General features: G+C 41.9%; 1 non-coding gene and 2 pseudogenes across 1 annotated transcript; all 3 read right to left on the minus strand.

Annotated features, from left to right (window-relative positions):
• Window positions 1-18708: 18708 nt before the first annotated feature.
• On the minus strand, window positions 18709-18813 carry LOC119511927. Its single transcript, XR_005212273.1, has one exon. It is a non-coding gene; the product is annotated as a U6 spliceosomal RNA (small nuclear RNA).
• A 6814-nt stretch (window positions 18814-25627) lies between these two features.
• Window positions 25628-96706, minus strand: LOC119511291 (annotated as a pseudogene).
• A 71-nt stretch (window positions 96707-96777) lies between these two features.
• LOC119511292 lies at window positions 96778-99447 on the minus strand (annotated as a pseudogene).
• Between the last annotated feature and the right edge of the window lie 44732 nt (window positions 99448-144179).

Genomic DNA, 144179 nt, shown 5'->3' on the forward strand with positions numbered 1-144179 from the left:
TTATTTGGAAACTTGCCTAAACTTCTAATGAGTAGTATAACACTATCCATAATGCAGAGTGGTTTGGTATGTTGCCACTATCTGTGCTAAAAGTGGAGAAATAACCCCAACACTGCCTTCTCCAGCTGCTCCCTTCCCTCCCCCCCCACCCCTTCTGGCACTACTGTCTTCCATTTGGAGAATCCTAATGCATGAAGAGGTCATGGCTAGCACAAAGAAAGGAGGGCCACATACCCTCTCCCTCATAGCCTGTGATTCTGTGTGGCGATGCTGGTATATACACACGTTTTCTCGTCTTGGGGTCCTTTCCATGCATTGAAAAGAAGATCAGGGAGTTGTTAGGCTGTGAAGATTTCTTCATCTTTTATCCTTTAGTATCCTCTTAATACTAAAATTATCAGTTTTTTTAACTCCAAATAAAAGTAAATCTGCAATCTCATATTTTACCTTTTTTTTTTTTTTCAAAAAAAAGGAAGACAATTTGTCTGCATTTTTTTTATGAGAGTGGCTCAAAGATAAATGACAGATAGATAATTCTGCAGGCTCCATCCCATTCCTCCACCATTGCCAGCACTTGTCCTTCCCGAAAGATCTATCTTTAGGACCAGGACAATACCTCCTTCCCTCCTCCTCCCCCCATCCACTTTCACCAAGATTGTCCGGCCTCCCCGACCTACTGCTTATTCGAAACCAACCTTTCTGAACATTCACACCACAGTGAAAGCTATCACAAATGCCTTTGAACAGGTTTCCCCCAAAGCCACTGCTCACAACAAAGTATCAATTAGTATGTATGCCAAAAGGCACCCAGTCCCTCCCCAGACTTTTCGGATTACTGTGTGATGAAGGCCCCACTTTCTCCTGAAGCACAGTCCTGCCTTTTCTGGAACAGAAACTTTCTCCTTTTGAGTCATCACCTGGGTCTCCTTTGGGTTACCTCCAGCAGATGGTCATTGGAGGTCAGAGGAGAACCTGTGTCCAGCAGAGAATTCTCAAACCCAGTTGTCACCATTCCCTTGGCAATGAACAAAGTCTGGAAGAGGTAGTCTTAGCCATTTACCCTTCTAAGAAAAGGTGAGGTCTTTGCATTTCACCCCAAAGAAGGAAGACCCTGAAAAACAAGACATTCCCCACTAGTACCTGGGAAGGCTTTAATCCTTCAGTGAGAGATACTTCATAATTGAAGCAACTTTTAAGACTGATAAAATGATGCTTGCGTCTTCCTGGCCATGCTAAGAATGCAATGACTTGGAGAACTGACTTTCCCTTTCTTTTTCTAATGCTCCTGGGGCCTATGATATTTTGGGAGGGGAAGAACCAAACTGGACTGATTCAGCAGACTCCTAGTTCTACTCAGTAATGTCCTAATCTGTAAAATGGAAACATTAGGCTTGATGAGCTTTAAGATCCCTTCCAACTTCAAGGCTCTGTGATGTGGTGAAAGCAATACACTTCCCCTGGTATGCTTCCTGTCCTGAGATCATCAGAGTGGAAACTGGTGCCTCCCCAGACTCAGGGGTCTTCTCCAGAGTTGCATGTCCACCCACAGTCAGTGCTTCTGCCCAGCAAGGGTCAGCTCAGAAAGGCCCAGCCAGGAACCTCCCCAGGGAAGGAGGGGAGCTTTCAGTGCTACTGACCCCAGCCGGGAAGGAGAACCGTCTGAGATTACCATAGAAGTACTCCTGGTTTATTGATTCAAGACCTTCTGTGATTGGGCCTTTCTTTCTTTTTCTCTCTCTTTTTTTTTTTTTTTTTTTTTTTTTTGCCTAACAGCTCAGTCATTTTATCATGCTCTTTTTTTTCCTTTTCTTTTTTGACTACCGAGTTCTCTCCCCCGAAACTGAATGTGGGGAGTAGCTGTAGGTCAGAGGCACAAGAACAAAGGATACTCTCCCCCAGAGAGGAAATACAGAAAGGATTATCCTTTTTCAAAGGTACAATAATGAAATACTTTCCTTCCCCCGGACAGGCAATTTTATCAGGGTTCACTGCAAGGGGAACAAGATGCTATTGTCTCAACTTAATTGGCATAATATCTCCCCCTCCTCCAAATGATCGGTCAGACATCCAGTAAATGCTTTCTGCCTAAAGATGAAATCCATTTAAATATTGCACTTTTTATCTTGCTAATGCCTAGACCCTGCCCAAGTCTCCAAAGGAAATATTTTTTGCTTCTGGCCAGCAACTGCCTCTGTGGCTAAGCTTGCCAGTCGCTGTTTCCCAGGGCTCTGGAGGACTCTCTCTGGCTCTGTTATCTTTACCTTTCACCTCTACACAGCATGGGCACTGGACTAGTCAACAAGAGAAGCGGCCTCTACAGCCCCTAGAAAAGTCATAGAATTCAAAAAATAGAGGGAACATCCTTTCAGAATCCTCACTGAGACTCTGCAGTTTCAGGGAGGGTGCCTGGGGGGTTGGGGCCCACTGGAGGAGAATTTTGCAATGAAAAACTTGATCTTTTTGTCCCTTGGAGGAGAAGAAAGGAAGGAGTTGGCAAAAAAAGAAGCAATTGGCAAAGAGTCTTGCTGGCCAGAGCTTGCATGACCTGATTCATCTACCTCTGAGGTCCCTCTTCCTTATTGTTCTTGCCAGACAATAGCCAGCCCTTCCCTCAGCGGACAAGTCGATTGGCTCCACCAGAACAGGGCTGGACAGATGGTCACTGCTGTTATCTCCACCACTGTCTAGCTAGGAGAACACAGAGGCAGCTGTTCACACATCACAGCTGCCTGCTTGCCACTCTGGGAGCGTTATTTCCAGAAGAATTTGAGAACAGAGAAACTTAAAAGGTGAGGTATCAGGTGGTCAGTCAGAAGGTGCAATCTAAGAACAATGGGAAGTCCAAATATCAAGCAGACAGATAGCAGAAGACACATACAGAGCCACATTTTGTTCCCTACCCAATTCTGAGCTTTCCTGATAACGTCCACCCACCTCTAAACCATGCATACTGCTGAGGAAGACCCTTAGATCTCAAGTTGGAACTTCAATGCAGTAATAAGTTAATAAATTCCTAAAGGTCAAATTAAACTTACTCAAGACGTCACTGCTCATTCACCACCATTTTACCTCTTCCCTACTCCCCTCCCATTCCTCAACAAGGAAAAAGAAGATTGAAATATTTAGGGTCATTCTTTTACCAGGACTTTCTGCTGGGGAACTTCTCCACCATAGGTGGTCTACGACTGGGTTTCAGCACGTGTTGCAATAGCCTTATACTTGGCAAGCAGTAAAACTTTAAGGAAGACAAGGTCTCTGAATCAGAATGTTAAATCATGACATGAATTACCCCAAGAAGATAGTAGGCTTAAACATCAAGAAGCAAGAGGTTCATAGGTGTTTTTTTCTTGTGGTGTCTGGTTTTTTTGGAAGTCAGGAAAGCTCAGAAAGACTTGGTCAAAAATATCGTAGAAGTAAGGTGATTTCTAACATTATCTTCCACTTTTTTAGTTGGAGGATACCTTTTATCGGCACTGAACTTTGCAAAAGATGCTTCATATCACCATACCAAAAAAAAAAAAAAAAAGAGAGAGAGAGAGAGAAAAGATGGTGGAAAAGTTTTGGTAATGGCTGGTAGTGATGGTAGTACAATACCGTGAATGTGAATGTAATTAACACCACTGAACCACTGAATCCTATACTTGAAAGTGGTTAAAATGGGAAATGTTATGTCATGTATATGTTTCCACAATAAATTTTTTTTAAAAAAGATAAAAGAAAATTCAAAAATAATGCAAGAAAAGAAGGCTGTTTCCCCCATTTGGTTTAAAGAATATGACACCTTCATTTGGAAGTTTCATTCTGCAACATAAGATTACATCTTAAGCCCAACCTGTGTATCAACCATGTTGTACGTGGTTTGGTTTAAAGTGACTTTAACAAAAGCTCAAATGAGTCAAAGAAAGGCAGCATAGGGCCAGGCCTACCAAAAGCTCTTGGATTTCTGATTGGAAAAAAAAGACTTGTCCTTTGAGCCCTGCTCAAGCCCATGTGACTAATTCAGAAAGTAAAGTTTTCATTATAGGAAATCCCCTGAGCCCAGAATGACCTGAGCCCACATCGGCTTCCATCTTGCCTCAGAGATGCGTCTCACCCCTGTTCGCGCTGCAACACGTAAATCACACAGAGGCTTCGTCAGCCTGTAGGAGCTCTGAGAAGGGATGTGGCATTAACATGGAATAAGTCTCAGTTGTAAAAATGTGGGTGCAGAGCTGAGCTTCATTTCTTGAGAACCGTGTTGCCCATCAAGTCTTTCCCTGCTAGCAAAGGGGAGATAGGTGGAGGATGGGTGGGGAGCTAGTTGCCCCCCACCCGCCACCCCAACTGAAGAACCTGTTGGCATCCATCTCAGATCTAGCACCAAGCTGCAGGAGACAGGGGGGGACCCATGCCCTCTTCTGATGTTGAGTACAGCCACACTTTGTCACTAAAACACTCTGATTTTTCTTCTAAGGCCTTTTAAACCTAACATTTCCAAAACTGCTTCCTTCCAGGTCTCCTTGAAGATGGACCACCACAAATGAGTAAATCTGCCAGCCTCTGTCTCTCCTGCCCAGAGGGGCAGGCAGTGACCCTTCTGACTAGGGCATCTGTCAGATCTGCTAAGTAACAAGAAAAAGCAGACTTTAGGGCAGAAGTGAAGGGTTTACCTTAAAAACCACACGGCAAAGTTTGTAGACCTTTCTGTATTTCAATCCCCAATTGAAAGTTCATTTCTCAGCCCTGCCCATAAAAATCGTGTGAATTATTCTTCCTTAAAAAAAAAAAAGAAAAGAAAAGAAAGCCCAGCTGTTAGAGCTGAGAGCCAAATTCTACTGTAAAATGGAGACCATAATGCTACCTGACAATAAAATGGTGACCAGTGTTGAAATCTTCAGTGCCACACAACTACTGGTTCTCCCTGGGAATCACACAGTCCACTTCCAGGGCTGCCTAGAACAGTCATCCAGCAAACCAACAACTCAATCCTCTGAGCAGCTGGTTGTCATTATCCACCAGAGATGGTAATGCCCCTTTATCATTTTCAAACATTCTGGGTCATTCATATGTATATATTTTTTCTATTTTCACTTATTCTTCCACCACCAAACAGACAAACAAAGAACATTTCCCCGCACATACTAAGTAGTGTTACTTGTAAATTTCATTTCAGGAAATTGTTTTTAAGTATCCATCCGATTTTCATTTTTTTTTTCCTCTGCCTCTCTTTTCCTCCCAGTATGCTTTTCTATCATAACTGGTGCACTCGCCTACTTTTCTTTCTGACAAGCTTTGGCCTTTCCTCTGCCCTCCAGGGCACGGTTGCAACTTGGTTCTCCTTTTGCTTTCCCTTATAACAAAGCTGTAGTAGTTCCCCTTTTGCAGACACCTAGAGCTACCACTGACCTCTTTCATCATGAGGTTAACACTCTTATTTCCTCAAAGTATCCTCCAGTTTCCTTCTTTTTAAAAAAGGCTTCTTAATTCATAGAAAACTGAGTTACTAACCTGGACAATATCATTCCTTGTACTTACGTGTTGTTTATACAAAAAAGGAAATCAGAAGGGCAAGTAATGGGAGAAGTTTCAATACCTAAGCCTAGGTTGGGTTCCAGTTAGTATTCCTCTTTTCTACCTCATTGCAGGTTTTAACATCTTGTTTCCAAAAATGTGTTCCCAAGAAAGTTTAACAGTAAATTGTGAAATACTTTTGATACTACTCTTAGCTAGCAAGCTCCATAATTAACCAATTGTATCAGGAGAGTTTATAGCCAACATTTGTTACTTTGACTCTTTGGTTATTTAACAAGAGTCAGTGGCTACATAAGACCAGTGAAAAGGCAGGGGACTGAGCCTGCATCCCTGGCTCCCATCTCAATTTGCTGTGTCAGGCTGGGTAATTCCTTTAGCTTCTGGGTTCTCTGTTTCTTCATGCAAACTGGGCTTTTTCTCTGCCTACGCACATGTCAGGGCCATTCTAAGATGAGTAGAAGAGTGCTGGCAAAGCTGCTTGTAAAAAAAAAAAAAAAAAAAAACAGGAATAATTTACTTATTTGATCAGCATTAGGTGCCTGGCACAGGAATAAAGAGATGGGAAGGGGTCTGGAGCCATGGATAGTCTTGCTGTGACATCACCAGGAATTGGGTCCCAAATCAGGTCAGAAAAATGTACGGGGACAGCCACAGGGGAGGATGGAAGTGACCATCCCAAGTGACTCCAGCTATGAAGGAAGGAGACATTCTGTGTCAATGGTCTTGATTTTAAATTCTCTGAAGTACTGCCCCAATGAGTGTGCATAATTGTCATTGTCAGAAGATTATCAAATAAAAGATCATCATTATCAACTTTAGATCAGGATGTGAGAGTACCACTGCCTGAAAGGTAGTGGATCTGGGCACTAGGATGTGGAATTATCCATGGATTCCTGTTTAGGGGCCCAACCTATCATATAATATGAAATGCCATACTATTTGCATCAGAGAAGTGCTGGTTTAAAAAAAAAAAACAACACTGTAAAAGGTCATTGAAAGTTGCATAATAGACCCATGGAAGGATGCTTTTTCTTATTACAATGGGATTCTTTACTTTGCTGTTTTTAAAAGTTATAAATTGTTTGATCATTTCAACAAGTAAATTTTAAAAATAAATTGAATCCATTAAAAACTCTGGCATGTGTTATGTTAATAGTCATATGTGTACATGGAGCCTTTAAAAGTGAACTCAAATAAAAAATCTACACTATAGGTTTCAGTTGGGGGACCCTGGTGCACGCTCTTCTGACCGATGTTAGGGAGCGCTCAGAACCTCTCACCTCCCGCGCCTGGTATTGAATAAAGCCATTCAGAGAGCCCGGGGTCACTTTAGTTTGCTCAGGTCAGAAAGTCCCAGGTCCATAAAGCCAAGGCAGGATGAGGAGGACTTGAAAAACACCTAACATATATTTTAGGTTGTTTGTTTTTTCTTATTCCTTTGTTTTGGTTTTGTTTGAAATCGTTTTTTTTTTTTTTTTTAATTTTTTGATAAAGTTAAAAAAAAAAACAAAACAAAAAACGCCTAACATTTTCTGATGTTATCTATGTATCTGCCTCCCCACACTGAATTATAATCTTGAGGGTAGATTCTTTTTTTCTTCCCTCTGTCTTCTTCCTTCCTTCCCTTCTTCCTTCCTTCCTTCCTCCCTTCCCTTCCTGTTTTCTTACTTGCTTGCCTGCTTTCCTGCTTCCTTTCTACCTTCCTTTTCTTTATTTTCTCCTTCCTTCCTTTTTCTTTCCCCTTTCTTCCTCCCTTCGTTCCTTCCTAACTTCCTTCCTTCCTTCCTTCTTCCCTGCCCCGTCCCTTCTTTCCCTCCTTTCCTTCCTCCTTCCCTCCCTCCTTCCCTTCCCTCCTTCCTTCCTTCCTTGCTTCCTTCCTCCCTCCCTCCCTCCTTCTCTCCCTCCCTTCCTCCCTTCCTTCCTTCCTTCCTTTCCCTTTCTTCCCTCTTTCCCTAGCTTCTAGCCCTATCCCAGGCATTAGATATCTGCTTGAACACTGTCAAACTGAACCGAGCCTCAAGTCCTGGGAGGCGCAGGGTCAGACAATCACAGCAGGCATTTGGGAGTGCCCAGCCTCCACTTCTCTCTGGAGGGGCAGGAAGAGGTCTGTGTGTCAGACACGTTCCAACCCACCCTCTCCTTCCCCTTGCTGGTTGTGAAGAAAGTGCTGTCATCCACCCACAGAAACTGGACTTCAGGCCATCCTGCTACCCCTCCCTGGACAGTCCCCAGCCTCTCCAACCACAAGGACTAGGCTGAGCTGCTGAACAAAGGGTGCCTGCTTCTGGGCAGCCCGGCTCTCTGGCTCTGCAGTCCTAATAGCCTCTTTGAAGGGATGATGGACAGCAGCATCTCCAGCTCTTCCTGTCCTTGACTTCTGCAGTTAGGTGGAAGGGCACACTGAGAACTATCTTAACTTAGGTCCCCTCAGCACAGCTGGCTTCATGGGTATGTGACTGGTGCTTGGCAGTACCCCACACTTGGCTTAATGCTCTGCTGTTGCTCTCTTGAAATTCTTAAGCCCTGCCTTTTCATTTTGTAGTGGGTCTTGCAAATTATATAGCTGGGCCTGCCTCTCAGGCACAGGGCATTAACAAGAAAATAGGAGGGCAAAATCAAAGTGTGCCTATCAAAAAATGTCTTTGAAAAGGAAAAGGGCCCAAGTTAATTTAATCATTGGCTAACTTGTAAACAAGAAATACCTGTAAATGCAAATTAGGGAAAATGAGTCTTTTCTGCTTGGAGAAAAGGTAATGGGCAAGCAGAACATGTTCTATGGTGCCAGGGACATTTGGGTTTAACTCAGAGGTTCATTGGAAGGAAGCATGAGGAAATGTAAAAGTTGTGGTAGTAAGATAGTGGGATTAAGGGAAAAAATCATTTTACCATAAGATTTCTTTTCAAACTTACTATTAATTTAATGGTAAATAGACATTTCAATGGAAGAATCAGAGGCTCCAAGGAGAACATGAACAGAAGGGAACATAAATGTACTATGGAATTTACCTGAACCTACAGAATCTCTCATATTTTATCTTCAGTTCCAAAAAAAGAAAAGACCGCCCCAGAGATGAGGGCTCAGGAAATTTGGCTAATTACTTCTTTAACAGTTATCAAGGGAGACTTGAACTGTTACAAGGAAAAATGAATTGAAATGTCTGGAGAGAGTCTGTACGACATTGTGTGAGTGTATGTCTGTGTATGTTTTTTTCAGGCTACATTTCTAAACTACAGGAATAAGCACAACCTTCAATAACAAATAAGGGGTGATGGGAGGCAAATTATTGGGTAGCCCCATACAGAAATTCCATCCAGTCAGCTCATTACTTACACCTGTCCCCCATAGAGTGCCTTCCTTCAAAATCTCTATAGAATCACTTCTACAATGAATTATGCAACATTCACTCCACTATCTTTTCTTAACTTTTTAAAATAAACTTTTAACTTTAGACTAATTTTAGACTTACAAAAATGTTGCAAACGTAGTACAGGGAGTTCCCATACACCTCCATCCAGTTTCTTTTATTGTTAACAGCCTATTTCACGATAGTACTTTCAGCAAGATAGTAAGCCCCAAATTGCAAGCCCAAGATTAAGTGAGTTTTCCAGAGTTACACAGTGCATGACCAAAGCCAAGATTAGAACCCAGGCTGCCTGACTCCAAGTCCAGTGCTTGCACTATCACTCCACCTTATCTTTATTTGGATACCTGTTATCTCTCTTACTTGAAGGTAACTTCCATAGGGAGGACTATAGCCCGCATATTTGTATACTACTCCCAGCACTTAAAAAAACCCAACTCTCATTAATGTTTGCCTATAGTAGGGACTAGACAATTATTGACTAAATACATGAATAAATAACATCTCTCTAAAAATATAAGCATATATCCATTTTCTTTTCCACCAACATTATGAACATGACATCTGCCTCGCCTGCAGCATTGATTTATTACATTTTCTGCTTTTTGTTTTGTTTTTTTATCTTTGCCACCTTTAGAGACAAAACAAAGGACATATTGTTTTAATGTGTTTCTTGATTACCAGTGACTTGATATTTTTTATGTATTTACTGGTACTGGAAAATTCCTCTATTTAATTTCCTTGCCCATTTTTTCCATGAGGGCAATCGTGATTTTCATATTGATTTAAAGGAGCTGTTCATATATGAAGGACATTACACCTCTGTCATTTTTTTTCTTCATAGTTTGCCTCTTAATTGTATCTATCTTTTTATTGTACTAAAAAGTTATGCTAAAATTCATGGGAAAAAGTGTTTGCCATAGTATGGTTATAAGAGAAAAAATTAAAAAACAGAATAAATATCCAACAATAGGGAAGAACTAAACAAAATATAATGCATTCATTTGACAGGAATGTTACACATTGATGAAAAACATGTTTTTGAAGATTATTTAATAAAAATAAGATGCTCAAACATTTCCATTTAATATTAGGTGGAAAAGTATATGAGAAAATATGTAATACTACAGTGATATTAAATATATACTTAATTAGGAAAAAAGATAAGTTCACAAAATCATTAATGATAGCTATTTTTGGGTTATGGAAATATAGGCAATTTTAATTTTCTTCTCTAAACATTTTTGAATCTTCCAGATTTTTATAATTAACATATATTTAAAACAATAAAAAGTGTGTTGTTGTTAAACACCACCAAAAAGTGTGTTGGTGGATGGTGGTGATGTGAATGTAATACATGAAATTATATACTTGAAAGTGGTTAAAAAGGGAAAATTTATGTTATAAATAAGTTACCACAATAAAAAATATTTTTTGAGAGTATGTGTTGGAAACAGCTGAAGTGCCCATCAACAGATGAAAGGATAAACAAACTGTGATATATACATACAATGGAATATTATTCAGCCATAAAGAGGAATGAAGTTCTGATACATCTCACAACACAGGTGAACCTTGAAACCATGATGCTGAGTGAAATCAACCTGATACAAAAGGACAAATATTGTATGATTTCACTTGCATGGAATAATTAGAATAAGCAAATTCATAGAAACAAAGTAGATTAGAGGCTATCAGGTGCTAGGGGATGGGGGTGGGAAATGGGGAGTTATTGCTTAATGGATAAAGAGTTTCTATTTGGGGTGAAGAAAACGTTTTGGTAATGGATGGCAGTGATGGTAGCACAATATTGTAAATGTGATTAATGCCACTGAATCGCACACTTAAAATGGTTAAAATGGCAACTTTTATATTATATATATGCTGCTATAATTTTTTTTTTAAGTCTGTGGTGTGAGGAATGGTGGGCTGCTATGAAGCCTCTGTAACTCCCATTTGCCAAAGAGAGAGAACAGAGCCAGGGCGGCAGAGCATCTTCCCAGAAAATTGCCTAGCAACCCATGCCCTCTGCACCCGAGTTTAAATATATTCTCACATCACCCATAGGTCGCATCTAGATAATAAAGAAGGCAGCGTCTGTAAAGCTGTAAGAGTCATCAAATAGAGATGTGGAGCTGACTGAAGATTCCCAGAATCAACTGTGTGCTCATACCCAAATGTCACCACAACCAGCACTTACCATAAGGAGCCAAACAATTGTGCCACTTAGTTATCAAGGCATGTAAGAGTCACATTTCTAAGCAACCCCTGGGGGGAATTCATAAGCTGCTAATCCCAGCCAGAGCATTCTTAGAAATGCCACCTACCAAAGCCAGCAGTTCTGAGAACAGAGCAGCGGTTCACACCCATTGGAGAGGGAGCCAGAAGCTATGCAGGGACTGTGCCTGGAGAATGTCCCCACAGGGAAGGATGGCTTGCTCGTGCTTAGCTCAGGTTTGGCATCGTCTCACACTACCCTCCTTCCACAGGTAGAGGAAGAAGGCCTGGTGTTCAGAGAAGGTGAAATTTATAGGCCTACTGTCCCAACTCTGGGGGCCAGAGAAACTTCTCATTCTTCCCTGCTCTGCTCTAAATGTCAAGGTAGGAGAGAGAGTGTGGTCGACTCCTGCAAGCTACATCTGCCAGGATCCTTGTCAATTGGCTTCTGTCCTGGGAGCTTCCAGAGGGACCCTGTGTAGTAGGAAAAGGAAGGGCATGGCTCCTCCTCCCTGTCTGCAAGCAGAAGATGCATCCCTTAAGATTCCAGCTCCTGCAAGACTGACTGTGGTCCCAGCTGCTGCCTGATGACCGTAGCCCCTGCCCTTGAGTAATCCCACCTCCTCCGTTTGTCCCTCCAGCCCAAGGTGGTCACACCTTCCTGCTGTGGCTAATCTCGTGGTTGCCTCTACTCTTCCTTCACCTACATAACCAGTTTCTGGCATTGAACTCCGTCTGTTGAAAAATACTCAGAGTGGATCTTGTTTTCCCAGTTGGTCACTGACCCTGCCAAAGAGAACAGATACCGCCCCACTTGCCTACTGTCCCATTTCCACTCCAAAGGTCTAAAAGTGGGAGGAAACTGGTTCGAACAGAAATAAACCACATTGTGGACAAGAAAGCTGTCTAGTAGCAATCAGCCTTGCAGCTGACCACAGCTTTTTCATGGTCAGACTAGTAAAAATCAGCTTAAGGCGAGGCACTGCATGTCATCAGGCTGTTACTCCACACATGGGGACTTTCTATAACCTACCTGCAATAATTGGGCATCATGTGGCTTCTAAACACTTTTTTTTAAGCCTTTCAATATTTTTCTTCCAAGAAGTCTAAGAAGTCCTAGAAAAAACAGTCCTGTCGCTGACTGTATGGAGACCTTCATCTGAGTTCAATGTCGTACAACCACCCCTGAAGAATGTCTCGTTGGGGAAATCACCTTTGGCAACTTCCCCAGCAGCTGGGACAGAGGTTGTTCAGAGAAGGTTCTGTTGATCTCATGGAGAAGGAAGGAAGACAGAGGGGCATCTAGGCAACCACTTATGATGTCATGGACCATTCAGGGTCTCCAGACAAAGGAGCCAGCAGAAGCTTCCACCTGCCCCTGGAGGAGCTAAGGGCAGGATTTTAGAGACACAGACCCAGCCCGCCGCACAGGGCCCAGCCCCGCTGGCTCTGGGGCCGCCCTATGGGGAGACAAGAGGAGCTCTATTCTGCAATCAGGAATCTCCAGGTCGGGGAGGAACAGCAAGTTTAGGATCAAATGAGTTCCACATCAAGTAAAGTGCTCTGCTGACTGAAGATGTTTGAAGCCAAGGCCCCGGGGGCACATTTGTCAAGCTCTCAAAAAATAGAAATCAGGATCAAAGCAGAAGCACTTTCCAAATATAAACATTTGTCACCTACTTTTACTTTTGATGTGTCCCATTTTGAATATGTTTCTCCTTTTAAAAAAAGGACAGCTTAATCTTTCCGCACACATACTTGGGTCCTTCAAAAGGAGCCCAGGGACAATTTGGAGGGTGGGAGGAGAGGTGAGAAAGGAAGTTCCAGCCAGGAAAAATAAAAGAGGAGAGAAAACTCTCTCCAGAAGACTGAAACAGGAAGGAAAAAAGGAAATTAACATTTACAGAGCCCTAGGCATTTTACATATTAGCTCACATTTTCCCTCAGATTGACTCTGGAAAGAGGGTATCATTATTCCCATTTTGTAAAGGGTGTAAGTCAGATATCCAAAAGAGCACAAGCTTGTAAGAGCAGAATCAGAATTCCATCTGAGGTGTGTTTGAGTCCATAGTTCAAGCTGCCTTATAAAAGCAGCCTCAGCTAGCAGGTCAGTGTCCTCAGGATAGCAGAATATCTGTTGGACCCTCCATGCCCACTTACATCTACGTTTCTGGAAGAGACCACATCAATTTAGAGTTGGGAAGCTCTTCTCTTGGCCTCTAATCCAGCCCTTATCTAAGACCTGCTGCCCAATTCCAGAAGCACACAGCTTTGGTATCTTTGAAACCACCTTGCTCTGTCACGTTTCTACAAAACAGCACAAAGGATCTACTCCAATGGAATGAGCATGTAACTGCCATCTACTGATGCCACAACATTTCCCTTATCTAGGACTCCCTCCCCATGCCTTTTCAAATCCTACTCACTCTTGGAGGCCCAGCTCAAGCACCAGCCTCTCCATAAAGCCGTATAGACCATTTCGGTGCCAATGGGCCATTTCACCTCTCCTTTCAAAATGTGCTGCCTTGCATTTGTATTGAAATGGTTTTCGTGGGTTAGCCCTTACTATCTAACTGGATTACAAATTCTCTGAGGGAACATTCCTCCCTAAAGCAAGTGAAGCAAAGAGAACACATTTCTACCAGGGCTGTAGACCATTCCCACTCAGAGCTGGTTGGACGCCATTAGGGAGTTGAAGCAAAAGGACAGAGCAAACAAGGAAGAGAAGATGACTAGTGAGGGGCTGGTCCTCCAAGATGACTAGTGAGGGGCTGGTCCTCCCGAGAGTGCCTGGCTCATTGTGCCTGGCTTCTCCTATTAGCCTAGGCAGAGAAAAAAGGAAAACTAATTTTCTGTTTTATTTCAAAATCACAAGTCATGAATCTTGAGAACTGTACTTTCCAATAGAAAAATGACCTAGAAGGAGGAAGATGAGGCAGAGATGAGGAAAAAGTATCTTCTAATGGGTCTCTCTGGCTGGGTACTGGTTCCGGTTTCTGCCTCCCCCAATGGGAAACCTTCCTATCTTTGCTTTGCCCGAACTGTGAATTAGCTTTTAGATGCATTTAAAGGTGAACCTACAGAGATTTACACTTCCCTGGATCATATAATCCTCTTGATGAAATTGTGAGATACATAATTATAACAGGAGATAAGGTTTAATTTAGGAAATTTGGTAATTGCTGAATGTGGTAAATCATCTTTAAAGCAAACACACTTATAGTCTCAGAGATAAAGTTCATTCTCCTGTGATGAGGTCGTTTCACAGAATGCTATGAGGTCCTGGGCAGGGTTTCAAAGCCGTTAAGTTAGACTAGGTGCGATAGAGCTGCTTGTTGTAGCTGATGGGATTTATGGAAATGTTGGCACCCAGGTGACAGGCTGGATAATCTTTAACAGAGGAAGTCTGTCTGGTGCCTGCTCTTTGTTCCAACTCTACTCTAATATTTGAGAACCCTTATGATATACTTGCTATTCACAGACACATTTTGGACGGTCACAAGTACAGCCTGGTGTTAGATGCTGAGCAAATAAAGTGGCCCCTACCTGAGACTCCCTCCCTGAAACCTGACAAAGCATTGGGGGAATTTGCTCTCCTCTCAGTAATATTTTACAGAGGCAGTGAAATGTATTTTCCAGAAAATATTTTATATAATTAGCTTATTTTCTTAGGTAGAACATTATACACTTTGAGCTTAGGAAACATTTTACAAGCTTTGTTGCCTGTGTCATACTCTGTATCTCTTGTAAAGGGCAGTCTCCTTGGGACCCTGTAAACTCACCTGCGCCAAAGCCATCGCTTTCATGTCCTAGGCAACCCAGCCAGACAATTTCTTAAAGATTGCTAATAGAGAAGGACTCAAATGACAAGTTGTGATCTTCATAACTAATAGAGGAACTTGGAAAAGAGTGCCTAATATGCCAAAGTATTTGATTTGAAAGCTTTGAATCTTTTATTCCCCTGCAGTGAAAAATTCTTCGAGGTATAGAGAATATACACATGATTGGGTGGTTAAACAAAAACAACAACAACAAAAAGACTAGATCAGCCCTTGTTTTTCACTAAGCTTTGCTTAATACCATCTGTACTTTATTAATGACAACAACAACACCCAAAATAACTTGACACCGTTAGCTTTCTCCCTTTGTTCCTCTGATGAAGATGAGGCCACTAGTGAGCACATTTTGATCTAATTATTTAAATCCTGTTTTGAATTTCAGAACTGGAAGCCTTTGACAGCAAGGACAGTGTTTCCAGCATTGCTCTTTTCCCTGACACATGGGATGGGCTCAATAACTGTTTAAGTAATAAATTATTGAAATGAAATGCATGATCTTTTTTTTCATTGAGTAGAATGGCCATCTATTATCACTTCTCTCAATGAACAGCTATTAAATGCCCACCCTGGGTTAAACACAGGATGCAGAGATAAATGAAATGCACTCAGTGTCCTGCAAGAGATTACACACTCTGGGTGGGATAAGGGGACTGGTAAGCAGCTATGAAAGAATGGCTACATTAAGTACAGGCAAGGAGTAGGGAGAATGGCTGGATCTCCTCTCCCTGGAGAACACAGCTGACTTCACTACTAAGTTTCCCGCGCCTGCAGGTGGCTCAGCCTCTTCTCACAAAGGAGAGTCCTGAGAGCGTTAAAAAAGGAGCATTAAAAAGACTGAGACCTGGAGCTGGCGTCAATGGAATATGCAGTCTAGAGAGAGTCAGATGCTTGTCAGTAGCCGCAGAGCTGAGTAGATCTGGGAGAAGCCCAAGTGCCTCACTGTGCATGTGGGCTGCAGACCTGTACCCTGAACTCTGAGAAAACTAGCAATACCAACACTGCCATGGGATCCTTGCTGCACCACCCCACCCCAACACTCCCCAAATGCTATCCTACAAGGAGGCTTTGGGACAACAAGAGGGCAGGCTGCAAAACCTAAAGGTTTGGAAACCTCTCAAGGATTGACAGAAGAGTGAGACCCTGCACAGCCAAAACTCATTAAAGAGTAAGCTAGATGCCCTTCCCTGAATACCAAATTTTCTGTCAGTGAGTGACTTTGCCACCAAACAGGATAGAGGTCATTAGGGGGGTAATTTTGGGCTTTCCTAAGAGGTTTCTGTTTAGACCACCAATTTGGTAGAGAAATAAGCATATCCCTTATGTATCATGACATAGACAAGTCTTGAAATTGCATCAGGAGATGAGGTTTTGTGCTTCCCCTTTTGTGTAAAATGAAGGATTGAACTGAGTGATCTCTGAGGTCCCATATTTAATCTATTAGCTTTTCTGCCCTAACAAATCATTTCCCCAAAACCCTCTATCACCAAAGCCCAACCTTGGCTTTTCATTCAACAACTATTTATCTTCATCACTAAAGGCCTTTCTCAAAGATAAAGAAAACTTATAGGAAAGAAAACGTAAGGAAAAAGGAAAAAGGACCCAATAATCTCCCATCCCAGATATTTATCCATCACAGTGCTTTATGTATAGAGTGATTTTCCTATTATATTTAGATTACAATCAAACTGTAAAAGAACTGTTATCTCCCTGTTCCTGTGTTTTTACTTGAAGCTCTGAGAACTTAGTACTTCTATATTAGAGAAGATGTAAATACTATAAGAAAATGTTTACATTTTAAAAATCCATTTTCCTTGATCATTTGTAGAAGGAAAAGAAAAAAAAAATCTCTGTACTAACACATCAGTTCATTGTGACTTTGTAAAAACTGTTTACCACTGAAACTACATTTTACACAAAGCCACCTGAAGACTGCCCTTCCATTCAGCAACATTTCATTTCCCTCAGCTTTTGTTAGAGTTTTGCTGTGTCTCTCCCTCAATCTTTCATTTTTTTCACCTTGACGCGTCCCTGATAGCGCTTAAAGCACACTCCAACTTGGGAAGGAGAAGGACAGATAGGCCCTGCCCTTGTAAACTTGAGACAGATCTTGTAAAAGATTTGGGTCTTGGGAGTTTATGTTTTTAAATTGTAATTAGTGCTAGCACAGGATTTATTTCCAGCTTTTTAGAAAAATGTGTTTGGTACTCTTTTATAAGACTAAGAAAAATGCCAATCTAGTTATCGAAGAACCAAATAGCAGCTGTCACTTGGTCTCTGGGAAAACAAACACCTTGCCAGAGAAGGCTTTTGATGGCTGGCAAAAGGTTGAGTGAAGGACAAGCAGGGGAAATCCAAAGGAGATGTTTGCAATAGAGTTTGGGTGAATTTCAGCCTTCTGTGAAGGCTGGACCTATAAGTCACACGTACACACACCTTAGCGGAAATACTCCAGCCATTTAAATCAGAATGTCAGCCAACATGTGCTCGCACAGGGCACTGGCCCTGGCAAGAAAGAGCCATGTGTGATTGAGGTAAAGCGAGAGGAAAAAGTGGAAGCAGGATGCTGGTGATGTCATCACAACCCAAACAACTAGGACTCTCACTGCCAAGGGGTAGCTCTGGAGAAGGCATTTCTTATTCATTTTAAGTGCAGTTGAAGAAATTTAAAGGGTGGCGAGCCCTTATTGGATGTTTCCTTTTATTACAAAGTCACTTCCCAAACTTATGTAGATGTCATGCTTACAGAGCCTTGAAAGGTCAAAATAAATAACTTTACTCACAACCAGAAGAAAGTTCATGTCCAGTTCACCCTACTAACAGTATCATTCTGAGATACAATTTAGTCAACAACATTATTGAACTTGACCATAAGAAAAACACTGGAGAGCAGGGAAGAGACTTAAAAAAAAAAAAAAAAAGTGGTGTCATTTCAGCCACTGCCCTCAAGAGGACAAGAAAAATAATTATAATATAGAACGAGAAGACAGATAAATGGATTTGGCATATATTTGGTGCTCAATTAACATTTACTGAATGAATGAATGATTAAATGGTAAGAAAATAAATAGAAGCAAAGAAGAGAAGGTGATTAATTCTGGCTGGGGACACCCAGGAGATGACATTTGATTTTGACCTTGAATGATGAGTAGAATTTTCTCAGTGATAGTGAGAAATCCATTCCAGGTGAGGTTTTAGTGTGAGGAAAGAGTAGAGACTAAAGAACATGCAAGCTCACAGCAAAGTAGCTAATGGTCTGGTTTGAATGGACTATTTGAAATGGAGTAGAGGGAACTGATTTGGGTTCGCGGCAGGCAGCTTTGGGTTTGAAAAAGGAAGCTTCAAATGCCAAAGCCCTTGGGATTTTGGGGACTTTTTTGTTTTTGTTTTTAGGATAAAGCCTATGAGGTTCATCAGTTGTTCAATCTATTTGCAAAGCAGTGCTTAGCTCACTGCCTTGATGTCTTCATATGTGTTGGCCTGAGCCACTGCAAATGCATTTCAAGGCTCTCAATACAACCGTGTAGTTAGTGGGTTTTTAAAAATTAGTTATTTATTTTATTAGATAAGTTGTAGGTTTATAGAAAGATCATGCAGAAAATACAAAGTTCCCAATACCTGACTCTATTTTTAACATTTTGCATTAGTGTGGTACTTCTGTTACCATTGATGAGAGAATATTATTATAACTATACTACTATATTCTACTATATTCTATCATTTACATTATGGTTCACTGTGTTGTACTATCCTATGGTTGCTTTTTAAATTTTTTTTTCTAGAAAAATCTGGAATGCTTAATGAATTCATGTGTCATCCTTGCTTAGGGGCCATGCTAATCCTCTCTGTATTGTTCCAATTTTATTGCATGCGTTGCCTAAGCGAGCTCTTCTGATCAGAGTTTAAACAAAACTGGACTTAGGCAGTCAATGTGTTCCAGGTTGAGAAGGTATGAATTGTCAGGACGAGACAGAAAAGGCTGCCACCTCTTAGCTCTTAGCCCACGTGGATAAGAAAAGGGAGACTCTTAACTCCCTAACAATTCATGGGAATCCAAAAGCACTGAAATTCCCATGGAATTCAAACAAACACATAGTTATTAAGAACTCACAATGTACCAAACACTCTAGTCTCTGCTACCAAGAATCCTCCAGAAACAAAACAGTCTAGTAGGAGACATAAGTCACAAATAACCTTACTGAGATATAATGAGAGTAGTACATATAGGGTGCCAGTAGGAGTCAAAGAGAGGACCATTTGGGTTCGGATGCCTTGGGAAAGAAGTTTTGAAACATCATGTTTTAGGCAAGAGATGGGGGGGGGGGCAGAAATCACCTTCTGGCAGAAATCCAGCAAAGGCTTAGGGTGATGGATCTCAATGCTGGCTGCAAATTAAAATCACTGGGGAAGCTTTTAACAATTTCTCATTCCTAAGAGCCATCCCAGAAATTCTTATTCAACTGGTCTAGGGAAGGTCCTGTGCATTGGTAATTTCTTTAAAGCTCCCTGGGTGATTCTGATGTGCAACCTGGGGACTTCTGGGAAGAGTGAGCTATACTGTTTGGAAAATTCAGGCACAGGAAGTGAGTAGCACAGAGCAGAACCTTCAGCGTTGGGGGACGACTTGGTGTTAGTGGGCCTTGGTGCCTGAATCCCCCCCAAAGAAATGAAAGCATTTTTCTCCTTGGACAGAGCTCCCTGTTGTTTAGGAAGCTGTTTTGCACATCTCAAATAAGAGTATGTGCTGTGTTGCTCATTGAATGGCATATTTCACCACTCTTTTTCTAAGAAATCCCTCCAACTAGCACTCATAAATAGTAAAGAGGATGGAAAGGGGGCAGAAAGAGATTTCAATTTATATCAACAAATGGAGAAATAGCATGAATTATAGAGGAGGGATGGGGAAATGAGTATGTTAAAAAGGAACTTTCCCATGTTTAGAAATTGATTGCGGTAATGAATGCACAACTATACAATGGTACTGTGAACAACTGATTGTACACTGTGGATGACTGTATGGTATATGAATATATCTCAATAAAAGAATTTTTTTAAAAAAAAGAAACTAAAAAAAAAAAAACAAAAAAAAGGAGCTTTCCCTCTCTCACCCTCCTCTGCCCCCAAATACATCACTCAATATTCTAGAGGAACCACTGCATTACTCTGGCTTTAGAGGGCAGGACCAGCCATTCAAATTATATCAAGCTTAAGTTGTAAACCTCAGACTGTACAAAGCAGGTGAGAATTCATTCAGCAAAATTTACTGAGCACTTGTTTTGTGGGCCAGACACTGCATATCAGGGGCTTGAGAACAGTGCTGTCTGTCCACAAGGAGCTTGCTATGTAGTACAGCAGACAGACATGCAGAGAGGCACTTACCCTCTCTTGTGATGGGGACTGTGATCGAGGTCGCCCAGGATGCTACTGAGGCACACAGGAGAGACACCCCAGCCAGTCCAGGTCACCGAGTAGGTAGACAAGTGCTGAAGGTAAGGGATGGAGATTCATTCTAGACAGAGGAGGCAGCAAGAGCTAAAGCATGTGAAACAGAGGACAGAGGAATGACCCCTTCCAGGAACTAAGAGTAGTTCAGTTAAATGTGTCAGGAACTTAGAATTGCCTGGTTGAGCTTGTTTAAAAAATGAGACCAGAGTAAGAAGCCGAGTGAAGTTTAAACTTCATTCTTTGGCAAAAGGGAAGCTGTTAAGGGTTTTTAAGCAGGAAAATTATACGGTCAAGGTTCACATTTTCAAAGGTATCTGTCTGTGGTTTGGGGGATGCATGGAAGTGGGTCAAGATGGGGAAAGGAGCAGCCAGCCAGTGGGGAGACAAGGAGCAGCATTGCTGCAGATCCATCCATTTGACCAGCCAGGTCATCTGAGGACTTACAGGCAAAGAGAGGAGAATAAGGCTGACTGCACTGCTTTCCAGAAGCCTACATTTCTGGGGGAATTAGTAAAAAATAATAAACAAATACTTATGCAAATAACTACTTCATTATAAATATGATAAATGCTAGGAAGTAATGGTAAAGGGGGTTATGAAACACTTTTAACTAGGGAGACCCAGCCTGGTGTGGGATATCAAAAAAGTCTTCCTGCAGAAGTAATATTTAAAGTTTAAGACTGGAGGTTGGTTTGGCAAAGGTTCCCAAAGGTGGGGGAGCAGGTGGAAGTGGGGGCTGGAGGAAGGTAGGTTGTGGCAAAAGAATATGTATGTGCTACAGCATGGATGAATCTTGAAGACCTTGTGCTGAGTGAAATCATGTTAAGTGGTTAAAATGAGAAAATTTATAATATACAATGTTATCACAATAAAACTTAAAACAAAAACAAAAACTTAGAACCATTTGACCCGAAGAGCGAGCCTTAATATAAACTAAGGACTTTAGTTAATAATATAATTATAATAATTTTGGTTCATCAAGTATAACAAATGTACCACACTAATGAAAAATGCTAATAATAGGGAAAACTAGGGTAAGAGGGGACTATATGGGAACTTTGTGCTTTCTGCATGATTTTTCTGTAAACATACAACTACTCTAAAAAAATAAAGTATTAAAAAAAGAAAAGGAAAAAAAGAATATGTATGGGCAAATGGCCTAGGTTGGTAAGAAGAGTTGCATTTAAGAGGCTGAGCTGGAGCCCAGGGCATGAGGGACAAACGGGCAAGAGGAAGCTGGAAAGTTTGGCGAGAGCCCACCTGCAGGACGCAAGGCCAGATTGAGACTGTGGCCTTTATCCTCAGGGCAAAGAGTGAGTTTGTTGGAGAAGGGGAATGACATAATCGGATTTGAGTTTTAAGATTACTCCTGCTACTGGTGAAGAGAATTCAACAGATTTCAGAAATACCAAGGCACTAGAAGTGATCAAAGTTGTTGCTAAGAAGCAACAACACAGAAACTCCTACAGAGGAAGGAGACAAAGAAGAAGTAATTGAAGAGGCAGGAAGAAAAATCAGGAGAGAGTGAACCCCTAGAAGCTAGGGGAAGAATGCTCAAATGTGAAGTCAAGTAAGATAGGGACTGGAAAGTTTCTACTGGATTTGGCCCCTGCAGGCCTCAGGTGACCTTCACAAGATCAGTTGCAAGGGAGTGGTTGATCAAAGCTAGATTCCAGTGGTTTGAGGTGTAAATGCAAGTGAGGAAGCAGAGAGAGATAGGTTGATGACTTGTTGTGAGGGTCAAATGAGATAAGGCATGTGGTAACTATCAGTGCTCTATACAGCTTACTCATTCTTAGAGCATGAAGCTGTGTCCAAATCCACGCGGCCCATAGCTATATTACTATGTGCTTTGTGTTTTACATACACCGTCTCCTAAATTCTTCACAACAGTGCCGTGAGAAAGGAATTATTATTCCATTTTATAAACTGAGGCCCAGAGAGGTGACTTGTCCTATGCTACTATCAAGTCACAGAGTCGGGATTAAATCCAGGTCTGCGGGCCCATACACTTTTCTTTATACCACACTGCCTCTGTGTGTTAGACATCTCCAAACAGAAGCCTCTGGAAAATCCTTGAATTCCCATAAGATTGTGGCCACAGTAACTGGACCCTGTTACACACTCTATCCCCTTAGGTAAGCAGAAATTAGGCCACAAGTGGTAACCTGTATGAGCTTTGGAGTCAGCCAGACATGGGTTCAAATCCTGCCCTTATCACTTATGATCTGTGAGCTTTAATTTTCTCACCAGGGGAAAAAATATGAAGAGAAAAAAAAAATCTATGGGCTATATGGAGATAATTTAGTCATGGCATTAAATGGTAGAATGTTCCTAAGTGTTTTGCACACAGTTGACACAATAAGTACTCAGTAAATAGTGGCTGGTATTTTTATTGTTCTTCCACTCCCCCACCCACCCACCCACCCACCTGCGTAGAAACCCAAACCCATATGTTCTCTCCAACAGCCTCACAGAGCAAAACCCTGCTGCAGGGCCCACCGCACCTGGGACCCGCACTGGCCACCTATATGAATCATCTCAGGGAAGTTCCATGACCAAACAAGTCTCCTTCGCCATCACCTTCCCCCTGGCCAGCCAAGCCTTTGGTTTTCAGTAAACCTTCCCCGTCTTCCAGAATCCCCTATTAAAATGCCAGGAGCTCTGAGCAGGTTCTGTTGAAGTGACCTCTGTCAGATGGAAAGCAGACAGGAGGCAGAGAAAAAGCTAGAGCTTTAAGGTCACCTTTAACTCTACACCACCCCATTGGACCTTGGTGTAATTCAGCTTTCATGCCTCTCCGAAAAATATGCTGCAAAAATTGAAAAATGTCCCCTACTCTCTTCAACATCCCATTCCCCAAAACGAATGCTATGTTCCATTTGCTGTCTGGCCTTCCAGATCTTTTTCATGCACAAAGAAATACATGCAGATGATGCTGTCGAAATTTTCCTCCAGCTCATTTTCCTTACCCAATATCATGGACATCCCTCCAGTCAGAAATACTGAACTACCCCCTTCTATTAATAGTTACACAGTTTTCTGTGGTGTAAATTTCACCATATCTTTTAACTATTAGCACCAATATTTTGTTCTCAAAAACTGCATTTGTGTGAGACAGAATCCCAGAAATGGAATTGTTTGATCAAACTCATTTTGAAAAGCTCCAGGTTGCCTTCTAAGAGTACCTGAATTGTGACTCAGCAGTACAACTGAGTCTACCAAAAGTATTTAAATTTTGTTGAGAATACTTTAAGAAGGCACATGCAAGGTATTAGGAAACAGGCACTCTCAGATATTTTAATTGTGTTGTGAAAATTTTAAAGGAATTTATCAAGACTACATATTGAATCCTTCAATTCATCTATAGCTTTATACCAAGTTGTCTCATTTCTTGGGGTTGATCCTAAAGAGACAATAAAAAATAAGTTCACAAAAGAAAAAGAAACCTATAACCAAAGTACTATTAATCAACAATAAATGGTTAGATAATGTAATGGAGAAAAATGATCTATGATTAACCGAAAAAGAAATAATAAAAATCTAGGCATGAATTTTACAAAAAAATATGCAGGACCTATATGAAGAAGACTGCAAAACTCTTTTACGTCAAAGTACTTTAAAGAAGACTTGTACAAAATTTCAGGGTGGAAAGACTCAAAAAACAAAGAAAACAAAACAAAAAAGAAGGCACATAATACTCTTTAGAAAGACTGCTGTATAAAAATGAGGACTGGGGATAAACTGACAAAGAGGACACCATCCCTGCCTCACTTTTTCACAGTCTAGTAGAAAAGACAGAATATTGGGATGCAGGGGAGGTGCTTAATAAGGGAACTCTACTTCTTGCATGATTTTTCTGTAAACCTACAACTGCTCTGATTAAAAAAAAAAAATGAAAGAAAAAAAAAGGCACAGAATGTTTACAGAAGAACAGCAGTATGGTAAGCATGATAGTGGGGCCATGGGAGGGGGTAAAAATAGACAGACCGAGCAGAACCGGCTTGAAGAAATTTGACATATGAGTGGCAGGGATGAGCAAAGAAAGAGAGACGAAGGGGCCAGATCCTCAAGGCATATTCTTTTTTTAAAAGCTTTTTTTAAAAAACTCTTTCTCTTTTTTAATACCTTTTTTTTTTTCCCCAAAGGAAACTATTTAAACCTTTAAAACTAGGGGAATGGCATGGAGATTTTTGTTTTGGAAAGCTCATTCTGGCTACGGGTGGAAAATGGATCAAAGGGAGACCAGGGATGAGGAAATGGGCTAAGACGTCCCTGAGGCTTGCATTTAGGTGTGAGCTGTAGGGACACAGCCAAGAGCACAAATTGGGAGCTTTCAAGGGAGAAGGGTGGTGTGGATTCCCTGCGGAGCTTTATTCAACAGGGGGGGTGGGGGCCCAGGCAGGTAGAGATGTGAAGGATAAAGAGTTTCTTTAGGTCACAGGAAGGATCGATCTTAGGTCACTGGAGAATTTATTGATTTTACTAGTGTGTGGTCCCCTGATGATGCCTGATCAAAATGAGAAGTTGTCGATCACTCCGTCTACTGAAAAGAAAGTCTTACAGAATGTGACAAGGAGCACATCTTAGAGCACAGCCTTGGGGTGAGGACAGTTTTGGGTGATCCAGGTCCCGTTGGGTGCTGGCCTCGGGCTCCCGAGGTCCTCTGTGACCGGGGCCCTATCTCCCGATCTAGCTTCTCTCCTTTACTCAGTTCCTAATCTGTTTAGCAGGACAAAGGGCCTGAGATGCCCACAGCCTCTCTGGAAGGGGGGAGGGGGAGGAGACTACAAACAACTGCACAAGTTTTTCAACATGAGACCATTACTATGTTTAAAGTGAGTTTTGGACAAGATGTTTTCAAGCCCCGGATTTCACTGTCATTTATATTTTAGATGAGCCCTTGGACCCCCCCAGTTCCCCAGAGGTCCAACTCCTGGAAACACTGCCCTACACTCACTGTAAGGAGACAATGGGCTTCTCAAACAATCGGACTCCTGAACTTTTCCCTCTGCCCCCAACCTAGTCAAAAACTTGTTTTCTGAGGCCTGGGAATGCGCTCACCCTCCAGGGCTGTAATTCAGTATCACCCCGAGAAGGTTCACAGGACACCCTCGAGTGTTGCCCAAGTGCTTCCAATACACTCCAAGGAATAACAGAGGCCAGCATTGTAGTTTCCATCCCCCCAAAGAATCAATACTAGCCAGTCGGCGTAAACAAATCCTCCTCTGCTCAGATGAAGCCGCCCAGGAGCACCTAGCGCGGCGGCAACAACGCGGCTTTGTGCGGCGCCTGGCGCGGCGCCATCTTGTTCCCGCTCCTGGGAGGCGGAGGTGGGCGGCCGCGGATTTGCGCGTCAGCCTCGCTACACGTTCTGGAAACATCCACGGGCTATTTGAGTAGCAAAGGGCAGAGGCCAAAGCCCCACAGAGTGGCACCAGTGCTCTCTTTCCTTCTTACAGGGACCAAGGGACACTTTTTTTTGTTTTTTGTTTTGTTTCGTTTTGTTTTTTTATGCCACTGTCTGACTTCATTTCAGCGAAGGAAGCAGCAATAGATGAAGTGAGGCAGTTGGTGTGTGGGGGCGGGAGGGGCATGGCGTCTTTTCTACTCTCTTGAGACCAGCAATGAGCCTTTACAAAGACCCTTCCTTCAGGCAGCCAGGCGCTGCCAAGTGGGTTCTGTTTTCACACCTCTGGGTAGAGATAAGAGGTAATGCTTGGGAATCATATAACCAAGTTGCGAAATGAAACCGAGCAGCTAAAATTGACCATTTTAGGTGCCAAAGTGGGAGCTAGTTCGTTAGGTCCTCAATGAGGCCCCTGTTTTCCTTCCTCCTCACCCAAGAGCAACGCATTATTATCGGCCTCCGCTTGACCGGCCCATTGGCTAAACAAAGGTGAAGGAATCTGGGGACTTGGGTTCAGTGGAGTGCACCGACTTTTACTCATTGCCTTTTGGAACATTCTGAGGTTATCTGACATCAGGAAGCCTGAAGTGCAGGGAACTGCTTCATTAGCAGGCAACCCCTGGCAGGAGCTCAATTGCCCGGACTTGGGGAGAGTTAGGGGATGAGGGCTAGATGTTAAAGGACCCTTGGCTCTCTATACTCCTGAGTGCTACCAGCCAGGACTCCCATAGCTCAGGAAAGCATTACATGTAAAAATGTTGCATTCAGGACACACTCCCAATCCATATTTGATCCAATTCCTAAATGGCTATAGAAGGAAGCCCATATCCAGGTATATGAGTAGAAGCTGCAGGAAGGCCCTTTGAGAGTCCAGTCTCAGGCTCCCCTTGCTGTGCTGCTTTTCAATCTGGTCCGGGTTACAGCTCTGCCCAGCCCTTACCTCCTCTGGGCACTTCTGCACCTCATGGACAGTCACCTCCCCACTCCTACCTGGCTCCTCTCCCAGCCAATCAGGACAAAGAAGCTTCCAACCCCAGGGCCAAAACCTGGCTAATTACAGACCATGGCTGTAATTGTAATAGTGTCAGAATCATCACCCCCATTACTCTCTTTGAGCTGGTATTGCAATGTTGAGGGTATCATCAGTTTCATAGACCTTGCAGTCAGAGATAGAAGCCCACACATCCTCCACAAAAAGAACATTTATTAAATATATCTATGGGAAAATGGGTGGATGAAGAAAGAGACTTTCCTATCATAAAAATTTTAATGGGAGTGAATGCTGACACATGACTAGAGCTAACATGGATATGACTTCTCTGGGTTGGGAGAGGGGTGGGTAGCAGGCATGAGGAGAGGGTTTGCTGTTTACCTTGTCCTTGCAAACACTGTGCTACTTATGCATCAATGGGTTGGTATCAGCTAAAGCCAAATTCAGTTAGGAAACTTGATGGAGGCTCAAATGTGCTCCTAAGGTTGTTGCAACTGGTGACCACCATTCAAAGACAGCAGAAATGAGTGAGAGGACACCTCTGCCTTGCCTTCTTTTCTCCCAGTTTCCTTGATCTTGACTATGGCCCTTCTGTGGGTACAAGGTGGTTTTGCCATGTTTAGAGTTTAAGAAGATCTCTCCCATATCCTTCTTCCCTCTTGCTTAGCAGAATTTGATTCTTCTCTCAATATTCAACAAATCTTTTAGAACAGGGGATCTCAATCTTTGCTTAACCAATACCTATTATATTATCATCCCATGGACTCCATGTGCAGAAAGGTCCTGTCTAGTAAACAAACTGCACGTATTAAGTCGTCTGTTTTTGCGATCAGCCATAGACAACCAGTGGCACCACAATGGGTAGATACGATGCTAACCCAAAGCAAAGGACCTCAGTTTCTTTAGCTTAGACATCCTTATCCCAGTCAATGCTTTAATTTTGTTTTGCCATTTTTGGCCATTATAATGGCCAATAGAACCTCCCCCACACAATACTGCCTTGAGATCCCAGGTTAGAACTAAAGATAATAAACTGAGCTCCTCTTAAGGAAGTGTACTTTTTTGGAGCTTGCAGAATGGAAAGAATCCTTTTTGTCTGGTTTTGGGGGGCAGAGAAAGATAGTTTTCTCTGAGACAGATGTAGAAAACCAGGCTCCTAACTCCCCAGCCAAAAGGTTGACCAAACCAAGCCCTTTCATCTGTCAGGCTGTCTCCTCCCTCCACTGCAAAAGCTGAGAGCCAGCTTGTGGAAGAGGGTCCCACAGAGGTGAACACACTTCATTCCTCTATGCCCCTACAAGGCCCTCCTTTGTCCATCAACTGTAAGAATTCTTGTCTTGGGTTGTGGTGGTTACAGTAGCTGTGTCATTAGCACCATTTAAAGCCCTCTGTTATCTGGCCCTAACCTACTTTGCAGAGTCGCTAATCTCCCCTCCACTCATTCTACTTCTTTTGCAACCAATGGTCTTGGGGAAAATCAGGGTCCATGGTTGGGGGTGGCACATGGGTGGGGAGGGGAAGTTTAGGAATTTCAGGGGAGGGGTGGGTGTAGTTTGAAAAGCATATTTAGTACGATAATTTTACAGATGGAAAATGAAAATAAATGCCTACTGCTGCCTCAATATAAACTACAGAAAGAAATGCCTGCTAAAGTCTTGGCTAATGGAAATCCACAGAAGAAAACCAGGAGCCAAACGAACTCAGGGAGGCAATCAGCATCTCCAGTAAAGGGGGAGGAGGAAGGAGCACAAGGCACAAGATTCTTGTGTTTATTAAAAGGTGGCATGGGTTGAATAAGATTGGGCGCTGCACAGACTGTTTTCTCAGCCCCTGGGCTCCTCCCAGTCTCTCCCTGGGCAGGTTATACATATTCCTGCCTTCCAGCCTTTCCTGTCCCTTGCTCATAACCTGCACTCCAGCCTCCTCCTCTTCTGGGAACCCTCAGGCTCCCGCTGCTCAGGCCAGCACCCCCCCCCCCCCAAGGTCTTGATACCCCTCTTTGCACTGTGCTGACTGACCCTCAGCCTGCATTTGCTGCATGTGTCCTCAAGGACAGTACCGTTACTTCATTTTCATGGCTTGTATCCTCGACTTGATTATAACTTACCCAATATCTTAAACATCTCTACTGTTAGAACCATAACCCCCCAGATTAAGTTCAGAACTTTTAAAATGATCTCATCGCACCCTATACTTTTTCCTTTGTCACACCAATTTCCATAATTAAACTCTTTTTGTACACACGTATTTGCTTAAGATTCTCTCTTCTGCCAGACAGCAGGGCCTTTTTTGTTTTTATCATCAGTGTAGCAGAGTTAGTAGTTACTGTTCACCAAGGACTTGCTTGTATATATACTCTGAGTCAAAAACTGTGTGCAAGGAGGTTTGCAGATGTCATTCCCATCAACCCCATGAAATAGGGGTTATTCCCATTTTGCACCCCAGGAAATCTGGTCCTAGAGAAGTTGCCCAAGCTCACCCACCAATCCATGTAGAGCTGGGATTAGAATTCAGGTCTCCCTGATCCCAGAGGCTTGGCACTTTCATTCCACCACCCTGCCTCTGATCTCCTTGGCCGTGAAGACCACGTTTGTTACAGAAATGAGTGAATGAATGGATGACATGACATTGAACAACTTACCTTCCATGTTCCTCATAGGGACCATGTCATTCCTCTTTTTAAATTAAATTTTTTCAGATTCCCATGTTCATTCCTTTCCCCTTCAGAGGCCTGTAAGACCACATATGTATCTTTGTAAAATATATTGTGCTCTTTTGTGTACATGGTTTTTTTGGTAGATTTGATAGATTTTTTACCATGTTTTTTTTGTCCCCATTTTTCTACTCATCCATCCATACACTGGATAAAGGGGAGTGTGATCCACAAGGCTTTCACAATCACATTGTCACCCCTTGTATGCGACATTGTTATACAATCATCTTCAAGAGTCCAGGCTACTGGACTGTAGTTTGATACCTTCAGATATTTACTACTAGCTATTCCAATTCATTAAAACCTAAAAAGAGTTATCTATCTTGTGCATAAAAGTGCCCACCAGAGTGACCTCTAGGCTCCTTTTGGAATCTTTCAGCCATTTCACACCCCCCTTTTGGTCAAGAAGATGTTCTCCATCCCACAATGCCAGATCTAGATTCCTTTCTGGGAGTCATATTTCACATTGCCAGGGAGATTTACATACCTGGGTTTGTGCACATTTTTAAACTGCAAACTATTTATGTAATTTTTGATACCATCAGAATAGAAAAATTAAGACGTTAAAAAGAAAATAAAGAGGAACAGAAAACGTGCCTGGCTATACCAAAGTAATTCACTTTTTGTAATCTGCAATGACAGGGCCTTTCCAGGCCTATTTTGGTCTTCTAAGATCAAATTTAAATATAAACAACAGAACCCCACGGCAATCTGCTCCCTTCTCTCTGTCCACTTCAGAGGGTTTTACAACGAAGGAGTTCTGTCTCCAGGAAGACCTGTTCCTCTGGTTGTAAGGTGTTCTCTGCTGTCACCATTGGTTTTCTACCAGCTTGTCATGTTCCACTGCTGGAACCCTTGAGAGTTAAAGGGACAGGATCAAAGCTCTGGGCACTTGAGAAGAACTTCTCTTTCATGTCGTGTAACTTGCAGTAACTGGGTCCTGACAGCATTGATTGGGCCGTGGTTTAGAAGAAGGCAGCTCTGGTGGGGCTCAAGCCTGAAATTTATGGCTTGTCTGTCGGGGACCCTGCAATTTTTTTTTTTTCTCGCCTTGAAGATGAAAGGGTTCTGCACTCACTGCCCCCTCTCCTGCATTTTGTAATGTGCAGGTTCTGTAGTGTTCCTTTAATTTATCTGGAGAATTAACTTGTAAAGGGGATGCAGGTCTCCCTGACAAGCTATAGCCAAGGGCCTTGAAGTATAAGCCCTTAAGCAGACAATTTGGTGGCTTAAAAAAAAAAAAAACTTCTTCACATTCTCTCTGTGAGGATTCTTCCCATCCCTGTGACTATTAATTTGTATGATAAACTCCAAGGAAAGACAGTCACATAGACAAAGAAAAGCCAGTCCTCGCACAAAGCTACAAATACCTTGAGAGAAGGGTTCACCTCTTATATTTCTTTGATTCCCCTACAGTGCCTAGCACAGTGTCTTGTGCATAGTAGATTCTCAAATATTTGTTGATTGATAAGATTCCGGGGACTTGGATGGGAGTGAAAGGAGTACTTTTGTCTAAGGAAAGATCAATGGTTTTAGAAACAAAACCCCTTAATTCTCCTTATCAGAGCAGTCCAGAAATTCTAATTCCACTAAAATATTTAAATGCAGAAGTTGCAACCCCTGTAAAATATTTTGTAAGTTTTGGAATCTGCCAAGGGAGGTGAAATCGTTTGTTAATTGTCCACGGACGGTTATTGAGTGCCTGGGCGTTACAGAAAAGTGAAAAAAGATGGGGGACAGTCCCTACCCTCAAGTTCACAAGTCCAGAGTGGAGACTGTAGGCAAGCAGGCAATTAAAATGTTAGAAGGTAAGGACGTCAATGAGGGATCAGCAGGTATAAAGCGGAGAGTGACGTTGAGATTCTGAGTCTGAACCCAGGAAGAAACCTCCAGCAGACTTAGTATCTCATGGAATGGAGCACTGTGATGCTGTCATGTAAACTTTGATTGTGGGGTGTGCTCCAGGGAGCAGTGGGCTGACACCAGCAACAATGAAACCCTGGGGGAGGCCCTTAAACTTTTCACACCCCAATTCACTCATCTCAAATAGTGATGATAATATCAAACTTAACGAATTTGCTGGGAGAATTAAAATTGCAGTTTAAAAATGTGCACAAACCCAGGTATGTAAATCTCCCTGGCAATATGGAATATGACTCCCAGAAAGGAATCTAGATCTGGCATTGTGGGATGGAGAACATCTTCTTGACCAAAAGGGGGGTGTGAAATGGCTGAAAGATTCCAAAAGGAGCCTAGAGGTCACTCTGGTGGGCACTTTTATGCACAAGATAGATAACTCTTTTTAGGTTTTAATGAATTGGAATAGCTAGTAGTAAATATCTGAAGGTATCAAACTACAGTCCAGTAGCCTGGACTCTTGAAGATGATTGTATAACAATGTCGCATACAAGGGGTGACAATGTGATTGTGAAAGCCTTGTGGATCACACTCCCCTTTATCCAGTGTATGGATGGATGAGTAGAAAAATGGGGACAAAAAAAACTAAAGGAAAAATAGGGCAGGGGCAGAGAACAGGACGACTTGCATGTTCTTTTTTTATTCTTAGTTTCACTTTTTCTGCTACAAGGAAAATGTTAAAAAAAATAGATTGGGGTGATGAACGAACAACTATATGATGGTAATGTGATCAACTGATTATATACTTGGGATGATTGTATGGTATGTGAATAAATCTTACTTTTAAAAATGTGCACAAATAAACTAACAAGGAGTACATATGCTAACATCAGCCATGTGGGAGGACTGTTGTAAGGATACATTCATTTCATGCACATGAGGAGCTTAAACACCTTTGATACATGCACATATGTCTGTACCATTTTTAAGTTAGTTAACTTCCTATCTTTTTTTGCCTTCTCCAAGGTTAAAACAAAAAGTCAAAGATGGAAAATTGGAAATCATCCTTTCAAATTGCTTTACAATTTTGCACAAAAGAACTTGGCCTGTGGTGGTAGCACAACATTGTGAGTAATTAACACCACTGAATTGTACATTTGAAAGTGGTTAAAATGGGAAATTTTATGTTGTATATATGTTACCACACTAAAATTTTTAAGAACCACATAAAACTGTACAACACAAAGAGTGAACTCTGATGTCAACTATGGACTTTAGTTAATAATATAATTATAGTAATGTTGGTTCATCAGTTGTAGCAAATGTACCACACTAATACAAAATGTTAATAATAGGGAAAACTGGGTGCATGTGGTTGTGGGGTAGGGGGGTATAAATGGGGATTCTGTACTTTCTCCATAGTTTTTCTATAAACCTACAACTGCTCTAAATAATAAAACCTATCAAGAAAGAAAGAAAGAATGAAGGAAGGAAGGGAGAGGGAAGGAGGAAGGGAAGGAAGAAGGGAGGGAGGGAGGAAGGAAGGAAGGAAGGAAACCACAAAGAATTTGACTCAGAGTGAAATCTTGGGGAGGGGGTTTGGATGTGGCTGACATTCAATAAATGGACAGTGGCACTGTTAATATATTTAATCTACTCGGTCCATGAAGATAAAGGTCTCTATACTCATCTGAATGTTCATCAGATTGAGTGGGATTTCATTTGACACCATTTATCATTTGGAAGTTGCAGTAATCTACAAAAATAAAGCAAGAGAGCAAAGCAGAAAATGGCTTTAGTTACCAACCCCACAGGTACCATAGTGCAAGTCAAAATAACATATATGCTTTTTTCCAGATTAAGACTAAAAGATTCCTTGAGTCCTTTCCTACCTAAATTTTTCTTGTTAAGGAATCAGTGCAGGCCACGTCAAAAGTGATTCTTTATTAGTATTCCTTCAGTGTCAGGAGACCCTTAAGAGAAGGTCAGATATGTAGTCAGCCATGAATAAAGAAAACTAAATGCAGGCATGGAAGCCAGGGAATTGTTTGTGCTCTCCACCCTCTTCAGTTAAGAAATAGTGAAGGATGAAGGGAAATGGGCTTAAATTAAATTAAATGGGCTTGCTAACTTGGCCCCCTTTTCCCCATTTCCTAATCCTTTTATAAATTCCATTGAGATGGGATTTGCTTTTAGACTGATTACGTGCCTGAAAATCAGCATAATTACCAGATATTCATTGAAAGGAAATTCCTCATCTTTAACTCTGTTTAGTTTCCTCTCTAGCATTGAGTGGATGGATGACCTGGCTGGAACCAGTTCCATCTGGGACTGCTGGGTCTTCCCAGGTCTCTCAGAGGTAAAGAGAACCTTAAAGATAATCCCTCAAGTTTAAAATGAGAATACCAGGGCCCAAACCAAGCCAAGGGGTTTTCCCACAACTTGGTGGCAAAGCCAAAAAATAGGGACTCTTGATAGAAGACTTTTTTGAATATGGAAAACTCAGGCTTCCCCCTTCTCTCCACTTCCTTTTTGGCCTCTGACTGGACCTTCTGGAATGTTCCAGGCCAGGATTTTTCTTGTTCTTTCTTTGGTCGTCCAAAACATGGTTCGGAAATTCTGGCATCAATCACCATTACATTCTTACAACAATCACTTGCTGATTGTCATAAATGAGCATTGTAGGGGCCTGAAAAAAAGAGCGAGATAAAGTCGCTGCTTTCACAGGGCTTTGGTATGGATAGCATGATCCAAGATTTGGGGAAACTTAATAATAAAAATTATAATGTTATTGAGCCAAGTGCTACGTGCTTGATTTGCCCATCTGTTCTAATTGTCACACGAAACCCCACAGATGAAGAAACTGAGGCCTGCTTCATGTTCTCAGAGCTCAAGTCATCACTTGACCTTGTTGTTCACCTCACTCCAAAGCCCATGTGCTGAAAAGACAAAATTATACCATCTCCCATGAAGGCGTGGGAGTGGGAGAGCCCTGAAATATTAGGTGGTCCCATCTTAAGCCTCAGAAAAGGTTTTGTTTTCTTTCTCAGCAAGGATATACTCACTAGAGGAGAAAGCCTCTCCTCCCAACACCCTTTCGAGGCAGACTGGCTATTCTAATGCATTTGTGTTCCCTTTATATGCACAGACCCATCATAGAGGTCTCTAATTTCTCCTTATTTTTAATGAATTTAAACACATATAATGTTTCTGATTACCAAGCATGCCTCCAATCACTTAATCCCCACCACAACTTCAAGAGGGAGGTACCATTATTATTCCCATTTTACAGATGAAGAAACTGAGGCCCAGAGAGATTAGGCAAGTTGCCCAAAGTTACACAGCTAGTAAGTGGTGATGTCAGATTCAAACCCAGGCAGTCAGGTTCCTGAGTCCAGACTTAACCACAACACCACGTTGCCTCCTACACACACTATGGCTGCTGAGAAGATTCCAAATAATAAATCTTGCCTATCAGGAATCAAGTTGCTTTGCTTTACCAGTGTGGAATTGGAATATTTCCTGTAGAAGTTGCAAGCAAGAGCTGTTTTCTAATTGTTCTTACTCCTGCTGCCTCCTCCACAACTGCTGTAAGGGTTTGGGTGCCCAGTTGGTGCTTAATAAAAAGAAGATGGACTGATGAGCCAAAATGTTTGTGAAGGTCAATGTTGAAAGAGATGCCCTTCACTGTTTCCTTTTGCTTGCTTCTTCTGGAAATAAACAGACATTTGGATCATAAAAAGCAGCTGGGAATGTAGACCAAGGACAGTCAGGAAGCACAGAAAAACTAAGCATTGCTAAGGCTGTTGTAGGTAAAAAGTGTTTTTGTTTTCTTTTCTCCCCCACCCCCCTTTTTGTGGAGGGAAATTACAGAATAGCTTAATTTATAGGCAAATGGCATAGAGTTTTCATTGCTGCCTTATAATGTCCCATCCTTCCCAGTTAATTTCTGTTCCTAAAGGTTTAATGTAATTTAATCTCTGTAAAAGAAGATTTTCTTTATAAATATTTTTAATCACCATGATGATTTATTTTTACACCTTAAGAAAATGTATTCACAATGTAAACCAGTTTTATTAAAAATTGGTTAGCTGAGTAACTTTGTAATGATTAAAATATCCATGAAGTATTAAAGCAATACTTCCATAAAACATTGTATTCATACTCTAACTCAAATAGGAGACAATAGGGAGTCAGGAATGGCTGGTTTTCTTTCTAACCAAGCCACAGACTTGGCAGTATGTCAGGGATAATAATTCTTACCTACTCCCCTACCTTTATTCCCAGGATGTTGGAAATGGCTAAGATATCAGACGGTAAAATATTATACCCTGGAAGTTAAACAGTGACTTGTGTGTGTAGAATCTTATGAAAAATAGTCAAGAGGACCTAAGAGAGAATTTACTACAGTGAGGTCTCATCATTTTATTGGCTTTTCATGAGAAAGGTGGGCAGTACAGCAAGGCCCACAGGGTTTGGGCTTTAAGTTGATGCTGGAATACTTTCAGCCTAAGCAGCCAATGAGTAATTGAATGAGGGAGTGGAGTGGAAGAAGCTCAGATGGAGTAATAAATAGAAGGAGGAATATTGTGTGTGATCTATAGAATTGTGGGGGGATAGACGGGCTTTGACTATGGTTGTGGTAGATTATTGGCAAAAACAGCTGAGATAACCCCTCCCTGTTCACCCATCCCTTTGTAAGCTGACTTTGCCACTCTTCCCATGAAAGGTGAAATCCTTCCCTACCCCTGAATGTGGGCTGGCTATGTAACACTTACTTTGACCCATAGGAAGTAGCAGAAATGACATTGCACGACTTCTGAGCCTAGGCCTAGAGGTGCCGTACAGCTTCCACTCTGGCCCTCTTGCAACACTGAAGGAGCCCAGGCTGGCCTCTTTGAGGCTGAGAGACCATATGGAGAGGGGCCCAGCTGATAACCAGCCCCAACTACAGGCACGTGAGTGAGACCATCTTAGATTATCCAGTCCCTGCTCATTTGCCATCTAACTGCAGGGACCAACAGAAGGAATGCCTAGCCGAGCCCAGCCCAAATGGCTGACGCAAAGAATGGGGAGCAAATAAAATTGTTTAAAGTCACTATATGTTCAGTTGTTATGCTACATGTTATGCAGCAATAGATAATTGATGCAGAAATCTGTACTGGAAGTGGGGTGCTGCCATAAAAAAACTAAAATGTATGGTATTGGCTTTGGGACCAGGTGGAGAGTAGAACCTGGAAACATGGTAAGAAAATTGTTAGTGGAAGCTGAAATGCAGCGAGGAAACTGCTACAGGAGATTGGGAAAAGGGTGATTTGTTTTTTTGTCATGACAGAACAACTGGCAAAAATGCTACCTGCAGTGACATGGAAGATAAAAATATATACCTAACGAAGTTATGGAACTAAATGAAGTGATCTCTGTCTTGAAGAGAGAGATAAGCTAAAGGAGGAACTACATAGCAGAATTTGGAGGGAATATAAAGGGCCTGGTACCTGCCTGACTGAATGATAAAACTATTTTTCATCTCTAACCATCTCCAGTTGACAGAAGAGTCTTGGAGTAAGAAGTGACTTCAGGAAAAGATTAATTCAAGGATGTGACTTAAAAATCCTTTTTCAAAACCTCAAAAGCCCTAGTAGGCCCTGTTGGCTGGACAAAAGAGCTCTATGAATCTTAAAGACATTTCCTACAGCTGCTTGACTTGCTGCCCAAAGGAAACAGAGATCTGGCTATGATGTGGACATAATCTGATACACTGGAAACCCACACAGTTTTAAAAGGAGTTGTATTAGACTGAATTAAAAGGGATGGAGTCAGTTCAAAATGTAAAGAGGCCTCTGGATTCCCAGATATCTATGGGCAGGAAGCAGGCTGGAAAGCTACTCAGCCGAAAACTTGGGTCACTCTTAGAGAAAGAAAATAGCACCTCAGAGGATGGACCAAGAGCCCAGAGGACAGAACAAGAGTTAAGGAGTATAATGGACTAAGGAACCACTTCCAGTGAGCAAAACTGGGCCCTAATCGAGGAAAATTCCTTTCCCTTCCTTTCCCTGAAAACATGTGCCCATCTGAGTTTGCCATGGACAAGTGACTGCTATGTGTCTCCAGTCCTTCTCCTTTTTGACTGGGGGTGTCTAGAGGGTTATCTGGTCTCTGACTCACCATAGTATTTTTAAGGGCAGGGCACTGCAGAAAACCTGTATTTTTTTTGTCCACAGGAATCATGTTCCATAAAAGTCATACCAGAGGAAATTTTTTTATGAGGTGCCAGAAGAGCCTCATGTAGATTGGGACCTAAGTTCAATGATTATATTCTGGATGTCAAGCCTGATGCCCCTAATGAAATGAGTCTTTTGGGGGAGAGTTTTTTCCACTGGGGAGGAATGTGATTTTTTTGTCCAGAGGTGGACTTTGGTAGATTATTTGCAAAGATGGACGTAAGAATTTCTCCCATCCGTGACTGCACACCCTTGGCAGAGGAACTTTGCTGGGTTTCCTATCAAGAGGTGGAGCCTCTTCCTATTCTCTGCATGGGAGGCCATCAACACACTGCAGCAGAAGTGACATCATGCAACTTCCAAGACTAGGCTTCAGGAGACTCCAATGCTTCTGCTACTGCCTTCTAAGAATGCTGCCACCTTAAAAAACAAGCCCCGACTAGCCTCTTTGCAGATGAGAGAACAAAGGGAGAGAGAGGCCAGTTGACAGTCAGAACCAACTGCCAGCCATGAGAGTGAAGCCATCTGAGACCCCTTGTCCCAGTTGGCCCAGGTGAGACCAGCAGAACTGTCCAGCAACCCAAATTATTGCCCCTCAGAGTCATGAGCAAATAATGATGGCTGTTATTTTCAGCCAATACATATTGGGATGGTTTGTTACATTGCAGTAGATAACAGATATAAGAGGGAAATGTCTATCATGACAGTAAAAGACTTTTTCTCTCCACCATTCAAACTAGTTCCTGGCTCACTGTGAGGTGGGCAAGGTTAAGCAGGGCCCGGGCCCGGGTAGCAGGGCAATCACTGTGCATTGGGGTGTGATTTGAGTTTCTCTGACTTGCCATAGAGGAGGAGGAATATGTGTCCACGAAGCTCTCCATCAACTGTTGTTGCAATAGTTGGACTTCATCAATATTAACTATTTTATTAATTGAGCCCTTATTTGTAAAATCCACTGCCAAGTGTCTTGCTTCAACTTTCTTCTTTAACAACAGGTACTATTGCACCTATTTTAAGTTGAGATAACCAAATTTTAAAGAGGTTATCTTGCTGGAATTCAAATCTAGTCTAACTCGAGAACATTGACCATCATGCTAGATCCCCTGCCTTGCTAAACCACAGATCCAAGTATAGAGGAGGACAGAGAATAGTGATTGGCTTTGATTAGAGGAACTGAAGGTTGAACATGGGAAAAAAATGTCAGATGGTTCTTAGCTCAGGCTTCCTCTTTTCTCCCAACTCTCCCAGCCCCATGTTGATTATTTTACCAGTTTTCTGCAGGGGTGCTATGACATGACTTGCAACTTGCTTCTAAAGCTTCACCTCAAATTTAGAAACCCTGAGAATCTCTGTTGTAGCCACCAGGTACAGAGACTGCAAGTCAGCTTAAATTTTAGAAGGGAAGACATCTCTTTATTTATTTTTCCAACACAACCACCTGCTAACTAACTCTTTGTCACACATTCGGTCCCTCTGTGACTTGCCAGCTCACCTACAAATAGAAAACCAGCCACCTCTATTTGGGTGTCAGCTATTAAACTCATAATGCTGAATTCAGAGTTCAGTACAAACTCAGAGCTCTGGACACATGAACTACAGTGAACTCTAAAGTCTTTTGCTAGCAGGCTTTATTTTAAAGAAACATAAGATAGAGAATAACTGATGCTTCTGGCCATGCTCTGGGTCCAGTTCTCCGACTCATAGCTCCTGGGAGAGTAGTAAGGGAGGAAAGGATAGGAGGAAAGTAGTCCAATAGTAGAATGAGCAGAAATAGGAAAAAACTAAAAATTAGGAAATCGATGGAAAGGAGATGATGGAAAAGAAATAAGGAAGGTGGAAGAAAAAGGATCCATTTAAAGAAAAAAGTGAAATAAAGGGATTAGAGAAAATAAGTATCACTGGACGGTGAGGGAAGAGGATAGATGGAACAATTGGGCCTTAGTATTGTGAAATTTTAAATCAATTACATTTTCTACATTTCTCCCTCCTACCACAAAGCTAAGTGGAAATATAGATCTTTGCAGAATCAGTATCACTTCTCTACCACACACACAAATACAGTGATGGGAAGCAGTCAGGGAATCTAGATTCTTTGCAGGCACATTTTGTACACTATAATTCCTTGGTTTTTCCTTCCGTTTCCAAGAGGCCTGTAGCCACCACTGGTCTCCTTAGCAAAGTACCGACAAGTTAGTTTCTGCTGAGCCCTCTGATGTACTCTCCCAAACATTTTCGTAAGATAGCAAGTTAAGGACCGGTGTGTTCAAAGGGAGGATTTAGTCTATTTACAGATTCATATCAGTGGGTGGCCAAGTTAGTTTGAATCTTGATAGAGAAGAGAAAAACAAGATGGCTGGCTTGCTTTAGCCAAAGTTTTTCAAATATCCACTTGGAAAATCCATGGAGTTTTGAGGAAAATCTCAAATATATTTTCTGAGGGGCCTGCTCCTCCATTCTAGGTTTCATATGACCCATTATTAGCACTGTGTATACTTCAGATTTTACTATTTTGAAGCTTAGTACAAATGAAAGAAGATTCTACAATAACTGTGAAGGACTATTTAACAAATATCTTTTGGTAGCATGAGGAGCTATTGTTGTCTTTTCCCCTAAAAAAAATAAAGCCAGTGTACTCTCCCAAAATGAAAGAAAAAGAAATACAAAGCGTTACATACTAAAGTAGACCACTAAATACCAGCCCCTTCATCTTCCAACTTTTGCCTTTGGTACACATGTATACTTTTAACCAAAGCAAACGTCATAAGATACTGAAGTTACCTACATTTTAAAAAAACTTTCCAACTGTCCAGAAAACACAGCAAACAAAATATGAGACACCAACAAAAAGCAAGAAGCTGTCTTCACTTCCTCCATCGTCCCCTCCCTACCCCCATCCCCAATCCTTGCTGTAATTCACTATAATCGGACAAAGAAAAGGGAAGTTTGGGCCTTGAATGAGAATCTGCCCTTATAATCAGAACAAACAGGGAAACACCACCACCAGCTGGGGTCTACCTGGGTCATATACAAAGTACTTGTGTAATGTCCAGGTTCCCATTGGCCTTTAGCAAACACCAACTTATTCATCACCCTGAGCGCAAAGGAAGTAGAAAAACTCCCTTTCAAAAAACAAAGAGAGAGTGGTATGGGTCTGTGTCCAAGGTTACACACACAGCTGGAAGCTCAGACTAAAAGCAGTAGTACAGAGAGCTGTGGCTCCAGTCCCCCAGACACCTGGCGCTGAAACGAACACACACCAGCAAAGTGGAGCTCTCCTGCTGTGTTCCAGCAAGGCTCAGGGCCCAGCCTCGTGGCCTGCTCTGTTTCCTCAGTTATGTGTTACAAGGCAGCACAACTTCAACGCATCCCTTTAGCTCAAAAGTACAAAAGGAAGGGAGGATGGGAAGGAAGGAGGGAGGAGAAAAAAGAAACAAAAAAAGGAAGGAAGGGAGGGAGGGAGGGAAGAAAGAAATAGGTAAGTCCTAGCATTTTTCTGCAAGGCTTTAAAATTTTCCCATGCCACATAGAGCAAATATTTTGTGTAATTTTCCAGTGGCCTTGATTAAAGATGTTATGCAATTCAATATGACTATAGCTTGAAGAAATTAAAGGCCAGGCCAGGCTTATCAAATGTTTAGACCTGGCTAGAGAGCAAGGAACATTAAGCACAACAGCCGTGGCCAGCTTGTTTCTTGAAGCCTGTTCCTTCAGTGTCTCCCCTCCTCTGCCTGGGACTCAAGGCCTTTCATAATCTCTCCCCCATCTACTTTTCTCCCTATACCCACAACCACCTGCTTGCAGGTATTATTCATTCTAGCCAAGCCTGCTGGAGCAAACCAACTGCCACACCTTTTCTGTAGCCTACTCCCCCCACCACACCCTTACCCCCCATTTCCAGCTCTCAACTATATTCTCTGCTTATAGGAATCTTGCTCTTCCCTGGAATCCAGTGGACCCCTGTGCTGATTTCGATGTATTATTTCCACCAAAATGCCATGTTCTTTGATGAAATCTTATGGGGACATACATATTACTGTTGATTAGGTTGGAACCTATTGACTGAGTGTTTCCATGGAGATATGACACAATCAACTGTGGGCAAGACCTCTGATTGGATAATTTTCATGGAGGTGTTACCCCACACATTCAGGGTGGGTCTTAATTAAATCACTGGAGCCATATAAAAGAGCTGACAAACAGAAGGAACTCAGAGCAATTGTGACATTTTGGAGAGCAACTGAGAGAGACGTTTTGGAGATGGCCATTGAAAGCAGACTTATGCAAGCCCAGAGTTTGCTCCGGATAAGTTAAGAGAGAACAAAACACCCTGAGAGCAACACTTTGAAGAATGCACAGGAGCTGAAAGAGGAACTGGAACACAACATAGGATCAGCAGATGCAAGCCATGTGCCTGCCCAGCTAACAGAGATTTTCCAGACAGCCATTGGCCTTCCCTCGGTGAAGGTATACTTGTGTTGATGCCTTAATTTGGACATTTTCATGGCCTTCAGACTGTAGCTTTGTAACCAAATAAACCCCTTTTATAAAAGCAATCCATTTCTGCTATTTTGCAAAATGGCAGCATTAGCAAACTGTAACAACCCCCTTCTCCACTTCCATCCTCTGAGCTCCAAATATTTGTCTCAGCCCTGGTCAGTGCATAGCTATGTGAATCCATTCAGGCAGTGTCCTTACCAGTCTGCAACCCTACTGAGTTCTTGGGCCTCCCTGAGCCCCTTTCCTCCCTAGGAGGTGAAGGTCATGGTAACTTTCTCACTGAGATTTTTGAGTAGTAAACAAGATAGCCTGTGGAGAGGGCCTAACAGTGTCTGGAACTTTGGTAGGCATCCCCAAAATATACTTCCCTGCCCTCTGTGCCAGGCGCAGGGCTAGGTAGAGTGGAAATGAATATACACGTGAGGCTTCAAGCAAGTTCTTTCATTTTTCCAGACTTCAATCTCCTCATCCTGAAAATGGGGTTGGTGTTAGTATCTACGTTATAAGCTGATTGTGAGGCTTAAATGAGCGACATGTATAAAGGGCTTCCAGCACAGCTTGGGCTGCAGTAGGTATTTGGTAAGTCTTAGCCATCCTGCAGATGTGGGCAAGGGAAGATCATGGTGATAAAGACAGATGTGGTTTCCGTCTTCATGGAGTGAGTAGAGAGATAACACACAAATACATTCGTTCTACAATGTGACACACTTGACATTTGACATACGTTATCTTGAGTTGTTAGTTCTCTATTTATATGTATATCTTGTCTCCCTAATCAAGATGGTAAATTTATTGAGGGAGGAGGGCCTGGATCCAATTCTGCTGTGTCCCCTGCTCTCACCACAGCGTCGTGCCCATAACAGACATTCTATAATTATTTGTTAATTACCTAAAGGATAGATCTTCCCTCTGCAATAAAACTTTATTATAAAGATCCTATCATCATTGAAGACCTATGGCCCTCTCGGTGTGTTCAAAACAACGTGTGAAGAATTAAGGCATAACTGATTTTCCTGAGAATACCAGCACCTCCAAAGCTCCCTAGGTAAATTCAAGGATCGTCATTTTGATTTATGTGCATTAAGCTCATGCACCATCAACCAAAAAGTAAGGTTGCACAGTGGTACCCCTGAATTTTGCCATAAAGTGACAATAATGACATGATCTTACTTAGCCCTAACAATAACGCTATGAGTCAGGTACTGTTACCATCTGCATTTTAGATGGGGAAAATGAGGCTTACAAAGGCAGGTTATTTGCCCAAAGCCAAAAGCACGTTATGCAGCTGAGATGTGAACCCAGGAAGCAAACAACCCCTATGCCAGACTGCCTGATTTGGTGACAAAAGGACAGCTTGGGCTCCTCTAACAAGAAGGCAATGGCACGTAAGAACCAGTACATGGCACAACCCACTCTGTAAGCCCCAAGAGATCCCATGGCAGAGACTTCTTTTCTTAGATGGTGGAGAGAAAGGCAGGCCAGGTCTACAGGGGCCCATTTTCTCAAGGGACTCAGGGCAACTGCACTGCTGCAATTGTCTGGGGAAGGCTGGCTTAGCCTCTTTTCTGGGGGTCCCCCTAACTAGGGACCCCATCTAGGGACCCCTGCCCAAGAACCCCCACCCTGGGCCTTCACACAGGAACCACCATCCAGAGCCCCTACTGAAGGCTCCTACCCAGGGACCCCTGCCCAGGCTCCCATCCACATGGCCCCCACCCAGGGGTCCCCACCCAGGGCTCTCTGGAGAAAAACATCAACCCACACCTCTTCCCTCCTTCCAGTTGTGCTGTTTCTGATTGGTGGTTTTCTTTTCTTTTCTTTTTTTTTTTTTTTTAATTTATGATTTTCAGCCCAGCCGGTTGTTAGCCTTCAGTGTTTGGAAATGGTAGATGATTAAACCTCCTGGCCAGGTGTAAATGCAACCTTTGTCATTTGGGGCTGGGAAAATTACCTTGTTGGGCTGCAGCCTCCCTCTGGCTCCCATCCTGCTTCAAGCAGACCCTCTTACATGCCGAGCTCTGAGGGCTTAGGCCCCCCAACTGAGCCCAGCCCCAGAAGCCAGAACTTCCAGATGTTCCAACAAGGCCAGAAAAGCATGGAACAAGCCCTAAACTTTAGAGGTAGAGTAGGGAATCAAGCCTTCTCTCTCTCTCTCTCCTGGTTTTTTTTTTTTTAGGGAATTTTTACCAGGTAAATAATAAAAATATGTAATCATTTACAAGACTTTTATACCTGAACTGAAGATAAGTTTGCATTTGCATTGCCAAGAACTATTCCCATTAGTCCTTTCCTTTGCTGCTGTCGTTACCCTGAAGCCCTTGACATCCACTCTGATGTAGCTCCTGGCCTCAAACCCAGGGAGCCAAAGCCAGGTAGAGAGGAGGGAACGAGCACCCCCAGTAGCAGCTCAAGGAGGCCCCTCCTAACTGGGCTTACAAGCACGTCCCCCAAGGAAGCCCCTGCAGTGAACACCAAGCCCTGAGCGCAGGCCCAGATTACGAGAGGGAGAGGCCAAGAAGGGACATCCTGTGCTGTGAAATTGCTAAAATGGAAGACAGGAAGTTCTGAGTCTGAATTAAGTACATCAGCAGCCCAGTGCTCCTGCAGAACCAGCCAGAAGCCTTCTGTTGACTTTTTCAGGCCGAGTTCTCACCAACAGACATGTGCCTCAGGAAGGTTATTGCTGAACAAATAGCAGGCAGCAAGCGAGCTCTCGGCGCCGGTTCCCAACCTGCCGAGCTTGGCTACTGCTCAAGGTGAGCTGGAGGCAGCAGAACCTGTTCTGCTTTAGTTTGACCAAAGTCCTCTTTCAGGTGTTGGATGCTTACATTGAATTTCAGTGTAGTTTGGGTAGAGAAATAAAGGTCTACTTGGGGTTTCTCTGTGGGCAGTAAATAAACATTTGTCGAAGGCTGAATGAATAAACCAATAAATCAATTAACGTGCCTTTAGAGAGCATGGCACCTGAGCCCAGCCCTGAGTGAAACTCAGTGGGAGATTCAAAGAACCCTCTTGCCTCAGCAGACAAATTGGGAAGACAAAACTAACATACACGGGATAATTAGAAAACAACCCAGTGCTAAGGGACTCTCCCTGCACTTAGAAATTTGCTTTAACTTTGTTCCATTTTGGTTTTTGCAATTTATGTTACAGATCACAATGCTCTGTGAATTTTGCAAAGGCCTTTTTTTTTTTGGCTGAACGTGATAAAATTTTCACTAGCCACAGGATGGTGCCTTCTGCTGCAAGGACAATCACACTCGATATGCATGCAAAGATGGGGAGATCAGCATGGGTTGGAGCCAGTCCTTTAATGGATGGTAGGATTCAGATAAGTGGAGAGGAGAAATGACATCTCAGCCAGCGAGTGCAGCAGCGGAGGGAGAGGCCTCCTGCAACAGGAGGCAACTCTGTAAACCGCAGGGAGGAGGACACTATGAAGGGCCTTGGATGCAGGAAGGCAGGCGTTTCCTTAACTGAGGAAGGACATCATTAAATATGTGGGCTTGGAACACTGGACTGCAGCAAGATGCAGGACCCAGGGCAGAGGAGAGCGGTCAGCCTCAGGGGTGCAAAGTGATGGGGGGTGGGAAAAGGCCCATCTCAGGAAAGATTTTGGAGAAGCAAAGGACAGAGGCAGCAAGCCTGGGCAAGGGAAATGTGGGGATAGTGCAATGACCCCAGTTTGAGAGGTGGGGGCAGGGGGCAAGGAATGAATCCAGACAACGGGGTGGGCGCCAGCAGAGAAGGGGTGATGAGCAGGACTGGGAATTTCACTTGAGATCCTCTGAAGCTCAGCATCCAGTAGCCTCGGATGGCTAGAAGAACTCCTCTGCCCCCCTGCTTCCTCCTATTTGGGGCCTCAGAGTCTCCTTTTCTCCTGGTTTTCAAAATAGCCTCATTTTACTCCAGATTTCTCTCTTACCCAGTTTTTCCTCCTATTCAAGATATGGCTAATGGGCTTTTTCTTCTCAATATAGAAACCATAGCCTTGGACACCATGAGGAGGTTCATCTTTGAGGTGGAAGTGACCTTTCTCCAGAAAACAACCGCTTAGAGTAGACAAGATTTTTATATGGATGAAATCTGAATTAAAAAGACAGATAAGAACATTCAAAGGAAAAATGGGGGTGGGGGAAAAGCAACCTGAGAAAAAGTTCAGAAAGAAATGTGGGAGGATTGATGACAGGTAAGGGAGGGATATGGCTTTGTGGTTGGCATGGCCTTTAGGGATGGCTTTTGTCTGTCAAGTCCCTGTACTGGACAGAGGGTAGGTTAGATACCTGCCTGGGAGCAGCTGATTGAATGAATGAATGAATGAATGAAGTGACTTTAACACTAATGTTTGTATATTTATGAAGGCATATTCTGTGCCAAGCACTGTGCTAGGCTAGGGGACAAGAAGAATAAAGTGCAGTCTCTATACTCAGGGAGGGGGGACCTCAGTTTACAAAGAGAGAGAATTGCAACAGCATGAACTGTGCTCTCAGCAAGGTATGGTAACAAGGGGTTAAATCTTCCTGGAGGAGTTGGGGGAAATTCCATAGATGAGGAGACATTGAGCAAGATCAAGGAAGGTAAAAAATACTCACCCACATGCACACACACACACACGCACACATACAATGCACATACACACATAAAACAAAGCTGAACGCAGAGTCTGTCAGGTTGAGTGTTGGGAGAAGCACATTGCAGACAGGAGACTCGGCATGCACAAAAGCAGGAAGGCATGACAGTGTCTACGATGCTCTAAGGGAACTGAGCAACTATGGGATAGGCTGGCACACAGGGTGAGGGAGCAGGCCAGGGCTGCACCGAGATGTCATTAAGTGACACTGGGAACAGATGAAGCAACCAGTATGGGGCTGATGGAGCACAAAATAATAAGTTCTGTTTGGGACAAGCTTTGCTATCACCACCAAGCTCTTTATTCTCCAACCAAAGCAGCCGGAAAGATCCCCAAAGCCCTCATCACCTGATCTGCCACATTTTCCAGAGGGCAAAATGTACAACTGGACAAGACACAGGGTTATTCTGAGAGTTGAATGCTGACATTCTAATTTATAGCCACTCTTCCCTTTGGAAAGTGACTCCAAGTAGTCAGCATTCAGAACTATCCTGCAATGTCCCTCTTAATCTTCAGTTTAGAATTATTGCAATCCCAGCAAAGGGACAGCATGACATTCGAACAAATGCACTGAATTAGACACATGATGGTAGTTGCTCAGTAAATGTTTGTCAAATGAATGACAGTAATGACTTTGTCCTGGGCCCCATGTGCTGTGAGGGTCCCTGCCCTCGAACTCTCCATCATCTAGTGAGGAAGACAGGTGTGCCAACAAATTATTGCAGCGTGACTGCTGTCACATAGGAGAGAAACCAGACCTGCAATAAGGGCTCTTTACTGCCTAAGTACAAGGGACGAGTCAGCCAGTGGCCAGCTAAGGCAGGGAGCAGGGTGCCAAGATGAAGCCTCTGACCTTTATCTGGTAGGCGACAGGGAGCCATTAAAGAGTCTTGAACTGAGGAGTGACATTATCAAGACGGCATTCTAGAAAGGTCACTTTGGCCGCCCTGCAGACAATAGCTTGGTTAAAGAGGATTTCGGAGGAGGTAGGAGAGCTGGGAGGACATTTCAGAGGTCCGAGGGATAGAGGTTGACTTTCTGAGCCAAGAGAGTACCAGGAGGGGACAGAAAGGATGGCACAGGTATAACAGATATTCAGAAGGTAGAGGAGCGTGTTGAGGACGCTGCCTGGGGGTTGGTGAAACATTGCTGATAGAGGAGATCTGGATGAAAAGCTTACACAGTGCTCAGAATGAAATAGGTGCTTTAAAAACATTAGTTAAAAAATGATTAAATGAATGAGTGAACTTAAAAAACAAACAAAACAAAAAACAAAAAAAGTGGGGAACCGAAGGGCAGAAGGGAAAATAATTCTGTTTTGGACATGGTGAATTTGAGGAGCTGAGAATCATCTCAGTGGAGTATCTGGGAAGGAGTTGTGTGTTCAGGTCTGCAGGTAAGGAAATTGCAGCCATGACCTTCAACAAGTGCCTCAGTCTCTCAGCCTCGGAATCCTTCTCTGAAAAAGGGAGCAGCAGATTGGAACATGTCTCTAGGGAGCACAGAAATGTCATCCCTGGTGGGTGGTTCCTTCACATCAGAGAAAGCATCTCAGACCCACCAAATCTTCTCACTCCATGCCACACACAGAAGAGGATTTAATGTTTTCAACCAAACTTTTCACTAGAAAGAGCCCCAAATACTCTTTCGTAGGCCCCCGAAGCAGGACTGGAGACCACAGAATAATTGTCACTCAGCCAGTCACTGAAACCCACACTGGCCCTAGACTATGGCCACTCTCAGGCACAGTCTTTAATGAGCAAAGCCATGAGCCCCAGAAAGGGGCTTTGCTGGCCTCGCACAGCCTTCAGTTAAAACCACTTAGCAAGGGGAATGGTGGCTGACTCCAAGGAAGGCTTCAATGGAGCAAGAGCCTTTTGGCAGCCCTCTAGGCCTCATACCCCCTAGACTCCAATTGAAATAATTCACATTCTTTATCAATTTATTAAGTATTATAAGTTGCAAAACACCTTTATGTTCCAACAAATGATGCTGGAATAATTGAATACCCGTATGCAAAAAAAAAAAAAAATGAACCTTAACCCCTACTTTGCACCATACACAAAAAATTAACTTGGAAAGGATCATAAACCTAAACATGAAACTAAAACTGCAAAACTTCTAAGACAAAAGATAGGAGAAAATCTTTAGTGACCTTGGGTTAGGCAAAAAATCCTTAGGTAGGACACAAAAGGCAAAAATCATAAAAAAAAAAGTTCATAAATTGGACTTTATTGAAATTTAAAATTTCTGCTCTTCCAAAGATGCAATTAAGAAAATGAAAAGGCAAGCCACAGAACAGGAGAAAATACTTACAAAAGACATATCTGATAAAAGGCTGTACCCAAATATAGAAAGAATTCTTACTACTCAACAATTAAAAAAAAGCCAAAATATTTGAATAGACACTTGACCAAAGAAGATCTATGGATGGCAAATGAGCACATTAAAAGATGTTCAAGATCAGAAGTCATTAGAGAAATGTAAATTAAAGCCACGGCACACCAATTTGAACCACAGCACACCAATTTGAACGGCCAAGGCAAAAGAAAAAGGAAAAACTGCCACTATCAAGAGCTAGGGAGAATGCAAAGCAACTGGAACTCTCATACATCAACGATAAGGATGCAAAATTGTACAGCCTCTTTGGAAAACAGTCTGTTGATTTTTTATAAAGTTAAACACACACTTATTAAATGACTTAACAATCTTACTTCCTGATATATACCCATCAATCTTACTTCTTGATATATATTGAAAACCTGTACAAGAATGTTTATAATGACATTATTTGTAATAGTAAAAAGACAGCAACAATCTGTTGAACTAGTGAATGGATAAATAAATTGTGGCCATCTAAACAATGGAATAAATTCTCTTTAACAATAAAAAGGAATAAACTATTGATACAGGCAACAAGATAGACGAATCTCAGATACATTATGCTAAGTGAAAGAAACTAGCTTCTTCGGCCATATGCTCTGAAAATTTTATTTATATGGCATTCTGGAAAAGGCAAAACTGGAGGAACAGAAAATAGATCAGTGGTTGCCAGGGGCTGCGGGTGGGGGATTGACAACAAAAGGTCCCAAAAGAACATTTTGGAGTGATAGAAAGGTTCTACATCTTGGTTGTGGTGGTGGTCACACAACCAATCAAAATCAAAATCCATAGAACCATACCTAAAACAGGTGAACTTTGCTGTAGGTAAATTATATCTCAAGATACTTGACTTAAGGGGGAAGAAAAACCCACCAAAAAATGTACTTTTATGGGATTTCCCTTTTCGCTTCCAAAAAAATATTTATGCACTTTGTTCAACAAACTGCCCACGCATTTTGACCAGTTTTACACTCTTTTTTTGAGGGGGGTGCTCAGCAGGATGGAAAAAATGAGAGTGGAAGTCTAAGAGTCACACACCAGACAAGCCTAATTATCACTCATTCTGCTTAGGTTTGTGCCTCCCCTCAGTAAACCACTTTACGGAACCTCAGGGGTGTGTGTGTTTATGTGTGTGTGTGCGTGTGTTCATGTACATGCATCCACCACACAGGATTAGGATCCGACAGCCATGAGGGGTCCTTACAGCCACTCTTAGCATTGCTGCTAGAAATATAAATTGGTACAGACTTCGTGGAGGGAAAGTTGTATTAAAAGCTCCAAAAATATTCAAATACATTTGCCTTGAAATTTAACTTTATCCTGATCAGATAAGTAGTGGAACAGAAATAAGAGTAAAAACTGTAATTTATAAGGTTGGAAAATTTTAAAACAGCCTAAGGGTGAGAGACTGTGCATCTAAGAACTTAAAAGCACAGATTCAAGCTAAATTGACTGGTCTGAAAGCCAGCTCTACTGCTTTCTGGCTGGTTGACGTTAGCAAATTACAGAGTTTAACTTTCTATGGCAAGTCTGTGCAATGCAGATAACCATAGTACCTATTTTTCAGAGTTGTTGAGGGATTAAATGAGAGGACGTATGAAAAGCAACTAGCACAGTTCCTGGCCCATGATAAGTCTTCCACAAAGGATAGCTATTAAATCATCATATAAGGGATGCGGTTAAATGCAATTTGGTACTGTCATACAACGAAACAATATGCACCATTAAAACAATGTGCTTGGTATTTACTGATCTGTAATAAAACATTGCCAAAGTGAAGGAAACAAGCTATAAAATAATACATACAGAATAATATTTTTTGCTTCTATAAGTGTTGTATATTAAAAATATGGGCAGCATAGTTATATTTGAGAGGGAGGATTATGTAGTATTTCTTTTCTTTTTGCTTATTTCTAGTTTCTAGTTTTTCTATCTTGAACAAAGATTACTTGAGCATTACAAAAAAAAAAAAAAGAAAAGAAAAAAAGAGTAGGTACTTTTGGAGCCAGTGCCTCTGGGGAGGACCAGAGTTGTTGTCACTGGACAGGGAGGGTGGGACATTAGCTGGAGGGAGGCACAGAGTGGGTGGGGGCCCTACAGGACCCCAGGACAGAAGGACGTAGCATCCCCGTCTGGCAAAACCAAATCAATTCATTCTGGAAAATTCATTTCTGATCAAAGATTCCAGTACAGATTCAAAATCGAGTTGCTTCTCATTTTCTCTTTCACTGCTGCCAGAATCCTCACATTCCTGATTTCTGGAAAGCCCAAAGGCTATAAACACGGTATACCGGGGTCCAGGGTCTGGGGCAGACTGCAAGACGTTTAGATTTGCCCTGGGATTAATGACTTCAAGAAGCCTTTGCCAGGGACTCTTCAAAGCTGGAAAGAGAAGCTCTGGAGCATTAAATATAAATAAATACTTAGCCGATTGGTTTCTTCCTTGCTTTTCAAAGGGCAATTTACTTCCTGGATTATCATTACAGTAGTCTGTTCTCCGGAAACCAGAATTATTCAAGGGCCACAGCTCAGGGTTGGGGCAAAAGCAAAAGAAAAAGATCTGAAGATCACCTTGTTATACGTCTGCTGCGTGCTGTATTTCCTTGTATTTAGCCTGCATCTGTGAGAGCAGAAGTAGAAGCATGATTATAGCGGGGGCCCCGCCAAAGTCACTGTGTTTTCAACTACACACCTGTATTTTTCTTCCTTGGGGTATATTAATTCTACCTGGGGTGGGGAGAGGAGCCCTGTCTCTTTACGTTATAAACAAAGCAGTTGTCTCCACAGCTAACGAAGGTAGAGATTCAATTCAACCCATATTTAATGAGATCCTAGAATGTGTCAGAAGCTGTGTCCAGCTTCAGAAGATACCAAGATAATTTCTGACCTGGTGTTCATCGTCAAAAATTTTGCAACCCATTGTGTAGACATACACATAAACTTCAATACAAGGCAGAGAAAATAACTGTTATGACAGGGTGGGTTTTTTTAAACTGGGCCAGTGGACGGGCCCCTGGTGTATGACTGCTGCCTTGGTTGGTAAAATGTGTCCATGTATGCCTAGAGATCTGCCTGGAAGACAGGGGCCCCACATTACCCAGTTCTCAAAGGACCCCCAAAAGGTAAGAGAACATGGGAATACAGGCAAAAGTCACCATTTGAGGACCTGAGGGTGGGAAGATGCATTCTGATACATTCCTTTGCCCACTGTGGCATCTTGGCAGAAAAGTGAAAGAATCTTGACACTGGAGCATGGGGGGTGTGACTGTCAAATTCATTTTCAAGATGCGTCCTTCCATTTTCTGGTCGAGCTCCCTCACATCATCACTTTCCCACAGGCGGCCTCCAGAGCTGGCAGCTCTAGGTCCTGCTTTGGCTGCAAAGTTGCTCTGCTCATGTCCAAAGGCTTTGGGAGGTTTTTTTTTTTTTTCCTGTAAGGTGCTCTAGATTCCCCTGGCAAAGCCATTGCTGCTGCGAAAGACACCTTGCTTTCCCCTTGAATTTGGTATTTCTACGGGAATTCTGACCTACCTGAAAAACAAATTCCCCAAATCACAGGGAATTTGCCCTTAATTCTAAGGAGATTCTCCTCACCATAAAGAATATTCTTTAATGGAGAATCAAAGCTAGAAAACATCTGTATCTTGAAGAGCCTTTTACAACTTCATGTTGTATGATGACAAGCTTTATTATTATTCTCCTTAAAATTGAGCAATCAGTTCTTACGGTACAAATGATGACTCTGTTATTAATAAGTGATTGAATTAACCATGAGACTTGTCTTTAAAGTACAATATGGTGGCTATCCGTTGGAGAGTATATAATAAATTTTTCAGACAGTTATAAAACAAAATGTTTTAATCTGTACTGTAAAGAAAATGTAATTTTGCTGTTAATGCTGTACTTTTTTTATTGAACAATTTTTATAACTTTGCTTTTAAAATTTCTTATAAAAGCATTTGCAAATTACATACTTGGTTTAATAAAATACTTTAGCCACACATATACACACACACACACACAAAGAATGTTCCTGGAAATGCTAAGTAAAACTTCAGAAGTGATACCAGAATTACCCAAACAATCTCAAAGTTGCATTTTCTTGGCCCTAAATGACTGTAATCCAATTGGTGTGGACAGGAAACAAAACCCACTGAAATAGTCCTTTGGGAGCTATGAACACAAAGCAGAATTCTGGACCTTGAAGGTGTTTGAAAAACTGGTCTTCCCATCTCACCAATTCTACTCTTCATTTTCCTCCCAGCAAATAAATGCCCTCTTTCTGGAGATTTTCCACATGCTATTTCGTCTACCTAGAATTTTATTTCCCTTTTTTTTTCCTGCCACGACTTAAGCCACCCTTCCTTCCAAATCATACTCAGAATATCCAGTCTCAGAAAACACTGCCATCAGCCTGCACAGCTCCAATCTCGTCGTCGTTCACGCTGCTCGAAGGCTCGCTCACTCCAACCTTACCATGGGTAGTGATTCAAACACGTAATTCATTCAGCACACATTCCTCTAACGCGTATTACATGCCATGCACTGAAACAAAGAATTTCACTTAAATTCCCTATCAACCCTGCAAGGTGGGATTATTATCCTTGTCTACGTGGAAACTGAAGCCAGGATTCAACCCACCCGGGTCTAGTTGTATTCGTAGGAGCCACTCGCCACTCACACGGCACTTAACGCATGTTGGGCACTGCTGACGGGCTTTACCTGTGCTCCTTTAATTCCCAGAGAACCCTATGAGAGACATGCCATTATTCCCTCCATTGCACGAGTAAGCCGAGGCAGAGAAGTAAAATGCCCAAGGTCACACCGTCCAGAACCAGCAGAGCCAGGGTTTAAACCCCAGAAGTCTGGCTTTAGGGTTTACGCTCTTAACCACTGCTGCCTTTGAAGATACGACATCAAAGTTCATCCTTGTTCCTTGAAACCACAACATTAATGTATACTCCATTTGCTGCTTTGTAAGGCAATAAAGTCCTTTTAACACCCATTTGCTTTGTTTCAACCACAAAATCATAAGTTCAGTCATTCATGCATTCCTTTAGGAAACAATATCAAAGGTCCCCAGTTGTCCAGACTCCCTGGGGTGGGATCCCGTTCGTGCTCCATACCTGTCCTGAAAGCTTATCTCACACCTCTACTTTCTGGGGCCTCCAAAAGTCTCAATGGGATTTGAAACACATGGGCCCTTAGAAATGTTCTAATTGATTCCAAGCTACCGATTATAAGAAAATCTACAGGGGAAAGAGAACTAGTAAATTTATTGGCTACTCTGAGACCGAGAGGAGTCTAATCCAGTTCTGTTGGGGAATTGCTTTCCCCTTTTTGATCGGCTTCTCCTCCAGACAATTTCCACTTTGTCTCTCCAGGGAAAATTCAAAGAGGCTCTATATTTTGAACCGCATGAATCCAAACTTCCCTGCTGGACCAAATGCTTCCATAGTGTGTATCTCCTGCAATTATGCAGCCCTATCTTCCAATACCTCTCAGCATGTTCCATGAGACTGCTCATGTATGCATTCATTCACTCATTCATTCATTTATTCAACAAACAGTTACAGGGTGCTTCTTTTGGGCCAGACACAGTTCTAAGCACTCAGGATACAGCCGCGAACAAAAGAAGTAAAGTTCATGATCTCATGGAACTTACATTTTAGTTGGGGAGACAGACAATCAAGGAAAAAATACCATAATTTGTAAGGCGATGATAAGTGCTAGGGAGATAAATTAAACACGGAGAAGGGGCAAATGGGTGCTGGGGATGGATTTGCTCTTTTACGTCGAGTAGTCAGGTCTCTCTATCTTAGAAGGTGACATTTGAGCAGAGATCCAGAAACGGTGAGGGAGCAAGACAAGTGCAAATCTGAGGGAAGAGCATTCCGGAAACAGCAGTTGCAAAGGCCCTGAGGAAGAGGGTGCTTAGCCTTCTTGAGAAACACCTCCCAAGAAAATGTGGCCAATAGAACATGGCCTGGGGGAAAGGGTGGTAGGAGATAAGATCAGAGGAGTGGTGGTGGGGAGGGGAGGAACCCTGTGGAGCCTTCACAGGGGTCCGAGCAGCGGTGGGACATGCCCAGACATGTGCTCTACCATTGAGGTAAGTCAGCCTGACTCCTGCTGGTCCCTTGTCTTCATCCTTCTCAGAGCTTACCTGGTCCATCTTCAGCTCCCACTCCCAGCCCAGTGGGAGTCCAGACGTGAGTCATTTTTTCTTTCTAGCTTGTGCTGATTTTTCCTTTTCCTGCAAACTCTTAGTGCATGTACATTTGTGGTTGCTTCACCTCTTGAATCCCCTACGTGTTTATGAGCTCCTTGGGAGCAGGAGCCAAGCTTGCAACCTCTGGCCATTTAGTGGAAGACATCTCCCATGTACAGCCAGGCAAGTGGTGTGATTGGATTTTTAACAGTCCCATTAGGAAGTTCTGTTACTGAACTGAAAGAGGCATCCTGGCAACTTCCACCCTCTGTCCTAGTTTTGACCTCAGGGGTTGGTTATACAGGGCAAGTCTAGGTCTTACACATAGCAGCCCTTGAATGCTGCTTTTGTATGCTCTTTTAGTCAGGTAGCTTTTCCTAGTTCCCTCCATAAGCTGCTAACTTCTCAGGCCAGACCTACTTCCTGGGCCCCTGCAGGCATCTTCATTTGGATGTTACTGAGACTCCTCACCATCAACATGCCCCAAATCAGGCTTGGTCAGCCTTCCTAAAATGTGCTTCCCTCCACATTGGTTACTTGGGTAAAAGGCCTCATCCAGTCACCCTCTGGAAGGAGCACCTGGGTGCCCCACATCCCTTTCCTTCCACTCCCAGCTTCCCTCCTCACCCCCTTCTCCCCAGTCTCACCGCTGCTGCCTTGGCTGAGGCTCTCACCATCTACCTGGTTTCCCTACCTGTTATACTGCATCCTCTAATCCATCCTCCCCTCTGTTCTTTGGGTGATACTTCAAGAAGGGAAACCTGCTATTGTTACTCCCCTGCTCAGAGCCATTCACTAGCTCCTTATCGCCCTTACAACAAGGTCCAGACTCCTTGTTTGACCAAAAAAGATTCTCCACAACCTTACACTTTACTTAGAATTGAGATTCAGTGTCTCAACAGAGTAGAAACTAGAATAAAACTAAAAGATGTGCTTTATTAGGCACAAAGACACAATGTCCTACATCCAGGTTGAAAAATATAAGCTTAAATGGAAGAGAGTAAGGTTAACTTGACTTAATAGCTATTCCTGAAAAGCAAAGCAAACTAAATACCCCAGGAGTTTCTGAAAACCGTAAATTCAGTACGTGACAACAGTGTGACCTCACCAGCCACACAAATAGCAACTGTCTCATTCTACTCAGTGGGTGGCTCATTTTAAGTGGAATATTGGCATACTGGAGCTTTCCCAGAGGAGAGGGGCCAAGATAGTGCGGAGTCCACAAACCAGGCCAGATAAAGAACTTTCTATCTTGAATGAATTCTGTTCAATACAAGTGAAATAGACTCTTGGCCATTATGCTCCAGGCTGCAGATCACAAAAGGCCATGAAGGAATTGAACTAGCTTGAAGGTCACCCTCCACGCTTGCACTCTAGGTTCCCCTCATGCTCTACCATCTTCCCGTTCTCCACAGCACTTAGCTCTTTCTCACGTAGGATATAATTTGCCTATGTAGTAAATTATTTATTTATGTTTATTGTTTGGTGTCTGTCTTTTCACATTCACAAAGGCAGAGATCTTTGTTGGTTTTCACTGATGAACAACAGTGTCTGGTCCATAGCAGGTGCTCAGTCTACTATGAGCAGTTGAATAAATAAACGATAGTCTAGTGGAGACAGACATCATTCTGCCGACAAGTTGTACTGGCTCTCCCTTTCAGGAAACTTGAAAACTGTGCTTCTATATTTTCACTCAAGCTGCTGACTAAAGGGTAGGGCTATAGATATGCTGACACACATTTTCCAGGAATTATGTGCAAGAATATTCACAATCACAATGTCGGAGATAGCAAAAGAGTAGATGCAGCATGCAATTAAGAGAGGCCTGGTATCTCCATGTCATAAACTGTCATGTAGATGTTAAAAAAAAAAAAGAGAAAGGTGTATATACCTGCAAATGGTTGAAATGGGAAGTTGTATGTTGTATATGTTATCACAATTTAAAAAAAAAAAAGAGTGGCAGAATTTGGGGAACTGATTTAAAGTGTTTCCCAAGATTTATCATTAGATTTTTTTTTTAAATGTTAGGAGCAGAGTTTGCCTGTGCAGCTTCCTGCACAACAGCTCTGGCTTCCTTACACATTAGCTCCTGCTCCCCACAGGAGCTGGCCTAGCTCATCCCCTCTCCTGCAGAGGTGTGGAATGACAGGGTATTGTCACTGCCCTGTCAGAAAGCAGGAGCTGGCAGGGATGTCTCTCACCTGCCCAGGAAACACCCTGGCAGACACTCATGTCTCCCTCCTTCGGCAGTTGGGGTTTTTCTCTCCAAATTCAGGGCTGCGGGGAGGAAGCCTCATCCCATCAGCACAGCTTCGATCTCAAGGCAACTCTGTTATGTCTAAGGCAGAAGGCCGGATTTTAGTTAATTTTATCATTTTAAGTGATTCAACTGTTTTAATGAATAGAAGGACCTTGGGTCCTGAAGTCCCAGATAAGGGAGGGTGGAAGGTGGCTGCAGATGGGTGACCTTGTTCTGCATATCAACTCCCTTCCTTCCCCCCTGCCCTCTCACACCCTCTCCCTTGATTTCATTTTCTAGTCCAAGGTTTTAACACCAGGAGGGGAAAAAATTAGCACGGGACAGCCAGACCTTGGGAAATTCGGCTAGACCTTGGGAAATTCCTGCTTCTTGGGGCCATCCATGTGTGCTCAGCCAGATTAGCAGCCTTCAGCAGCCAGACACTCCCCAGAGCCCAGCCCGGCGTCCACACTCAGAGGGAGGCAGCCAGCATGGCACCCACGAGGGACCGAGGATAAGGCCGTCTGGGTGGCCGGACTGAGGCCACCACCACCCCGGGAGGCATTCCACCAGGGGCTCAGGAGGTGAGAGGACTTTGCCAAGTCCCTCCCTTGCTAACTGAATCCCATCCAATGAACATTTGTTGGGTGCACAAACATTTATGTGTGGGCCAAACTCTATGCTAGGGGCAGGGGATTCTAGGAGAGAGACCCATCACCACGGAAGAACCCACCTGTGATCTTTTGGTCCACAGAGCCCAAAGGACCACAGGGGAGTTACTGGAATAGACCAGGGGTAAGAAGTGAGCCCATGACCCAAACTGCAGGGACCACTTGGCCCCTGAACACCCAAGATCTGCTCAGATACCAGAGGCAAGAGCCCACCAGGGTAAGAGCCCAGCAGCGGTAGGAGCCCACCAGGGTAAGAACCCACCAGGGGTAAGAACCACCAGGGGTAAGAGCCCACCAGGGAAGGGCAGAGAGGTCAGGAGTGTCCAAGATGGGTATACATTGTCTATATCCTGTCCCATTGCCCCCATAAGGACATTTGTTTTCCTCACACTGTATGTCCTACATTTTGGTTTGAGAATATGTTTTCCTTAGATAATGCCACGTGACAGGAGTATTCCCATGCATGTGTGTATGTCTACTGTATTACTATATTTGAAAACATACAGCCTCTAACCACTTGTCTCTGACTCACACTCTGCAAAATTCATCCTCTGCACATTTCCATTCATTCCATCCATCTAATTGGAAATCCATGGTGCAAAGTTTTGAGGGTTCTGTACTTGACATATTTAAAACGTGAGGCAACTTCATTGGATTATATGTAAGGAGATTATGATGTACTCTGAATATATTTTTTCCAAAAACATTCATATATTTAAATAATTTTTCAAGTTATGGTTGGAGTAAATTTCCCTGGAAACTTTCACATAAGCGGGTTCCATTTATTTGCCATTATTAGTTTACATGCAATTGCACACATGTGCCTGCACAAAAGCTTTGTTTTAGCTAAAATAAGTATCATGCACTTCTTTCCCTTCTTAAATAGACTGTGCTGAACATGACCTTGAAGACCCAGGGCGCTATTGATTATCTAACGATTGTACTTCAATGTACGACACGAGGTCTCCAAGTGCTGGTGAAGCGCATTTAGTAGTTTCCCTTTACACTGACACTGAATCATTTTTTTTATTTATGCTTATATTATTTTTATAATTTTTCTGCCTCTTTCCCTCAATGTTAGGCAGTAGCTGCTTTCAGCATTCCAATTTACACCAGTCAATTTGCTGCTGGTGTTGATGACAATAGTGAAAATGTTAACAGCTGTTTATTAAGCAGTCACCATGTGCTAGGAGCTGTGCTAAGCTCTTTGAAGACATTTTTTTCATTTAATTCTTATGAGCTCCTGTGAAGCAGACACTATTATTCTCCTCCATTTACAGATGAGGACACTGAGGCTTAGTGAGATGAAGTAACCCGTCCTTGTTCTCACAGCTGGAGGCAGGAGGGGACGTTACACTGTCCAATTTGGAGCTTGTGCAGTGGCCTGCTCACCAGGCAATCAAAACTGGTTGCAGATGTTTCTAAAACAAGAGCCCCTAGGCTCCTTGCCAGTACCTGAGAAGTACTCCAGTTACTACAGTGCCTGAGCTTTAGTGGGTTTCCTTGATGGCTTATGTGCCTCAGACATTGTACAAATAGCTAAGATGGCTGGAAAAGCAACGCTGGCTAAGGCAGGTGTTTTGATTCTATAATAAAACCTGGCTCTTGCATAGTGTCTGTCCTAAAATGTTTTCAGAAGCTCACGTCTCGAGCACCTTATTTATCTCCACAACATCTCTGTGATATGCATTATCAGGACAGTTTTACAACTTCTAAAATGAGCCCAGAGAGACCAAATGTTGGGCTGAGTATCTGCAAGAACCACGGAGGTTCATGCTGCCCCAACACCCCCCGGACCTGGTCATTCATTAGGCAAACATGGACCTACTTTTCCTTTTCACTTTTTTCCATTCTGCAGCCCCACTGCTTGCTGACAATGTATGAGACCTGATGCCAGGGGCTGAAGGCAGCTCCTTTCCCCTCCATGACCCCCGTGTGGGCAGCTGCTATAGAGTCAGAAGGGGACACAGGCATGGGAAATGAGTTGCTATTATAGCTTCACTTTCTTGGCAAAGGGCAGCTGCTCAGGGCAAGATCTTGGAGTCACCTTGACTCCTCTCTCTCACACCCCACATCCAGTTTATCAGAAAGCCCCTCAACTCACCCTCTCACCTGCATGTTACCACCTGGTCCAACCATCCTCACCCGGGCTAAGGAAGAGCTGCCACCCTTGTCCTCAGTCTGTTCTCCACCAAGAGCCAGAATGGCTCTCTAGAGAGGTAAGCCACATTGAAACCTCGCTCAGAACCTTCCAGTGGACCCCAGGACAAAACCAAGTCCTTTCAAAGACCTGTGAGACTTTGTGTGATATGTGCCTCCGCGCGCACACACACACACACACACCCTATCCTCACTACACATCCCTCCCCCAATCTCCACCACATGCTCCCCTTCACCTCCACCACACACTCCCCCATCTCCACCACACATCCCTCCCTTCATCTCCACACACTCCCCCAATCTCCACCACACATCCCTCCCTTCATCTCCACACACTCCCCCATCTCCACCACACATCCCTCCCTTCATCTCCACACACTCCCCCAATCTCCACCACCCACTCCTCCCATCTCCAACACAGTTCTCTCACCTCCACCACACACTCCCCCATCTCCACCACACATTCCCCCCATCTCCACCACACATTCCCCCCATCTCCACCACGCACTCCCATCTCCACCACGCACTCCCCCCATCTCCACCACACACTCCCCCCATCTCCACCACCCCTCCTCCCCCATCTCCACCACGCACTCCCCACATCTCCACCACCCCTCCTCCCCCATCTCCACCACCCCTCCTCCCCCATCTCCACCACGCACTCCCCCCATCTCCACCATACACTCCCCCCATCTCTACCAACCCTCCTCCCTCATCTCCATCACACTGGCGTCCTCAATGTTTTTTAACCTCAAGCTCTTTTTCTGAAAATCAACACTGATGGAAATCTGTAAAGAGATGACCAGTGGTCCTCAGAGGCTTGAGTGGTGCTCAGTTTCCCTCCTGCACCCAGCAAGGGAGCCTGTGCTTGAGCTGGCCAGGCTGGCGCCACCGTCCTGGGTCCTTCCCCCATCAGGCAGGTGTGCCCACCATTCCCCCACAGGCCACAGCAAACATCAGTGGCGACACTGAGGACACACTTTCTTTTCTTATTTGCTCTAGGTGGCAGAATGCCCAGGACTGGCCCAGTGCTGGCATTTCAGGGAAAAATTCCAGACCTAAGAGGCATCTAGAGAACAAGGGAGACTGGAAGTCCCTACAGGTTTTGATGGTTAACCTCAGAAGCAGGCTGAAAACAGAGTTGGTTAACAGAAGGGTTTAAAGGCTAGCTCAGGCCCAAACAGAGCCAGATCAGAAAAAGTTTGTCATAACAAGAGCCAGGATCAGCTTTCTGCCTGCTAAAGCCAAGTTCCTCTCCTCTCTCACCACTTCTCAGTGTCCAGGTTTAGGGAGGGGTTTGGCCGGCCATCAGATCAGGTCTTCTTCATTTTTACATCTCAGTCACATTGGCACAGCACCTTGCATATAGCAGATGCCCAGTATGTGCCTGCTTGCTGAGGAAATGAGTTCAGGCTGGGCCCTTTGTTTCCTGCCTCCCTGAGCTATCCCCCTTTTCTTCTTACTCAGGGTCCATGAGACCCACCCCTCTGTTTTCTCAAAGCCCCATTCCTCCGGCTGAGCAAATGGCCACTTCCCCTTCTCTCCTTCCTGTCCTTCGGGAGGCACAAAGGGCCCGACTCCCAGAAACACTGTCTCCTGGCATCAGGAGAATTCCTGGAATGGGCAGGGAGCTGGCTTGAAAAAGAGAAAGGGGAACTCTAGGTGAAGGCAGAGGGGAGCGAGTGGAGATCAAAGCGAGGCTGGACAGGGTCAGGGGTAAGGAGTGCTGGCAGGGAAACAAATGGGCTCGTCCGGGGTCAGCCGAGGGACAGGCGTGCCTACACTCAAACGCACGTGACAGCACAGGGGCAGGGGCAGCGGAAAAGACCAGTCATGATGAAGACAATAGATAGAAAAGATAAGAGGAGGTGCAAATTAATGGAGAAAAGGAGCAGCCAGAGATAAGGCTATCTCCTTGTAATTAAAAACGTATATAGCCTTGCCATCTCCCAGGATGGTGGTGTCCCAGACTGTCCTGCACCTGAGCTGGGATGGCAGCTAAGGCAGAAATAGGACAAGTTAATCATTATCTCTGAGCATGAAGGTTTCAAAGCTGACTCATCTTCATACCCGGGCAGGAGGGGTGCCTTAGCCAAAGCGAGATGTGATGAGCTGGGCAACTAGTCTGAGTCAGGGAGAGCCAGTGGTAGCCCCAGGATTTGCCAGGGAGCCACCCTTCTTAGGCTGGCTGAGGCAAGCCCTTTATCAATTTTTCAGGTTTTTGTTGTTGCTTGGTTGGTGATGGTGTGAGTAGTGGTGGTGGTTTTAGTTTGGATTTTAAAATGCAAAGCTTTTCTCAAACAGTGGTTACACTTGAATTTGACCTTGCCAGTCCCTCACCCAAAAAGAGCACTTGATGGCAATTTCTGGCAAGGTCTTCTGCCTACAGGTGGAGCTAATTAAATGCAGAGTGGTGAAAATAATAGATTTTAGAGCCAGGCAAGATACTTGATTTCTCATGGGGTGGTGCTGTGTGCCAGGCACATAGTGGGCATTCAACAAATGTTATCATCATCGTTTAAATTAATATTCTCTTTCCCCCACAGTGTTGGAGCAATGCCTTCAAGTAAGTCTAGACTTCTTTTCAAAATCCCATTTCCTGTCTAAGAGCTTCTGAGAGCTCCCACTCCCTCAGGACAGATGTGTGTGAACTTATCCTAGGACAGCTGTTTCAGAATGTGGTTCCAAAACACCAGTTCCTCACGTGTAAGTGGTGGGGGCTGGGGGAGGCACCTAAAGGCTCACATACACACCCACACACACACCCCGTCTGCAAAATCCCACATTCCTCTACTTTACATCCTCGCATCACAAATCCAGTCTGTTCTACTGTCAAAATAAATCCTGACTCCTTCTGCTTCTCTCCCGCTCTGCTGATGCCACCATCGTTTCTCACCTTTGCAGCTGCAGTAGCCTCCTTCCTGTGCTCACCACTTCACTCCTTCCTCCACCCCCAATTGGTTGTACACACAGCATGGACAGTTTTTAAAACTGAAAGTACCCTGTTCACCTGCTTCAATATCCCTGCCCCCACCAACAATGGCTTCCCATCACACTTCGGATAAAACTCAAAGTCTCAACTGGTTTAAAAGACTCTGCATGACTGAGCCCCTGGCCACCTCTCTGAACTCACCCAGGGCCACTCTCCCCCTTGCCCACCACACTCCAGCTCCACCCGCCTCCTTTCAGTTCTTCAAACACCCTTTCCTCCCCTTCAAAGGGCCAACCTCTTTTCAAGTCTGGGAGTCAATGGCATTTCTTCAGAGGAGTCTCCCTTGGCCTCCCTATCTAAGTGCTTCTCCAGCTCCCCCTTTTACTGTCTTGCACAGCATCCCGTTCAGGTTATTTACAGAAATAAGCACAGTGCTTATTTCTGTAATTAGATATTTATTTAACTTGTTTGTTTGCTTGTTTTCTGGTCTCCACCACCACACTGTAAGCTCCACAAAGGCTTCTTTCGTTTTCTTCACAGATGCAAAGACAGAGGCTCTGCACTATCAATGAAGAACTGCCTTGCCTGAACACTGAAGAACTGAGAGATATGATTAACTCCAACTTCAATATCTCAGGTCCCAGGGATAAAGAAGGGAAAGGAGGGAGACAGAGAGAGAAAGCTACTGATTTTAAAAAAATGTTATTCCGAGATGTCAAAGTAAAGACATTTCCATTACCTTCTCCTCTCAAAAACAAAACAAAACAAAACAAATCCCAAACAGTGAAAACAAGAAACTGACACAAAACTAGGAATTCAATGAAAATGAAAAATCTGTAACCCCAAACAAAAATACAGGAAGAGAAAAAACTGATGAAGAAATAGTAAGTGACTCAGTACAAAAGAGGAAAGTCAAACCTAAATATTTTCAGGGTGTGGAATATGGGATGGGAAGCAATCCCATTTATTTTGAAAAACCTGAGACATGCTCAAGTATTATAGGCAACATTTAATTCAGAAGATAAGTGTAAAAGAGGGGTGCAGAAAACAGAAGGATTATTTGAAAGTCTGCAAAAGAAGCAGTCAGGTCCACACCTGTAAGCCTCACAGTCAGATAAAAACCATCCTTCCACCCGTACTTCCTCATAATGATACTAGACACTTGTTCTACAGAGAAACCAAAAGAGAGAGGCTCTATCCAGGAAGTTCTACTTCCAAGTACTAGCAATTTTGGAAATAGATAAAACTTAAAAAAATTGAGGAGCTGAAATCATCAAAGAAATAATATAAGAAAATTTGAAAGATACGAGTCTCTAGATTAAAAAGTCCAGTTCTAAGTAGAAAGAATCAAGAAAGACCCACACCAATCATCATCATCAACTTCCACAAATAAATGGATAACAGATTCTAAAAGCTTCCAGAAAAGAAAAACAGATCACATTTAAGGGATCAAGTATCAGAATGAACTCAAACTTTTCAACAGCACCAGCAGAAAGACAATGGAAATTCTTAGTGTAAATTATTTTCTACCTGGAGTTTTCAACCAAGCCAATCATCAATCAAGTGTGAGAGTAGAATAAAGACCTTTTTAAATGTATAAAGAGACTAAAAAACTACCCATATGCACCACTTCTCAGGAAGGTACTATAAAATGTTCCATAAAACCAAAGAAGTCAAAAAGAGTGTGAAATCTAGATCCAGCAAGCAGGGAGTCAGCAGATAAGAGAGAGAAGGGGAGTCCAAGGATATCAGCTGTATAACCACAGGCCAACTGAGTGATCATTTCCAGCAGGAAGGTAAGCGTTTCAGTAGAAAATACTATTGAGAGGCATCTACACTTAGAAGCAAGGAAGCTAGTTGTGGATGAGGGAAGACTTAGACAATTACACAAAACTGAATAGATAAAACAAACCAACCAGACACTAAATCCTTATGTGATTGTGGTAGCTAGTTAGTCTCCATAGGCTAGTTTCTTCACATTTCATGCTAGGGTGTGCAGTCCACACTAAGGGAAGTTGGCTGTAAAGTGGGAGAGCAAGAACAAGCAGGACCCCACAAGTATGCACTAGAACCTATGTGTGGACCAAAACATGTGTCAGTTCTCACTGCCTGATCCTGGTGTCCTGCAGGAGAAGCAGTGCCTTTCATCATGCGTCTAAACACAACAGTCAGAGTTTGTCCAAGAGTCAGAGAAGCTGGACAAGACTCCAAGGGAAAGTGGAGCAGTTGGAGGCCCCACTACTGCCCCAAGCCAACAAGGGGGCCAGCAGACAATGTACGTGAACTATACAAAACGGCTTCTGCTTCACTTCCCAAAGCTCATGCAGTAAACTCTTTTGCAGCCAACTCTAACTGGAAACATACAGAAAAGGGAATTCTGGAAAATGGAGGTCAGCCTAGCCAAGCCAACACACCACAAAACTGCTGCATAAACAAAAGGGTTTTGCATAAACAAAACTGAAAAATGTTTCTTTCCCACCCTCATCTCTCAACTTCCCTTCCCCAAACAACATATCAGGTTTTTGCCTTTTCTTCTTGAAATATTCTATGCACATTCAAGTATATGCAAATATCTAGCATTTGTTTTATTTTACCCAAAAGATTGCATACTACACATACTGATCAACACCTTGATAATTTTTAGCTAAACAGTATATCTTGGAAAATGTTTGATATCTATATCTATATATCTATATCTACATCTATATCTATGTCTTTATCTACATCTACATCTACGTCTATATATATTATTTTTCTTTAACACCTGCATAGTCTTCCACCATGTGGATGTAACATTATGTATTTAACTAGACACTTACTGATGGACATTTAGATTATTTTGAAATTTTGCTATTTTAAATCCTACAAAGAAGACCTTGCATGTGGGTGCATGTCTTTATAAATGATGCTCATTGTCAATCTAGTGTGATAACCAAAACCAAGTCTAGAGTGAGAGGCTAAAGGTGCACATGGGTTGCACTGCATGGAAGTTCCTCACAGGCTCCCCATCCACTTCAGTGTCTGCCATTTGTAAATCGATTATTCACCTTCTCTGACCTGCACCTTTATCTTCTTTGTCATCGATCATGGGCTGCATCTGAGACTGCTTTGTAGAATTCCAGTGAAGTAACCTTCCCAACGGACAGTAACAAACAAGCAATTTAATATTTATGAGATCATCCTCCAAAATGCTCATCAGTGAAGAAACATACTTAATGATTTAGCTTTAATCATCAAAAACACAGTAACATGGAAATCTATTGACAGATAAAACAAGTGTTTCACAAAGCTGAAAACTCATGAATTGTTCTGCCATCTTAACGTCACATTTTCCTACGGCAGACCTTACAGTTATCAGATGGAAGACGAGCTGTTTGAGTGAAGAAATGCCAGTACTGCAAAGAAAGACAGATGGGCCAGGGCCAGTTTCTTTCCTTAGGAATGTTTTCATTGATTTTTCCATTATTGGGTGTTTGCTTAAAGGCCCTTTTCACCCTTCATCCCGAAGGACTGTATAAATATCACATTTGTTTCATTCATACTTTTAAAGATCTGGCCCTCTATGGAGAGAAAACATTTTCTTTTCAGAGTCACTGTTTTAAAATACAAGCATATAATTTCTTGACTATTATACCATAATGAGGGGTAGGGGCCAGATAAGACTGGTACACAAATGAGAAAAACATGATCACTCATAATAGTTCAGCCCAACATGGTTTGTGGTTCTTAGCCCAAGACAAGCCCTCGAAAGCAGTGAGAGCTCTGAGCAGGGCGACCTCCCTGTCCTAGAGGGTCCCACCAGCCTCCTTAAAGCCCTTTCTGATCTTCCCGGTTCCTTTTGGCTCTCACAGTCTCTGGCTCTAGATGGCATTAACTGACCAGTATGTCAGAAGGTCCAGACCCCAGAGAGTCAAGATTTTGAGCCAGAAAGGAGAGCAGTTTCATGAAATGTTGGAAAGTCCTTTTGGCCAGTACAATATATAGGAGCATGAAAACAGGGAGAACTGGGATGGAGTCAAATTGGAGAGACCCTGATAAGCCAGGGAAAAAGACAGTGAAATCACTCCACACCAGAGTAGTTCCCCAAGGGTGAAAGAATATGAAAGTACGTGATTAGGAACCTCTAGAGGGAGCTGATACTAATCACCGTTTAATAAATGGGGACACTGAAGCCTGGATGAGGAATAGTAGAATTGAAACTTGAGAGTGGCTGATTTCCAGGTCTGTGCTTAAGCTATCTATTGAGCGGGGCTACTTAAAGAGCTCAAAAGATTTACAAAAACACATTAGGGAGGTTCAGCAGAGCCAAAAGCCAGAGTGACTCCCCACCCCCAGGCTGGGTCTCCCTCATGGAAAGGCTGCAGCAAAGCTGAACCACTGGCCCCGGGCCACATAATGAATCAACTGGGATGAGAATGCTTCATGAGCAGAGTCCAAACAAGCTCCCAATGGGGCCTCCAGACCAGTTCTTAATTGATAGTCTCTTGGCCCACAAGTAAGAGTCAAAATGTTTGCAATAGTAAAATGGAGACAGTGATCCACAATGGGAGAGAGGGTTAACAAAGAAAGCAAAAGGGAAAATTATGACAGGAAGATGGATCCCGGTCTAAAGTTAGCTGGCTGAGCAATAACTCAAACCTTTATTTATTTGTTTAAGTCAGATGTGAACGACTACATAAATTTGATTCCTGGTTTTGAAATTCAGTCTACACAGCAGAATGTGAGAAAACAATGGTGTTGATAGAATTCAAAATTACAGACAAATCTCCATCGATTAATATTTTTGAGTGCCAGCTTGATGCATCCCTTGCCGTAAGGCCCCTGAGAGTTCACACACAGGATGGGGGTCACCAAAGAGAGACTGAGAAGTGAGGGGAGGGGCCTGCCCCCAACAAGGTGGCTTTGGAGTTTGTGCCCATCTCTCGGATTTCTAAACGCACTTGTCTCACCTTCTCAGAACTCTTTTCTTTCTCTCTTCACTATTAGACAATCCAGGCTCACAGACCACAGGGTCTGGATTTGGTGTCCAAACTGTGGCAGGTTAGAAAAGAGGGTGTCAAGAGCACAGGAAATAAGAGACTATTCTAGAGTAATCAGGAACAAGACTTCAGAAAGTATAGAATCTTCCATTTGCTTTTACATATGATATGTCTTCTGTTGCCCCCCTTTTAGCATAAATTTTCTGGCACACTCCATCCTGATAATGTCCTAATGTACCAGAGAACTTTGTAACAAGAAACATTTGTCTTAGGAGAAGAGTGAGCAGTGCAGACAATGATCATCTTCAGTCTACAATTGATTTTTGTTCTTAAAATGTGGAAGTTGGCTTTCTGGAGCCAGTAGTACCTTTCATAATAGAGAGAGTGATAAAAATAGAGGTTAGATCCCTGAGTCAGCTCATAGGCTTATTTATTTAACAAAGTTCCTATATATCGTGTGCACGTTTTGAATGAAAAATGTATAATATTGGAAATGCTTTTTGGCAAATTATGATGTTTTAACTATGGATTACACTTGAAGTAAATGACAAAGGCTACCCTGGGAAATTAACTTTCAATAGTATTGTCAAGGCAAAAGGCGTTCAAATTCCATCTTAGAACTTGGAACTTGGCAACACATACACATACACACACACTCCATGTGCTACAGCATAACACCTATTCAGAGAATTTTTCTTTTGTTCTGAGGACTCCAGTGGGAGACTATAGCTGCTGGTTCTCGTGCACAGGATGTTTCTATATCAGGAGCATTAATCTGGGGGAAAGGCCTATTTAAATTTTTAATTGGTAAAGGAACATTTAAATCTAATTCATATCTTTCCTACTACATTTCCTCCTAAGACCTACATTTTATATTATGGCCATGGCTGCCAGGCTGAACCTTCCATTTAGAAGGCAGCAGAGGATGAAGAGCTGGTCCTCGAGCTGGCTCAGCTCCTTGTCAGCCGGGCGACTCTGGGCAGGCACCCCAGCTTACCTGGACCTTAATTTACTCCAGTCAAAGGTGAGGATGGTAACATCTGCCACATCATCCTCACAGAGTTGTGGGGAACACCGACTGAAATAATAATACCACCTTCTTTTCATGTAATACTTGAGTTTTTTAAATGCTTTCATGCATTTTACTCTTTTCCCAACTCAGAAGGAAAACTAGCTCCTTAGCCTCTACCATCCTCCATGAGGCCAAAACAGAAAAAAAAAAAATGTTTAAGAGTTTCAGGATTCTTGGCAACTCACATGCACACCTACCACAGCACAGCCCATTCCCTCCTTGTTACCCTAATACTAGCTGGTACTGGGGAAAACACTGGATTTTTTGTTTCTTCTTCACTCCCTGGTGAAAGTTCATAAAGGAGCCTAAAGTTTTGATCGTGGAGAGAGTTACGCAATATGTTATTCCCCCTCAAACATGTCTACAAATAAGTCTCCCTCCTTCTCCAGCCGTCATACGCAGGATTTAACACAGTTAAACATCAAAGAGCCCCTCTCCCCTCACTAGGTGCCAACTTTCAAGGCTGCCCTGATGTCCAATATATGTTCATTTCTTGCCTGGATTTCTCTGTAGTCACTCTCAACTCATGCCCTCGATTGAGGCAAACCAACAGGAGACGTGACTCAAACAGTGTCAGTGAGACCACACTCACCAGGGTAGTCATTGGTTAATCATAAATCATCCTTATTCTCTCCTTCTTCTTAAGACCAGAGTTCACCCTTCCCAAAGCAAGTCCACGTCCTCCCTTTGAGTAATGGGGTTAACAGCCCCAACTCAAACACAATCTGCCCAGTGCACAAACTTATCAGGCCTGCTTGGGGTGGACAAGGGAAGGGGCAGGGGGAGAGAACAATGGCGCTGAGCCGAGGGGCAGGTTTATCGGCCATCGCACCAGGGCCGGCACTTGTTTTCCTTTCTGTTGGGCATGTGAGCTGGTTCCAGTGTACAGTAAGTACCAGGCAGTGTAAAAGTTTGCTGCTCGGTCCCTCTGTTTGTGAGGGCTGTTGACATAAGGTGGAGTCTGGGTGATGTAGACTGACCCCCGCCCTATTTTTCTGATAGCCATAAATGAGAGAAACACTACAGTCCCCTTTGTCCAGACTGTGGGAGTTCCGTCTTTCTGGAGACGGAGGCTTTGTGCATCCTGGGAAGACCTGTGCTGTCCCTTTAAGGTAATGACAGGCAAGGTCATTGGAAAAAGTGCGTTCAGAAGAAAAGATGTTTTCATAATATATCACATGTCACCAATAAAGAGAAAGAGCCTCAAAAATTTAGGAATTGCTATGACCCATGAGGCCTGTGGTTCTACAGAAGAATTCTCCTTCATCCTGGGCTCTACAAGACAGACAGAAGAAGTGCCTCCAACCAACTCAGCTTTAAAGCCAGTCTCTGCTTTGACATATCCCCCATTTCCTATAGTAATTCACATGATTCATGGATTTGTGAGAAGTCCCTCTTGAAGCTACTTGAATTGTTCTGACCATAGCCCCTTTGGAAATAATAAATATTCCAGTTCAATGAAAGGTGCTGCACAGCCTAACTCACCTGAAGGCTTCAAGGCCTTTTGGCATATATTCTGGCAACCAACCTTATTTCCTAGCCTAAACTTCTTATTCATACCTCAATTTCCCATTCTCTTGTGTATTTGTAAGCTACTTGGAATTCTTATTGGAGAGAAGTGAACTATAATTCAAACATAAAATACTTCTAGAATGGAGCTTTATGTGCGTCTTCCACGGTAAGGTTTCCAACAACTCTAGTGCAAGTTTTTCAAACTGTTTAAAAATTTTATGATGGATTATTTTGTAAGTGGAACCAGGATTTAGGGACTTTGCAGAATCTAGGTCTGTTTTAAGCTAGCTTGGGCTTTGGTCTCATTCTCAAACTCCAGCTCCTTCACTTACTAGCTTGTAAACTCAGACAAATGCTCCACCTCTCTGAGCCTTAGTTCCATCCTCTGTGACAGTGTGAGTCACTTCCCCAGAAGAACAGAAGGCTTGATTTGCAGGTGTCTGCACCTGGCCCAGCCACACAGGGTTATTAGAGCTTCATTTCCTTCTTTCTTCTCTTTTCAAACTCCTCTTTCTCCTTCATCCTATAGCAATGCATTTTCTTTAAAATATATCAGAGGATCAAGCCAAAAAGCTAACACCATATACATTGCCACCAATGGAAATAATCTTGTTCACTGGCTTTTTAGCATGGATGGCGGTTAAGAGAGCTGTTTACACAGCCAGGCTGTCTGGATTCAAATTCCAGTTCCACCCACCATCTCTGGGCCTTGGGCCAGTTACCTAAGCTCTGTAGGCCTCAGTTTCTTCATCCATAAACTGGGGGTTAGACTATAAACATCATATATATTTGAAGAATCAAATGAGAGAATCCAAGTGAGATAGTGCTTGGCATATATAATATGCAACCAATTAATGTTAGCTATCACTAGCATTTATTACATCATAACAATTGTTGGTCTGGTTGTTATTGTAGTCATTGCCATTATCCAGATTGTCTGCTGGGAAATTAAATAAAAATACTGGAAAAAAAAATTGAGGGTCTAGGGGGGACAACTGAAAATTATTTTAACTCCTTGGACCTCAAACATACTATCCTAATATTTATTAATAGTAGCACTAGTACCTATAGTGATTTCCCCTCTCTAGCTCATGTGGGTTAAGAATTATATGATAATATTGTACATTAATCCATTTATTACTTAACTGGGGTCAAGTTGTGTGCTGGGTCCATGCAATATCTCATTGACTCCTCATAACCACTTATGAACTCAGGTATTTCTGTGTTTCCTGTTGAGAAGAGGTTGCATTTTGAAAAGTCCCTAAACATAGCTGGGCCTAAGGGGTCAAGAGAGTTAGACCAAAGATGATCTCTAAGAGTCTCTTCCAGTTCCCACCTTATTACTCTAAACCGATAATTTTTTTTTTTTTTAACATTTGCTCCATCTGTGAACATATTATAGGCGGACTGACGTATAAAGCTATAGCAAATTCTGGGTAAATTAGCTTGTTTCTGACTCTCCTCTCTCCCGTTCTCATCCCGATGCTCCCAAAGCCTCCCCAGAACTCTTCATACATCCCAGGTAGCCCTTCCCCGTCCCGGCTCCCTGCCTTTCTGACTTTCCTTCTGCTGATAGCCTCCAGGGCCACCACTCCCCTCTCTGCCAACACTCACACCTGGATCCTCCCTGCATTCCATCTGCCACCAAGTCTATGGCTATTCCTCTAAGCATTATCAAGACCCAATTCCAACCAGCAATACCGCTCTGAGTCCAACGTCACTTCAAAAGGCAAAAAAAGAATTCTACAAATGCAAGTTGCTGTTGTTATCCTTGTCATGTAGATCCATAAACTGATTGTTTGTTCCTTGAGGACAGGGATTCTTAAGAGGTCAAAATGAGTACAACTTACCTGGAGATATTGTTGAACGCAGATTCTGATTCGGAGGCCCTGGGGTGGGGCCTGAGATGCTACATTCCTAGCAACCTTCCAGGGATGCTCCTTCTGCTGGTGGTAAGCCACCCTGGGTAACCAGGCCCCTGGGAACCAGCTCAATGCCCGCCATGGATGGTTCTCAAACACGGCTGTGGACTGGCTGGCTGTACCTTTCCTTTCCCTATGGCCTCCCTCAGAGCCCCCTAATGACCTCAGAGGCTTGGCGTGTGGCTGGGAGTGACTTGCCTCTTCCCAAAACCTCTTCCCTCTCAATGTGAAATTCAAATGGCTTCCCTGTGTCCAGGCCTCCCCGGACACCACAGCACGTTCCCTGCCTGTGTTCTCTCTTTCCACCATAAGTCGCCTCTTTGCCCTCTCTCCAGTCCCTTCTTTTTCCACTCTGCCCTTCCTTAGTGCTAAATGCCAGGTCATCCCTATTTGTTCTTGGTGGCTGGAGACCAGTGCAACCAGGATTCATTTATGTGGTATTCTCACATAGGGATGAGAAGCCTCCAGTCCCTGATCTCAGCAAAAATACAGAGGCTTTACTCTAGACCAGTGCTTCCAGAAAAATGCCCAGGTGCTCCAGAGGAGAAAAGAGACAAGAGGAGAATTTTTTTGGGGGGGTAGGGGAGGACATGGGGGATATTCAAGCACTCGAGTGTCCACATAAATAGTCATTTGGAGGGGGGTAGCCAAAAATGGGGGCAGGATATGGAAACCCTGCCCCAAGGCCCACTCCAGCTTGGGGTCTGTGTGACAAGGGTCTACCTTGTCTTTAGAGAAGTCCTACTGGTGCAGGTGTAGGAAGGGCTCAGGACCAGGGCCCAGCATTGACCCTTGCTAACTTAGTCAGCCAGGGACCCCAAATCTGAGTCACAAAGACCGCCTACCTATGGCCTCTGCCTTTACCTCTCTCATTTCAGTGTTTCTGTATACCAGGCACTCCACCAAGCGCCCCACACACCTCATCTCAGTCATACCTCACAACACCCCTTCAAGGAACACATATGTCGACACTTTATAGATGAGAAATGGGCTAAGAGAGGTTAAGAGACTTACCCAAGATCCCAGAGCAAGTGAGTAGCAGAGCTGGGATCCAAACCTAGCCACATTTTCTGACTCCATATAGGAAAAACAAGAAAAGAAATATATATATATGAAGATATTTAATTGTCCACCTCATTTTAACAGCATTAAAATACATAATAGACAGGAGAGAACATTTAGTCCTGCAAGTTGTTAGGAATCCATGTGGGTGGGTGGAATGTATGGGGACCTGTTGCAGGAAGCCTGTTTCTTAGGATGAGCAGGCCCCGTGGAGGTCTTTCCAGAAGCATTTCCTTGGGACTCTGCACTTTCCTTATGTTACTGATTAAACTTTTTTATTCTAACACTGTTTTCCCCCTCTCCTGTAAGCCAGCCCCATAGAGAAAGTCACAGAGACAGGCATTTCATAATTGACTGGAATTGTGAAGGTAAGTGTGTGAATTACAGGGACTGTGGCTGGTGAGTCACAAAGCAGAAGCAGGATGTTGTTAAGTCAGCAAGAAGGGCGAGGAGGCCTTTGCTTCTCCAGGGGAAGAAGGGCTCTGCAGCAGCCCCAAGCTGCCCCATGCTGGCTGGCTTTCGAGGACCCTATCATCCAGCTGGAATATGTCTCTGGGAGTGGAAGGGTGGAGCTGGAAGATTAAACAGCAAATGCACAAAAGATAATGAAGGGGCAGCACTTCTGCAAATGGACAGGAGATGCTCTGGGAGCTCAGAGGAGGCGATCCTAAGGGACGGGACAGAAGGGTTTGGTGAGGAGACAGGGCTTTTGCCGAGGAAGGCAATGGGCTTTGGAGGGAATGGCATCCCAAGGAGGAGGCAGGGACTGCCTGCACAAAGGCCCAGGGAATGGAGCAGTGAGCGAGGGCGTTCTCAGGATGGAGGGGCCCGAGCAGAGATGCCTGCCCCCAAGACAGAGCAGAGAAGTTTAGGCCGGTTGCCTGCTAGGGCGGAGGGCAGATTCCCTGGGAGTCTCTGCAAGCCAGGCCAAAGAGTGTGGCTATTTTGCCATAGGAAAAAGTCACTGAGGGGAGTGTCTTAGGAGAGATGGCAGGCAGGGGCACCGAGTGGTAGAAAAGGCATCTATGGTCAGGAAAACTGGCTTTAAATCCTGGCTTCACCACTTGAAGAATCGCACCTGTTCGAGCCTTACTTACTTTCATCTGTAATTTGGGCATCATAATTATTTCTCATAGTATTCTTTGTGCAGGACTTAGTTATAAAAATAACAATAATCATAATGCTAATGGAGCAGAGGAGGGGTGGGTGGTGGGCAGCTGGGCATCTGCCCAGCTCTGACACCCACATCATTTGCAATTTGGTGACCACATCCTGGTCCTCTGAACTGCTAATGGGACACTCCATAAGCTGCCCCATGTCCAGTATATCCCCCGAGGGGAAGGGGTGGGGAGAGGGAGTGGATGGAATAGTCTATAGCTTTTGTCGGTCATCTTCTCCAGTGACAAATAAACTTGTCCCAGGGACTGCTTGGCTTTAGGGGACAGAGAACAGTGTCCTAAATGGGCCTGAAGAGTCAGAGACCCCAGGACCGCTCTCCAGGCTTCTGCCACCACCCCTGCCCAGGGCTTCCCAAGGAGCCCTAGAACAAGAACAGCAGAACCACGCAGGACCCTTCTCCTCTTGGTGGGACATGAGGCAGGGGTCCAAGTGAAGGACATTCAGTTTGCCTTCTTGCTAACAGATTAGATGAACAAATAGTCAGGGCCTCTCAGAACAAAGAGCCCAAGTGAGGGCTGGGCCAGAAAACAACATGAGTCTCCAGATCCCTGATTCCTAAAGCACCAAAGACCAGAAGCCGCCTGGGTGAAAGGTCCCCCCAGCTTCTCAGGCCTGCCAGCTCCTTGTGGGTGGATCGCAAGGGCTGTTCCCGGCCTCAGGAACATAAACCTGAAATTATTCATTATTCAGTAAGAAGTCAGATTTTATTTAGCAAACAAACATTTCCTGCATACCCATCCACGTGGGACACTTTTGCATAATGACGCTATTTGTCATCACAACAACCCTGCCATTTAGGTATTTTTAACGCCCATTTTACAAATGAAGACATCAAGGCTCAGACAATGTGCTCCAAGTAACGGAGCTGGTAAATCAGAGGGCCAGGATTCAATCCCCTACTGGCTCATTCCTGGCCTGTGGTTTCTTTTCTTTTTTAAGATGCCACAGCATCCTCCCCTGCAAAAGCCTGGCCTGAGCCTTCAGGGAGTTCTATAAATTAAAGCTTTCTGGCTTCCATTTTTCATAGCCACAGGCAAAGTTTGGAAAATTTTACTACCGCATTCCCTTCTGCTGCCTTTGTCCTCATCATACGTCCTGCAGGTCCCCTGGGCTGGTCCCAAAGGGAAATCCTACTACTACCAGTACTTCTAAGAAAAATGCCCTTCATTTGTTGAGCATCTGCTGTGTGCTGAGCACGAGTGTATGTGTGTGTTTGTGTGTGTGTGTGTATATATATATGTATGTTTATATATTCTCTTAGTCCTATAAGTGTACCTATTTTATGTATTAGGATACTGCAACACAGAAACATAAACTTTTCACTTGCTCAAGGTCACACAGATAGTATGTGGGGAAGCTGTAATTTGAACCCACAAACTTTGACTCCAGAGCATGTGGTTTTAAGCACTGGACTTGATTTACACACAAACACACCCAACCTGTTCTCCCAATTCCCTGTCCTGATCATTTTTAAAATGATCAAATGATCAGGACAGGAAATAAGCTCATGTTAAACTTATCCCAGGGCCTTTCCGTGAGAAAGGGCATCTACCCAGTGGCTTTAGCCAGATAACTGAGAGTCACCTTGAGTCCCTCACTCATATTTTCAAATACTGACAATTATAAAATGGGCAGAGTCTAATTAAATAAACTAGAATAATCAAATAAACATGTGATTATTCTATACAACAGAATTTGAGTCCACTAACACCCGATTAGTTTTCCTAGGCTACAGACATGAGTCGCTATCTGATTTTAGCCCTGGACACATCACGCTAAATCCACTTCTCTGCTGACTAGCACTGCCCCTCCTCCAAACAAGTGAGCCAGCAATCCAGCCTAAAATAAATAGAAACTTTTACAACTAGCCACATTGTTTTCACTTCTAAACAAACCTACAGGAAAGAACACGGGTTACCAACATATTTGTCAATTGCGAATCGCCATCATTATAACCAACGTTTAAACCATTCAAGTGTTTGGAGTTTCAAATTTGGGGAGTTGGGTGGGGGTCAGGGGAGGAGGTGGTATCCTTACAAAGAGTATGGAAGAAACCTCTCTTTAACCAAAGAATGAAGTTCCCAACTTGTCACAACTTGTATTTATCTTAGTGAGAACAGCGGGATGCAGAAAAATTACTCTGAAATCTATCAGCACGAGATTTTTGTGGGAGAGTGGGGAAGGAGAGGAAACCCTGGCTCACCCAGCAGCAGCTCAGTCCTGAGCGTGGCCAATGGGAAGGGCGTCCCTCGTCTCAGAGTGATCTTCTTGGCAAGAATCGAGTCTAGCTGTGTCCACCCCAGAGGTGGCTCTGCAGGGTCAGGGCCCCTCTCAAGTACCCAAGACTCGCCCTGTGCATCCCCCGTGAACTGTGATAAAAGGCCACTGTCTGGCTCTCCAGTACCGTAGCACCAGCGTTGCCATGTTTACTTTTATCCATATTGTAAATACTCCCTTCCTTTAACTGAGACCTTTCATTTTGAAGTGTTTGGAGCCAGGCAGCCTTCCGGTATCAAAGACCTGAAGTGCTAGAAGAAGACACCAGCGCCTGCTGAAGTGAGCGTGGTCATGGTCTGACTTTGAAAAGCTCTTTTGGCCCTTCCCTTAAGAAGCCCTGGGAGCCTAGGAGAATGGAGTTGCCAAATGGAATAAAAACAGCGACTGTTCTGTGCTATTTCATCACTGTCTGCCCCGAGGTTCCTCATGCCCATGGAAGGATACCCACCCACCAAGCACAACAAAAGTACTGACACTTAAAACCCACACAAAACCGAGCTGCACAGAGTGCATAGAAAGCCCTTTTCTCAAAAAGCAAAGTTTTCAATTCTTTGTCAAAAGACTATTACCTTTTTTACTAACTTTGCATTTTTACATTACACAGATGCCCATGCACTCTGTAAGGAGGTGATCCACTAAATCTGTTCCAAAATACTTGACTATAACTTTAAGGAGAAGGCGCAGTCTCAAATACTGAGGGCCAGTGTAATAGCTTGGTTATCCGAAGGACTACACATTTCTTTTAAAGAGTACCTGATGATAATCAACCCAACCCAAGGAGTAGTTACAAGTTAAAAAGTGACCTGCTCTCAGATGTGACCCTCTCTCTCTAGCTAAGCCACCTTGGCAGGTGATCTTACTGCCCTCCCCACTATGAGGGACCTGACTCCCAGGGGTGTAAGTCTCCCTGGCAACGCAGGATATGACTCCCGGGGATGAATCTGGACCTGGCATCGTGGGATTGAGAACATCTTCTTGACCAAAAGGGGGGTGCAAAATGAAACGAAATAAAGCTTCAGTGGCTGAGAGATTTCAAATGGAGTTGAGAGGTCACTCTGGTGGACATTCTTACGCACTATATAGATAACACTTTTTAGGTTTCAATGCATTGGAATAGCTAGAAGTAAATACCTGAAACTACCAAACTCCAACCCAGTAAGTAGCCTCGACTCTTGAAGACGATTGTATAACAATGTAGCTTACAAGGGGTGATAGCGTGATTGTGAAAACTTTGTGGATTGCACTCCCTTTATCCAGTGTATGGATGGATGAGTAGAAAAATGGGGACAAAAACTAAACGAAAAATAGGGTTTGATGGGGGGGATAATTTGGGTGTTCTTTTTTACTTTTATTTTTTATTCTAATTCTGATTCTTTCTGGTGTAAGGAAAATGTTCAAAAATAGATTGGAGTGATGAATGCACAACTATATGATGGTACTGTGAACAGCTGATTGCACACCATGGATGATTGTAGGGTATGTGAATATATCTCAATAAAATTGAATTTAAAAAATAGTCAAATAAAAAAAAAAGTGACCTGCTGTTAATATGAAATATCAAACAGCTAATTTACCACGTTTAAAGAAGCCTGGAAAAGGAAGGTTACGAAAGCAAAAACTAAACACTTCTACTTATGTATCTATAAGCAAGAAATAGAAATCATTACAAAGTTAACCTTAAATGTGGCACGGATGATGTACGCATTCTGAAATAAATGTGCTAAACACAAATTGAAAAAAATGAAATAAAAACTGAGGGCCACCTTCAAAGGAAGAGGACAAGCACTCTCTATCCACAAATAACCTAAAATCTTTACCCAAGCAAAAAATCAGTAGGTTTTACTAATATTAACATTTCTATCCTTTCCTTAACTGCTTGTTTATTTAGCTGAAGGCCAATACCTGTGACAGGCTATTAGCATCTCCAAAGAAGGTTGTTTGTTTTTCAACCTGCACAGTGATAAATTCTACATTTTCTTTATTGGGGGTGGTGTTGAGGGGGTAGTTTTAGTATGTCGTAGTGCAGAGAAAGGGTTTCCAAATCAGAAGGATCTTCGTGCAAGTTGTCACTCTTTGTGGTCAGGGCAAGTTATTTTAACCTCTCCTCTCTGAGCTTATTTAACCACTCCTCTCTGAGTCTATTTTTCTCCAAATCTATTTTGCAGGTTGTAGTGGTAATTCAATAAGAATAACCTGTGTTAGGGGCTTGTGGCATCATAGCCTTTTGTGGGTGATGAGCATCCCTGATAAATCATCCCAGCTGGCCAGTGGCATGTCCCCTCACCCCCAAGCTGTGGTGACGTAAGAACAAGGTTCACGTGAGGCTCGGTGAGCACACAGGGCGGTGCTGGCCAGGCCCAGCATTGCAGACATTCCTTCTATTATTCCCAAATTCCTCTCATTTTTTTTAACACTCTGTCCTTTTCCCCAGGTCAAAGGAAAGGGTATGCTCTCTACCATAAAAACAGACATTTTTTCCATAGCCCTTTTGAATATTCCCAAATGGAAACCCTTGTGTCCCAAGAATGAGGCAAGCACATCTTTTACAGAATTCCCCTCTGCTTTCTTACCTTTCTTTGCTGAAACACGAGTCGGTCATCCATGTCCATTTCTGTGGGACTTTGAAATATATAAGATCTGAAAACAAACAAAAAGTTATGTGTTTGTGCTATCATTGGATTATCATGGTTTCAAAAGAAGAGAGACTTAGTTTTAAGTTAGATATTCCTTATATCCTGACCCACCCCTCAAGTACTGACTTTAATATTTTATGGACTACAAGGTCTGACCTATTGACCCAGGTCCTGATATGCCACTTCAAGTGGAAGGGCTGTCCTGCCCCCCAGCTGTGCCACCAGGAGGCTGACAGCCACCCCGCCAGCGGGCAAGTCAGCCTCCCTTCCCCCACTTTCCCAAACATCCCGGGCATCTCAAACAATCCCAATTCCACCCAGGTTGTTTAAACAAACAGCAGCACAATTCCCAAGCCCAGGGCCCCAGCTGAGGGACTCCCTTGGGCAACTCTCACCACCCCCATCCCCACCCCCAGCCCACCCCCCACTGTAAGGCACCTTCAGGGAACACCAGCCCCGGCACAGACAATGGGCTCCAGGTTAACAGTGGACAGTTTTAGGTGCCTCAATGTTTGCAGACACTTGGTAAAGTGTCCCAGGCCAAGTTTCCAAAGGACAATACCTCCACACCACTGAGTTTGTTTAAGCAGGCAATCCCAGATAAGGGGGGGTTGCCTCCCCTCTTCAAAAGCCAAGAATGCAAGAAAGGGGCTGGAGGCAATGCTGTGTGAGGTTGGGGCAAATTCCACGGGAAGGGGGAATACCTGAGTCCCTCTCACTCCAGCCCTCCCTTAAAAGAATAGACTTGCCCTAAAGAGAATGTGAAATCAGGGGATTAGTGAGGTTTTTCAAGTATTTCTCAAATGAGACAACTAGGACAAGGAAAGGTGCAATGTTCTGAGCAGGCTCTAGAAGATCCAAGGACCCTTACTGTCTCTTGGTGAGCAGGCAATCGGTCCCCATGGAGGACCGACTATGCCGTCCCCACTGGGCAGCTCACATCATGTGAAATCCCAAGTCAGTGTCCAACCCCTTACCTTTCCTGCTGGCATGTGGAAAAGATAGAGAACTTAGAATTCCCAGGTCTAAGTCTCTCCAAGCCATTTCTGCAAATACTACCTCCAAACCCATAAGGACACACGGAAAGTTTGACGGGTACAGTCAACAAATCAGTCACTTACCCAACAAATATTTGTTATCGTCCTAGAACAAATCCATAAGGGTACAGGGGATAGGGTAAAAAGACCCCAACATGCCATAGAAAGTGATGAGCATCTTACAGAAGGAGCAAACAAAGCATAGGGTGTGGACAGAAGAGATGACTTGTAGATAGAGGAGGTAAGCCCATCAGAGGAGGAGGGATTGAGTCCCTCCTTGAAAGGAGAAGATGGAGCAAGATGCGTTGTCTCTTCCCCACATTTTTCTAGTTCTTGCTACTTCTCCCTGACCCATCATTGATTAAAACAGAGTTTCTTATATTCCCCAGGTCACAGACTTAGAGAACCTCTTGAAAGCTGTGGATTCTCTCCAGAAAAGTGTACTTGTGCCAAAATACAGAGCACAATTTCAGAGGATGCCCAGTCCAACCCACGGACCTCGGCTTTATTATCTTGAGTTGGAATGTCTGCAGAATCATTTGTGATAGGGAAATTGAGAGGAAAACAAAATATCTATCCACTCCTTATATTTTCATTCATATTTTTCTAAGTTAAATAATAAATTTGGTCTACAAAACCCTAAGTGCGAAAAGGAAGGGCTTCTTCACTTTCCATGTTGTTTGAAAAGCCCATTGATGTGAAAGCAAGGCCTTGGGAGCCACGGAGAGCCACTTGGTACAAGGCCGCCATATTTCACCTACAAAAGCACGTGTGACCTGAGGCACCTTCCTTTGGCTGCAAAATCCAAAAGTTTAAAAGCAGACACTCGAAGTAACTTCCACAGGCAAATCTAAATCAGTCAATGGAGTTTCTCTTCTAAATATCTGAGAGCCTGAATTCAAGGGAGCAGAGGTCTGTCTTAATGGCACTCTACCAAGATGGGACAGTGTGTGGCTCAAGCCTGGCTCACACGTTGTTTCAATGAATAAACCAACAATTAAGGGAATGAATGAGATGAGAAGTTTTATGATAGAACAAGTAGGACAGATATCCATGGGGTTACTGAAAAGAAACAATTAGAACATTTTATCATATAGCTTATTCCAGAGCAATTGCATGTAAATAGAGGGTTTGTTATTATTATTATTAAATAGAATTTTAAAGATTAGTGAGACTAATTACTTTAAAATATAGCCCAGGCAAGCTCATAATTTAAAGGTATTAAACTACAAATAATACAAATATTTTTAATTAACCTTTTTATCTTGAGATCATTGTAAATGCACATGCAGTTCTGAGGAACGATACAGAGATCCTGTGTGCCCTTTGCCCAGTTTCCCCCAATGGAAACATCTTGCAACACTGTAGCATGATATCACACCCAGGACACTGAGATCAGTACAGTGAAGACACAGAGTGTTTCCATCACCAGAAGGATGCCTCATGTTCCCTTCTATAGCTACCCCTGCTTCTCTCCCATTCTATTTTCCATTTTCATAATCTTGTTATTTCAAGAATGTTATATAAATGGAATCATACAGTATGCAATCTTTTTGAGGTTGGCTTTTTTTTTCTCTCACTCAGCATAATTCTCTGGAGAGTCATCCAAGTTGCTGTGTGTACCAATCACCCATTTCTTTCTATTACTGAATAATAGGCCACAGTGTGAACAGACCACAGCTTGCTTAACCATTCACCTGCTGAAGGACACCTGAGTTATTTCTAGTTTGGGGAGATCAGGAATAAAGCTGCTATAAACATCCATGTATAGATTTTTCTGTGAACACAGGTTTTCATTTCTCTGGGATATGTGCCCAGGAATAGCTGTCTACTTAGTTTTTTAAGACACTGTCAAACTGTTTTACAGAGTGGCTGTGTTCTTACTGCCCACCAGCAATGTAGGACTGATCCATTTTCTCCACATCTTCATCAGCATTTGGTGTTGTCATTATTTTTTATTTAGTTGGTCTTATAGGGGTATAGAGATATCTCACTGTGGTTTTAATGACTAATGATGTTGAACATCTTTTCATGTGCTCATTTATCATCTATGTATCCTCTTCACTGAAACGTCTCCTCTTGCCTTTTTGTCTTTTGCCCATTTTCTAATTGGATTGTTTGCTGTTTCTTTCTTTCTTTTTTTTAATGTTGAGTTTTTAGAGTACTTTATATATTCTAGATATTGGTCTAGACATTGTGGGATATGTGGTTTGCAAATATTTTCTCCCAGTCTCTAACTTTTCTTTTCATCTTTGAATGATCTTTCAGGAGCAAGTTTTTTTTTGTGATGAAGTCCAATTTATCAGTATTTTCTTTTATGGATTATGCTTCTGGTGTCAGGTCTACAAAATCTTTACCTAGTTCTAGAGCCTCAAGATTTACTCCTGTTTATTTTTCCTAAAAATATTTTACATTTTCACATTTTAAATTTAAGTCCATGATCCATTTTGAGCTAATTTTTTCTATAAAAAGTATGAGACTTAGGTTGAAGTTCTTTCTTTCTTTCTTCCTTTTTTACCAATGGATGTGAAGTAGCTCCAGAACCATACGTTGAAGTTTATCTTTCCTCCATTGAATTGTGTTTTCATCTTTGTCAAAAATAAGTTGGGCATATATGTGTGGGTCTATTTCTGGATTTTTTATTCTGTTCCATTCATCTATGTCTATCCCTCCACCAATACTGCAGAGTCTATTTTGTTGTTGTTGTAGTTTTAGAATTTTTTTTTGTGGTAACATAAATGCAACATAATATTTCCCATTTTAACTACTTTCAAATGTACAATTCATTGGTGTTAGTTATATTCACAATGTTGTGCTACCATTGCCACCATCCATTACTAAGTTTACCACATGGTCTTGATTACTGTAGCTATACGATATCTTGAAATTGGGTAGACTTTTCCGCCCATTTTATTCATCTTTTTCGGAACTGTTTTAGCTCTTCTAGTTCCTATGTTTTTCCATATAAACTTAAGAATAATCTTATCTATATCTATAAAACATCTTGCTAGAATTTTCATAGAAATTATATTAAACCTATATTTCAATTTGGGGAGAATTAACATTTTTACTATGTTAAGTCTTCCAATCTATGAACATGGTATATCTCTCCATTTATTTAGGGCTTGTCCAATTTCTTTCATCAGCATTTTATAGTGATCAACATAAAAGTTCTGTACATATTTTGTTAGATTTACATTTAGGTGTTTCTTTCTTTTTTTTTTTTTTTGAATTATTGTAGATGGTATTGTATTTTACATTTTTGTTTCCATATGTTCACTAGTAATAGAAACAGTTTATTTTTGCATGTTTGGCTTGTATAATGTGACTTTGCCGAACTCACTTATTTGTTCTAGAAGTTATTTTGTAGATTCCTTGGGATTTTCTGGTAGGCAATCATGTCTTCTGCAGATAGGGACAGCTTTATTTCTTCACTTTTAATCTGTATGCCTTTTATTTCCTTTTCTTGCCTTATTTCACTGACTGGAACTACCAGCAATATATTGAATAAAAGCAGTAAGAACAGACATCCTTGTCTTGTTTCCGATCTTAGTGGAAAAGCATTTGGTCTTTCACCATTTAGTATAATGCTAGTTGTGGGTGTTTCATAGTGCTGTTGGTGATTGAACCATGTCCCCATAAAAGCATGTTTAGGTCCCAACCCTGGTCCTGCAGTGTAGACCCATTGTAAACAGAATATCTTGAAGGTGTTACTTCAGTTTAGGTGTGGCCTAACTGAAGCAGGTTGGACTTTTATCCAGACTATAGGAGTCCTTTATAAGCAGAATGAAATTCAGACAGAGTAAGAGGAAGAAGCCACAGCAGCAGCCAGAAGCTGGAAGTCAACGAAACTAGGAGGAGAAAGGCAAACACATCGCTAGGTGCATTGCCATGTAACAGAAAAGCCAAAGAACTCCAAAAATTGTTGGCCAGCCAGAAGATACTGACCCCAGGGAGAAGCAAGCCTTCTAGCCTCTGAAACCATGAGACAATAAATTCATGTTGTTAAGCCATCCCTTTGTATGGTGTTTGTTTTAACATCTAGGAAACTAAAATAGATGCTCTTTATCAAGTTGGTGAAGTTCTTCTCTATTCCCATTTTTCTGAGAGTCTTTATCAAGTATAATTATAGAATTTTGCCAAATTACTTTTCTGCATTGACTGATAGGATCATATGATATTTCTCATTTTAGCCTGTTAATACGGTGGGTTATATCGATTGGTTTTCAAATACTGAACCAGGCTTACTTCTCTAGAATAAACCTTACTTGGTCATGGTGTGCAATTTTTTTATGTATTGCTGAATTCTATTAGCTAATGTTTTATTAAAGATTTTTTAATTTATTATATTCATGAGGATTATTGGTCCATAGTTCTCTTTTTTATACTGCCTTTGGTTTTGGCATCAGAGTAATACTAGCTTCATAAAATGCCTTGGGAAGTATTTCCTCGTTCTATCTTCTGGAAAAGATTGTTGTAGAATTGGTGTTAACTCTTTTTTAAATGTTTGATAGAATTCTCCAGTGAAACTATCTGGCCCTAAAGATTTCTTTTTGGAGGGAGGGTTATTTATAAATTCAATTTCTATAATAATTATAGGGCTATTAGGGTATCTATTTCATATTCCATGAGTGGTGGTAGTTTCTGTTTTTCAAGGAATTGTTCCATTTCATTTAAATTGTCACACATCTAAATTTATATTTGTAGAGTTGTTTGCAGTATTCCCCTGTTATTCTTTTGATGTCTGTGGGATATGTAATTATATCCCCCGTCTCAATCATGATATTGGTAATTTGTGTTTCCCACTTTGCTTTATCTGTCTTGCTAGAGATTTTTCACTTTTCTTGATCTTTTCAATGAACCAGCTTTTTGTTTCATTGATTTTTCTTTATTGTTTTTCAGTTTTCAATTTCATTGATTTCTGCTCTTTTCTTTATTATTTCCTTCCTTCTGCTTCTTGTGGATTTATTTGCTCTTCTTTTTCTAGGTTATTGAGATGGAAACTTGCTTAGATTATTGACTGGAGACATCCTTTTTTCTAAGCAAGCATTTAGTGCTATAAATTTCTCTCCCAGCACTGCTTTTAGCTGTGTCCCCAAAATTCTGATGTGTTTTATTTTCATTTTCATTTAGTTCAGTGTCTTTTTTTTATTCCCCTTGGGACTTCCACAAAGAGACTTTCCTCTTTGTATCTAGTTTCCAACTGTTTGGAGATTCTCCTGTTATATTTCTGTTATTGATTTCTAACCTGATTCCTCTGCGGTCAGAGAACAAACTGGGTATGATTTCAATTCTTTTATATGCAACTTTACATATATCTTTACATGTATCTTTAAATGTATCTATTAAATGTACCTTTAATTTATCATACATTTTGTAAATTAAGTTTACCTGAAAAGTGGTCTACCAATAATCCCAAGGACTTGTTTGGAGCATCAGCTTCTGGTTTATCTGAAGACATTAGCCCCTTTAGACCACTTTTTAAATAGGGTTACTTTCTAGAGGAAGCAACCGAACCTTGGATTAAAAGATGTCATCTGACATCTGGAAAACGACAACAAAAACACCCTCAGCTCTAAATGTCCTTCCTTTGATGTCATCTGTCATCTTCTTACTGCCCCAGACTGTCCTTCAAATGAGAGGGAATTGGAAGATGGCTAAACAGAGGGACCCCTGAGGGGTGTGGGGTCTTTACTTTGCTAAACATCAATGAAGAAGGGTCATACGACATACCGTAATAACCTCCACTTTTGCCGCACTATCAATCAATAGCAAAGAGCCCAGCACAGGAGAAAAGAAAGCTTAGGATCACTATCCTGAAAAGCCCCTAGTTGGTACAGAATGCAAAGCTGAGGAAATATTTTCCAGGAAAACTGGTAAGATTCAGAAGACCGATGGGGACAGGCAAAGCTTCCCATTCCTCAGTCGTCTTTTCCAATTCTGACAGCCACGATTTCATAACAGTGATTCATTAACTCACTCTGGGCTCTGGGAGGCCCTTGCTTGATTCTGCAGCCCAGGTAAGCCAGCCCCACACATCCTGCTATCTGTATTTCCAAGGTTACTAGTAGATTCACTCCTGGGGAAAACACCAGCCCATGCCTGTACCATTACTGGATCACACAGTGCCGGATCGGTGCTGATTCACTTCCAAAGGCTCTGATGAGCCGGCCAGGGATGTTTTCTCAGTAGATACCCAACCCTCTGCCCCAGCCCCTCCTGCTTTTCTCCCCAGGATAAACACAAAGCAGAGACCAAGCTCCCCGCAGGATGACCTATAAGTGACCCTTGGACTGACCTAACACTCTGGTCACTCTCACCGACAGATTTGTTTATCTTGGAAGCTCGGAGCCGCTACACCCAAAAGCTTTGGCTCTAGACTCTCAGTCCTCCCGAGCGAGCTGTCAGTCACAGCTTAAGTGCATGTTGGACAGTTGCATGATAGCCTGAGTTTATTTACCAAAACCTGATGTTTATGTTGTCCAGCAATGGGTGGGGGCCAGGGGCTGCTGAATTTAGTAAGTGGGGAGCCAACTAAATGTCTCCATTGGGCATTAGCCCTTACCCTACAGAATTATCAGCAGGCCTTGACAGCGTCTTTCCATCTCAGCCCCAGGAGATTAAAGGTCCCCTGGTGATCCGAATGTGGCATCTCCAAAGGAGAGGTCTCCGGTCAGGCCATTTCCCTGAGAGCTTATTTTAATGAAACCTAACAGGCACAACTACATCTGAGGTTAGAGGGAAGCTTTGGTATTCTAACCCAGACTATATATCACATTGAAAGTGGCTCACACTGAACAGTAAGTACTACCAGCAAAGTTTACACTTGGCTTTTACCTAAAGACATAGATAATGTTGCAAGTTTTAGAACTGGATAGAATGATCAACAAATCCAGAAAGATAGGTATTAAAATTTTATGAAAGTATTTTTTAAAGCAGATTCCATTTTCCCAAATACAATCACTTTAAGGAACCCCAACTAACGTGTAGAATTCTGTTCCCCTATTCATAAAACCCCCAAAAGGGATTCTGCCTAAATGGAGGGTAAGATTCATACTTTCTTAGGTCCACCCCCCACAGTTTCTTTAAGGATATGGTATTCAAATGGTGAAGTAAGGCAAACATGAACATATAGATGCATGAGGCCAAAACAAGAAAGATGACAGGGTTGATTATAGAAATGGCTTTGTTGTTGTTGTTGTTGTTGTTGTTGTTGTTGTTGTTTTGCCTCCAAGCAGAAGATTTAAAATTGATCTGAATCTTCAAGGTTTGCTTCTATTTGATAGACAAGACAAGGAGGGTGAGAACTGTCCCTTGGACAGGCAATGCAGAAAGGGGGCTCTCCTCCTTTATCCCGTTAGAGTCCTGCTGGTCAGAGCCTGAGAAGGCCCCTCTGAAATGAGCAGAGCTATTATCAGCCTTGGCTTAAATAAACCTTCTGCCCCAGCGCCCACCCGCCTCCCTCTGAGCTGCCGCCCCATCCATCACTGCCACCGCTCAGAGCGGCCGCCATGACAGTTCATGATCATTAACCAGCCCTGGTTGCTTTGTGTTAAAGTGAAGACCCGTCAAACACAGAAACCCCACAGTTCCTCAAAGTTACAGGAGACATGGCCCTGCCGGGGCTGATGTTCAACCAAACTTGATACACCAGCTCTGACAGAACATGAAAAATGAATCCAGGTAAAAGGCCTCAGTGTCCCCAGTCTTTCCACCCCCTTTCCTTCCCCTTTCAGCAGCAGAAACCAGGAGGAAAAGGACGAAAGGGCAAAGGACACAGCAACCCCTGCTCCTCAAACCAACCTCCCAGAGCTGGCCCTCCCAGAGCGGAACTCTTGCCCAACACTCAGCTGATTGGCCATGTCCTCTGCAAGCCCTTCTGGGACGTCTTTGCACCCCACCCACCCCATCCCATCCTGCCCCAGCAGAAAGGCCTGTCCCGCTTACATGCCAGAGAGCACACTCTGGCCAAGCGTCTCCCTGCTCCTCTAGACTCTCAGAAACCTTCCTGCTCATGGGCTCAAATCCCTGAAAGAAACTGAAGTTGAGCAGTTGCTCTTCTCCACTTCACAAAGGTTTATAATACATAAGAAACAGAGTGCATGAAATGTATCATTTGTGTGTTTGGGTGATCCTGCTCACATGCCATGATTTCTCTTTGTGCCGGCTGTTTAATTAAGACATTTGCTTTTCTTATCATTATTTTCTGCAACAAGGCCCAGCCTGGGAAATGACCTTGAGAGGCAGTTTGAGAAGGAAGAGGGAACCGGTTCTGGTAACCAGTATTTAAAAATTAAATAACAAAAATCAGCCCATCACCACCCTGCCACCAAAGCAAAGGAGGTGGCACACTGTCCCTCTGCTCCTTTTCTCATTCAAATGACATTTATTCAGCCCCTCCCATGTGCCAGGCAGTGAGTTATGCTCCAGGGTTATAAAGAACAAAAAGCAGGCTACAACTCTTAAGGGGCTTAGAATCTATAAAGACAGACAAATAAAATGTCTACAATGGAGGAATGAGGGGTGGGGGGCAAAGACGTCCCAGAAGGGCTTGCAGAGGACATGGCCAATCAGCTGAGTGTTGGGCAAGAGTTCAACAGCACGTGCAAAAGTGCAAAATCAATAATAGCATTTATTTAGGGTGCACTGCAACCCTGTTGGAGACCTGTATTGTAGCCACTAGCCACATGGGGCCATTGGGCATTTGAAATAAAGCTGGTTTGAAGTGAGATAGCTGTAGGAGTGAAATCTGCAGCAGATTTCAATGACTTACTATGAAAAAAAAAAGAGTGTAAAATATCTTAATAATCATTTTGAAAATAATGAAATGATTGATAATGATAAATGATAATATTTTGGAGACAGTGGGTTAAATAAAATATATTATCAAAAGTAATTTCACCTGTTTCCCTTTCTCTCTCTCTCTTTTTTAAAGCAGCTACTAAAGATCTAAAATGACACATGAACACCACTCGTGGCTCGCATTATATTTCTATTGTCCTAGGCAGAGCGTTGCTTAATCTTTCCAACAACCGTATGAGGCTGCTACTAGTTTTTTATCCTCAGTTTTCAGGTGAGAAAACTGAGGCTTCGGGAAGTTAACAGCTGTGCCCACAGGATAGTGGGTGGCAGGAGAGAGTCAGAGGACCAACGTTTTCAGTGCACTGGGTTGGCATTTCCTAGGCGAGGAGTAGGAAAGGAAGCAAGAAAGAAAGAGGGTGCCACAGCAAATCAACTTCTCTAGGCATATTTGCATGTTTGTTGCTTAAAAACTCAAATGGTATCAAGAAAATAGAGTGACATGTAAGGATCTTTCCACCTCTGACCCACCATCTTCCAGTTCTTCCTAGAAACCACCATTTGTCATCAGTTTCTAGGTCTCCCTGAGAGGTCCTCTGCACATAACAGGCCTTTAAACTATTGTGGCCTTATTTTATAGCTGTAAACTTACAGTATCAAATGTAAAAATTAACCATCTTATTAAGCTTACTTTTTTAATGTCATTCTAAATTGTTGCTACTCTATGGGATTATTTTAGCATTGTGTTTGGATTTTACGCTCATGAATGAAAGATGATATTTAATACCAATGAGCAGGCACTGTATTTCCATGCTGCTCAAAGCCCTCCCACTAGCACCTTCTTCAAATCCTCACTACACCTAAGACCAGATCAATTCCAGGCACTGTTTTACAGCTAAAGAAATTGAGGGCTTGCGTCATCTAGGAACATAACTTAGGTCTCCTTCAACAAGCCCCTCACCTCTCACCCTTCTTCACCTCAGGCGGCTAAGCTTAGAAACGTGGATCTCAAATGCTGGCTCTGGTTTGGCAGTTGACCTCTAAAATAACCTGTTTGAGACTCACAGAGCAACCCGGCAGAGAATGGAATAAATCAGAAAGTGAGTGGTGGGCTGCAACAGAAGATCTAGGGTCTCTGCAGAACCTGTTAAGTACCACTGCCCAGCCCCGTGGCCCATGGGTCAAACTTGCCAAGGATTATGTGCTGTGACATGGCTTAAAAAACTATTTCCTGGCTTTGGGTATCACTATATTTTTATCTACCAGCAGGAAAAATATCACTATATTTTCTATATTTCTGTTACATGAAATATTTCTATTTTGACAGGCCAAAATTAGAGAGAAGAAAATTGGCGCAGGTTGGAACTTCCTAAGATAGAGAAGCAATGGGTCAGTGACATCCCCCTGGTTTAAAACTCACGGGGGCCTTTGGCTGGGACACCAGAACCAAGACTGAATATCGGACAAAGATCTACATGGCGTCAGTGAAGTGGGGTCCCTGGGGAAAGGTTCCAACAGCCTAAATGCTGTACGAATAACGCTTGCCCCCCAAGTCTTAATAAAATATTACCCTAAAGAGAGGCATGACTTCATGGTATGCAGGGTAAATGTACCTTTATGGAATGAGGAACAGGGAGGACAAGGGGGAAAGATTCTTTTCTTTTCTGATGCCATGCTGCAAACAAGGCTGAACAAATGGATAGGAGCTTCTGACGGAAAGTTGCAGTTGGCTTAACACCAAATCTTGAGTAGTGTGAACCCAAAAGGAGCAATTTCAAGTTTCTGAATGAAACTTTTATTGACACTGTAACATATTTTGGTGTCTCCCCCAGGACCATTATGTATGGAGCTGTACTTATAAGTTTGGAGCTATCTATACAATTGCACCTTTCACCCCAAAGGTATTTTCATAAATCCTGAGAGCATACCCCTGAGGCTGGTCAGAAGTGCTTCCCAGCAATTACAACACCAGCTCACTGACTGTGGGCTACCACAGGGCCTGGAGGGGAAGTCAGGGATGCAAAGGGGAGACAGTGGCCTTGCCACTGACAATGGGAAGCGCCCAAACTTCTGCCCACTAGCCATGGAGCCGCAGAGGGGAGAGGTTAAAGGTCAGGAGGTCAGTGCTGGCCTCCTCCCTTCTCCCATCATGCAAGCACCATTCCTCCAACCTGTCCAGCTCAGGGGAAATGAAGGAAGCCATAAAAATGTGGCTTTCCCTCATAGCCAGTTACACCCACCATGACCCACTGTTGGCAGGTCCTGGAAATAGGTATGACCATTTTAGAGGTCATTTGGCAGCGGCTACCAAAAACTAAATAGTCTTCATTTTGATTCAGCAATTCTTCTAGGAATTCACTTTACTAACACACTCACCCAATTGCATAAGAATATTCCCTGCATCATTTCTATTTACTGCAGCATCTTTTGCTAAAAGCAAAAACTAGAAACAATTGAAATAACTATTAATAAAAAAGCAATTAAACAAATTTGGTGCAGATAAATCTATGTAGCTATTAAAGAGAATGAAGTAAATCTGTAAATAGAGACATGGAAAGATATTTAAGGTAATGTATGTGCATATATGATTACATATATATAAATATATTCCCAATTACATTTCAAAAAGTGTTGAATACACACACTCTCATTTTCCCCCTTTGTTGCCATAATAGGGTTATCTATGTTCACATGCTAGAAGGGTACACATCAAATTGCTAAGAGTGGTTATCTCTACAGTGGAATTGGGGAGAAGAGTGAGAGGGATGGAATGTTCTACTTTTTTTACTTGATACTTTTCCATACTTTTTGAAATTATTATTTTATGATATCTTAAAATAGTTGTTACTAAAAATTTTTTTCTTCATACTTTATTTGTATTTTTCCAAGATATCTACAAGTTTCCATGTTACCTTGCAAAAAAAAAAAAAAAAAACAGTTTTCAAAAAGCCTTTTTCTTCTTAGAAAAAGAGATGAAGGGAAACATTTTTAAGGATTTGTTTTTCACTTGAGACCTGGAACTTACCCCCACCCCCACCCCCAAGTCTAGTGTTCAGAGTTATTCTCAAAGGATGGGATGGAGCTTGGAACAGCCATCCCTCACAGAGAGACACAGAGCTGGGCTTCGAGGAGGGCTGCACCCCCAGATTGGCCTGGCCTCCCCCCTCAGGGCAGTGGGAGTTGTGGGGGAGCTTCTTGTGGGGCTCAGACCGCACTGCCCCAGTGACTAGAAGCACAGCAGCCTTTTCTTGGGTAGAACTAAATGGGTGAGATGCTGTACAGTCTTGAGCTGATACTTGCGGGATACAATTTCAAATGGAAACCTGATAACCCTATAGCAATTCAGAGATGCAGCACATAACTAGATATTTACACTGCATCTGTTTCTAAAATGTAAGGGAACATAATAAAAATGTAATCCCATCTCACAGGAACCCTTTGAAGCAGAGGTGGGGTACAGGCTCTCTCTATTTTAGAGATTTGAATACATAAATGTTAGGTGAACAGGTTCTCTGACAAATCACTGAAGGACAAAGGACCAACCTATCCAGATACTTTTTTTTTTTAATGAATTTCCCATCTGACTTTATTTTCAAACACATTTCATTTTTCTAAAAAACAAATGCACTTTCTGCAGAGATGACAAATACCAGTTTTCAGTATTCAGAAATGCAATTATACAGAACATACTACATCTAGTCTGGGGCAGATGTATTTTTTTTTTTTTATTTTATTATTTTTTTTTTTTAATTTATTTTTATTTATTTATTTTTTTTTAAAATTCAGTTTTATTGAAATATATTCACAAACCATACAGTCATCCATGGTATACAATCAACTGTTCACAGTATGATCATATAGTTATGCGTTCATCACCACAATCTATTTCTGAACATTTTCCTTACATCAGAAAGAATCAGAATAAGAATAAAAAATAAAAGTGAAAAGAGAATACCCAAACCATCCCCCCATCCCACCCTATTTGTCATTTAGTTTTTACTCCCATTTTTCTACTGATTTTTTTTCAATTTTTTAACTTTGTTTATCAAAAAATTAAAAACAAACAGGCAAACCACAACCAAAAAAACCCCACAACATTTCAAACAAAGCAATGGATCAAGGAAAACAAATAACCTAAAATAATTACTTTGCTTCCAATATGTTCCTACCATACCCCAAGAAAATTAATAAACCATGTCCAAACAGAGGAGTAAGAAAAACAAATAATCTAAAATAACTACATTGCTTCCAACATGTTCCTACCATACCCCAAGAAAATTAACAACCACTAAGAAAACAAAGGAATAAGAGAAAAAAAGACCTAAAATAACTCTATTGCTTCCAACATGATCTTACTATATCCAAGAACGTTTACAAACCATAATCATTCCTGAGCATTCCCATAACATTGAGATTACCCTCCATAGTTTATCTGTTTTTATTAGATTATCATTCCCCCTCCACTAATTGGTATCTCTAGGTCCCCTACATTCTACAGTATAAAACATTGTACATTTTTCACAGAATTCACATTAGTGGTAACATACAATACGTCTCTTTTTGTGCCTGGCTTATTTTGCTCAGCATTATTTCTTTTTTTTTTTTTTTTTTTTAATCTCCATTTTATTGAGATATATTCATATACCACGCAGTCACACAAAACAAATCGTACTTTCGATTGTTCACAGTACCACTACATAGTTGTACACTCATCACCCAAATCAATCCCTGACACCTTCATTAGCACACACACAAGAATAACAAGAATAATAATTAGAGTGAAAAAGAGCAATTGAAGTAAAAAAGAACACTGGGTACCTTTGTCTGTTTGTTTCCTTCCCCTATTTTTCTACTCATCCATCCACAAACCAGACGAAGTGGAGTGTGGTCCCTATGGCTTTCCCAATCCCCCTGTCACCCCTCACAAGCTACATTTTTACACAACTGTCTTCGAGATTCATGGGTTCTGGGCTGTAGTCCGACAGTCCCAGGTATCCGCCACCAGCTACCCCAATTCTTTAGAACCCAAAAAGGGCTGTCTAAAGTGTGCGTAAGGGTGCCCCCCAGAGTGACCCCTCGGCCCCTCCTGGATTCTCTCTGCCACCGAAGCTCACTTCATCTCCCTTCACATCCCCCTCCTGGCCAAGAAGATGTTCTCCGTCCCACGACGCCGGGCCTACATTCCTCCCCGGGAGTCATACTCCACGCTGCCAGGGAGATTCACTCCCCTGGGTGTCTGATCCCACGTAGGGGGGAGGGCAGTGATTTCACCTTTCAAGTTGGCTCAGCTAGAGAGACAGGGCCACACCTGAGCAACAAAGAGGCATTCGGGAGGAGGCTCCCAGGCACAAGCATAGGGAGGCCTAGCCTCTCCTCTGCAGCAACCACCTCCCCAAGGGCAAAACCCGTGGCAGAGGGCTCAACCCATCAAACCACCAGACCCCCATGTCTGTGGTCATGTTAGCAACCATGGAGGTGGGGTAGGCGAACACTCCTGCATTCTCCACAGGCTCCCCAAGGGGGCACCGCATCTTTTTTTTTTTCCTTGTTTTTTTTTTTTAACTTTCCCTTCTTTTTTAAATCAACTGTATGAAAAAAAAGTTAAAAAGAAAACAAACATACAATAAAAGAACACCTCAAAGAGACCATAACAAGGGAGAGATGTATTTATTTTTGGAAACATACAGTAAGCGGCACTAATTACGCAGCAACTGTAAGGTAACTAGCATGCAACCACAGAACTATAACTGCCACCACTGCAGGGGTGTGGGTGTCTCTGGCTGAGCCCATTTAAATTGACTGGACATGCTCAGAGCTATGTCCAAAAAATCCATTTAGGAGGAACGTGCAGAAGTGGCAACTCCCCAGGGCACCTCACAGCTGACAGGCGACAGCCACGATGTGTTGGTTATACAGCAGTTATGGCCTAATTCACAGACCTTACCCACCTCTTCTCTTTCTAGAAAAAAGAAAGAAGTTAAGAAATTCCTCGAACTAGTGGTGGGTGTGTCAGGTGGGATGCAGAGGGCCGTCAGAGCAGAGTCCGAGACAGGCAGGCTACCCATCACTAATAATCATGGTTGGCTTCTAAATACTGGCAGCAAGATGACTTCTGATTTGGAATCTTAGGTACATTATAGATAAATGAAAAATGCCGCTAATGATACACTGAGATTGATAAACAGCGCTTTGAAAATGAACCACATGGAGGGCTGGGCTTGCAGCAAGATTTCATAAGACAGAGCAGCCAGGTCTTCTCTCCCCTCCCCTCCCCTCCCCTCCCCTCCTCTTCTCTTCTCTTCCCTGTAGTAACAAAAAGTTTTAGAATGAGTCACACTGAACAGTTACATGTCCTGGGACAGAGGTAGGTCCATTTCTGGTCTGAGTGGGTTGAGCGATGACGGAGAAGCAGGAAGCCACAGCCGCTGTCCATCCCGAGCAGACAGGGTCTTGGGCTGAGCCCCCATGGCAGGCTGTGGTGCACAGCAAATGTGGCTTTTCACAGAGGTATTCGAGATCCGGAGCACACAGTCTCTGCTCTTTGATTTTGGTTTTCATGTAGTTTCTCAGCAGTACCAGGGCTTCGTTTTCTAATATTTCTGGAGCTGGTTTTGCTGCTGTGGCCTGGTGATAAGATCCCAGTTATTACTGCCTCTTTAATCAGGCGATTGACATTCTTTGGGTGCAGATATTATTGAGCAAAGAGACTAAGGAGAATGCGGTTTTCCAGCATTCCCCTCTTTCGGCTCTTCTGGCTGCTGTGGACTCATCAACTTGCTCCTGCCACGGAGGCAAAGGGGTTTCAATCATGCATCTTTGAGGACCTGCTGGGCTGTCGCCTCTGGAGAAGCATCTGAATGGCATCCCACTGAGCAAAGGAGACACTAGGCTGTGTCCTGAGAGCTAGCTAGATCCATGCCAGAGCTGGGAATGCGGTGACCACTGCCATTTTCCCTGAGCTGCACCGGAAGCCTGTGGCCTGGTCACTTCCAGGCAACCCCAGGTGGCCAGTCCTGAGGACTATGGAGCTGCAATCTGGGACAAAAGATGCATTATTGCATATCCAGATTCCCTCTTCCCACATCTGGCTTGCAGAGCCACTTTTGTAGCCATTTCAAAAACCTCCCTCTCTCCATCTTTGGTCTTTGCTGAACACTCCATGTTCCCCAAAGTGCCCATCCTGTGTGCCATATCTCGTCTGGGCTAGCTCCCACCTCATGTACTCGCCATTCCCAAGACCTTTCTTAATCCCAACAGGGATGATGGACACATTGGGACAGAAATGCTTATCTTCCAGGGTCCATTTTCCTGAGGTGTCTTCTAAACCATCAGTGCTGCCAATGGAGAAGCACAGAAGAGGAGAGCAGCCTTAGGCAACTGCAAGCTTCCTGCTCAGGGATGTACCACAGAGCCCACTCCACCTGCTTGCCACACACTTCAATATCTGCACCTAGTTCTCAAACACTGTGGGCACTCACACCTCTGGGAACTGGTTCTTGCTGAAGACTATCAGCAAGCAGGTTGTGCCACATGCTCCGTCACTGATAATGACACACTTCTTCTGATGACAGCATCACTCACAAATGGGCTGCAAGATGCACGGCCTGAGTGGCAAAACCTCTACAAAGTTCCTTGAACTCAGATGAAAGGCACTCAGGCAGCCACTCTGAGTCTGGCCTCTTGGGGCCAAGGATGCTGCTCCACTAGTTGTGGGCTCAGAGAGGGGTGGACTGAAGACAGAACCGACGGGGGTGGTAAGCGCTGGACCAGATTCATGTTTAAAGAAATCACGAAGTGTTAGCACTTAGCAGGCAAATCAGAGAAACCTGATGTGCCCTAATTTATCATCATTACTGCAAGACTATGCAGCCTTGATTAAAGTTATCAAAGGCAACATGCCCTCTTCCCTGCCTGTCAAACTTTTGAATACAGGTATCATGAAACTGGCCAAAGAGCTGTTACCCCGAGAGTGCCTGCTTGAGCTCGTTTTGTCAGTCAACCCAGAAGTGTCCCTGTCATAGGAGCGGAAGGTGTTCTGTCAGTCTGTGATGTGCTTCCAGGTGCCGGTGAACTCACTGACATTCACGTCAGCCTTGTCCTCTCCACCAAACGTAGATATGATTGACTGACAGTCACAGGATTAAATGGAGTACAGGTATGTGGACTTGAAAGTCTGGAGTGGCTGGTGTATTTCCGGTGACGGCAGATGGAAGATCAATCAAAATAAAGACCTCAAAATTGAGATAGTCATGGCTGGGGTCATTTTAGTTGAGAACCTTGGCCAGTGCTTGCTGGTGCTCGTCTGGCATCACATCATTCCTGCCTTTACCAACCCTCTGGAAGATGCTCCACAGGAAGCTCTGTTCCGGCAGCTCCACCCGTACTGCAGGGCCCATGGTAGGGTGGGCAGCCATGGGCCGAGGCTGCAGAGGGACAGAAAGACGCACTGGGGGCTTAGTTTCCAACTTAGTTGCTACATTTTTAATTTACAAAAATGAATTAAGAAAAGCCTAACCTAAATGAGAGAATGCCTGCAAAATGCTTAACACAGATTCTGGCACAGAGTTATCAAACAGTTAATAAGTAAATATCCTCCATCTTAATAAATTAATACCTGAGCAATGAAGAGAGCTTGTAGGTCATGCGAAATTGTAATCTGACTGAAGAAGTTATTCTGTCCTAACTTTTTGTTCTTTTTAACCACTGAGGGAACTGTTGTGGCAGCAGGAGAGGGAGGAGAGAGCCATGCTATCAAATTTTGTAGAACTTAAGAAAATCTGCCTAGAGCTCAGTTTCAGCTGATCTCCATGGCGTTTCCATAAGTTGTCTTCTTAAATATTTGGAATGAACAACAGCAGAAATCCTGAAGACAATGCCCTAATTAATTGAAGACTTAAACAATTTTGATTTATTGATTTTAAAAGGTAGCAAGCTTTTTTGGACCCCCGCAGGCCCCTCTCCACAACGTTGCCCCCTGTGTTAGCCCAGCCCCCACCATCCTTCGAATCCCCCCACATTTACCTCCTCACTCATGCTCTTCTTTCCTGATAAATAATGTTTCCAAATAAAAACAGGACCTAGGATCAACCTTGTTTCACACAAATGCCTGAATAAATGCACAGGTGCACAGGGATGGGCCAGCCCTCCTCTTCCTCTTACAGAGACCACAAGCCTGGGTTGAGCACCCACAATGCCAGAGCTGCCATCTGTGTATCTTCGCGTGCTGCGTTGCACCAACAGAATCCTCACGACATCCCCATGATGTGGTGTTAGTCTGTCCGTGTTTCACAACAGGGAGCTAAAGCCCTGAGAGGTAAGAGAACTGGCCATGTTCATAGCCGGTAAACTAAGGCTCAGCCTTGAACGCAGACTCCTGGCTCCAGACCTAGAGCTACAAAACCAGTCACGATGTCATTCTGATCAGCAGGCCCTGGAGAGGACAGAAGCGCTCACCATCCCGAGATGCTCCAGATGGCTGGCCGTCCACCCCTGCACTCCCACTGGTGTGACCTACCCACGCCCATGGAAGACTGCTCCCTTGTCACCTCTTGGCTGCAAGCGGCCCCTGGCCAGACACGTGCCAGTCCGAGCTGGAAAGGGCTTAGAGGGACACTGGCCTTTTCAGGAATGAAGGAGAAGAATCCCTCAGGCATGATGATTTATAACTTAGCAAAGCATTCTCACCTCCATCTTCCCATTTGAATCTTAATACAGACACCTTAAAGGGGAGGTATTACTTTAGTTACCCCAGCCCTCCCCAAACACACACAGACATTTTAATTTTTAAGTCAAGGAAAATAGCATAGTTTATATAATAGGGTGGTTAAAAGCAAAGCTCATAGTATCAGACAAAATAGGGTTCAAATCCCAGTTCTGCTAGCTCATCACTGTGTGTGTCCTTAAGCAAGTTACTTAGCTCATCCCCAAGCCCTAGTTTCCTCATCTGTAAAATAGAAATAGGATACAAAAAAGAAGCAATACTGCAAAGCACTTAGCACAGTGCCAGGGCCACAGAAAACCCTCAAAAATTACTCCTTGCTGTTCATACTATTTTAATTATTAAGCTTGTTATTATCAGAGGGATTACTCCCAAGGCCACAAAATGGGTCTGGACCTGAATCTTCTAACTCCAGGTCCAGTGCTCCTTCCTGTACGGACATCATCCTCCACCTGGGGCCCAAGGCCAACAGAACTGAGCAGAGGAATCTGAGGGTGCCCAGAGTGGAGGCTTCCAGGGGCCACGTCACTGTTGCCCTGTGTCAATCTCACAACAAGGAGCAGCCTGGGCCTCAGTTCTTCACACTTGTGTTGCCGCAGGCCTGGGAGCCAAGGAATCAGGCAAGGGGAGTACTCACAGGGGTCCCAGGTTCTGCCCCACGCCCGCCTCCCAGATAGGACAGCGGGAGGCTCCTACCTCCTCTCTCCAACAAGGCTTGGTTCCTGGAAATGGCACAAGACTCAAAAATCATAATAAGCAACTCCCGAGGTAACGTTGTTTGCATGTTCATAGAAGGCAAGGGAGCCTGAAAGCAAAAAGAAAATAATCTGGAAGAATGGAATTTGCAAATATCCTCAAGCAGCGAGGAGAGGCTTTTGTAGGGAAAGACTCCCCTCAGCTGCAGAACCAGGGGAAGGAGCCCTGTTGGCTGACTCCTAGACAGAGGCTTCTTCGTGTTGTTTGTTGGGAGGACTTGAAAATAACCCTCATCTAGCCGTAAGACCCCACCACAGTCCCCTTCCTCCCCATGTGAATCCCATGTTCCTCATGCCCTTGCTTTCCTTTGTCAGTAGTTGCATTGAACGTGCATATTTTAAGTATACTTTCATTTTTATTAAAGAAGTTGTAGGTTTGCAGAAAAATCATGCAAAAAATACAGAGTTCCCATATTCACCCCCCACTCCATTATTAACACCTTGCATTAGGGTGGCACCTTTGATACAACTGATGAAAGAATATTGTTACAATTATACTACTAACTATAGTCCATGGTTTACATTAGGGTTCCCTGTTTGTGTTGCACAGTCCTATGGTTTTTGTTCTTTTTTTCAAATTTTTATTCTAGTAACATATATACAACCTAAAATTTCCCCTTTTAACCATATTCAAATACATCATTTAGAGCTGTTAATTATGTTCACAATGTTGTGCTATCACCACCATCCATTACCGAAACATTCCCATCATCCCAAATAGACATTCGGTACAATTTAAGCATTAACTCCCCATTCCTTACCCTCACCCTGACCCTTGGTACCTATATTCTAGTTTCTGACTGTATTTTAGTTGCTTTTAACTATAAGAATGGTGTTCTAGTTTGCTAATGCTGCAGAATACAAAACACCAGAGATGGATAGGCTTTTATAAAACAGGAGTTTATTTCACTACACAGTTACAGTCTTAAGGCCACAAAGCATCCAAGCAATCAGGTACCTTCACCAGAGGATGGCCAATGGTGTCTGGAAAACTTCTGCTAGCTAGGAAGGCAGCTGGCGTCTGCTCCAAAGCTCCGGCCTCAAAACGGCTTTCTCCCAGGACGTTCCTCTCTAGCAAGCTTGCTCCTCTTCAAAACATCACTCCCAGCTGCACTGCGTTCCATCTCTTTGAGCCAGCACATTCATATGGCTCCACTGATCAAAGCCCACCCTGAATGGGTGGGGCCACGCCTCCATGGAAATATCCCATCAGTTATCATCCACAGTTGGGTAGGGCGCATCTCCATGCAAACAACCTAATTCAAACGTTCCAACTTAATCCCCACTATTCTGTCTGCCCCACAAGATTGCATCAAAGAATATGGCTTTTTCTGGGGGACACAATACATTCAAACCGGCACAAATGGTATCATGCTATTTGTTTGGGGACTTGTTTTTTCATTAATATATGCTCAGATTCATTTACATTGTTGTTTTTTTGTTTAGTTCATTCATTTTGTTTGCTGTATAATATTTATTCATCCCACTTTCCTGACATTTCCAGTTTTTTGCTATTGTGAGCAGTACTATTTGATCATTCTCATACAGACTTTTAAAATATAATTATTATGATGCCAGAGTCACTCTTTGGCAGGTACCATGGAGAACTACTGGGTCATAAGTTTTGTGAATGTTTCACTTTAGGAAATAATGCTATCAACTTTTCAAAGTACTTATACCAGTGTGCACTCCCACTAGCAAATACGTAAGAGATACTTTAAAAGATCAGCATCGTCCCCAACATTTGGCATTGCCAGACTTCTCAATTTATGCCAGTCTAATGAATGTAAATTGCTCCGTCATAGTGGATTGATTTGCAGTTTGCTGATCAATGATAATATCTATCATCTCTTTAAATGTATATTGGCCATGTGCATTTTCTTTTCTGTGAAATGCCTGCTCATGTCTTTTGCATACTCTTCTCTAGGGTTGTTTGTGGTTTGAGTAAGTTTTGCTGGAGTCTGAAATGGAAATTCCAGGGGAAACATTCATTTTCATCTGGCAGGAGACTGGGCCTGAGGGACAGACAGAAACATAAGAAGTTGCTTTTGGTAGAGAGAAGAGTTCAGCAAAGGTCTGAGCCTGAAATCCAAAGCAGCCAGGGACACCAGAAGGGGCATGGGGTTGGGAGGCCACTGGCAGGGTAGACCAGCTCTCCCCACTTTGCTGCCTGTACCTAGAGCAGCAGCAGATCCTGTTGCCTCCTGCCAGGTGCTTTCCTGCATTTCCGCAGCACCCTGCCAGGAGCCCTCAGCACCTACATGTTTGGTTTTGCTTCCGGTGAAAGCAGAACACTAAGTTCAGATTTCTACCCAAGTCATTTGGCAACTGAAGCAATAACTCTAGGAAATGTTAAATTTCCAGAGTTTTCTGAGTCAAATGCAGACACATATTTTTCAATTCACATGTAGAAAACTGCAGGTCCAGTTCTTTTAAGAAAATACATTGAAATTCAAGAATAGCTGAAGAAATAGGAAGCCCAGAGCACACGGCTCCCAGGAACAGCCGCCTTCAGTTCTGCTCTAGGCCAAACCGCTGTAGGCAGCACAAACCACTTACTCACCTCATCCTGCAGTTGTACCCTCCATGGTTCCAGGGGCCCTTGCAAAGCCCCTCATTCCCATCTGAAGGAACCATGGGTTACCATTTCCCAAATCTCCTCAGCCTTGTCTATGAGCAAATCCCAAAAGCCGACTGCCATCAGCTTTTTTCTTTCTTTACTTTTCAATCCATTTCTTCCTTATGCCCTTATAGGTCTTTATTCCCACCCCAATCCCACAGGTTCACAGTTCCACTCCTCCCCATTTTGCCAGCCCCTGACATGGGCTTGTATTTTGTGGCCACAGGAGAGGTCAGGTCTTGATGACCTGCCCTTAGCTTACCTCCTTCGACCTGGGTCCAAAACAGCCCAGCCCCCAGGAGGAAAAGGGAAGCTGACATCCAATCAATGAAGAAGCATCTGGTATTCTTAACTTCAAGTGGAAATCATAAAAGAAGATGCTCTGAATAGTGTTTTTAAATATTTAAAATTACATTTACCTACAATGTCACAAACTGCGTTGTGAGAAGCTAATAAAATAGACCAATGGGCTAGGCCACCCCAATACAACAAGCTCAGTTTTGAGATGGGAGCCAGAGACCATGCATTTTCTGGGTTCTGCACAGTTCCCATAATGTTCACACTGGGGTGCGTCCAATTAATGTGGACCACTGGGTGCACAGAAAACCCAAATCCCATGGGCATCTGCCACAGCTGGACACCACAAAGATTAGCAATTGTGCTGGTTTGATTCTATTATGTATCCCAGAAAAGCCATGTTCTTTTAATCCAATCTTGTGGGGGCAGACCTATTGTGGGTGGGACCTTTTGATTAGGTTGTTTCTATGGAGATGTGACTCCACCCATTCAAGGTGAGCCTTAGTTCCCTTGCTGGAGTCCTTTATGAGAGTTGAAATGCAGAGAGCTCAGAGAAGCTGAGAGATGAAATTCAATTTGCCCAGGTGAAGCTAAGAGAGGACCCCCAGGCCCTTAGAGAGAAATGCCCTGGGAGAAACAGGCAAGAATGCACAGGAGTTGAGGGAGAGAAGCTAAGACAGAAGCCCAGAGACATTTTGGAGAAAGCCAGGAAACCAGAAGCTAAAACCAGGAGAGGCCCAGTAGACTCTGGCCATGTCCCTTCCCATGTGATAGAGGAACCCCAGATGCTATCAGCCTTTCTTCAGAGAAGGTATCATCCTGTTGATGCTTTAATTGGGATGTTTTCGTGGACTCAGAACTATGAATTTGTGAACTAATAAACCCTCATTGTAAAAGCCATTCCATTTCTGGTATATTGCATCTTGGCAGCTTTATCAAACCAGAAAAGCAGTGCTTGCTGCAGCCCAGCCTCATCAAAGGGTTAGGTAGCCTGCATTTCTTTTCTTTTTTTTTTTTTTTTTTTGGCTTTCATGAAGGGGATTCATTAGGTTACAAATTTACAGTTCTAAGGCCATAAAGGTGTCCAAACTAAGGCATCAACAAGAGGATACCTTCACTGAAGAAAGGCTGATGCCATCTGGAACGCCTCTGTCAACTGGGAAGGCATGTGGCTGGCATCTGCTTGTCCTTTGCTTTGGTTTCAAAATGGCTTTCTCCAAAATGTCTCTGGGTTTCCGTTTCTCTTAGCTTCTCTCTCTCAGCCTCTGTGCATCCTTGCTTGTTCTCCCAGGGTGTTTCTCTCTAAGCATCTGGGGGGTCTTCTGTTTAGCTTCTCTGGGCAAACTCTGGGCATCATCTCTTACCTTAGCATCTCCAAACATTTTTCTGTCTCCATCTCCCAGCATCTCCAAGCATCTGGGTCTGTGTGGGCTCTCAGCTCTCTTAAAGGACTCCAGTGATCTAATTGAGACCCTCCTGGAGAGGGTGGGGTCACACCTCCATGGTAATGATCTAATCAAAAGGTCTCACCTACAGTTGGGTGGGTCACATCTCCATGGAAAAATTCAATCAAAAGTTTCCACCTTAATCAAAAGATTAATAATCTGCTCCCACAACACTGCATTAAAGAATATGGCTTTTGTGGGGAACATAATAGATTCAAACTAGCACACTGTATATTTTTCTTCAACCGTTCCCTTCCTTCCTTACTCTTTACCACAAAGAGTTTTGTCTGTTTTGTTGTCCTTTCAAAGAACAAGCTTTCAATTTTATATATCCTTGCTATTGTTTTTAAAAATTTACTCAGGTTTATCTTGATTTATTCCCTCTTCCTACTGTCTTGTGGTTTTTTAATCCTTTTCCCTTACTATGAATAATAATTCCTTTACATTTTTTTTAAACCTTATTTAACAATGAAGGAATCTGAGGCTCTAAAATTTCCTCTGAAGACTGCTTTAGCTCCTGAGGTGCTATCCTACTAGTTTGGTCTTAACCTTTCTCCTTTATATAACATTCTAGATGTAATTTCAGGTCTGATTTCTTTCACCCAAAGGTTGTTTAGAAGTATTTTTGTTAATTTCCAGGTACTCATGATTTTTTAATTATCTTTTTAATAATTTGTAATGTTATTGACTGGTTAGAGAAGATGGCATATAAAATCCCTACTTCTTAAAATTTTTTTGATCTGTTACTTTTTTTTTTTATCTTCATTTTATTGAGATATATTCACATACCATGCAGTCATACAAAACAAATCGTACTTTCGATTGTTCACAGTACCATTACATAGTTGTACATTCATCACCTAAATCAATCCCTGACACCTTCATTAGCACACACACAAAAATAACAAGAATAATAATTAGAGTGAAAAAGAGCAATTGAAGTAAAAAAGAACATTGGGTACCTTTGTCTGTTTGTTTCCTTCCCCTATTTTTCTACTCATCGATCCATAAACTAGACAAGGTGGAGTGTGGTCCTTATGGCTTTCCCAATCCCATTGTCACCCCTCATAAGCTACATTTTTATACAATTGTCTTCGAGATTCATGGGTTCCGGGTTGTAGTTTGATAGTTTCAGGTATCCACCACCAGCTACCCCAATTCTTTAGAACCTAAAAAGGGTTGTCTAAAGTGTGCGTAAGAGTGCCCACCAGAGTGACCTCTCGGCTCCTTTTGGAATCTCTCTGCCACTGAAGCTTATTTTATTTCCTTTCACATCCCCCTTTTGGTCAAGAAGATGTTCTCCGTCCCACGATGCCAGATCGGTAGCCTGCATTTCAATGAGCCAAGTACCCTATAATCTTCTATCACTGATAGCCATCACCTGACATGTGGAAAAAGTATATTTGGATATGAAGAGCCAATTTTATATGGGATTTATATGCACATATGGGTGCAACCAATGAACCCAAACTGACTTAGCTCTTGGGAAATAATGTCTCAACTTAGTTAAGCATAAAGTTTAAAGTCTCTGTTCTTGGGAGAAACCATAGTACCGAGGCTGCCACGTAGCCCTCAGTACCTGACAACGGGGTTAAGAATCCACCAGTGAAAGGGACTGCATAAAGAGCACTGAGTCTACACTGACTTGTCCATGCACCCCCCGACATTTCCCTTGGAGTGTAAGCATGCAGTGATAAGAGAACCGTTGGGGAGGATGGCGACTGCAACAGCTGGTCCCGAGAAGGTAAACCCAGGTGACACAGCTGAGCAACCTGCCACAATGACCTCATAATGATATCTTGTTGTTCAATAATATCAACACATGGGGCATTCGAATCCCACTCCAAACTTCATCTTACCATTTTCATAGCCTATCACCAGTCCTTGGCATGTGAGATTATAAAGATTTTTAGTTTCACTTTCTAAAATGAATATGTATTATATTTAAAATGAAACATATGAAGCACACTTTAGTTGACATCATTTTTAACATATAAAAACCACTTGCATCAGGGGTCATATTAATTATTTTTTATTTTTATTTTGAAATAAATTCAAAGTTATAGGAACAGTTACAAAAACAATACTAACCCCATACACAGAATTCCATCATACCCTGACCCCCCACCCCCAATAGCTCAATCCAGCAACTTTAACATGCTGTCACATCGCTATTTCTTTCCCTCCCTATCTATCATCCATCATCTACTGCTCTGTCTTATGAACATATGAGAGGTAGCTGCACACATCCTTGAACATACACTATAATTCACGTATACACTTTCCATGAACAAGAACATTCTTTTATGCAGGTCATATTAATTTTTATGCCATATTTTATATTATGCATTTGATACGTGTAAAATATTTCACAACAAATTTAAGAACTGGTTTGCATACATCAGCTATACTTACACTGCTCTTTTTCCATTTCCTGGCCACAATATTTCCATGTCAGATTTCCATATCATACACTGAACTAGTGAATTTTCTTATGAATTCTATCTGGGCATCTGTGGCCTAAGGGATAGGGCACCAGAAGTTAGCAAGCAGGTGTAGAAAAGTTCATTTATACAAAATACGACACTATTGTATTTCACTATCTAAAATGGAAACTGAAAAAGCAATAAAAAGTAGTTACTTGATAATGGAGAATTTGTACTTTTCAGATTATGGACAGCCAAATTTTCACAACCTCACAATATATTCATTTATTCATTAAGCATCTATTAAGTGTCCTTTATGCACCAGGTCCTGAAACTGGTTTCCCTGTCAAGTGATTCTATACACCAGTGGTTGGTAAACTTAGCCAGCTGCCTGTTTTTGTAAATGAAGTTTTATTGGGACACAACTCATTAGTTTACATATTGTCTGTGAACTAATTTTACGCTACCATGGCAGAATTGTGTAGCTGTGGCAAAGATCATACAGACCACAAGCCTAAAATGTTTACTATCTAATTCTTTATAGAAGAACATTTCTGACCCCTGGTATAGAGGATGGAATTAATGTGGACTCCTTAAATTTTAGAAAGTTCCGAGAGGACTTGGCTCCACTCCTTTTAGGAAGTCCAAAGACTCTGAGAATCAGGGAAGCTTCTCTTGCTACCCAAAGTGTGGTCCACAGATACCCACAGCACCATTATCATCTGGGAACTTGCTAAAAATGCAGAAGCTCAGGCCCCACCCCAAACTACTGAATCAGAATCTGCAATTTAACAAAATTCTCAGGTGATTTCTGTATATGTTAAAATCTTAGACGCACTGTTCTACCTGGAAAACTTAGAGAATTTCATGGGAAGTGAATGTGATATTGAGAAAGATAATATTAGCAGCATCCTTGAGGTCAGCTATTGAATTACGAAGCATTTTACTTAACAGATTTGCTAGAGGTATGTATGTTGTTTACATCTTGGTCCTTTTTGAATCATCACTTCCTTTTTTAAACAATTGGCTGAAATAATACTCACGTCACATCATCAAGATGGCGGCATAAGACATTCCTGGGAAAGTTTTCTCTTAGAGACAACTAAATAAAAGGACATGTTCCACTCCCTTGGAACTCTGGAGTATGACAGAGATGATAGAAGGACTTCACAAATGCTGAATCAAAGAAAAAGAAAAATCCCACCAAAAATAAAAAAGGTAGGAGACTTGTGCTCTGGTTTGCTAAGGCTGCCGTTATGCAAAATACCAGAAATGGATTGGCTTTTATAAAGAGGGCTTATTTGGTAACAAATTTACAATCTGAAGGCCATGAAAATGTCCATATTAAGTCATCAATACAAGGATACCTTCAGCGAAGGAAGGCCAATGGAGTCCGGAAAACCTGTTAGCTGGGAAGGCACATGGTTAGCGTCTGCTGATCCTGGGTTGTGTTCCAGCTCCTCTCTCAGCTCCTGTGCATTCTTCAAAATGTTGCTCTTGGGGCGTTTCGTCCTCTCTCAGCTTCTCCAGAGCAAACTCTGGGCTAGTATCTTCAAAGTGTGAGCAAAAGTCTGCTTTCAATGGCTGTCTCCAAATTGTCTCTCTAAGTTGCAACTGCTCTGAGGTCCTTCTGTTTTGAGCTTTTATAGGGCTCCAGTAAACTAATCAAGACCCATGCTGAATGGGCGTGGCCACACCTCCATGGAAATAATCTAATCAAAGATATTACCCACAGTTGGGTGGGTCACATCTCCATGGAAACAGCCTAATCCAAAGATTCCAAACTAATCAACCCTAATGCCTCTGCCCCCACAAGATTTCATTAAAGAACATGCATTTTGGGGGACATAATACAACCAAACCAGCACAACTTGCAACAAGGACCTTCCAGACTGGACCCCTCCCCCACATTCCGGCCCATGTGGTTTAAGAGTCACATCATGGCCTTGAACCTCCTGCTGTGGTCATTGACCACAGAGCTACCTATGGCAGTGACTTAAAGCTCCAAGTGACTTAGAGCCCCAAGCACAGGGATCCACAGTTCACTGATATGCTTGTGCCCAAGCAGTCAGTGAGCACACGCATACAAAGTGGCCCCCAGGAAACAGAAAGCAAGAGTGACTCATGGTGGAACTGTTAGCAAGCAATGCACACTCCAACCCAATCTCTAAGTGCTAGTGCACCTAAATGGAAAAAAAAAAAAAAAAAAAAAGGGTGTTTTTTGGACAGTGATACCATCTGAATCCCTGGGGTGGGACACCCTAATGTGGAAGTTACCAGAGGCAGAAAAGTAACATAGGAAAAAGGGGAAAACTGAGCCACTGTAAAGGAGGGCACACAGAAAACTGAAAACTGGTAAAAGGGTGGCCTTGAGTATGGGAGAGCAATTAAGCAAAACTTAGCTGCTGACTAGGAAAATTTGCAAAGAAACAAACAACAGTCCAGGACTCCTGGAGGAGGAACAGAGGAAGGAAATCTCCTGGAGATGAAACAATTATGAATAAAATGGCAATCTTAAAAGTTGCAGTGCATGCCCAGGGCTAGAGACAGCTGCAGAACTGAGAAAATCTGAACAAAGGTGTGCCAGTTTGAATATATTGTGTCCCCCAAAGGCCATTATCTTTGATGTAATCTTGTGTGGGCAGACGTTATCAGTTTTGATTAGATTTCTTTTAGTGTCTCTTTGGAATGCGCCCCACCCAGCTGTGGGTGATGAATCTGGTGGGATACTCCCATGGAGGTGTGATCCCACCCATTCAGGGTGGGCCTTGATCAGTGGAACCATACAAATGATCTGACTCAGAGAGAAGTAACTCAGTGCAGCTGTGAGTGACATTTTGAAGAGGAGCAAGCTTGCTAGAGAGGAACATCCTGGGAGAAAGCCATTTTGAAACCAGAACTTTGGAGCAGACGCCAGCCATGGGCCTTCCCAGCTAACAGAGGTTTTCTGGACGCCATTGGCCATCCTCCAGTGAAGGTACCCGATTACTGATGTGTTACCTTGGACACTTAATGAACTTAAGACTGTAACTGTCTAGCCAAATAAACCCCCTTTTTATAAAAGCCAATCCTTCTCTGGTGTTTTGCATTCTGCAGCATTAGCAAACTAGAACAAAAGGCTACTCTAAAGATTCAGTATAAGCTAGACCAAGCATTAAAGAAAAGCCTTAACACACAGCTAATCTACTACAAAACCTTAGGCTAGGGGGAAAGCTGACTTCCAGAATTAGCACATCAAAATAATCAAATGTCCAGACATCAGCAAAAAATCACAAGCCAAACAAGAAACAAGAAGATATGGCTCATTCAAAATAACAAATTAAAACTTTAGAGGAAACACTGGCATTGAAACAACTAATCAAAGAAATTCAAACAAATCTCCTAAATCAATTCAAGGTGATAAAAGAAAATAGGGATAGAAATAAACTAAATACAGATATAGAGCTAAAAGATTAAGAAAATGTGTGAACAAAAAGAATTAGAAAGTCTAAAAAGGAACATAGAATGTATGAGGTTGAAAAACACAATAATGGAGATTAAAAATACACTAGAGGCATATATAACAACAGATTTGAACAAGCAGAAGAAAGAGTCAGTGAACTGGAAGAATGGATAATCAAAATCATACAGTCAGAAGAATAGAAAAAGGAATATAAAAAGGGAGCAGAGTCTAAGGGACTTGTGGGACAACATGAAGCATATGAACATATACATTATGAAGTTCCAGAAGGAGAAGGAAAGGGAAAAGGAGCAGAAAGAGTATTTGAGAAAATAATGGTCAAAATTTCCCAACTCTTACAAAGGATATAAATACACATGTCCAAGAAGCTCAATTCACTCCAAACAGAATAAACTCTAATAGACACAGTCTAAGACAGTTACCAATAAAAAGGTCAGATGTCAAAGATGAAGAGAGAATTCTGAAAGTAGGAGGAGAAAAGCCATTCATCACATACAAGGGATCCTCAATAAGACTAAGTACTGGTTTCTCATCAGAAACCATGGAGGCATGAAGGTAGTGGTATGACATATTTAAGGTGCTGACAGAGAAAAATTCCTGCCGCAAATTCTTTGTCTTGCAAAACTGCCCTTCAAAAATAAGGGAGAGTTTAAGACATTCACAGATAAACAAAAACTGAGAAAGTTCATCACCAAAAGACCTGCCCTACAAGAAACACTTCAGGTTGGAAGGCAAGAACAGGAGATAGTGGCTTGGAGCAGTAGGGAGAAATGAAGATCACCAGCAAAGGTCATTATATTGGCAAATGCAAAACCCAATAGAACTGTGCCCTCAGTATATAACTCTACTATTTATTTGCTATAAGATTTAGAATACAATTGAATAAGAAACAATCATATTTCCTTATAATGGATTTGCAAAATATGTGATGTGTGACCAAAAAGGGGGGGAGGGGAGACGAAGGGATATAGGCGCAAAAACCGTGGAGGCTATTGACGTTAAGATGGTATCTTTTCAAACTGATATGTTATAGACTTAGATTGTTTAATACAAACTCTAGGGTAACCACAAAGAAAGTATTTAAAATACTTACAAAAATGGAAATGAAAAGGGATCAATCAGTTGCATTACAAAGATAAACTATACAACAAAGGAGTCTACAATAAAGGAAAAGGGAGATAAAAAGATATGGCATATAAAAAATAAAGGACCTGACTGACATATACAAAAGAGTGCACCCCAAAATAGCAGAATACACATTCTTCTCAAGGGCACATGGATCATTTTTTAGGATAACCACATATTGGGTCACAAAACAAGTCTTAATAAATTTAAAAAGACTGAAATTATACAAATATCTTTTCTGACCACGATAGAATGAAGCTAGAAATCAATAACAGAGAACTAGAAAATCTACAAATATATGGAAGTTAAACAACACACTCTTAAGCAATCAATGGCTCGAAGAAGAAATCACAAGGGAAATCAGGAAATATCTCGAGATGAATAAAACAGAGAACACAATATATCGACACTTATGGGATGCAGTGAAGGCAGTGCTCAGAGGGAAGTTTATAGCCTTAAATATTTAAATTAAAAAAGAATAAAGAGCTGAAATCAGAGACCTAACTGTACACCTATAGGAACTAGGAAAAGAATAACAAACTAAACCCAAAGTAAGCAGAAGGAAGGAAATAAAGATTAGAGTAGAAATAAACGAAATAGAGAATAAAAGAGTAATAGAGAGAATTAGCAACACCAAAAGTTGATTCTTTGAAAAGATCAATAAAATCAACAAAACTTTAGCTAGAATGAAAAAGATAAAGAGAGAGAAGATGCGAATAAACAAAATCAGAAATGAGAAAGGGGATATTACCAACTCCACAGAAATAAAAAGGGCTACAGAGGGTGCTATGAACAACTGTATGCAAAAAAATTCAATGACCTAGATGAATTGGACAAATTCCTATAAACACACAACTACCAACACTGACTCAAGATGAAAAAGATCTCAACAGACCAAAAACTAGTAGAGATTGAATTATTAGAGTAATCAAATATTAGAGTAATCAAAAACCTCCCTACAAAGAAAAACCCAGGATCAGATGGCTTCACAGGAGAATTTTACCAAACACTTTAAGAAGGGTTAACACTGATCCTACTCAAACTCTTCCAAAAATGTGAAGAGGAAGGAACCCTTCCCAACTCATTCTATGAGGCAAGCATCACTCTGATACCAAAGCAAGATAAAGATATCACAGGAAAATTACAGACCAATATCCCTCATGTGTATACATGCAAAAATCCTCAAAAAAGTATTGGCAAACTAAAGCCAACAGCATATTAAAAGAATTACACATATGATCAAGTGGGATTTATTCCAGGTGCAAGAGGAGTTCAACATAAGAAAATCATTTAATATAATACACCATATTAACAGAACAAAGAAAATAAACACATGGTCATTTCAATTGATGCAGAAAAGGCATTTGACAAAATTCAATACCACTTCCTAATAAAAACATGCAGAAACATCCTTAACATGATAAAGGCATTATGAAAAACCCAAAATTAACATCCTACTAAGTGGCAAAATACTGGAAATTTTCTCCTAATGTCAGGAACAAGTACAGGATGCCCACTGCCACCACTGTTACTCAACATTGTACTGGAAGTTCTAGTCAAAGCAATTAGGCAAGAAAAGGAAATAAAGGCATCCAAATAGGAAAGGAAGAAGTAAAATTCTCTATTTCTAGAATCCTGAAAAATCCACAACAAAGCTACTAGAGCTAATAAATGAATTATGCAAGGTGGCATGATACAAAAGCAACATGCAAAAATCAATGGTGTTTCTTTTTTTTTAATATCCCAGAGCTTTTATCAGCTGCTAATTATTCATCCCTAGTATTACTGTAGAGTCAGTAAGATATTCCTATTAAATATAGTCTTTAATACATAATGGGTAGTTTTAACATACCATTCTGTTATTAATGCTTTGCACCAGTGTCATACCTTATAAGTATATCATGCTAACATTTATTTAGGTTTGTGGTACTACTCTGTGGTGGGTTACATGCCTTTAAACAACCAGTTACAAACATGTTCGTCTTTAATGCATCATTGATACTTATTAAAAAAAGATGGTGTTTCTATATACTATCATGAACAATCTTAATAGTAAATCAAGAAAAATAAATTCCATTTACAATAGCACCTAAAAGAGTCAAATATCCAGGAATAAACTTAGCCAAGGATATAAAGGACTTTTACATGGAAAATGACAAAACATTGCTGAAAGAAGTTAAAGAAGACCTACATAAATGGAAGGACATTCCATATTTATGGAATGGAAGACTCAATAGTGTTAAGATGTCAATTCTACCAAAAGCGATATTCGATTCAATGCAATTCCAATCAAAAGTCCAACAGACTTCTTCACAGAAATGGAAAAAACAATCACCAAATTCACGTGGAAGGATAAGCAGTCTTGAATTGCCAAAACCATCTTGAAAAAGAACAAAGTTGGAGGATTCACACTTCATGATTTTAAAGCTTACCACAAAGCTACAATAACCACAACAGCATAATACTGTCACAAGCACAGGTATAGATCAATGGAATTGAATTGAGAACTAGAAATAAACTCTCACATCTTTAACTAATTGATTTTTGACAAGGGTTCCAAGTCCACTCAGTGGGGAAAAAATAGTCTCTTCAACAAATGGTGGCAGAAGAACTGGCTACCCATACACAAAAGATTGAAGGTAGACCCTTACTTCACACCATTTACAAAAATCAACTCCAAATGGATCAAGGACCTAAGTATAAGAATTAAAACTACAAAACCCCTAGAAAAAAGCATAGGGAAACATCTTCAGGACCTTTTGTTTGGCAGTGGTTTTTTAGACTTTACACCAAAAGTACAAGTAATAAAAGGAAAAATAGATAAATGGAACTATATCAAAATTGAAAACTTCTGTGCATCAAAGGACTCTATCAAGAACATAAAAAGACAACCTACAGAATGGGAGAAAATATTCAGAATTTATAAAGAACTTCTACAACCCAACAATAAAAAACACACATGATCCAATTAAAAAAATGGGAAAAAGACTTGAATAAACATTTCTTCAAAGAAGATATACAAATGGCCAATAAGCACATGATAAGATGCTCAGTGTCGTTAGCCATCAGTGAAATGCAAATCAAAACCACAATGAGATACCATCACAAAACCTACAAGAATGGCTACTATTTAAAAAATGGAAAATACTAAGTGCTGGAGAAGATGTGGAGAAATAGGAACCCTCATACATTGTTGGTGGGAATGTATAATTTTGCAGCCACTGTGGAAAACTATAGAATTACCGTATGACCTGGCAATCCCACTTCAGATGTATACCCAAAACAAATGAAAGCAGGGACTCGAATAGACATTTACCCACCTGTGTTCATAGCTGCATTATTTACAATTGCTAAAAGGGGGAAGCAGCCCAATTGTCCTTCAATAGATGAGTGGATAAATAAAATGTGGTATATACATACAATGAAATATTATTCAGCTATAAAAAGGAATGAAGTTCTGAGGTATGCTACAATATAGATGAATCTTGAAGACGTCATGTTGAATGAAATAAGCCAGACACAAAGGGACCAATACTGTATGATCTCACTTGTATGAAATAAGCAGAATAAGTATATTCATAGAGTCAGAAACTAGAATACAGGTTACCAGGGGCCAAGTGAGGGAGGGATGTGGGAAGTTAATGTTTAATTGGTATAGAGTTTCTGTTTGGGGTGATGGAAAAATTTTGGCAATGAATGATGGGGATGGAGGCATAACTCTGAGTATGTAACTAACACCACTGAATTGTATATTTGAAAAGGGAATAAAATGGAAATTTTAGGTTGTGTATAAGTTACTGCACACACACAAACCCATGGAACGGTACAACACTGTAAAAAGTGCATTAAAGTTAATAGCATAATTATAATAATATTGTTTCATGAATTTTAACAAAAATACCACACTAATGCAAAATGTTAATAGTAGGGAAAACTGTGAGAGGGGTGTATATGGGAACTCTGTACTTCCTGCCTGATGTTTCTGTAAACCTACAACATATCTAATTAGAAAAAAAAAAAAAATGGCTCATTCTCCAGCTTGTTGTCTATAGGGGCCATTCCTGTTCTTCTTAATTTTCCAAACACTTCCTTTGATCACATGCCCCTGATAAGGACAGAAACAGCATGATCCTTCCTTTTTAGCTGATGACATATTGCTCAAGGCATTTCCCCAGAGAGGGTGGCAGGTGTGGGAGCAGAGGGCCAGAGCTCCAGTTGTCCTTGAACCCATGACATTGTTCTTTCAGTCACCCATTTATTGAGCACCTTCCCTGTGTCACACATTATTCTAGATGCTGAGCTATAGCCATGAACAAAACAGACTTAAATCCCTGCCCTTTATGATATTTATATTCTTCTGGGATAAAGACACAGTAAGCTAGATAAATTAGTAAAAGGCATAGGATGTTAGCAAGTAATAATTGCTGAAAAGAGAATTAAATCAGGGAAGTGAAATAGAAAGCAGAGATGGGGGGTCGGGAGTTGAAATTTATGCCAAAGAAGACCTCATGGTGGAAGGGACTTTTGAGTAAAGACCTGAATTAAATGGGGGAGCAGATCATGCAGATATCTGGGGGTAGAGCACTCCAGGTGGAAAAAACAGCTGGGGCAAAGCCCTGGAAGCACGCACATGCCAGTCCAGTAGGAAGTGAGCAAGAGGGAGAGGGTAAGTAGATGAGGTCAGGGAGGAGCAGGGGGCAGATCCAAGAAGGCCAGACTAACAACAATGATATGAAGTTGGTAAAGTGGTTATTTACCAGTCATCACATAAACTTTCTTAGAATCTATCCCAGGCCATCTGTCTCTTCCTGGGCCGTATACCAGGTAACTCATGAGGTGGAAAAGAGAGTAACTCTAGATCCAGTCTGTTCAATATGGTAGCCACTAACCACATGTGGCACTGAGCGCTTGAAATGTGGCTGGTTCAATGGAGATGTGTTGTGAGAGTAAAACACCTATAGAATTTCGAATATTTCACTTAAAAATAGAAGGTAAGCTATCTCAATCATTTTATATTTATTACCTCTTGAAATGATAATGTTTTGTGGATGTTGGGTTAAATAAAATAGACTTCAAATTAATTTCACCTGTTTCTTTTTAGATTTTTAATGTAGCTACTGGAAAATTTTATATTTCACATGTGACTTGCATTGTATTTCTACTGTGCAATGCTACTCTATGGCCTCCCTACTTAAAATGTGGTCTGTGGACCAGTGGCATCAGCATCACCTGGAAGCATGTCAGCAATGAGGAATTTCAGGCCCCCATCCCAGACCACCTACCTCAACCCACATTTTAACAAGATCCCCAGGTGGTTTGAGGAGTCCTGCTCCAGGTCAACTTGGAGAAGACGGAGGACATTTGACAGGTGTCAGTGATTTCTAAGAAGGATGGGAGAAGGAATATAGGAGAGGGATGTGGTGGGGTGGAGTCAGAAGCATTTGCCTGGTGTCCCCTGTCCCCTCAGGGAGATCAAGCATCAGCAGCTAATGTTAAGGAAGAGCGCTGGAATTCAAACACCTAGCCTAGGGAATTTTTCTCTCTCTGAGCCTAATGATTAGAAGCACTGATTTTCAAAGCTAGAGCTAATCCTTCAGAAAATATCTATTTCACATCCTTAGGGGGGTCAACTATGGCTTATTGAAGGACACATAGTGGGGACAAGAACCTGACCTCCTTACTCCCAATCTAAAGCCCTTTGCTTCTGTTTAATTTAGCTCAGCATGAAAATTCTAGCAAGCAATTACAATTCTAAGAGACCCCTCGTTCAAGATTTTTTTTTTTTTTTTTAAATGCAGAGAAGCCATTCATGAACTGGTCCTGGGAAAGAAAAAACGGACCAAGTCCAGTGGACCTGAGCAAAGGATGCATGCTCTAATATCAACCACATGTTCTTTACACATCTGATACGGATCCCTCACTTTTCACTGCAGGTTTTGTAGTAAAAATTACCATATGCCATAGGAATGTTTCACCACCACGGACTGGCCATATAAGCTCAGAGCTTTAAATTACTGCACAGACTGAGTTAATCTGTGCCTTGATTATCTGTGTGTCTGGCTATCTAAAAATGTCCCTGGCATGGAGCTTCAACTCATGACTGACTTGCTATATTTGATATATAGACACATGCCTGCCATCATATCCCCTCCCCGCGCACACACCACACACATTTAGATGTACGTGAAATTGGAATTTGCTAATGGATTGGCTGTATTATCAAGTCTGTCCTTCATTAATTCCCAGAGATATATTGCTGCCTGGTGGATGGGGAATTACCACACAGTCAAAAGTCAGACATGGGAAGTTTGTAGAAGGAAAATGGGGTGGAGAAGATGTTGGAGAAGAGGAAGGGAGAGGCATTTGAGAACATAATTACCACAAATAGTGAAGAAGGAAGATAAATAAAAAATGAAAAAAGTAGAAGGAACAACAATAATAATCTATGATTGCTGTAAACTAAAATGTTGAGGCAGTGATCTTTGTGGTTGGATGTTTCCTACACATTCAATGACCATCTTAATGTCTGGCTATTTTTGTTGACATAAATGTAGAAGGTAGCACTTTCAGATATCTTTAGAATCAGAGGAGATTTTTTTTATTATTGTTATCCCAACAGTACAATATTAGAATGTCCTTGGCAAATAATGCCCGTCTAGGTATAGCATGTTAAAATATTGATCTGTTATTTCAAGGGGTCAAGGACAGTTAGATGAGAAGTGAAGTCCTTCCCTGCATGGAGGGATTGTGTTGGCTCCTTGTCAGCTCTGTGACCCCCCAAGTCATGGAACAGTCCAGCTGGACCAACAGCTGTGGCCAAAAGCCAGGGGAGGAATGCTGGCCTCTCGGCCATACCCCTGGACTCCAGGACTCAGGAAGCCAGGGGCTTTCCCCTATAAAACATTGGAGACAATGAAGAACTCAACTGAAACACACGCACACCTCTTTCTGTCTACTTCTGCTGACTCATCCCTTGAATCACCAGCAAATCAATTACTTAGTATTCATAAATACTTGGTATTTATTAGGCCCTTAACTATATGCCAGAAACGTGAGTCAACTCCTTTAATCCTCAAAAGAATCCTATAAGATAGGAAATATTGTCTCCATTTCTAATCAGTATTAGAAAATGAAGACTCAGAGAGGTTAATGAACTTGCACAATTTTGCCCAGCAGCAAGTGGTGGACTGGGGATTGAATTCATTCTTGCAAGATGCTGCTGCTTCCTGGATCAGAGGCAATTTCCTCAGCTCCTTGGAAATTCTGTCTATACCCTTTTAACAAACTTATTGTATTTCCCTGGCATTTCGCTTTCCTTTAGATAAGAAACACAACCAGGCTGGCTTTCAAAATAGTACCAATACCTTCCCTTAAAGTAGATACGACTACTCTTTCCTAGATAAAAAACTTTGGCGATGTTACCCCATTTTGTAAACCTACTTGCAGTTTTTTAATACCTACATTTTATCCCTTTTTTTTCACTCCTCTAGTCTCACAAAGCTGCTTCCTTTGCCTCCATCTCCTATATATTTATTTAATTGATTAAACATCCAGTGAGTGTCTGTTTTGAGTCAGGCATTGTGTTCGTCCCTCAAAAGACAAATAATAACTTCCCACCATCCAGGTGCTCCAGTGTAGTGAGTAAGACAATCATGCAAAAAGAATATTACAGTGCAGTTTCATGACCAATATAATCAGTTATGACCAGAGCTGTAGACACACAGAGGACCCAGCAACAAAATCAGTTTGGAAACACTGATGAGTAGCTAAAATTTCAGTTGGCTCTTAACAGTTGAAAAGGAGATGGTCAAGCCTCAAAGTAAGGGGAAAGCATTTCAGCAGGAGCAAGAATTAGAAGCCATGACAGGAGTCTAGAGTGTTTCAAGAGTTGTCTGGGTAACTTTGGGATTTTGGGGGAGAGAGATGCATGGCGAAGAGAGAGATGCCCAGTGAAGAGAGAGAAGTGTGAACAGAAGTCCAGGCCCTCTGCTGGGAGGCGTTGTGCACCTTGCTCAGGAGTTTAGAGTCTATACCGTGGGCAAGGAGGTGCCAGGGAGGTTTGTAAGCAAGGGAGTGACATGATGAGGGTCTTCTTTTAGGAAGATCCCCAGAGCAGTGAGGGTTACTGGCATGAAAAGAGACCGATGAGAGAAAGACAAGTGAGATGATACGAAGCAATTCAGATGCAAGGTGAGAGCATGATTAAAGCAAATGGAGGTGGGGGCCACATCTAAGAACTTTTCTGAGTTAGCATTGACAGGATGAAGAGTAGCTTGAATGTGAAGATCCAGGAAATGAGTTTAGGCCAACTTTTAGGTAGTTTGCTGGGGCACCTGGTAGATGGTGACAATATTAAATGAAATGAGATACCCTCCAGAGAATGGGGTAGATAAGACAAAATATAAACCTTCTTAAAATTACCTATGCCTGGGTCCTACTCCCAGAGTTTGATTTAATTGTCTGGTAAGAAGCCTGGGCATTGGGATTCATATAGTATGTGTGTGTGTGTGTGTGTGTGTGTGTTTTACACTTTCTAGGTAATTCCAATGAGAAGTCAAGTTGAGAACCAGTGTCATGAAAGAATATGAGAGGAGAACTGAAAACAGAATTCTCGGTAACACCACAAAGTAAAAGGCAGGACAAATAGCCCAAGTGCCCATTTAAAGTATATTAATTAAATTAATTATATAATTCAAAACTTAGCCCCAGGTTCCAGGGGAGGTGGAGAAGCACACTCTGCCCTGTCTCTCCCATTGAATGCAGCTATAAACCTCGATAGAATGCATGGAGCAGCCATCTTTAAGACTCTGTAAATAGTAGCAGATGGATCGGGAAAGAAGACCAGAATTCAAAGTAGCACCAAATCAGAGGTGAGTTGACCACATTTTTAGTTTTGCTATGCCCAGTCTAGACATAAGCAACTTGGAACTGGGAAGTGGGCATTTGCCTGATTGGAGAGATCCAGAGGAGAAACCCTCAGGTTCTGGCTCTAAGAGGAGCAGAAAAGGGGTCTCTTAATCTTCAAACAAAGTAGAGGGATTCCCCTGTTTTCTTTTCTTTTTTCCCTTTCTCTTCTCTTTTCTCCATTCTCTTGCATCCCAGACCCCAAGCAATACTATGGAGGCAGCAACATTGGTGGCAGTGTGGGCCTGGGAACATAAAATGCTGAAGGAGGGGAGTCTCTCTCTGATCAGCGAAGTTGTCCCAAAAAGGTGGGGAAAGCTTTGTTGCCTTTTTCTCTCTCTGTCCTCCCATGGCTTGGTCCTAGATGTGGATGTAGTCATGGAAAGTGAGTGTAAGAATGGGATAAAGCCCCAGTTTTCAGAAACTTTGAGACAGAATGATAAATGATGAGATAGAGCATCATCCACACTCCAGACTGGCCACTGAGTGGCACACATGCAGGACAGATCTGCAACACTGCAAAGACTTTAAAAGAGGCACTGACATTGAAACCAGCCACAGAAGGCTGGTTGGAACTTGTAGCCTGAATTCAACTAGGTCGATTACCTGTGAAATTAAAGACATTTTCCATAAAATTTAAACAAGACCCAGATACACAGAACATAAGAGTCAAAATGTCCTGGATACAATTCAAAAACACTCACTATATGAAAACCAGGAATAACTCAACTTGCCTGGGAAAAGATAATCAACCAAAGTCAATGCCAAGACGACACAGATGTTGGAATTACCTGACAAAGACTTTAAAGCAGCTGTTATAATAATGCTTCAACAAGTAAGGGAAAACTTTCCTTAAATTAATAGGAAGATAGAAAGTCCCAACAAAGAAATAGAAACTATAGAGAAAAAACAAATGGAAAGTTTAGAATTGAAAAATATAGAACCGAAATTTGAAAAACTCACTAATGGGCTCAATGGAAGAAGGGAGGTGACAAAGGAAAGAGTCAATGAACTTGAAGATTGTTTGATAGAAATTCTCCAACCTAAACAACAGAGAAAATAAAGACTAAAAATATGTGGGACAATATCAAAAAGCCTAACATTTGTGTCATCAGAGACCCAGAATTAGAAAGGATGGAGTGCAGTGCAGAAAAAAATTTTTTGAAGAAATAATGACTGAAAAATTCCCAAATTTGGCAAACTTTATTAAATCTACAGATTCAAGAACCTCAGCAAACCCCAAATAGGATAAACTCAAATAAATCCATGTCCAAAAATATTATAATCAAACTACTTAAAACAAAGACAAAGAAGAAATTTCAAAAGCAACCAGGAAAAACAACGTATTACTTATAAAAGAATAGTGACTTGAATAATTGCTGATAACTCATCAGAAATCTGGAAGGAAGAACTTTCAACCCAGAACTCTATATCCAGAAATAAGGTGCAATAAAGCTTTCTTAAAACACAGAAAAGAGAATTTGTTGTCAGCAGACCTGCTCTAAAAGTACATTATTCAAACAGAAGGGAAATGATACCAGAAAGAACTTGGAAAATCAGGAGCAAAGTAAGAGCAACAAATGGCAAATATATGGGTAAATATACTAAGTATTTTTCATCTCTCATATGTTTGATGGCTGAAAGTCAAAATTATAATATTGGTAAAATGCATGTAGATATAATATATAAGACAACTACAACATAAAGAGGGGAGAGTAAAGGACCCTCTATGGAGGTAAGGTTTCAACATTCCACTTGAAATGACCAAATATTGTGAAAATGTAAGGATGTATTTTTTAATCCCTAGAAGAACCATTAAAAATATTATACAAAGAAATATAGTAAAAAAATAGATAAATTAAAATAGAATACTAAAAAATGTCCAACTGATCCAAAAGAAAGCATAAGATGGCATGCCGGTTTGAAACTGTAATGGACCCCAGGAAAGCCATGATCTTTTAACCTAATCTTGTTGGGTGGAACATTTTGATTGTTTCCATGGAGATGTGACTCACCCAACTTGGGTGATACCTTTAACTGGGTTATTTCCATGGAGACATGGACCCGCCCATTGAGGGTGGGTCTTGATTGGTTCATCGGAGTACTTAACAGAGCTCAAGAACTGACAGAGGTTGATGCTTGGAGGTGTTTGGAGATGCAGACAGAAAGATGTTTGGAGATGTTAAGAGATGAAGTCTCAAGTTTTGCCATGGAGAAACTAAGAGAGGGCCCCCAGATGCTTAGAGAGAAACGCCCTGGGAGAAAGAAGCAAGGACGCACAGGAGCTGAGAGGAAGGAGCAAAGACAAAAGCCAAGAGACATTTTGGAGAAAGCCATTTTGAAATGCAGCCCAGGAGCAAAGGACCAGCAGACGCCAGCAACATGCTTTCCCAGCTGACAGAGGTGTTCCGGACACCATTGGCCTTCCTTCAGTGAAGGTATCTTGTTGATACCTTAGTTTGAATACTTTTAAGGCCTTAGAACTGTAAATTTGTAACCTAATAAATCCCCTTTATAAAAGCCAATCCATTTCTGGTGTTTTGCATAATGGCAGCATTAGCAAACCAGAACAGATTGGAAACTGAGGATCAAAAGACAAGGGAACAAACAGAAAACAAGTAATAAAATGGTAGGCTTAAATCTAAACATATACATAATTACATTAAATATAAGTAATCTAAACTAGTCAATGAAGCAAGAAAGGATGGATTTTTAAGTGACCAAACCATTTGGTATCCTATAAGAAACTCACTTTAAACATAATGATATAGGAACGTTAAAAGTAAAAGGATATAGCGTTTATTCCAAAGAAATGAAAATTTAGTCCACACAAACACCTGTACACAAATGTTCATAGTCACATTATTTGTAATAGCCAAAACTGGAAACAGCCCAAATGTCCTTCAACCAGGGAATGGTTTAACCAACTGTGGCACATTCATGCCTGGGAATACTACTCAGCAAATAAAAGGCACTAACTATTGATTCATGCACAACTGGATGGATCTCAAGGGAATAATGCTGAATGAATAAAGCCAGTCTCAAAAAGTTTCCTACCATTTGATTACATACATATGTATTCACTCTTGAAATGACAAAATTATAGACATGGAGACAGATTAGTAGTTATCAGGCGTTAGGTAGTAGAGTAAGGAAGGAGGTAGCTATGACTATAAAAGGGTAGGACAATGGATCCTTGTGATGGACCTGTTTTTTGTCTTGACTGTGGCAGAGGGTCACACATATTTTGTGATAAAATTTATAAAACAAACACACAACACAGACACAAATGAGTGCAGGTAAAATCAGTGAGATCTGAAAAGGTAAGTAGATTGCATCAATGTCAATTTCCTGGTTGTGATTGTACTATAATACTATAGTTATGCAAGATGTTATTGCAGGGAAGTGGGTTAAGGGTATACTAGATCTGTCTGTATTATTTCTTGCAACTGTATGTAAATCTACGATTGTCTCAAAATAAACAGTTAAAAAGAGGGAAAAAAGAAATAAAAGTAAAAGGATAGAAAGAATTGAGATCAAAGTATGTTCTGTGAACATAATGGAGTTATACTAAAAATTAATAACAGAAAGATAACAGAAAAATTTCCAAACACTTGAAAATTAAGCAACATACTTCTACAGAGCCCACTTGTCAAGAAAGGATTCTCAAGGGAAGTAAAAAATACATATTGAATTACGTGAAAATAAAAATATAGCATATCAAAATTTGTGCAATGCAACTAAAGCTATGCTTAGAGGGAAATTTATAGTATTAAATGCTTGTATTCAATAAATTATATTTACATCTAAACCATGATTATCATCCAGATATGTTAGGTGAAAAGCAGTAAAAAATTATATATAGCATGCTATGTTTGGTGGGAAAAAGGAGAAAATAAGAGTATTTATTCATATCTGCTTTTTTCTTCATAAACAATGAAAGAGTAAGCAATGAACCGATAAAAAATAGCTGTGGCTGCAGGAATGGGGTAGATGAGAACAGGAGGAGAAAGATTTTTCAATGTTACATTTTTATTGCTTTCCCTTCTGTGAGGTGAAATTCACATAAAATTAACCATTTTAAACTGTACAACTTGGTGGCATTCACTAAGTTCAAAATGTAGAGCAATCACCACATTTACCATATTCAAAAAGATTTTCATCACCTCAGAAAACAACTCCACACTCCTTAAGCAGTCATTTCTTATTCCCTCTTCTCTCTGCTGCCTGCCACCACCAATCTGCTTTCTGATTCCATGGATTTACCTTATTCTGGACAGTTCATTTAAATGGGCTCAAACGATATGTGGCCTTTTGTGTCTGGCTTCTTTCACTTAGCGCAAGTTTTCAAGGTTCATCCATGTTATAGCAGGTATCAAAATTTCATTTCTTTTTATGGTTGAATAATATTCCATCATATGTATAGGCCACATTTTGTTTATCCATTCATCCTCTGATGGACATTTGGGTTGTTTCCATTTTGGGGCTCTTTTGTATAGTGTTGCTAAGAACTATCATGTACCAGGATTTATTTGAATACCTGTTGTTCTAGTTTGCTAATGCTGCAGGAATGCAAAACACCAGAAATGGACTGGCTTTTATAAAGGGGGTTTATTTGGTTGCACAGTTACAGTCTTAAGGCCATAAAATGTCCAAGGTAATGCATCAATAATCAGGTTCCTTCACTGGAGGATGGCTAATGACGTCCGGAAAACCTCTGTTAGCTGGGAAGGCACGTGACTGGCGTCTGCTCCAAGTTCTGGTTTCAAAATGGCTTTCTCCCAGGATGTTCCTTTCTAGGCTGCAGTTCCTCAAAAATGTCACTCTCAGTTGCTCTTGGGGTGTTTGTCTTCTCTTAGCTTCTCCGGAGCAAGAGTCTGCTTTCAACGGCCATCTTCAAACCGTCTCTCATCTGCAGCTCCTCTCTCAGCTCCTACGCATTCTTCAAAGTGTCCCTCTAGGTTGTAGCAAGCTTGCTCCTTCTGTCTGAGCTTAATTAGGGCTCCAGCAAACTAACTAAGGCCCAGACTGAATGGGTGGGGACACACCTCCATGGAAACTATCCAATCAGAGTTACCACCCACAGTTGGGTGGGGCACATCTTGATGGAAACAACCTAATCCAAACGTTCCAGCTTAATCCCCACTAACATGTCTCCCCTCCCCAAAGATTGCATCAAAGAACATGGCTTTTTCTGGGGGACACAATGCACAGAAACCGGCACACCTGTTTTCAATTCTTTGGAGTATATACCAAGGAGAGGGATTGCTGGGCCATATAGCAATACAAGGTTTAACTTTTTGAGGAACAAACTGCTTTCCACAGTGGCTGTACAAATACCATCAGCAATGTACAAAGGTTCCAATTTCTTCACGTTCTTGAGAATATTTGTTATTTTCTGTCTTTTGGGTTATAGCCATCCTAGTGGGTATGAAGTGGTATCTCATTTTAGTTTTGATTTCCATTTCCCCTATGACGAATAATATTGAGCATCTTTTCATATGCTTGTTGGCCATTTGTATATCTTCTTTGGTATTACTTTCCTTTTTGATTCCTATGAATTTATTATCTATTTGAAACAAAAACAAAATCAACGTTTAAAAGGAAAAAAATAAAGATGAGGCAGAAGAGAAGGAGAAACCAGATCACTGTGAGGCAGAAAAATGCCCCTCCTCCAAGATCAGACCCTGGAAGCTTGTGAACATGCTACCTATACCTAGCAAAGGGACTTTGCAGATGGGATGAGGTTAAGGACCCTGAGATGGGGAGACGATCCTGGATTATCCATATGGACCCATTGTAATCACAAGGGTCCTTAAGAGAGTGAGCAGGAGGGTCAGGGACAAAGGAGATGTAATGACAGAAGCAGACATCAGAGAGTGTGCTGGTTTGAATGTATATGTCCCCCAGAAAAAGCCATATTCTTTGATGGAATCTTGTGGGGCAGACATATTAGTGAGGATTAAGTTGGAATGTTTGGATTAGGTTGCTTGCATAGAAATGCGCCCCACCCAACTGTAGGTAATAACTCTAATGAGATATTTCCATGGAGGTGTGGCCCCACCCATTCAGGGTGGGCCTTGATCAGTGGAGCCATATAAATGAGCTGATGGACAGAGGGAACTCAGTGCAGCTGTGAGTGACATTTTGAAGAGGAGCTGCAGCCAAGAGGGACACTTTGAAGAAAGCCCAGGAGCTGCAGATGAGAGACAGTTTGAAGATGGCCGTTGAAAGCAGACTCTTGCTCTGGAGAAGCTAAGAGAGGACAAATACCCCAAGTGCAACTAAGAGTGACATTTTTGAGGAACTGCAGCCTAGAGAGGAACGTCCTGGGAGAAAGCCATTTTGAAACCAGAACTTGGGAGCAGATGCCAGCCACGTGCCTTCCCAGCTAACAGAGGTTTTCCGGACACCATTGCCCATCCTCCAGTGAAGGTACCTGATTGCCGATGTGTTACTTTGGACACTTTATGGCCTTAAGACTGTAATTGTGTAACCAAATAAACCCCCTCTTATAAAAGCCAATCCATCTCTGGTGTTTTGCATTCCGGCAGCATTAGCAAACTAGAACAGAGAGAAAGAGAAAGATTTGAAGGTGCTATGCTCTGCACCCAGAAGATGGAAGAAGAAGCCATGAGCCAAGGAATGCAGGCAACAATTAGAAGCTGGACAAGGCAAGTAAACAGATATTCCCTGTTTTAAGTTTCCCAGTTGCTAAAACAAATACCATCCATTGGGTTGCCTTAATGACAAGAATTTATTGCTCCATGGTTTCAGAGACTAGAAAGCTGCTGTGGTCAGTACTTTCTGGCTGGCTGGTTATCTTTGAGGTTCCTTGGCCTTTGTGTCACATGGCAATGCACATGGTGGCATCTTCTCCTTTCTCTTTGGGTTCCACTGACTTCCAGCTTCTGGTAGTTCTCTGTGGCTTCTCTCTCCATCTGACTTTCACTCTGCTTAAAAAGGATTCCAGTAATTCAAATTAAAGCTCAACATGATTCTGTGGGGCTGCACCTTAACTGAAGTCACATCTTGAAGAGATCTTATTTACAATCAGTCCACGCCCACCAGAATGCAGACCAAGACCAAGAACATGTCCAAACTGGGGTCCACAATTCAATCCATCATGCTCCCCTAGAGCCTCCAGAAGAGATGCAGCCCTGTTGACACCTTGATTTTAGGACTTCTAACTCCCAAAATTGTAAGATAACGAACTTGCGTTGTTTTAAGCCACTGAGTTTGCAGTCATTTGTTACAGCAGCAATAGGTTTCCTGTACAACTGCAAACATCCTGCTCCCTCCAGAACAAAGTATTGCCTAGTAACATCCCCATCAATACTTCATTCTCAGGAAGCACAGCTGAGTCCTACATGTCTCCTAAATCCCTATAAGGAAAAAATGAACCATGGAGGGCAAAGATATGTCATCCTGTGAGGTGTGAAAGATGTCAGTGGCAAAGCAACCCAAGATTTGTCTCATACACATAAGTAGAGGGAATGCTAAGCTCTAACTCTTGTTAGATAAGTGCACATGATAGAAAGGACTCTAAAAGTCATGTAAAAATACAAGATTATTATCCTTCACACAGATTATGCAAGATCTGCAGGAAACAAAAACCAACAGACTCCTCTTCTACCCAACCCATTCCCTTCCCCTCCTGGCAGTTGTGATTACCTTCAGGTTGGGGCTGGAAAACTTTCCTTTTTCCTCCTACCCCCTTTCCCAGAGCTTGGCTGTAAATGGCAGCACCTACCCATCCACAGGTCATTCATCAACTATGTCTGCATGTGGTTTTGCTTCATGTCCATCCTCTTTCAAAGCCACAAATATGCTTCTCATCTAATCTATGTAATGAGTTCATTTCATGGAATTGGTCCACAGAGTGTAACTCCATGTGATAAAAGACCCAATAGCTGGTTGAATGGCAGGTCCAAAAAGCTGATGGCCTATAAATCTTTTCCAGCTCTTTCCAGCTTTAGAAGGATGAGGATACCACCACCACCACCACCACTATCATCACCTTCACAGAAAAGAAAGCTTTGGATCAAGGCCAGCTATGACCTAAAATTTCACCTACAACTCATTGAAGAAGCACTTGAAAAATGTAGATCTATAATTAGGGCATAGACATAAATAAAACAATATCATATTTCTTAGAACCCAAAAGACAGTGGTTACTATTTAAAAGGGGGAAAAAACTCAGTACCAATTCTAAGGAAACTTATTCTCCAGAATATGGAATTTTGTTATCAATAGTACAATTACAATACTAATTGGGTACCTCCAAGTAAGCCTAGTTATTACCTCTCAAGTATGAATTCCACCTGCTTTGGGCATGAATTTTGGGTAGGATTTACTCACCCCCAGCTCAAGTGTAAGTCCTGACTGCTTCAAGCCAATCAGAAATTTCCTGTCACTGGGTTCACGGATAAGTGCCCAATGCAGACTGGGGCCAGTCAACATTTGGCATTGCACAGGCCATGGCCAGGGAGGACAGCACATGAACAAAGATGGCTTAATTAGAAGGAAGCCCAGGATTTCTGCTCAATGGTGGAGGAAGAGACATTCTCTCTTTCTGACCCTGATGAGTAAGCAAACTGTCCTGGACAGTGATGGTTCCCATCTTGCAGGAAAGAAGGGAGGCAGCCTGGGATGAAGCCAACATCTTGGGAGGTCTTGGTGACGTGATTGGGCAGCTGGATTACAACCCTAAAGTCTGCCCTCTGGATTTTCAAGAACATGAAGTGATAAATTCCTTTGTCATTTAAGCCAGTTTGTGTTGTTTTTTTGCTGCTTACAATGGACAGCATCTTCACTGATGCAGCCACTATGAGCTGGGCACTGTTATGTGCTTTCACACATTCTGTCTCAAGTAATCGTCACTGCAGCCCAATGATGGGGGTTTTCTCATTCCCTTTTTACAGGTGAAGAAACTGAGGCTTAGAGAGGGTAAGTGGTTTTTCCAGGTAGAGCCAGGATCTAATCCCAGGTCTGTCAAGTTCCACAGCCTCTGTTTTTCTATCATATTGTACTGCTGTTATACCTGTGGGCTCCTGCTGTAATACTTATATGACAGTGTAGAGGGAAAATCCCCCTCACTGTCATCTGCAATAATTCTACAGGTAACTCATGAGAGATTACTCCTGTTGTCACATAAACTGCTTATCTCATATCTAGCAGCCTGTTTTAGTAGTTGGGTATTGCAATGGATCAAATCATGTCCCCCCAAAAGAATGTTCAAGTCTTAACCCCAAGTCCTGCAAATGTGAGTGCATTGGTAAATAGGATCCTTGAAGATGTTATTAGCTAAAATGAGACCAAACTGGATTAGGGTGGGCCTTAATCCAGTATGACTGGTGTCATTACAAGCAGAGGAAATTTAGACACAGACAGTAGGTGGCAGAGGGGAGAACAGCAGCCAGGTGACGGAGTCGGAGATTGAGTTATGGAGGGCGGAAAACCACCACCAGAACGCTACAGACTTCGAGAAAGCATGGCCATGTGACACCTTGATTTTGGACTTCAAGCCTCCAAAACCACAAGACAATCAATCTGTTGTATAAGCCAACCAGGCTGTGGCACATGTTACAGCATCTCTGGCAAACCAAGAGAGGCATTTCTTGAAATTGTTGAGGAATCATTATATTTTAAAAAGCAATTAATAAATCTCTTTGCAAGAGGCATTGCAGAAAGATCTTAAATAGTTTCAGCCTGATCAGAAAGAAAAAGATTTCAGAGGACACTTATTCAATTTAGTCCTATACAAAAGAACTCTTATAACACCCCCATTCCCCAGCTTCTACTTGAATACCACCAGCGAAAGGAGACTCATCACATCTCATGATGCTCAACCCCTATTTCACACATTTTTTTCTGATACAAAGTGCTCCTGGATGTTGAACCCAAATCTGTATCTCCTCAAGAAATGGGCTTTGGAATTAGACAGACTTGAATTCAAATGACTGTTCTATTAGTTTCTACTGGGCAACCTTGGGCAATTTGCTTAACCCCTCTAAGCTGCAGCCTCCTGGCTGCAGAAATGGGGATAAAAATACCTATCTCTAACCATTAATATAATATTTTAAAGAGATATTGTGCATAAAGTACATAGCAACTATACCTGACACAGAGAAAGCCTGGGACAGCTGTTATTAGCTAACATGGAGATCATCCCTGAAGCTAGCCAGATTTAGCAAATAAAAACATGGAGCTCCCAGTGGAATCAGAATTTCAGATAAACAATGAGCAATTTTTTAATATAAGTGTGTTCCATGCAATATTTGGGACATACTTATGTTTTCAAAAATACTACTTGTTGTTTATCTTAAATTCAAATTTCATGGAGTGTCCTGTGTTTTATCTGGCAATCCTACTATTGAGCCTGTTGGACCATCAAGGTTGAAGGAGGGATAGGTTGATAGGGAAAGCAGGTTGAAAATAAAGAAACAAATCATAGGGTCAGAGTGGGGAGGATATGGAGAAACCAGAGATGTGGCAGCAAACCCACAAACCATATGCAGAGATGCTTTTGTGGGGGGCACCTGTTGCCCCCTGTGAAAACAGCCCCAGGTGTTTAAATGGACAACCAGACACATGGAGGATTCCATAATTTGGTTCATTCTCTCTTCCTTTGAGAATTTTTATTCTTGTAAAAAATCAACCTTAATAATGACTGCTTGAGTTGGATCACTATATAATTTACCAATTATTAGTCTTGTAATTATGGAAACTCCAGCACATGTACCAAGTGTCTACTTTTCCAGAGCCTTTCACTCAGCCTTTCAAATATTTATTGGGCACATATTTTGGGTCAGCTACAGTACTAGTGATGGAGATATAAATTGAGGCTAAAACAAGACCTTGACTTCGAGAATCTCATCGTCTAGTGCAAAAATCTCCGACATTTTATCATTTGCCCCATTAGTAAAAAAAAAAAATATAGAAAAATTGAGCAGCTACCCTAAATATATGTAAATCTGTGTATTTGTTAATCACATACATGTCCTATCATATAGAATAATCTATTAAGTATAGAAACCTTTGGGGTAGTAGATAAGAGAGTCTTGTAAACAAATAATTTACATGTAATGTGTTAAGTCCTATAATTGGGATGCTGAAAGAGCATAGAAGAGGGAGCGAGCAAGAGAGTTCTGCTGGGGACAAGAAGGAAACTTCATGCAGGTAGTGACCTCTGGATGAGAACTGAAGGATGAGTAAGACTTTGCCAGGCAGACTTGGGGTAAAGGATGCTTTTCAGGAAAAGAAAACAGCATTTTCAAAATACAATAGTATGAAAGATGATAGCATACTCAGAGAACCAGAAACAACTTAGTATGGATTGAGCATGGAGTGTAGTTGGCAAAACAAGAGTAAACACAATAAGAAGAGTAGGTTCCAGATTATGCAGTATAGATGAAGTCCAGAAAAGAATGCAAATGTAAGATAATTTCCTTCTATTTACATATTAGAAAGATCACTCTGAAAGAGATGGAGAAAATTCGAAATGAAGTTTAATACTAAATACCAATGTTATGCATAATTGTTCTAAAGTTTCTAGTTAATGCAATAAGACATTAAATAAAAGCAAAATAAATTAAAATTGCATCTATTAAAAGGAAGTCTACCATTATTTTCAATTAATATGATTGCATACAAGAAAACCCAAAATAATCAAATTTTTAAAAATAAAATAGGGTATAGTTAGAGTTCTACAAGGTGAATGGTAGAAAACTAAAATACAGAAACCAAATGTTTTCCTATACCAGCAACATTTAGGAAAAAATAATGTGGGAAAGGGTACTGACAAAAAAAAAAAGAATACATTTACATAGAAAACAAAAAAATTTAAATATCTCTATGAGGAAAACTATGAAAATTTATCAAAATGTGTTTGATAAGGCTTGAATAAATTAAAATATATGCCATATTCTTGAATGGGAAGTTTGGATATCCTAAATGTAATGATTTTCCAAAATAGTTAACACAAATTTGTTGACTTTCCATTCAAAATTTTAGCAGATTTCTGCAAATGATACTATCAAGAAAGTGAAAAGACAACTCACAGACTGGGAGAAAATGTTGGCAAATCATATATTGATAAGGGACTGGTATCCAGAATATATAAAGAACTCTTACTATTCAAGAATAAAAAGACAAATAGCCCAACATAAAAATGGGCAAAGGTCCTCACTGGGGATCTCTTGATATTCCTGCAAGCATTAGGTAATCCAGTTTAAGAAGTCAAGCCCCGATCTTGGGGCTTGCCCTTATAAAACTTATTCCTGCAAAAGAGAAGCTAAGCCTGCCACCCCTCCACTCTGAGGAGCTGGGGGAAGGTGAAGTGTTGGACTTCCTCACCTGGACTGGTGTTGATGTTGTCACAAACATTGGGACTGGTGGTTTGATGTGCTGTGCCCTCTATCATGGGACTTGCCCTTGTGGGGCTCGTTACTGCAAAGGAGAGGCTAAACTTGCATAAAATTGTGCCTAAGAGTCTCCCCCTGAGTACCTCTTTGTTGCTCAGATGTAGCCCTCTCTCTCTCTAACTGAGCCACCTGGGCAGGTGAACTTACTGCCCTCCCCCCTACATGGGAGCCAACTCCCAGGGGTGTAAATCTCCCTGGCAACGCAGGATATGACTCCCAGGGATGAATCTGGACCCAGCATTGTGGGATTGAGAACATCTTCTTGACCAAAAGAGGGATGCAAAATGAGACAAAATACTTTTGGTGGCTGAGAGATTTCAAGTGGAGTCAAGAGGTCACGCTGGTGGACATTCTTATGCACTATACAGATAATACCTCTTAGGTTTTAATGTATTGGAATAGCGAGAAGTAAATACCTGAAACTACCAAACTCCAACCCAGTAGTCTGGACTCCTGAAGACGATTGTATAATAATGTAGATTACAAAGGGTGACAGTGTGATTGTGAAGGCCTTGTTGATCACACTCCCTTTGTCTAGTATGTGGATGGATGCGTAGAAAAGTGGGGGCAAAAACTAAATGACAAATAGGGTGGGATGGGGGGATGGTTTGGGTGTTCTTTTTTTTTACTTTTATTTTTTATTCTTATTCTGATTCTTTCTGATGTAAGCAAAACGTTCAGAAATAGATTGTGGTGATGAATGCATAACTATATGATTGTACTGTGAACAGTTGATTGTATACCATGGATGACTGTATGGTATGTGAATATATTTCAATAAAACTGAATTTGAAAAAAAAAAACAACAGAGAAGCTAAGCCTGCTAATAATTATGCCTAAGAGTCAGCCCCAGAGAAACTCTTTTGTTGCTCAGATGTGGCCTCTCTCTCTAAGCCAACTCTGCAAATCAACACAGTATCCTCCCCACTACATGGAACGTGACTCCCAGCGGTGTAAATCTCCCTGGCATTGAGGAACAGGAATCCCAGGGATGAGCCTGGCCATGGCATTGTGGGATTGAGAATGCTGTCTTGACCAAAAGGGGGAAAAGAAATGAAACAAATAAAGCTTCAGTGGATGAGAGATGTCAAATAAAGTCAAGAGGTCAATCTGGAAGCTATTCTTATATATTATATAGATAGTCCCTTTTAGTTTCTAGTGTATTAGAATAGCTAGAAGGAAATACCTGAATCTGTTGAACAGTAATGCAGAAGACTTGATTCTTGATGATAATTGTGTAACTATATAGCTTTTATCATGTGACCGTGTGATAGTGAAAACCTGGTGACCTTTAACCAGTGTATGGGTACTTGAGTAATAAAATAATGTCAAAAATATATAAATTAATAGAAATTAATGGGGGGGTAAGGGGTATGGGATGGTTTGGGTGTTCTTTTTTATTTCTTTTTTTTATGTTTTTTTCTTTGTTTTGGAGTAATGAAAATGGTTGAAAATTGATTGTGGTGATGAATGCACAACTATACGATGATGCTATGAGCCATTGTTTGTATACATTGGATGGATTATATGGTATGTGAGTATATCTCAATAATATTGTATTAAAAATGCAAAAAAATGGGCAAAGGATTTGAATAGACATTTCTCCAAAGAAGTTATACAAATGGTCAACAAGCACATGAAAAGATGCTCAAATTCATTAGTCATTAGGAAAATGCAAATCAAAATCATAATGTTACCTCTTCATACCTATTAGAATGGCTAAAATAAAAAAGACAGATAAAAACAAGTGTTGATGAAGGTGTGTAGAAATTGGAATCCTCCTATATTGCTGGTGGGCATGTAAAGGTGCAGCAACTTTGGAAAAATGTTTAGCAGTTCCTCATAATGTTAAGCATAGAGTTACCACATGATCTAGCAATTTCACTCCTAGGTATATACCCAAGAGAAATGAAAACATATGTCCACACGAAAACTTGTACACAAATGTTCATAGCCACATTTTTCATAATAGCCAAAAAAAAGCAGAAAAACTCAAAAGCTCATAAACTGATTAATGCATTTTAAAATATGGTATATCCATGCAATAGAATATTATTCACAATAAAAATAAATGAAGTACTGAAGCATGCTACAACATGGATGAACCTTGAAAATATTATGCTAAGTGAAAGGAACCAGTCACAAAAGACCTCATATTGTATGATTCCATTTTTATATGATATCCAGAACAGGCAAAACTAGTGATTGTTCAGGGGTCACAAAGTTGGGGGTAAATAGTAATTGCTAATAGATATGGGTCACTTTTTGGAGTGATAATCTAAACTTAGATCATAGTGATGTTTGCACAATTCTGTGAATATACTAATACCACTGTCTTGTACACTATAAATGAGTAAATTGTATGATTAGTTAATCATATCTCAATTAAGTTGCTGGATAAATGAAAAATATTAGATACTTCAGAAATAGAATATATGAATTCAGTACATGTTGAAGGCTAGATCACAAATCAGTAGGGAAAGAATTATTCTATAAATTATCTGAAAAAAAGAATAAAACTAATCCTTATATTAGACCTTATGTCAAAGTAAATTCCACATAAATTGAAGTGTCAAAATCCCATAAACAAAATCAAAACAACTAAAAGAAAATATAGGTAAGCTGTTCCAAAAATCACAAACAGAGCAAAGACAAACCACAATATTAACATTAAAATATTATATCTCTATTGTACGATAGAGGTTGGGAGGTGTAATTTTGGCTTATCTGTTTTATAATTTTTCTGTAATGAACTATAATGGATTAACTGAGGAAAAAATATTAAACAAATGATATCATCAAGCACTACTAAAGAATTTTTTAGATGAATGCTATCATAATTTAAAAGATTGCTAGATTTGATATAATAAACATTTTCTCTAAAAAGTATACACTATCAACAAAATCAAACAGCAACACACAAAAGAAACTAAATTTTTGAAATGTATTTCAAGGCATTAATATCTTCATCACATAAAGAACTTTTACAAATTAATAAGAAAAATTAATGAGAAAAAATGAGGATCTTGGACAAATGACATAAAAAGGTAATTCTTTTAAAAGAATATTAATGGTCAACAAGCATATGAAAAAATTACCAATCTTATCAGTAAATAAAAATTCAAATGATTACAAACAATATGAATGAGATAACATCTTTTCTTACCAAATTGGCAAAGATTTTCTTAAAAGATAATATCCAGGACTAATGTGGGGTATGAGGATAAGGAGGTTCTTATAATCCTACAGGAAGGCAAAATGATTCAACCTTTCTGAAAAGCTATTTGGTAATATATAAAATGAGACTTACAAATGTTTAGATTCTTTGACCTAATAATATCATTTCTAAGGAAAATTCTAATAAAATAGTTGAAGATTCAGTGAGAGACATATACACAAAGTTATTTACCACATTATTTTTAGAATGACAAAAATTGGAAATAGCCGAAATATTCCAACAATAGGGAAATGGCTAAATAAGTGAGGGTATGCTCAGAGTTTGGAATAACATGCATTCATGTTTTCAAAAAATAAGGACATGACTCCCCATGAGTGCCTCTTTGTTGCTCAGATGTGGCCCTCTCTCTATCTCTCTCTCTCTAGTTAAGCCGCCACGGCAGGTGAACTCACTGCCCTCCCCTTTATGTGGGACCTGACACGCAGGGTTGTAAATCTCCCTGAAAAAGCAGGACATGACTCCCAGGGATGAATCTGGACCCAGCATCAAGGAATTAAGAACATCTTCTTGACCAAAAGGGGGATGAAAAATGAAACAAGATAAAGTTTCAGTGGCTGAGAAATTTCAAATAGTCAAGAGGTCACCCCAGTGGACATTCTTACTCACCACATAGATATCCTTTTTTAGGTTTTAATGTACTGGAATAGCTAGAAGTAAATACCTGAAACTATCAAAATCTAACCCAGTAGCCTTGACTCTTGAAGATGTTTGTATAACTATACAGTTTACAAGGGGTGACAGTGTGATTGTGAAAACCTTGTGGATCATACTCCCTTTATCCAGTGTATGAATGGATAAGTAGAAAAATGGGGACAAAAACTAAATGAAAAGTAGGGTGGGAATGGGAGGGATGATTTGGTATTCTTTTTTACTTTTATTTTTTATTTTTATTTTTATTCTTCCTGGTGTAAGGAAAATGTTCAAAAATAGAATGGGGTGATGAATATACAACTATATGATGGTACTCTGAACAGTTGATTGTACACCATGGTTGATTGTATGGTATGTGAATATATATCAATGAAACTGAATTAAAAAATATATATATATATATACATAAAACTGAATTAAAAAATCAATACACACAAAAAAATAAGGACACGAGAAAATTTCATGATCTATTGTTCAGAGAAGAAATCAAGACACAAAATCAAATAAACATCATGACCTCAATTTTGCTTAAAACTAATATTTATATAAACACAAAGATACATTCACACATAGCAAGAGAAAATATGTTAATGGTTATTTCTGCGTGGCAGAATTATAGGCGACTTTTATTTTCTTCTTTTAATTTATATATTTTTTAATGTTTTATATTGAGTATGATGAATTAAAAAGCTCCCTTTGATTCAGTAACTCCACTTCCTGGAAGACACATAATAGAAACAATCAATAATGTGACCCAGGTTTTGTGTTCCAAGATGCTTATCTCGGTGCTATGTGTAATAGCAAGAAATTGGAAGCATAAAAACCCAATAGTATGTTTGTGAATGTGTTGAAAGGGGAAGTTTTGGATCATGCACATTACTAGAAGGAAAGTTAGAACATAAAACATGGGACTGTATAACACAGTGAACCCTGTTTTAGACGATGATGAGAATTAATAGGACAAGGATAAGAATGTTCTTTCATGAATTATGACAAACATACAGCACTATTAAAAGGTCTTAATAATAGGGTGGTATATGGGAAATAAGTCACCTAATGTAAACTGTGGACTATAGTTAACAATAATATTTTAATATTCTTTCATCTGTTGTAACAAAGGTTCCCTATTATTACAAGGTGTCAACAATAAGGGGGTATGTGGGAACATTTTATTTTTTACATGACTTTTCTGTAAACCTACAACTTCTCTAATTAAAAAAACAAACAGTTTTTTTAAAAAAACGCATTCTGCTAAGTGAAAGAAACATGACACAAAATACTACATATTGTATGATTCCATTTATATAAAATGTAAATACAAATAAATCTATGGAGATAGAATTAAATTAGTGTAGAGCTGAGGAAGAACAGAGGGATTGAGAGGTGACTGCTAAGGATTGTGGGGTTTTTCTTTTTGGAGTAATGAAAATATTATAAATTTGATCGCGGTGATGAATGCACAACTCTGTAATTATACTAAAAGCCACTGAATGTACACTTTGGATGGATTGTATGGCATGCAAATATATCTCAATAAAAGTGCTTTAAAAAAATCCAATAGAGGCTTTGAAAGATAAATCAACCACGTAAAGGAATGTTATGCAGCCACTGGAAATTTTATGTTTGATTAATTAATTTTAATTACGTATTATTTTATATTATAGTTTATAGTTAATTAACTTAAATTAACTACGATTATATTTATGATTAATTTTATTAATAAGTGAAAATGACTATAAGATAAATGAAAATAGTAGGATATAAATTACCCACAGAGTTTGATCTTAGCTCTGGCTCTCACCTTGGACTATTCCTTCCTACCCTGACAAAAAACTATAACCAGATGATAAAAGTCTCTAACAAAAGACAAGAACTAAATAAACCAGAATGTTACAGTGATGCATCTAAGTGGTAAGATTATTAGGGCGTTTTTGCGTCTTTATAGTTTTCTGCACTTGCCAACATTTAAAATGGAAGAAAGGAAGGAAGGCAGGAAGGAAGGATGGAAGGAATGACAGACTGGAGGTCACAGCCTCAAAATCTCAAAATATAGGTCAGGATTTAAAAGGATACATGAGAAGGTAAGAAACAGCACAGTTCACTAATGCCACAGATGTGCCGTAGGCGGTAAACTCTGTGTGTTGACCCGCAGGAGAGCTGTATGCAAATAGGAGGGAGGCTCTGAGATGATCCTGAGGGGTGGATGGGATATGACCAGCAGAGAAGAAGAAGCAACCCAGAGGTCATTCCTGAAGGGAAACTTGTGTGAACCAAGACCAAGACCTGGGCTCTCTACAACCATGAGCCGAACAGCCTAGAAGGAGCAAACAGATAACAGCAACTACTCCCCTCATTGATGGAGTCTTGCTATGTGGTTAGATGTCACCACCAGTTCTCATGAACTGTAAGCCCCCTCCCACCCACTCCCAACCTTTACAATGAGAAATTGTAGGAAATGAAACACCAGCCATCAAATCCCAACGCTAATAAAGGCTAGATCTGGGACTTGAGTCCATGTCTGATTGACTGCAAAGGTTGTGAATCAGGAACATGAGCATCGGATATCATTCTGGGCTGGTAACCAGAACTGGTCCATTAAGAGGTTTAGATAACCTCCGTACAAGGAATCTGAACACTACAGAAATAGGAGAGATGAGATTCATTCACAAAATTCTGCCTATGGCTACAGGAATTCTTTTCACATATACCATGCTGGAGTTTTGTTTCAGCTAACGTATTCAAAAAATTCTTCACTATTTGTAGGAATTACTCTTCCTCATAGTCTCTCTAGCTTCCGTAACAGTCCTGGAAAGAAAATTTCAAAGCTTAGCCTCACACATAAGAGAACTGATCACTTTGGTGTTTAATTGGATGGGAAAAAAAAGTCTCCCTGCCCTTCCCAGTTCCAATTAAAACAAACATCCTCCCTCAGGGAAAGTTTCTGAGAACTAACCCACTACCACCACCTACAGTGACATGCAGAGATAAATTTGGAAGTTCCTTGAAGTATAGGAAGACACCCTAACTGCACCAGTATGCTCAGTGCAGTTAAAGTAAGATAAATTGTACACTGATTGCTGGGAAAATTAATTGTGATAACAAGCATGAACAGAAGGGCACAGCCCTCAAACTGGATGTTCAGTGTTTGAAAGAGAATACGCACAGAACAAACTCAAAACCACCAAATGCTTGGTCTAAACTGCCCCTGAAAGACACTTCTGGTCTCCTGAGGCTTTGGATGGCCCCAAGTGAGCCAATCATGAAGACTCCAGGTAAGCCACCAATCAGCAGCTGGGCTATCCTGTTGCTTTACCACGAGGGTAGACCATGAGATAACTCTGGGCACTAGTTCCCAAAGATGTGGAGTGGGTGCTAGCGCTACAAATCAGTTGTGCGGCCTTTGGAAAGTGACTATTATTGATGATAGCAGCACAAGTTATTTCTCAAGCACTTTTTAGGTATAGGCTTCATGCTAAGCACTTTCTGTGCATTATTTCATTAAACATGCACAACCATTTTATGAGATAAGTACTTGTGATTACCATTTTATGGATAAGGAAATGGAATTTGAAGGTGAAGTCATTTGTTTTAAGTTTGCACAACTGGTAAAGATAGAGCAGGGATTGAAATCCAAGTCTGTTGGACTCCAGAGCCAGAATTCTCAACCACATATGTTATTTCTCAATACTCTGGCACTGCTGCGGTCTCCTTCATCTATAAAATGAGAACAAGACTGACACCAAGCTCACAGGTATGCACTTGTATGTGGTTTATGCACGTGTGGTTGCTTAGTTTGTTGCAAGGTGCTCTTTAATTAACGGCTTGTTATTATGCGATGCAGCATCATGGCCCAGCCATGAGGACTCTGGAGCCTGGTTGCCTGGGTTCAAATGCTAGCAACATCACTTACTATGACCTTGGACAAGTTGTGAAACTGCTTTGTACCTCAGTTTCCCCCAAAGTGTAGGAATGCTGTGAAAAATAAATGTGTTAATACTTTAAAAGTACTTAGGACAATGCCTAACACATAGTAATTTCTTATATTAATTCTTAACTATAACTGTATGACAATTAACAAGAGTGAAATCAGCCTCTGGGTCAGAAACCTAAGAGATGGAGGAGGGGTTAAGGAATACCATTAGTCAGTCTACCTGCCTTCTGTGACTGATATTTGTATTACATTCTTAAGTAAGTTACATTTTTGCATAAGATTATCAAGTAGTGGTACAGTTGGGCAAATTCAAATTAAGCCCTGAATAAGGAGCGATATCCTCATTTCACAGATGAGGAAACTGAGTCAAAGAGTGATTAGGATCACAGGTATGATGAAGCCAGTCAGACTGGCTGACTCTAGAACCTAGCTGCGTATATGCAAGAAAACAGAAATTGGCCATACTGTAACAGTCCTAAATTTGCTTATTTGAAGTTTAAATTCTGTGTCAAAGAGTCAGATATCAGAGGCATATTGGTTTCTAGCCCTGAACAGTCTGGTCAGGCAGAGTTTGGTATAGATACGATGGATAATAGAGAAACAGTGAGGTTCTTAAGGAAGAAATGGAAATAATGCAAACAACGGAGGAGCATGGAGGAGCAAGAGATGAAAGAGTATAGGGCTTGGAGTCACAGATTTGAGTTCTAATCTCAGCTCTGACACCTCCTGTGACCTTGAGCAATTCACTTAACTTTTCTAAGCCTCCATTTCCTCATCTTTAAAATAACAGTAATGCTTGCCTCATAAGAATAATGTGAGAATTAAATATATAGAATCACTCAGCATCATCCTAGGACTTCATTAGCCAGCATCCATCCATCCATTCACTCAGTCCACAAATACTTATTGAACACCTACTACGTGCCTAGACATTGGTATACAGCCTGAACAACATAAACATGCTCTGGAGTTTAGTCTGGAGGGGAGAATCAGATAGTAAATCTATAAAAATAAAAGCTTATTACAAATGGAGGTAATATGGATGGAAAGAAAAGGGTGCAATGAAAGAATAAGAGAGGGAACATATTTTGGGTCAGAGGCAGATGAGAAGTTTCAGGCATGTCCTCTCTGAAGAAGCTCTGTTTGAGTACTGGGCTCTGAAGGATGTGTAGGAGCTCACTGAGTGAGGACATTCCAGAGGGAGGAGGCAGCTGCCATGGGAGGAACAGGAGCATGTAGAGGAGGCTGAGACTGAGCTGCAAAGCAAGGAGGGAGGAGAACCGAGAGAGTACAGAGTCAGCAAAGCCAAGGGGGAGAGAACATCAAAGAACAAGGCACAGGCAGGCCTGCCGAAGGCTGCCACTAGGATGAGGATGGAAAGTGCCCCTGGGTTTGGAGTACAGAGGTTGGCAAGGACCTTAGCAATGGCAGTGTCAGGGGTATGGTGGATATAAACCCGGGTATCACTATTGTCATCAGAGAAGGGGATACTCCCTCAAAAAAGACAGCAGGAGCCAACGGAATGCCCCTTCAAGAGGGGAGATGTCTCAGTGAGCTTAAGCCTCAGATCCAAGCCAAGTAAAGATTTACATCAGCTCAGCTCCCCTCAGGCAGAGCCCAGCCCTCCACCCCTGTCCTCTGTGCCTTGGAGATAAAGTCCCAGGAGATAAAGCCTTGGGACTGGGGCCTTGACACAGACATCTCCATCTACACAGACAGAAAATTCTTCACGGGTCTTACATCAGTGAGGTGATGGGGGAACCAAGAGCCAGCGTCTGGGTGCCTCATGTCAAATGAGGGTACAGTAGATGGCACTGCACTACCCACACTTCTTTAGATCCAGCTGCTGTCTGGCACTGTGGGGGAGGTCCCGAAACTCCACCTCGTCCCCATTTCAAAGGCCCACTCTGGGCTAAATTCCACTCATTCTTGGTTAATTCTGAGTCCATATTTGAAATCACCCCTTCTTGGTGGTAATGAGTTTGGGGTTTGTGTGGTCTCTGGCAATGAGTTCACCATCCTCCTGGTCCTCCACCCTCGTGGGTTTAAAAGACTTTTTGAAATTCTAATGCCTCAAGAGATCCTGCCTGTGCACCCTTGAGCAAGAGCCCTGTGTGTGAAATACACACAGCAGGGTGTGTTTTAAGATAGGCAGAAACCCATGATAAATATCCATCTTCCCCCTTGGGTAGCCCCACATCCAGAAGGGCTTGAAATCTAGGAAGGGGAAGGGGGTACGACAGGAGGCAGAGCCCAAGAGAGGAGAAAGGAGGCCAGAGGCTAGTGGAGTCTAGAATTTAAAATATGATTTTGCTCAGTGGTGAAGCTCGGGCCAAAGCTGTCTGTCTGTCTGCATCGGTGTCAGATCTCAGCCAGACTTATTCTGGCAGTTGAGTTGGAATAATGAATGAAATGAGCTGAGCTTTGGACCTGAGTCACAGCCCTTCAAAGGGGAGGGGAGATGGGCAGAGAACCCTGGGGGCTGCAGGCTGGACAGAGAACTGCCCCACAGGGTCCAAGAGGAAGGACCATTTCAGAGAATTGCCAGCACTAGCACCAACAACTGCTGAAACACCAGTCCCTGGAGAAGGTCTGGTACCCTGGAATTGGGAGGCAGGAGAGAGACAGGGAAACCCAAGGCCTTTCATGAATTATGAGCTGGAAAGCCTGTCCTCCCTCTTCCCTGTCCCCACCCCTGATGCCTTCCCCTCCAGACACTGGCCCTATTGTCAAGGAGCAATTTGGCAGTTACTCTAAAGTGGCTAAAATTTGGCATATCCTCCGAAGGCCTTTTCTGGTCGGATCAGGTGACCGTTTCCCTGAGACGTTTAGAGAAAGAAAGGATTACCTGCCAGCCCCCCTCCCCCTTGGAGGCAGGTGAGAGTAAATCCATTTAACTGGCCACCACTGTCAGTTTACAAATAAAACATGAGATATAAATGCCGCCTTTGTTCAACTGAGGCAGCCATCCTGGCGGGTGAGTTTAGATTAGCAATTTGTCCTTTGTCAGAGGATTAGCAGAGCCTCATTGTTTTAATGTTTATTTATCAATTTGCATCTTCTAGGAGTTTCGACCCAACTCAAGGCCCCAATTCCCCCACATCCCTACCTTGTAATCGGGCTGCTCATTTTACCTCCTCTGCCAGGACCTAACAAAGCTGGGGTAGAGCACACCCAACGTGAAACACATGCAAATCTTCCTACCCTCCTCTTCTTCGCAAGTTCAAACTCATGGGCACTGCCCTGGCTGCAGAGCAGAAATTACAGCTTTAGCAAAGGGGAGAAATGATGGCTCATCCAGAAAGAGGGACTTTTCTCTCCTGTAAATGCTGTTTCTAACACAGAACCCGGCACTCAGTCGATATTTGTGGAATAAGTCAGTCTCACTTTTGATGCCAGTTGTTGTCCGAGGGTGGCTGAATAGGTC

Source organism: Choloepus didactylus, chromosome 16 (assembly GCF_015220235.1).
Source record: "Choloepus didactylus isolate mChoDid1 chromosome 16, mChoDid1.pri, whole genome shotgun sequence".
Classification (NCBI taxonomy): Eukaryota; Metazoa; Chordata; class Mammalia; order Pilosa; family Megalonychidae; genus Choloepus; species Choloepus didactylus.